The sequence below is a fragment of the Budorcas taxicolor genome, chromosome 5 (genome assembly GCF_023091745.1).
Source record: "Budorcas taxicolor isolate Tak-1 chromosome 5, Takin1.1, whole genome shotgun sequence".
NCBI classification, from domain to species: domain Eukaryota; kingdom Metazoa; phylum Chordata; class Mammalia; order Artiodactyla; family Bovidae; genus Budorcas; species Budorcas taxicolor.
The window spans coordinates 38,806,193-38,950,371 of record NC_068914.1 but is presented as its reverse complement, the minus strand read 5'-3'; the positions used below and the strand labels follow the sequence as shown (position 1 = coordinate 38,950,371).

General features: G+C 42.8%; 1 protein-coding gene across 1 annotated transcript; it reads left to right on the top strand.

The window, feature by feature from the left end:
* The first annotated feature begins 36,351 nt into the window (after positions 1-36,351).
* On the top strand, positions 36,352-107,586 carry KCNK1 (potassium two pore domain channel subfamily K member 1). Its single transcript, XM_052641174.1, has 3 exons — positions 36,352-36,706; positions 102,716-103,111; positions 107,327-107,586. The coding sequence occupies exons 1-3, from the start codon at positions 36,352-36,354 to the stop codon at positions 107,584-107,586; spliced, it is 1,011 nt and encodes a 336-aa protein (XP_052497134.1).
* The last annotated feature ends 36,593 nt before the right edge of the window (positions 107,587-144,179 follow it).

Here is a 144,179-nt window from a genome sequence, read left to right as displayed (position 1 = left end):
AAAGGCTTATTTCAGAAATATTTGTGTGAGTGGAATGAATTCCCATGAAATCAGTACAAGACACAAAATTCTTAAGAAAAGTTTTTCAACAGAAATACTGCCAGTCTGAACAAAAAGGAGCAGAGAAAATATAAAATGAAAGAAGGGTGTAGGACCTTTAAAACTAGACTGACAGGAAACAGGCTGATAAAATGACTCAACTGTGAACACATTTCATGGATAAGGAAGGATGACTCAGTGGGTGGAGAAACATTTTTCTAGAGGACAGTGGGGAAATGAGAGGAAAGGTCCATGAATGAGCTCAGGAAGCAGAATTGAACCACCATATGACAGAGAAATGCAATTTTTTTGCTTAAGTCACTATGTAAATTGTATTATATGCAACCACAGGGACATCCTTGTCATACAGATTAGCTTTCACTTTTATGAAGGCAATGGCTGAGCACAAGTGGTTTACCTGAACTGTTGTCCCCAATAGCAAGTCTTATGGAGAGATGGAACAAAATAAGGAGTGAAAACTGAGCCTTCCAGTGTAGATGGATGATGTCGGTTCTCCAAGTGAATTTTCTCCTGGCTGATTCCCTGTCTTCTTGCCCGCAAAGGAAACCAGTTGTTCTTTATAGCCAGGTGTAGTTCCCAATCAATATTTTCCATCAAGGGAGAGAAAGACTGGTGAACCTTGCTTACACAGCTTACAGTAGCTATCCCAGGTTTGTTTCCTTTCTCTAAGTAGATAACCAATGGACATCAAACATAAAGGAAGAGAATGAAGCATGAAAGAGAAAGAACAAGTAGGGATTAAAACAGATAATGCAGGGGGACACAAAAGCTCTTGTTCTGATACTTCAGTTCAGTTCAGTTCAGTCGCTCAGTCGTGCCCCACTCTTTGTGACCCCATGAATCGCAGCACGCCAGGCCTCTCTGTCCATCACCATTCCCGGAGTTTACTCAAACTCACGGCCATCGCGTCAGTGATGCCATCCAGCCATCTCATCCTCTGTTGTCACCTTCTCCTCCTGCCTCCAATCCCTCCAAGCATCAGAGTCTTTCCCAATGAGTCAACTCTTTGCATGAGGTGGCCAAAGTACTGGAGTTTCAGCTTTAACATCATTCCTTCCAAAGAAATCCCAGGGCTGATCTCCTTCAGAATGGACGGGTTGGATCTCCTCGCAGTCCAAGGGACTCTCAAGAGTCTACTCCAACACCACAGTTCAAGAGCATCAATTCTTCAGTGCTCAGCCTTCTTCACAGTCCAACTCTCACATCCATACATGACCACAGGAAAAACCATAGCCTTGACTAGATGGACCTTAGTTAGCAAAGTAATGTCTCTGCTTTTGAATATTCTGTCTCGGTTGGTCATAACTTTTCTTCCAAGGAGTAAGCGTCTTTTAATTTCATGGCTGCAGTCACCATCTGTAGTTATTTTGGAGCCCAGAAAAATAAAGTCTGACACTGTTTCCACTGTTTCCCCATCTATTTCCCATGAAGTGATGGGACCGGATACCATGATCTTCATTTTCTGAATGTTGAGCTTTAAGCCAACTTTTTCACTCTCCTCTTTCACTTTCATCAAGAGGCTTTTTAGTTCCTCTTCACTTTCTGCCATAAGGGTGGTGTCATCTGCATAGCTGAGGTTATTGATATTTCTCCTGGCAATCTTGATTCCAGCTTGTGTTTCTTCCAGTCCAGCGTTTCTCATGATGTACTCTGCATAGAAGTTAAATAAGCAGGGTGACAGTATACAGCCTTGACGAATCAGTCTGTTGTTCCATGTCCAGTTCTAACTGTGGTTTCCTGACCTGCATACAGATTTCTCAAGAGGCAGGTTAGGTGGTCTGGTATTCCCATCTCTCTCAGAATTTTCCACAGTTTATTGTCATCCACACAGTCAAAGGCTTTGGCATAGTCAATAAAGCAGAAATAGATGTTTTTCTGGAACTCTCTTGCTTTTTCCATGATCCAGAGGATATTGGCAATTTGATCTCTGGTTCCTCTGCCTTTTATAAAACCAGCTTGAACATCTGGAAGTTCATGGTTCACATATTGTTGAAGCCTGGCTTGGAGAATTTTGAGCATTACTTTACTAGCATGTGAGATGAGTGCAATTGTGCGGTAGTTTGAGCATTCTTTCGCATTGCCTTTCTTTGCGATTGGAATGAAAACTGACCTATTCCAGTCCTGTGGCCACTGCCGAGTTTTCCAAATTTGCTGGCATATTGAGTGCAGCACTTTCACAGCATCATCTTTCAGGATTTGAAATAGCTCCATTAGAATTCCATCACCTCCACTAGCTTTGTTTGTAGTGATGCTTTCTAAGGCCCACTTGACTTAACAGTCCAGGATGTCTGGCTCTAGATGAGTGATCACACCATCATGATTATCTGGGTCGTGAAGATCTTTTTTGTACAGTTCTTCCGTGTATTCTTGCCCCCTCTTCTTAATATCTTCTGCTTCTGTTAGGTCAATACCATTTCTGTCCTTTATCGAGCCCATCTTTGCATGAAATGTTTCCTTGGTATCTCTAATTTTCTTGAAGACATCTCTAGTCTTTCCCATTCTGTTGTTTTCCTCTGTTTCTTTGCATTGATCGCTGAAGAAGGCTTATCTCTTCTTGCTATTCTTTGGAACTCTGAATTCAAATGCTTATATCTTTCCTTTTTTCCTTTGCTTTTTGCCTCTCTTCTTTTCACAGCTATTTGTAAGGCCTCCCCAGACAGCCATTTTGCTTTTTTGCATTTCTTTTCGATGAGGATGGTTTGATCCCTGTCTCCTGTACAATGTCACGAACCTCATTCCATAGTTCATCAGGCACTCTATCTATCAGATCTAGGCCCTTAAATCTATTTCTCACTTCCACTGTATAATCATAAGGGATTTGATTTACGTCATACCTGAATGGTCTAGCAGTTTTCCCTACTTTCTTCAATTTGAGTCTGAATTTGGTAATAAGGAGTTCATGATCTGAGCCACAGTCAGCTCCTGGTCTTGTTTTGGCTGACTGTATAGAGCTTCTCCATCTTTGGCCGCAAAGAATATAATCAGTCTGATTTCAGTGTTGACCATCTGGTGATGTCCATGTGTAGAGTCTTCTCTTATGTTGTTGGAAGAGGGTGTTTGCTATGACCAGTGCATTTTCTTTGCAAAACTCTATTAGTCTTTGCCCTGCTTCATTCTTCATTCCAAGGCCAAATTTGCCTGTTACTCCAGGTGTTTCTTGACTTCCTACTTTTGCATTCCAGTCCTTCTCAATCCTTGCATCTCCTCATATCTAGAGAAGCCCTAAATCCCTTCGTGGTGATGTCAGATCCTCATGACTAACAAAAACCCTTTTTAAAAATGAGTGCTTCATGGTATTGACTCCCCCTTCACCAAAACCTTATATATTGACCTTCCCCTACTGCCTCTTTGGAGCAGTCTTTCAGAGCTATCTGAGATGCTGCCTCCTGGGCTGCAGTCCTCATTTTGCCCCAAATAAAACTTAACTCATAACTCTCAAGCTGTACATCTTTCTTAGTCAACACAATAAATAAGTAAAAGAGAGCCAGAAGGAAAGCAATGTAAAATACTGAGTAAAAAGTAAAGAGCCCTAGATGACCAGTCCAGGAAACCCTGTATTTGATTATTAGGATTTCCAGGGATAATTTAGATAATGAAGAAGGAAATGATGATAGAAATCAAATACCTTTTATCAAAACTGAGGGAAAAAAAACCCGACTTCAAACAGATCCTATTAAGTGCCTAACAAGATGATTTATTTAAAAGGTATAAATACTGAGGACAAGAAGAAAATCTTGAAACTTCTCCAAAAGGAAAATAAGCCACTCAGAAGGACCAAGAATGAGCCCTAACATCACATTTCTGATCAATTTCACTGAGTACTGGAGAAGTGGAACAAGGCCTTCAAGTTGTGGGAGAAAATGGTTTTATCCAGTGGTGTATTTTTTAGCCAAACTATGAACTATGGTATGGACCTAACAGAAGCATAAGATATTAAGAAGAAGTGGCAAGAATACACAGAAGAACTGTACAAAAAAAGCTTCACGACCCAGATAATCATGATGGTGTGATCACTCACCAAAAGCCAGAAATCCTGGAATGTGAAGTCAAGTGGGCCTTAGGAAGCACCAAACTAACAAAGCTAGTGGAAGTGATGGAATTCCAGTTGAGCTATTTCAAATCCTCAAAGATGATGCTGTGAAAGTGCTGCACTCAATATGTCAGCAAATTTGGAAAACTCGGCAGTGGCCGCAGGACTGGAAAAGGTCAGTTTCCAATCCAATTTCAAAGAAAGGCAATGCCAAAGAATGCTCAAACTACCTCTCAATTGCAGTCATCTCACACGCTAGTAAAGTCATGCTCGAAATTCTCCAAGCCAGGCTTCAGCAACGCGTGAACCATAAACTTCCAGACATTCAAGGTGGTTTTAGAAAAGGCAGAAGGACCAGAGATCAAATTGCCAACATCCTCTGGATCATGGAAAAAGCAAGAGAATTCCAGAAAAACATCTATTTCTGCTTTATTGACTATGCCAAAGCCTTTGAGTGTGTGGATCACAATAAACTGTGGAAAATTCTGAGAGAGATGGGGATACCAGACCACCTGACCTGCCTCTTAAGAAACCTGTATGCAGGTCAGGAAGCCACAGTTAGAACTAGACATGGAACAACAGACTGGTTCCAAATAGAAAAGGAGTACGTCAAGGCTGTATATTGTCACCTTGCTTTAACTTCTATGCACAGTACATCGTGAGAAATGCTGGGCTGGATGAAGCACAAGCTGGAATCAAGATTGCTGGGAGAAACATCAATAACCTCAGATATGCAGATAACACCACCCTATGGCAGAAAGTAAAGAAGAACTAAAGAGCCTCTTGATGAAAGTGAAAGAGAGGGGTGAAAAAGTTGGCTTAAAGCTCAACATTCAGAAAACTAAGACTATGGATCTGGTCCCATGACTTCATGGCAAATAGATGGGGAAAGAGTGGAAACAGTTTCAGACTTTAATTTTTGGGCACCAAAATCACTGCAGATGGTGATTGCAGCCAGAAAATTAAAAGATGCTTACTCCTTAGAAGGAAAGTTACAACCAACCTAGATAGCATATTAAGAAGCAGAGACATTACTTTGTCAGTGAAGGTCCGTCTAGTCAAGGCTATGGTTTTTCCAGTGGTCATATATGGATGTGAGAGTTGGACTGTGAAGAAAGCTGAGTGCAGAAGAATTGATCCTTTTGAACTGTGGTGTTGGAGTAGACTCTTGAGAGTCCTTTGGACTGCAAGGAGGTCCAATCAGTCCATCCTAAAGGAGATTAGTCCTGGGTGTTCATTGGAAGGACTGATGTTGAAGCTGAAACTCCAATACTTTGGCCACCTCATGTGAAGAGCTGACTCATTGGGAAAGACTCTCAAGCTAGGAGGGATTGGGGGCAGGAGAAGAGGATGACAGAAGGCTGGATGGCATCACCGACTTGATGGACATGAGTCTGAATAGATTCTGGGAGTTCGTGATGGACAGGGAAGCCTGGCGTGCTGCAATTCATGGGGTTGCAAAGAGTCAGACATGACTGAGCGACTGAACTGAACTGAACTGATGAACTATGAGGCTAAACTAAGGATCTTTTTACTCAGATGAATTCACTTCCCACCCTTTTCTCTGCAAGCTACTTGAAGGTATATTCCAGAGCCCAGGGAAATAAACCCCAAAAGTAGAAGATCTGGAGAACCAAAAGCAGTGGTTTCTGCCCAGGACAGCAGTGGAGTGAGTGCTATGGTGCAGAGCTAAAGATTAACCAGCCCAGTATGGAGTAAGAGAACCAGAGCTGAAGAAATACATTATTGCCAAAACAACATATAATTCAAAGAATGAGGAAACTCTTATAAAAAAAATAATCTGATGCAAGAGACAAGGGCAATTTAAAGCTCCAAAATAAACTATAACCATAGGAGAAAAAAAAAATCTTGGTCCATACAGAAAGCCAACCAAAGTGTGGCATGATTTTAAGCAGTCAATGGAGCATAAGAAAAGAAAACCCACTGTAAGAGTTGACATCCTTAACCCTCATATTGTTCAGGGGCCAACTGTACAGACCAATCCTGTAAAAAAGTCTTCTTTGAAATATGAATAAATTGAATCCGGTATCATCAACAAATATCTTTCCCCATGAAGACAAAGATGTTTCAGCATTAGAAAATCTATTAATGTAACTCACACTTTTAACAGATTAAAACTCTAGCTTTCATCTTAAAAGTTAGGAAGAAAAGATGACATTCTAACTTGATAAACACTATCTAGCAAAATTTAAAAGTCATACTTGACACGTGAGAAAAATACTCTCATTTATGCCTAGAGCAAGTCAAAGTTTCCTGCTCTGCACCACTGTGTTAAAAGTTAACAACTGCAACCACAAAAGTATCAGAAATAAGAAGGATTCTGGTGAAAAAAGAATTCACAATCGCTGATTATAGATGGAATAATTATCACCTAAGATAAAGAAGATCTTCACGACCCAGATAATCACGATGGTGTGATCACTCGCCTAAAGCCAGACATCCTGGAATGCAAAGTCAAGTGGGCCTTAGGAAGCATCACTATGAACATAGCTTGTGGAGGTGATGGAATTCTAGTTGAGCTATTTCAAATCCTCGAAACCCTTGCTGTTAAAGTGCTGCACTCAAAATGCCAGCAAATTTGGAAAACTCAGCAGTGGCCACAGGACTGGAAAAGGTCAGTTTTCATTCCAATCCCAAAGAAAGGCAATGCCAAAGAATGTTCAAACTACCACACAATTGCCCTCATCTCACACGCTAGGACAGTAATGCTCAAAATTCTCCAAGCCAGGCCTCAGCAACACATGAACCGTGAACTTCCAGATGTTCACGCTGGTTTTATAAAAGGCAGAGGAACCAGAGATCAAATTGCCAACATCCACTGGATCATCAAAAAAGCAAGAGAGTTCCAGAAAAACATCTATTTCTGCTGTATTGACTATGCCAAAACCTTTGACTGTGGGGAGCACAATAAACTATAGAATATTCTGAAAGAGATGGGGATACCATACCACCTGACCTGCCTCTTGAGAAACCTGTATGTAGGTCAGGAAGCCACAGTTAGAACTGTGCATGGATCAACAGACTGGTTCCAAATAGGAAAAGGAGTATGTCAAGGCTGTATATTGTCACCCTGCTTATTTAACTTCTATGCAGAGGACATCATGAGAAACGCTGGACTGGAAGAAGCACAAGCTGGAATCAAGATTGCCAGGAGAAATATCAATCACCTCAGCTATGCAGATGACACCACCCTTATGGCAGAAAGTGAAGAGGAACTAAAAAGCCTCTTGGTGAAATTAAAAGAGGAGAGTGAAAAAGTTGGCTTAAAGCTCAACATTCAGAAAATGAAGATCATGGCATCCTGTCCCATCACTTCATGGGAAATAGATGGAAAAACAGTGGAAACAGTGGCTGACTTTATTTTTCTGGGCTCCAAAATCACTGCAGATGGTGACTACAGCCATGAAATTAAAAGACGCTTACTCCTTGGAAGGAAAGTTATGACCAACTGAGACAGAATATTAAAAAGCAGAGACATTACTTTGTCAACAAAGGTCCATCTAGTCAAGGCTATGGTTTTTCCAGGGGTCATGTATGGATGTGAGAGTTGGACTATAAAGAAAGCTGAGCAGTGAAGAATTGATGCTTTTGAACTGTAGTGTTGGAGTAGACTCTTGAGAGTCCCTTGGACTGCTAGGAGATCCAACCAGACCATTCTAAAGGAGATCAGTCCTGGGTGTTCATTAGAAGGACTGATGCTAAAGCTGAAACTCCAGTACTTTGGCCATCTGATGCGAAGAGCTGACTCATTGGAAAAGATCCTGATTCTGGGAAAGATTGAGGGCAGGAGGAGAAGGGGACGACAGTGGATGAGATGGCCAGATGGCATCACTGACTCAATGGATATGGGTTTGGATGGACTCTGGGAGTTGGTGTTAGACAGGGAGGCCTAGTGTGCTGCAGTCCATGGGGTCACAAAGAGTCAGACACGACTGAGCAGCTGAACTAAACTGAAAATAAAATCCATTAAAACAAAAAATGAGAAAATGTGAGAACAAAGAATAGTAAGGAGACTGTATACAAAATCAACACTCAAAATTTTAGAACTGAGTAGGACCCTGTGGGGTTCCTGGGCAAGGCAACCATTCCATGTCTCCCATTTCTTGTTTGTAAGGAACAGACTCCTGCTTCTATGACCTTCCTGAGGGCGGATTGAGACAGTTGTTAATCAGAGAAAGGAGGGGATGCAGTGATAAGTGGAAAGCAGCCAAGAAACAATAGTGCAGCCTTGGGGCAGGATCCTGGTTCTGCCTCAATATGCATAGCAATATGTCTGAGCTCTTCTGCAGAACTAAAATCCCCCCAAAATGGAAAATGTTAGCATTCTTCATTCCAGTTTAAAGAAACTGGAGAAGCTCATTAGGAGACCACCTGGTGCCAAATTAAAGAAACCACAGAACTTCATTAGATCACCTGAGGCCAGATTAAAGGAGTGCAGGCCCTAACACACCCTAAACCTTGAACCTTGCTATGAAACTTCTCACCAAATTCCTCTAGATTGGGAACATATGGTTTTGAGAGGAATGAGCTTGTGCTCCCCTTTGCCTAGCAAAGCAATAAAGCGGTTCTTTTCCATTTCATCCAATATCCTGTCTCCAAGATTCGATTTGGCAGATGCAAAGAGGCTGAGTTTCCAGCCTCACTGCTGCTGCTGCTAAGCCGCTTCAGTCGTGTCCAACTCTGTGTGACCCCATAGACGGCAGCCCACCAGGCTCCCCTGTCCCTGGGATTCTCCAGGCAAGAACACTGGAGTGGGTTGCCATTTCCTTCTCCAATGCATGAAAGTGAAAAGTGAAAGTGAATTCACTCAGTCATGTCTGACTCTTCGTGACCCCATGGACTGCAGCTTACCAGGCTCCCACGCCCATGCGATTTTCCAGGCACGAGTACTGGAGTGGGGTGCCATTGCCTTCTCCACCAGCCTCACTGTGTATCAACAAAAACCTAACTGAAAGTACTATTGAAACAAGCTTCAATTCTTCTTATCAATAAAAAGTGTTACAAACCTAAAGATGAATGGAATATCCATATGAAGAAAATCATAAAGTTTTAGAGAAGAATATTTTTTTAAATAGCCAGATAAATGGGAATGTATTTCATATCTCCAATGAGAAGAATGAATAGTACAAAGATATCACTTGTGAATATTACTGCTGCATTGACAGCCATGACTGATGTGGACGCAACTTAAAGAGTCCTCAATAGAAGGATGGTTTGAATAAAAAGATTAACGTTAGGGTTGGTGTTTGGAATTGAGAGATAGCAAAATTACAAATGAAATGCAGGGAATGATAAACACTAATTTCAAAATAGTGGTCAATTCTGAGGGAAGGCAAAGAAGGGACTATAGCTAACAGGGTACCTTGCCAGAGGAGTCAGTGCTCTTATGAATGTTTTAGTTTTTAAGGTGGGTGGTCAGAACTGTTCTTCTGTGTCTAAAATAGAATAAGGAGGGAGAAATCAAGAGCCAGATGTAAGACCCATCTCCTACCACAGACACAATAAAACTACAGCTATATATGGAATAATTCCCTTGGACAGGGACCTGAAAACCAGATGAATAGAGCCTCTACAACAAAGTGTAAAAGGACAGAACTGATATGGCAGGAGAGGCAGAGATATAGTCTCACCAAGGAAAAACCCACCCCAGCCATGGTGACCCAAGATTGAGAGGGGTTACAAAGGTATGGATCTTTTCCCTGAGAAATAGGGTATTGCAATTCTACATTAGATACCTCAGCCCCTAGACCTACACAGGAGAAACAAATCCCCCAAACACCTAACTCTGTAAACCAGTGAGGAATATAACCTGAAAATCTATAGATAAAAAGGGAATGGAAAGCCCACTGATAAAAGGTCCCTGCACAGACTCTCCCAACCTCAAAACCAATGCAAAAGCACCATTATTACAGAATGAATTAAAATCATAGTTAGCCTGCATGGACTTTAATGCGATAGGTTGTGGTTGGGTGGAAAAAGTAATTCAGATAAAGTAATCTGGGGGACTTCCTTGGTGGTCCAGTGGCTAAGGCTCTGAGCTGCCAATGCAGGAAGCCTGGGTTCAATCTCCAGTCACAAAACTAGATCCCACATGCTGCAACTAAGAGTTTGCATGCCACAACTAAAGATCCCGTATAGTGTGACTAAGACCTGGTGTAGCCAAATTAAAAAAAAATATATATATATACATATATATGTGTGTGTGTGTGTGTGTGTGTGTGTTTTGTCAATGTAATATAAAGGGACTTATCCCTTTATACACATATATTTTAAATTTATTTGTTATATATATAGTCTGTAGATATAAAATTATCTTATGGAAAAAACTATAAATTATGTTAATAATATTTCTGTTATTGTTAATAATGCTAAAACATGTGGGGAAAATATTCTTATGATGTATCCTATTTAAGCTTCTTATAACAGAAGTAAAGTCTCTGTCAATAGGTTGGTTTGAAAGCCTGGCATGTGAATGTCTGTAATAGTCAGCAGTGCTGATTAGAACATGGGGTGGTAAGATTTCTGCTTCAGATCTCTTCTCCTCGTTTCTTCACATCTCCAGTTAACTTTTGTTAGAGAAAATCCCTAATCCATTATTAAAAGCTGAATGCCAAAACCTGACAGAAATCTTGAATATGCATTTTTTGGAGATGAAAGATGACTAAATACAACTACTGAAAGCATTATAAACACACTGAAGTCATGGTAATTTGCCAAATATTCATGTTTCTGTATAAATTCTCTCTGTTAACTCTGTAGGGAAATATACACATTGGGATGATTGCTATTGTCTCTTTATCGGCAATTAAAAATAGTATGTCAACTCTAACTTATTATATTGATTTACTGAAAAAATTTTCCAGGGTTCACTACTTTTTCCCTTAGAAAATCTCTTGTAAGTGAAGCCAATGCATGTAGCAATGTGAATTTTAAGTATTTTCAATGATGCCTTGTTGGAATATGCCTAGGTTTGTTACGCTGGCATAAAAAAAAAAAAAAGGAGACTCACTGACAGTTGAAACTAATGCTCAACACAGTTGATTCCTAAAAAGGGAAGATAATTCCTTGCTTTTGATGAAACTGTCTAACTTCATGTACAAAATGTTTTGCAACTATAATTTCACAAATGACAAATTTCCCTTTATAAACTCAACATCAAGTTTCCATGGCAATATTTCCTTGTATAATCACTAGTATAATCATTCTTCATTACATGGTCTAGCTGACCACAGGGTATATTCATAGCATTTCAAATTGTGCCAAAGGAATTCCCAAACTGGATATAATATAAAGAAAAGGTGGGGGAATACTATCTTTGTTCTCCTTTAATTCTAGAAAGAGCTGTCACCCAGCTTATTTAACTTGTATGCAGAGTACATCATGAGAAACGCTGGGCTGGAAGAAGCACAAGCTGCCAGGAGAAATATCAATAACCTCAGATATGCAGATGACACCACCCTTATGGCAGAAAGTAAAGAAGAACTAAAGAGCCTCTTGATAAAAGTGAAAGAGGAGAGTGAAAAAGTTGGCTTAAATCTCAACATTCAGAAAATGAAGATCATGGCATCCGGTCCCATCACTTCATGGGAAATAGATGGGGAAACAGTGGAAACAGTTTCAGACTTTATTTATGGGGGCTCCAAAATCACTGCAGATGGTGACTGCAGCCATGAAATTAAAAGACGCTTACTCCTTGGAAGGAAAGTTACAACCAACCTAGATAGCATATTCAAAAGCAGAGACATTACTTTGTCAACAAAGGTCCGTCTAGTCAAGGCTATGGTTTTTCCAGTAGCCAAGTATGGATGTGAGAGTTGGACTATGAAGAAAGCTGAGTGCAGAAGAATTGATGCTTTTTGAATTGTGGTGTTGGAGAAGACTCTTGAGAGTCTTTGGACTGCAAGGTGGTTCAATCAGTCCATCCTAAAGGAGATTAGTCCTGGGTGTTCATTGGAAGGACTGATGTTGAAGCTGAAACTCCAATAGTTTGGCCACCTCATGTGAAGAGCTGACTCATTGGGAAAGACTTTGATGCTGTGAGGGATTGGGGGCAGGAGAAGAAGGGGATGACAGATGGCTGGATGGCATCACCGACTCAATATCCAACTCGATGGACATGAGTTTGAGTAAACTCTGGGAGTTGGTGATAGACAGGGAGGCCTGGCATGCTGCGATTCATGGGGTCACAAAGAGTCAGACATGACTGAGCGACTGAACTGAACTGAACTGAACTGATGAACTATGAGGCTAAACTAAGGATCTTTTTACTCAGATGAGTTTACCTCCCACCCTTTTCTCTGCAAGCTACTTGAAGGTATATTCCAGAGCCCAGGGAAATAAACCCCAAATGTAGAAGATCCTGAGAACAAAAAGCAGTGGTTTCTGTCCAGGAGAGCAGTGAAGTCTCAGAGTGAGTGCTATGCTGCAGAGCTAAAGATTAACCAGCCCAGTATGGAGTAAGAGAACCAGAGCTGAAGAAATACATTATTGCCAAAACAACATATAATTGAAAGAATGAGGAAGCTCTTATTAAAAAAATAATAATCTGATGTGCTGGGGTTGAGCCCTGGTGGATCCAGGGAATTCAAAGGGGAGATGGAGTTGGCATCTTAGAAAAGAATTATTTAATTAGAAATATAAGATTAGATTAGGAAAGAATAGTATAGTAGGAAAATTAGTGGAGAAAAGATGCTGAATAACTTGGTTTACACGGAAAGCTAATAAAACCTCGAGACAAGAGGTTTACACCATCTACATAGGCCACTGGCACCTGCTTGAATAGCGGAGGGTGCCCTGCCTTGGGCTCCCTCTCGCGTGGGTCTTAGAAGCCCGGGCAAGTAAGTAGACGTGGTGAGCCTCCACGGTCCAGATGGGAATTCAGCCTGAAAAGGAGAGGGAGGGAGAGGGAGAAAGAGAGAGAGAGAAAGTCGACATGAGGGAAAACAGTCTTCCCAGAAACTGGCCCATTCTTTATTGTTCAGGAAAGCTTTTTATACTTTTGGTTGTACATGGAGATCAATGGATAATACAAAATTATGCAGCGTCAGCAGCCCTGACTCTTATCGAGACCAGGCTTTCTCTCTGCATACCTAGCTGTCTACACAAGTCTTCGGTGATTTACATCATCTTATGGCCAGAAGGCCTATTAGCATTTTACGGCCCTTTTCTGATAAGGGTCTGTCAACCAGAAAACTTATTTGCCTTAATAGTGTTGTTCTTTTCCAAAATCTGGTGCCACTCTCAGAAAGCACTAAATAAAGTTACATTCTTACATAGCAAGGACACAACAATTTATAACAAACAAAGAGGAGTACAGTGATTTATAACAAAGAGAAAGTTCAAAAACTCAAAGTCTAGTGTTGCTAACATCAAAACTACTATATTCCTTTTTCTATATCCCAATTACATTGATTAATATCCTTCAGGTGCCTAAAAAATAAAGAATATGGAGGCCTGGCAGCAGTCATTGACTCAACAGTGAAACCCATCACCAATATAATTTTTTAGCTTTTTAGAAAAGGGCTCTATATCTTTAAGATGCTTTAAGCTTTGTGCCTCTCGTGGATGGGGGGCCATAAACAATCACAAGTGTAGTTAAACCTGTCAGGCAAGTTAGAGAGCCATCAAAGGGGATTGAGCTGAAACACTCCTTTTATATGCAGGAGACTGTCAATTGGAGCTCTAGGTTAACTTTTTCCAGAGAAAGGTGGTGGGGAATAACCCCCTGTTAATGTCAGAAGCATAAGCAAAAAGCATGATGCAGTATGGCAGGCAAACTCTGGTTTTGGGAATATATGCTCGAGAAAATTCAGCGAGGCTCCCTTAAGGCCCGACTTGCCTTTGCCTGTTGGACCCCTTAACCTCATGACCTTTGCAATGGATGAGACTCCTCGTGCTGGCTCCCAGCATCGATTCAAGAGACAAGGGCAATTTAAAATTAAACTATAACCATAGGAAAAAAAAAATCTTGGTCCATACAGAAAGCCAACCAAAGTGTGGTATGATTTTAGGCAGTCAATGGAGCATAAGAAAAGAAAATCTACTATAAGTGTTGACATCCTTAATCCTCATATTGTTCAGGGGCCAACTGTAAGGACTAATCCTGTAAAAAAAATCTTCTATAAAATATGAATAAATTGAATCTGTTATCATCAACAAATATCTTTCCCCACAAAGACAAAGACGTTTCAGCATTAGAAATATAGAAATATCTATTAGAAAATAGAAAATCTATTAATGTAACTCACACTTTTAACAGATTAAAACTCTTGCTTTCATCTTAAAAGTTAGGAAGAAAAGATGACATTCTAACTTGATAAACACTATCTGGCAAAATTTAAAAGTCATACTTGACACGTGAGAAAAATACTCTCATTTATGTCTAGAGCAAGTCAAGGTTTCCTGCTCTGCACCACTGTGTTAAAAGTTAACAACTGCAACCACAAAAGTATCAGAAATAAGAAGGATTCTGGTGAAAAAAGAATTCACAATCACTGTTTAATGATGGAATAATTATCACCTAAGATAAAGAAGATCTTCACGACCCAGATAATCACGACAGTGTGATCACTCACCTAAAGCCAGACATCCTGGAATGCAGAGTCAAGTGGGCCTTAGGACACATCACTACGAACAAAGCTAGTGGAGGTGATGGAATTCCAGTTGAGCTATTTCAAATCCTCGAAGCCCTTGCTGTTAAAGCGCTGCACTCAATATGCCAGCAAATTTGGAAAACTCAGCAGTGGCCACAGGACTGGAAAAGGTCAGTTTCCATTCCAATCCCAAAGAAAGGCAATGCCAAAGAATGCTCAAACTACCACACAATTGCCCTCATCTCACACACTAGGACAGTAATGCTCAAAATTCTCCAAGCCAGGCCTCAGCAACACATGAACCGTGAACTTCCAGATGTTCACGCTGGTTTTATAAAAGGCAGAGGAACCAGAGATCAAATTGCCAACATCCACTGGATCATCAAAAAAGCAAGAGAGTTCCAGAAAAACATCTATTTCTGCTTTATTGACTATGCCAAAACCTTTGAGTGTGTGGATCACAATAAACTGTGGAAAATTCTTCAAGAGATGGGAATACCGGACCACCTGACCTTGCTCTTGAGAAACCTGTATGCAGGTCAGGAAGCCACATGGAAAAACAGACTGGTTCCAAATAGGAAAAGGAGTATGTCAAGGCTGTATATTGTCACCCTACTTATTTAACTTCTATGAAGAGTGCATCATGAGAAACGCTGGGCTGGAGGAAGCACAAGCTGGAATCAAGATTGCCAGGAAAAATATCATTAACCTCAGATATGCAGATGACACCACCCTTATGGCAGAAAGTGAAGAACTAAAGAGCCTCTTGATAAAAGTGAAAGAGGAGAGTGAAAAAGTTGGCTTAAAGCTCAACATTCAGAAAATGAAGATCGTGGCATCCTGTCCCATCACTTCATGGGAAATAGATGGGGAAACAGTGGAAACAGTGTCAGACTTTATTTTTGGGGGGCTCCAAAATCACTGCAGATGCTGATTGCAGCCATGAAATTAAAAGATGCTTACTCCTTGGAAGGAAAGTTATGACCAACCAAGATAGCATATTCAAAAGCAGAGACATTACTTTGCCGACTAAGTTCCGTCTAGTCAAGGCTATGGTTTTTCCTGTGGTCATGTATGGATGTGAGAGTTGGACTGTGAAGAAAGCTGAGCACCGAAGAATTAATGCTTTTGAACTGTGGTGTTGGAGAAGACTCTTGAGGGTCCCTTGGACTGCAAGGAGATCCAACCAGTCCGTTCTAAAGGAGATCAGCCCCAGGATTTCTTTGGAAGGAATGATGCTAAAGCTGAAACTCCAATACTCTGGCCAACTCATGCGAAGAGTTGACTCATTGGAAAAGACTCTGATGCTGGGAGTGATTGAGGGCAGGAGCAGAAGGGGATGACAGAGGATGAGATGGCTGGATGGCATCACTGACTCGATGGATGTGAGTTTGAGTGAACTGCGGGAGTTGGTGATGGACAGGGAGGCCTGGCTTGCTGCAATTCATGGGGTCACAAAGAGTTGAACAGGACTGAGTGACTGAGCTGAACTGAACTCTAGAAAAGCAAAGAAAGGAAAGGAGTTAATTTTTTTAAGTGAAGTATAGTTGATTTACAATGTTGTGTTAATTTTTGCTACATTTTTAAATATATATTCTTTTCCATGGTTTATTATAAGATAATTGAATGTACTTTATGCTACACGAAAGGACCTTATTGTTTATCCACATTATATATAAAAGCTTACATCCCCAAACTCCTGCTCCATCCCTACCCTCCCCACCTGCCCCCCTGCATCCACAAGTCTGTTCTCTATGGAGAGGACAAAGTTTTTCATGTTTATTTACCTCTTAAATCACTATGGGTGATTAGTTGATACAGAACAATAAGGTATAAGTTAATCATAGTTGTGTCAAGAATTTCTTCAGGGAGGGACTTTGGGGTTTTAGGTCATCTTTTCAGTTCTGTCGCAGTCTCTTTCCTCTTGGAAACAGCTCAGACAGCATGAGCTGGGTGGGGATGAGTATCAGCCTGAAAAATTAAGAGCTGAAGTGCAGAGAAAGCTCTTGGGTTTTAGTGGTTACCTGCTTCAAAGAACGAAGAGACTGACCAAGAAGAAAAACCGAAGCTTTTATTTTTTTAAGGTTTCCACAGGAGAGTGTGAATCACAATGTAGGTTCCAACCATCTGATATTTTAGATAAATATTACTTTGAACCATATAAATTGCTTATATTTAACCATCATCTTATGCATAAAAACTGCAGTTTCCTATGATTCAACTGAATATCTTAAAGTGTAAAATGCTTACTAGAAAACCCAAGTAAATATTTGGGGTCATTACATGTTTATAAGGATCTATATACCAAATTCTTCATCTTAACCTGTTTTGCTTGAAGGCATGGACATTTGGGGCATTTTTACTTCTTATCATTCTGGCCAAGTTTGTTTGCATAAGACTGAAAATCAGTTCAAAAATCTCTCCTTCCCTGATCTTCAAACACTTAAGTGTGGCATCCGTTCTAAGAGTTGCTCATTCAGGAAGGTTTTGCCATTCTGAAATCTGGATTGAAAGGCGGTCTGTCAGAATGATAAAAATCTTAGAAGCACTGAAGTCTATCAATGCTTATTTTTTTCCCAGTGACTATTTTGTGCTAAGGAGACACCAAAACATGCTCATTGTTTCCAATGCAGCCACCGCCATTAATCATTCTCATTATTATCTGTCACTTTCATCTGCATTTATGTGTTTTTCAGCAAAGAATAAATATATTTCTCAGCGATTTAAAAAGTCCTTGAAAGATGACAAAGTATAGTGACAGGAAACTATTATTACCAAGTCCTTGGGTTTCATTTTTAAATATATCACAAAGCACATCACCATCATTTTATAGGCATGTTTTGAGCAACCTCGTAAAACATGCTCTATGACATTGCAATTCAAAGGACAGGGCTCCTCTAGGACACTGAAAGAGCATTGACCAAAGATGCTCTTGAAAAAGCATTTTCCCTTATTCTTTATTTACTCATCAGTAGAAATTGGATAATAATGCCTTCCGTACTTCTACAGATATTGTAATGAAATTCCTGTAATGAATGTATCTGATGAATGATCCATATGGAAATGATCTACAAACTTTATTTATTTATTTGCTCTTTGGCCATACCATGACATATGTGGGATCTCCCCTGACCAGGGATTGAACCCATGCCCCTCGCATTGGAAGTGTGGAGTCGACCACTGGACCACCAGGGAAAACTCTATCTACAAACTTTAAAGCAGAAAATTAAAGTGAAGTTATTTAGGGAAAAGTAAAAGTAAAAGTGAAAGGTGTTTAAAAGAAAAAGTGCTCTGAAATTAAGTTAATGGCCAAGCGAGAATGAAAACACATACTCTATTTTCAGAGAGTAGAACAAAGATGGGGCAAGGCTGGTGCTGGTTTCCTGTGACAACGTTTTCCAAGTTGACAGTGACAGACTTCCCTGGTGTTCCAGTGGTTAAGACTCCATGCTTCCACTCCAAGGGGGCATGGGTTTGATTCCTGATCAGGGAACTAAGATCCCACATGCCCCTCAGCACAGCCAAAAACATTTTTTTAATATTAATAGTAATAAAAGAGTTGGACACGACTGAGCGACTTCACTTTCACTTTTCACTTGCATGCATTGGAGAAGGAAATGGCAACCCACTCCAGTGTTCTTGCCTGGAGAATCCCAGGGATGAGGGAGCCTGGTGGGCTGCCATCTATGGGGTTGCACAGAGTCAGACATGACTGAAGCGACTTAGCAACAGCAGCAGTAGCAGCAGTAATAATAGAAAGTGACTGTGTTCTTGCATCGGCGAGCAGTGGGGGAGGGGCAGAGGGTAATGGGAAGGTGAGCAGAAGCAGAAAGCATTGCCTGGTGGCCAGGGTGACCACCAGCACAACCAGCCAACCTCTGAGATTCAGTTGCACCTTCCCCCGAGCTTCTTGGCACTAGTTTGGAAACCTTGAGATCAGTTAGTTCTCCTCTAACTGATTCTGTCAGGTGGAATAGATAGAATCCTCTAACTAGTTCTGTCAGATGCAGTTCTCTATCTTCTTCGTCACCTTGCCAGATGTAGGCTCCTCTGTGTGTCCTTCCTCTCCGCTGCTCTTACCTGCAGGAAGGCCTTCTTGCTGCGGGGAAGTCTGGGCTTCCTCTCCTGTAACTGTGGTGTGCATTGCTACTCTCCGGTGCAAAGTCCCCCACCTGTCTTTTGGGATTTTCACTAAAGCCACTTTCCCTACTTCCTTATTCCAATCAGAGAACACCCTTTGCCTTCTTCCCTTCCTGAAGCCCGGAACTCTTGGTATATTCTTGACAGTCCGTGGCAGATGCTGCACGTCCTACTACATCTCAGGGCTGGAGACGGGATCGGTGTCATTCTTAAGTTCCTCAATCAATTTGTCTCTTCAGAAAGAGGAATGGCAGTTGGGGAGTCAGTCTTTATGGTGGTGCTTCTTCCTTTAATCATCATCTCTGCTATCTACTAACCTCCCACTCACTCCTGAAACTGAAGATTTCTGCTACTGGCACCCACTCTTTTTCTTGACCCCTGTCCTGGCATCGTCTTGTTTGTCTTCAATGTCAGGATACACAATCCTAGACTCAAGGCTCATCAGTGACTTAAAAAATTCTTTTTGGTCACATTGAATGGCATGTAAGATATTAGATTCCTAAGTAAAGATTGAACTTTTGCCCCCTGTATTGGAAGCATGGAAGCTTAACCATTGGACCACCAGGGAAGTCCCTACTCCAGTGACTTTCTTCCCTCCACTTTATCAATGGCCCTTGGACAGCAAGGAGATCAACCAAGAAACCCTAAAGGAAATCAACCCTGTATATTCATTGAAAGTACTGAAGCTAAAGCTCCAATACTTTGGCCACCTGACGCCAAGAGCCCACTCACTGAAAAACACCCTGATGCTGGGAAAGATTGAGGGCAAGAGAAGAAGGGGGTGATAGGGAATGAGACGGTTGGTGGCATCATTGATTCTATGGGAATGAGTTTGAGCAAACTCCAGGAGTTAGTGAGGGACAGGGAGGCCTGGTATGCTGCAGTCCATGGGGTCACAGACATTTGGACATGACTTAGCAGCTAAAACAACAACAAGTTCTACAAATTGTCATCACTCAGAGTTTACTGCACCCTTCTGAAATAAATACCCTTCTCTGTAATTACAATGTCCCCCTCCTTTCATTCCTCACCACCATGTTTCAACTATTTTCAGCCTTTTATCTTATGGAGACCACTAGTTGCTCAATTTTTCCATTTACATCGGATTTTTAGCACTCTAATACCTTCATTTCCTTCCCTGTGAAAGTAAAAGTAGTTCAGTCATGTCCAACTCTTTGCAACCCCATAGACTATACAGTCCATGGACGTCTCCAGGCCAGAATATTGGAGTGGGTAGCCTTTCTCATCTCCAGGGATCTTCCCACCCCAGGGATTGAACCCAGGTCTCCCACATTGCAGGTGGATTTTTTACCAGCTGAGCCACAAGGGAAGCCCATTTCCTTCCCTCAGCAGCCTAGATTTCATGGTTCATCTTTTAAACTGCTCTACTTACGATTCTACTTTTGATCCTCTTGTTTCTTTACCCTTTCCTACAACTGGCAAAATCCTACTTCCACATCACTCAGGAAACTGACTGTAGAAAAACACTGCTGTAAACAATGGCAAAACTGAGTGGATCACTGCCATTACTAACGTAAAATCTCTAATCTCAGTGGTATTCAAAAAAGGTCTCAATAGTCTCCTTGGCTGCTTCTTTTTGTTTTTCCTTTTATGGATTTGAGACTTGCTTAATCATTATTTTGAAGGGCTTCTATAATTGATTCGCATGTCTTTCTTTCTTCACATTCATTTTGTATTGGGGTATAGTTGAGTAACAACGTTGTGTTAGTTCTGCTGTCATATACATTTATCTATTCTTTTTCTAATTCTTTCTTCCTTGGCTTCTGTAATCCGCTTTCCTTCCTGCTTATCTTTCCCCAAATTCACTGCTCATCATCTTCCAAATCACACATAACTAACTATCTCACCTTCTATATGGCAGATAAAACAGAAGTCTCCTTCTACTTCCACTAGCTCTTTATGGTGGACATCACTTATTTTTGCTGCCTAGTATCCGTTTTTTATTCTTTTCATGAAAATATCTTGCCAGAGATCCTCAGCCAGGGGGAAGGGACCAAGAGACAAAAAGGTTCTATACAAGGTAAGAATCACAGTGCTGAATGAATGACTGCCCAGAGCATTATATTATTCAGGGCAGAAACTTTAGACACCTAGAGACGCCCTCCTGCAGGAGCTTGTCCTTAGACGGGGGATGAGAGATGGGAAGGACAGTCGTTTCAGGTAGAGGGACGGATCTGAGCTAAAAGAGGAAGAGTGGAAATGTACGTGATGCTCCTGAAGGTACTGAAACCATAGACAGGAAGAACTTGGCCAGGGGAAGAAAGGTGCCACAGCCAGAGGGGAAGACAAAGCAAAGTCAGCGTTCCCGCTGAGCAACCCGGCTCTGCCTTCCCTACCCATGGCCTCCTCCTGGAACCTCCACTCGCTCATCCCACAAATGTTTCTTTCACACCTACTCCCTGACAGGCACTACGTAAGGTATGATTTTCAGGCCTTCAGCAGTGAAAGTGCAGAGTTCTAACAACTGGATCGCCAGGGAATTCCCTCTTACTCATTTCTAAATACCCAGAATATTGCCTTCTATCTGGAACAGGATAGATATTTAATACAGCTTTTTCTGTCACTTTTGAAAATCATTACTGTGGCATAATTTACATTTCACCATTCATATTTTTTAAGTGAACAGATTATAACTTTTGCAGAGTACACACCTGCATAATCACCAATCCAATCAGGACATCAAATATTTCCCTCTCCCCAGAAAATTTTTCTTGACACTTTTCAATCTGTCTCCCACCACAGGCCACTACCAAGCTGATTACTACTTTAGATTACTTTTGCCTGCTAGAATTTCATATTTATGAAATCATATGGTACATGGTATTTTGTGTCTGACTTCTCCACAGAACACATTGCTGTTAGATTCATCCCTATTGTGTGTATCAGGAATTGATTTATTTTCATTACTTTTATACATACATTGTATGAATTTATACAATTTAAACAAGCTGAATAATGGATAAAGCTACAATAAACATTTGAAAACAAACATTGTGGTAATTGTTTTCTTTTTCTTCTTTTTGAAGCTCTCTCTTGTTTTTTCAGTTTCATTAAGCTATAATCAACATATATATTATAAGATTTAAGGGGTATAATATATGCTTTGATAAACAAATATATTGTGAATGGCTTCCCCCATCCAGTTAATTAATACATTCATCAATCACCTCACATATTTACCCTTTTTTGGGGGAAAACATTTAAGTTCTGGTGTCTTAGAAAATTTCAACAATACAGTACAGTGTTATCAACTATAGCTGATGATCATTTTCATCTCTCTTAGATACACTTAGAAAATGAATTGCTAGGTCACATGATAATTTACATGATTAACTTAATGAGAAAATACCATACTTTTGTCCAGCTATAAAGTTGTTTATGTTAGGAAGGCTAGTCTGGTAGTTATGACATCAGGGCTGGAAGTAGAATAGACTTACTACATCTTTGTGAATAAATTAATGAGTAAGTAAAAGAAAAGGAGGGTCTAATAAAAGATAAGTCTCTTTTTTACAAGTTACCATATAGACACACAAGTAAGGTGAGTGTTGATGAGTTTTGGAGGAAGGCTATAGATATTCTGAGCATATAGTTACCAAAACTTTAATTTCTTCATTTTATATGTGAGAAAAATCAAGACCCAGAAGTTGAGTAATTTTTTCAGGTATTCAACGACCTGAGTCAATTAGGTCCAATTAGGCAGAGTAAGGACTGACCCCTAGGATGATGGCGTTTTAGACCAGGTCTACTTCTGTTCTAAGCTGTACTCAACTGTGAATGAGTCCTTTACCAGGTGGGACCTTCTGGAACACTGGGAGTCACTTTTATTTCAGTCCTAGCCCACTGGTTTGAAGTTCTGGAATATTACCAATCACGATACGACTGAAAAGATTTTATAGCTCTCAGTGACACAAGCACCCTCAACGCCCACACTGTGAGCTGTTCAGAACATTTCCTGGGCAGTCTCTTCTTCCTGCCTAGATGTTTCAAATTGGAACTGTCTCAGCCAAACTGAGATATCCAGTCATTTAGCTGATTCAAACTTGGTAGCTGTGCCTTGAATATAATATATAGAACAGGAATATATTCTATCAGGAAGCTGACGAGTTCCTTAATATTGTATTTTGTTAGAAGTTCTGAGTTAGGTCTTGTGAAAGATACAAAGATTGGAAAGTTACCTTCTCTGCCAGCCAGGAACTTGACAATCAAAAAGAAGACAAATCGTAAAATCAGACTGAAGCCTACAAAACCACAAAATGTCAAAGTAATGTAATGAACTGTCCTTTAAAAACCAATACAAAATTAAGAACAGAAAGCAAAGAGTCCTTTGGATGAACACAATCAATACAAATATACCTTAGCTTTATGTTATAGCCTGTAAAGAGAAAGATCAGAGAGGAAAGAGGAGAGGAAAAATAGGTTGGAGAAGAATTAAATAGAAAATGTGAAAGAAAGAGGCACTAAGGGGAAAAAAATCTGTGTGTCTGGCTACACATAGTTGTGTGGGATTTTGTTTGTTTGTTTGTTTGGTTTTTGGCTGTGCTGGGTCTTCATGGGGGCACAGGGGTTCTCTAATTGCTGCGATGCATGTGGCATCTTGGGGCTTCCCAGGTGGTGCCAGTGGTAAAGAATCCCCCGGCTAGTGCAGGAGACGCAAGAGACACAGGGGTGTGGAAGATCCCCTGGAGTAGGAAATGGCAACCCACTCCAGTATTCTTGCCTGGAGAATCCCATGGACAGAGGAGCCTAGCTGAGCACGCACGCACACAAAAGGCATCTTAGTTCCCCAGCCAGGGATCAGATCAACCTTCCCTGCATTGACAGGCAGATTGTTAACAACTGGACCACCAGAGGAGTCCATCCATTTGTTAAATAAAGCAATAGATCTCTTTTCCTGTGTCCAGCTTCTATGCTATTGATCATAGTCATGCATGCTTCCTCTGGAACCATTCTTTATCAGTTGTCTCCCCTCTTCCCTCGTTTCTAATCCAGCTTCTCCACCAGTTCCTTCCCTGCAGTAAACAATCCTGTTCAAGTCTCAAACACACATGTCCACACCCATAACCACACACCCACCCACACCCCTTCTACTCTATATGCCCATCAGTGGCATATAGAGTCACAGAGTCACTTGAATGAATGTTCTGGGCTTATGGATTTCACATCTCTGTCTCTTTCTCCTTAACTGGGCTAACTCTTGCACCCTTTAACACTGCACTAGGTAAGGTTCTCAGCAGCTTCTTGGTTAAAACTTTTTAAATTTTACTGAAGAATAGTTGATTATAATGTTTCAGGTATACAATAAAGTGATTGTTTTATATGTATATATACATATGTGTGTGTGTGTGTATGTCTGTGTATACTTTTTTCAGATTCTTTTCCTTAGCACAGTCTTGCTTTTTCTAGAATATGTAAAAGGGTATTTTGCTTTGTTTTTAAGGTTATGGGAGCAGAGAACTTTACTCAATATTTTGTAATAATCTATATAGAAAAAGAATTTGAAAAAGAATTGATATATGTATACATATGACTGAATCACTTTGCTGTATGCCTGAAACTAACACAATATTGCTTTGTTGATTTGCAAACAAAATATACCCCAATATAAAATTAAAAACTGAAGCTTAAAAAAATGATTAACTTGATGGGTAGGACAGATATTCAAAATTAAAAGTCTAGTAGATTATCTTTGCCTTCCATGGTAAAATAGCACCTGAAAAGTCTTCTTTATATAAGGAAAAATCCTAGAATCCAATAGAACAAATTTACTCTCAAATAAATCACTGTCTAGGGCCCCTGGGGCAGGTCCTTGTGCTGAGAACCAGTTTCCTCACACTGAAAGCAATAACAGATATTTATCGTATAAACAAAGTGTGGTTGACCATCATTCTAAAAATATTTCACTCTAAATAATTTGCTGCCACCTGGGGAAAGTATAATCACTGCATTTATTCATTAATCAAACAATCAAAGATGTTTACTGTACATATATCATGTGAGAGAATGATCCTGAGTGCTAGCGAGGGTACAAAGAACTAAGAGACACAGGGATCCCTCCAAGAAGGTACAGTCCTGCAGGGAGACAGAGTGTACTCATAAAATGAATGACACTAGGGGGCAAACGTTAGGAACCAGTGACTCATACAGCTAATGTCTGCAGCATGAATTCAGAGAGAGAGGGAGAGATAGGCTTTTGTGTGTTTTGTTAAGGAAAGAGACCTGAACGGAGGTTTGCATGAGGTGTTGAAATAGAGGAAGGTTTATGAGGAAGTGGCCTGTGATATGCAGGAAACTAAAGATTCTAGGATCTAGGGGAGGTCTGGACACAGCAAACTCAGCAGTGTACCAGGTGAACATTTGTAGACTTCACCTGGAGTCCTAGCCCTAGCGTTCGGTGGGAGTAGGCAGGGAATCTCAGTGTGCCCAGACCTGAAATTTTTCTGAGTAGATGAGTTCTTGAAAAGGTAAAGCATGAAGCTTCAGCATGAAGCCACTCTGTGTGGGAAGCTTCCTGGATGCCAGTTGGCATCTGGGTCTCTGCTGCTGACTTGCTGGCTTGTATCACATGCAAACACAATGGTTTATGAGGGTATTGTCCTGGGCTATCAAGGAGCTTGCAGTTCGAGTGTCTCACCTTGGTAGAAATGGGACACAGCAGCCCCAGTGATGGCCAGCAACCTGGCCTGGACACTCCAGGAGGCAAAAAAGTTATTGTCCTGCTCTTTTTTCTCTCTCTTTCTTACACTAGGGCCATAACCCCCACATGGTGTAAAGGTCTGAAATCATGGACTAACTCAGCTTAAGGGAGTCCATTTCAAGCTGCTGAGACAAATGACCTGATTTTGGAAGGAGTGAATGAGGTGGCTACAGGCTATTTCCAGCTCACCTGCATGTGTGCACTCTGGGACCCTGGGTGGAAAGTAAAGGGAGTCACTGCCTTCCATGCAGGTGGGACCCGCTTCCAACCTCATTTGGCAGCCAGATTCTTGGACGTCATTAGAATTTTTGTGTTGCTCTGTTCATTTTTAAAATTTTTTCAAACTTCACCTTCGCCTTGTTTTACTTTCTTACTTTTAAGAAAGTTCTTTCTTCTGGTCCTTTCCCTACTTATCTTTTGTACTTCTGGAAATGAAGTGAAAGTGCTAGTTGCAACCGGCCTTTGGTGACCCCATGGACTGTAGCCAGTCAAGCTCTTATGTCCATGGAATTCTCCAGTCGAGTATACCAGAGTGGGTTGCCAGTCGCTTCTCCAGGGGATCATCCAGACCCAGGGATCAAACCTGGGTCTCTTGCATTGCAGGTGTATTCTTTACTGTCTAAGCCACTAGGAAAGCCCTGTACTCCTGTAGGGAATGTTGAATAAGAGGTGAGCAGAGAACCCACTCCAGGGTTCTTGCCTGGAGAATCCCAGGGACTGGGGAGCCTGGTGAGCTGCCGTCTATGGGGTCACACAGAGTCGGACATGACTGAAGTGACTTAGCAGCAGCAGCAGAGATTTGGAGGCACTGTTAGAAGACTGAGGGGAGGGCAGGAAAATTAGGAGCATCCCCTCATCACGGGTGGACAGACTCTCACAGGCTTGTGTGACCAGAAGGACCCTAACGGGAGTCATCTGTCACTTGCTACCCTTCCAGCAGATGCTGAGCATGTCTAGAGGCTGAGCCCTATCTGCTCTCTTCTCAGGATGGATGTCTCCACCACAATGGGGGAGGGTGCAGGGAATGGCAATACCCTTTGCCAAAGATGACAGAGAAGCTCCCTGACACCTGGGCATGGCCCCACCTGGAGTTAGGTGCTCCAGGGTTGGAGTACTGTGGGCATCCCTGGTTAGGAATCCAGCAATTTTCAAGCTGCTCCTCAGGGCATCTTTGTGCTTCATTTGCTTCACCACTTTCTCCCCATACCCTTGACCTTATAAAAGCTGCAACCATAAATCTCAGACTTGGAAAGTGCCTTAAATGACACAAGGCTCCCCATTTTTCCTTTCAAATCTGTAACTGTTTGCTTTCTGCATGAACAGTCATGGCAGGGACATTTCTAGAAGTGTCTCATACCATTGATAGTCTCGTTATATGATTAGAATGTTCTGTCTTGCAGATGACATTACCGTTATGTCAGAAAGTGAAGAGGAACTAAAAAGCCTCTTGATGAAAGTGAAAGAGGAGAGTGAAAAAGTTGGCTTAAAGCTCAACTGCCAGGGTCCAGCCCCGGTGGATCCAGGGAATTTGAAGGGTGGATGGAGACAGCAAGGAAAAAGTTACTTACTTAGAAATATAAAGAGAGATTAGGAAAGAATAATATAGTAGGAAAATTAGTGGAGAAAAGATGCTGAATAACTTGGTTTATGTGGAAAGCTAATAAAACCTTAAGACAAGAGGTTTGCACCGTCTACGTTAGGCCACAGGTGCCCGCTTGAATAGCGGAGGGTGCCCTGCCTTGGGCTCCCTCTCACATGAGTCTTAGAAGCCCGGGCAAGTAAGTAGACTCGGACAGCCTCCGCACTCCAAGGGATCAGCCTGAAAAGGAGAGGGAGGGAGAGTGAGAAAGAGAGAGAGACAGTCGACACGGGGGAAACCAGTCTTCCCAGTGACTGGCCCATTCTTTATGTTCAGGAAAGCTTTTTATACTTTTGGTTGTACATGGAGACCAGTGGATAATACAAAATTATGCAGTGTCAGCAGCCTTGACTCTTATCGAGACCAGGCTTTCTCTCTGCATACCTAGCTATATACACAAGTCTTAGGTGATTTACATCATCTTATGGCCAGAAGGCCTATTAGCATTTTACGGCCCTTTTCTGATAAGGGTCTGTCAACCAGAAAACTTATTTGCCTTAATAGTGTTGTTCTTCTCCAAAATCTGGTGCCACTCTCAGAAAGCACTAAATAAAGTTACATTCTTACATAGCAAGGACACAACAATCTATAACAAACAAAGAGGAGTACAGTGATTTTTAACAAAGAGAAAGTTCACTAACTCAAAGTCTAGTGTTGCTAACATCAAAACTATTATATTCCTTTTTCTATATCCCAATTACATTGATTAATATCCTTCAGGTGCCTAAAAGATAAAGAATATGGAGGCTTGGCAGCAAACATTAACTCAACAATGAAACCCTTCACCAAACTAATTCTTAGCTCTAAAAGGCTCTATATCTTTAAGATGTTTTAAGCTTCATGCCTCTCTTGGTTGGGGGGCTGTAAACAATCACAAGTTGTAAAAGTCTCCAACTGTCAGGTAAGTTAGAGAGCCATCAGAGGGATTTGAGCTGAAACACTCCTTTCATATGCAGGAGATCAGTTGGAGCTCTGTTAACTTTTTCCAGAGAAAGGTGGTCGGGGATAGCCCCCTGTGATGTCAGAAGAGTATAGTATAGCAGACAGTAAACAGACAGATTTTGGTTTCAGGGTAGATGCTCAGGCAGAAGATCCCTTGAGACCCAACTCGCCTTGCCCCGTCAGGTATCTCCGCATGACCTTGTCATGGGTGGGATCTCCCGTGCTGGCTCCCGGCGCTCAACATTCAGAAAACTAAGATCATGGCATCTGGTCCCATCACTTCATTGGAAATAGGTGGGGAAACAGTGGAAACAGTGTCAGACTTTATTTTGCGGGACTCCAAAATCACTGCAGATGCTGATTGCAGCCATGAAATTAAAAGACGCTTACTCCTTGGAAGGAAAGTTACAACCAACCTGGATAGCATATTCAAAAGCAGAGACATTACTTTGCCAACAAAGGTCTGTCTAGTCAAGGCTATGGTTTTTCCAATGGTCATGTATGGATATGAGTTGGACTGTGAAGAAAGCTGAGTGCCAAAGAATTGATGTGTTTGAACTGTGGTGTTGGAGAAGACTCTTGAGAGTCCCTTGGACTGCAAGGAGATCCAACCAGTCCATCCTAAAGGAGATCAGCCCTGGGATTTCTTTGGAAGGACTGATGCTAAAGCTGAAACTCCAATATTTTGGCCACCTCATGGGAAGAGTTGACTCATTGGAAAAGACTCTGATGCTGGGAGGGATTGGGGGCAGGAGGAGAAGGGGACGACAGAGGATGAGATGACTGGATAGCATCACCGACTTGATGGACATGGGTTTGGTTGAACGTCGGGAGTTGGTGATGGACAGGGAGGCCTGGTGTCCTGTGGTTCATGGGGTTGCAAAGAGTCGGACACAAATGAGTGACTGAACTGAACTGAACTCCTGCAATGATTTTTTAATCTTATGCCCTAAATCTTCCACCTGTTAGTCCTAGCTCTGCCCTGTGAAGATTTACAAAATAAATTCACATACTGTTTTTTCTCTGCAGGCAGCTATCAGATCATCTTCAATTGTCTTTCCTCTGGGCAAATGCCTGGAATATTCCTGCCATTTCTCCAAGCTGAGTTTCCAAACCTGTCACTAGTCAGGCAGTCTCACCTGTCTATGTGCCAGGTCACTGAGGTCCTTGTCCTGTGTCCCACCTGGACTGTCCAACACCCTCCAGAAGTGAAGGATGTCTACTTCTTCAAGGGCCCACATAGCAATACAGCCTGGAGCTGGTTGGAGGATGGGGAAGCTTCAACTCATTCTTAAGGCCTGTACCTGGCTGTCAACTCAAATGGGGATTTTTTTTTTTAAATTGTGATAAAATACACATAACACAAAATTGACCATCTTAGCCAATTTTTTTTTTTGGCTGCACCAGAAGGCATGCAAGATCCTAGTTCCCCATCAGGGATCACACCTGCACTCCCTGCATTTGGAAGTGCGGAGTCTTAACCACTGGACTGCCAGGATAGTTCCCGTCTTAGCCATTTTTGAGTGCAGAGTTCAGTGGCATTAAGTACATTCATATTGCTGTGCAACCGTCACCACCAGCCATCTCCAGAACTTTTTCATCTTGCAAAACTGAGACTCTGAACACATCAAACAATAACTCTCCATTTTCCTCCCCCACCCCACCTCCCTCCAGGCCCTGACAACTATGAGATTCATCCTGCTTTCTGTCTCTATGAATTTAACTAGCCTAGGTACCTCATGTAAGTGGGATCATATGTTATTTGCCCTTGTGTGATTGATTTATTCTTTTGTATTATACTGTGTGTATAATATAAAGAATTTCATCCCTTTTTAAGGCTGAAAAATATTCTGTTGCCTGTACTTACTATATTTTGCTTATCTGTTCATTCATTGATGAATTCTGGAGTTGCTTTCATCCCTCGGCTATTGTTGACAATGCTAGGAACATGGGTGTACCTCTTTGAGTTCCTGCTTTTAACTCTTTTGGGTATAAACCCAAAGGTGGAATTGCAAATATTAACATTTTGTGTTTTTTGCTGCTGATTTATTGGTTTTTCCCAACCCTGTGTTTGTGAATTTCACTTTTTGATCCCCTGGTGAAAGACTTTCCTATAGAACTCCTGTCTCTACAAATGGTTCACATCATCTCAACCTGCTGAGATAATTAAATCCATTTACATGAACTATTTGCCACTTATACCTAATTATCATACAGTACAATGATCTTTTGCATCATTTGCTCCTTGTAAGATTGACTTGCAAGCTCTGTGCCAAGTGCCAAGTCAAGTTGGTCTCTCACAAAGCTTGGTCACCTGTTTCAAAATTATGTCAATTAATGAGAACACTGACGTAGAAAGCAACCTCGATATTGTGACATACTGCCTCTCTCATTTCCCACCCACTTCACCCTGCCCCCCTGCCCACTTCCCTTCCTACTTTTGCTTCCTTCTTGGGAATCTGCACTCTTCTCTGATGTTTCTTCCACATTCCCCCCACCTCCCTCTTTTTTCCTGAGAAATACTTGGGAGGGCCTCTGGCAGGCTGGGTGGGGGTAGCTCCAGCTTGTATGGTCCCAGGAGGCCAGAAGGGAAAAGGCTTCTCAGCAGTGTGGTACCTAGAAATCATATGGAGTAGAGGTTTATCAGAAGAAAAAATCCTAACATCACTAAGATCATTAACTAGCTCATCCCCTCCCCCACCCCCAGCTCCAGGCTCCACCCAACAGATTTCATCCTTCAGGGAAGGTGTCAGACCACATGTATGGCAATTTCATTTCTATATGTAGTGTGAAGGCAACAGGTGATTTTATTTTTTTGGTTTTTTAATTTAACACTTATGTTATTTTAGAATATAGTGGATTTATAGTGGGGAGAAGGCAATGGCAACCCACTCCAGTACTCTTGCCTGCAAAATCCTATGGACGGAGGAGGCTGGTAGGCTGCAGTCCATGGGGTCACTAAGAGTCAGACACGACTGAGCAACTTCACTTTCACTTTTCACTTGCATGCATTGGAGAAGGAAATGGCAACCCACTCCCGTGTTCTGGCCTGGAGAATCCCAGGGACGGGGGAGCCTGGTGGGCTGCTGTCTATGGGGTCGCACAGAGTCCGACATGACTGAAGTGACTTAGCAGTAGAGAAGACTCTTGAGAGTCTCTTGGGCTGCAAGGAGATCAAACCAGTCAATCCTAAAGGAAATCAACCCTGAATGTTCATTGGAAGGACTGATGCTGAAACTGAAGCTCCAATACTTTGGCCACCTGATGCAAAGAGCCAACTCATTGGAAAAGACCTTGATACTGGGAAAGATTGAGGGTAGAAGGGGGCAACAGAGAATGAGATGGTTGGATAGCATCACTGATTTAATGAACATAAGTTTGAGCAAACTTCAGGAGATAGTGAAGGACAGGAAAGCCTGGTGTGCTGCAGTCCATGAGGTTGCAAAGAGTCTGACATTACTTAGCAATTGAGCAATTCTTTTTCAGATTCTTTTCCCACATATGTTATTACATAATGTTAAGTAGAGTTCTCTGTACAGTAAGTCCTTGCTCTTTATCTATTTTATATATGTAATAGTGTGTATCTGTTAACCCCTAAACTCCAGAAAAAAACATAATCTGAAAAGATGCATGCACCCCAGTGTTCACTGCAGTGAAGACATGGAAGCAATCTAAATGTTCATCGATGGAGAAAAGGATAAAGAAGATGTACATATATACAATGGAATATTAATCATAAAACAGGTGGCTTTAAAAATTTTTTGTTGCTGAAGATTTCTTTTTGATATAGATCATTTTTAAAGTCTTTATTGCATTTGTTACAACATCGCTTCTGTTTCATGCTTTGCTTTTTGGCCACAGGGATGTCGGATCTTAGCTCCTCGACCAGGGATTGAACCCACACCCCATGCACTGGAAGGAGAAGTCCCCACCACTGGACGGCCAGGGAAGTCCCCAAAGAGATGATTTTAAAGTATCAATATTTGGTATCCCTGGTCTGGTTGTTATATGAAACTGGGCAAGAGTCTCAGCCAGATTAGTGAAATATGTGAAAAGAACAGCCAACACACTGGAAGAAAACATCTCATGACAAGTTTTAAAGTTTGGTATAGTCCAGATGCATGCTGTCCAGGGTTTTCTATCATTACCTGAAAAGCTCCCCCAAAACTTCATGGCTGAAAACAACACCCATTTCATTACAGCTCAAGTTCAGCTGGGGGATTTTTCTGTTGCGGGGGGCACTGACTCCCTGGGTGGTGTTCAGGCAGATGACCAGATCTGGAGGGCTGAGCCTGGCTGCACTCATGTCCCACGCCTCAGTGAGGATGGTGGAAAAGCTCGTTTAGCGCAAACTGTCTCCTGGAACACCTCCATGTGGCTTCTCCAGCTTGGCAGTTTACCTTGACTAACCTCAAGGAAACAAGAGACCTTAAGTGGTGGCTTCAGGCTCTGAGAGAGGAGTGTTCCAGTGAATGATGCCCGAAGCTGGGGGCTTTTATGTGCCAACCTTGAAATCACCGAGCGTCATCTTTGTTGACTGAGTCACAAGCCCACGCAATTTCAAGAGTAGGAAACACAAAACCCTACCCTTTGATGAGAAAAGGGTCCAAGAATTTGCAACCATGTGTCAAAGCAGGCATACATGCGTATGTATATTGGAGTGTGCGGTGATCAAACCACACTTGTGTTATGCAGTTGTTAACCCCATGTATGCCAGAAAATGTGGTGTTCAAAGGGTCCTAGGGACTTCCCTGGTGGTCCAGCTGCCCAGAAACTCCCAATGCAGGGGGTCTGGGTTCAATCCTTGGTCAGGGAACTAGATCCCACATGCCGCAACTAGGAGTTTGCAAGCTGCAACTAAAGATCCCGCATGTTGAAAGTAGGACTGAAGATCCCATGCACAGCAACTAAGACCTGGTGTGGCCAAATATTTAACAACAAAAAAAGGATTCTGTGGATTGGGTTGTTGTTCACTCAGTTGTGTCCAACTCTTTGTGACCCCATGGATTGAGGCACACCAGGCTTTGCTGTCCATCACCATCTCCTAGAACTTGCTCAAACTCACATCCATTGAGTCAGTGATGCCATGCAACCATCTCATCCTCTGTTGTCCCCTTCTCCACCTGCCTTCCGTCTTTCCCAGCGTCAGGGGCTTTTCTAATGAGTCAGCTCTTCACATAAGGTGGCCAAAGTATTGGAGCTTCAGCTTTAGCATCAGGCCTTCCAATGAATATTCAGAATTGATTTCCTTTAGGATTGACTGGTTTGATTTTCTTGCCGTCCAAGGGACTCTCAAAAGTCTTCTCCAACACCACAATTCAAAAGCATGAATTCTCTGGTGCTCAGCCTTCTTTATGAGGAGGAAGAAATCACATCCCCTCAGGGCACTGGCAGTGTTGAGGATGAGGTATGGCATTTAAGCTGGGCACTGAAGGACGGTACATGCAGTACGTTACAGGTTGGGGCAGGGACTGTCTGAAATACATGATCAGAGACATTGAGGCCAAACAAGACAAAGAAACAAAAACCAAGAAAATAATGACACTGGGAGAAAAGCCATCATGATATACAGAAGGACAACGAGTGTGCTGCGGGAGAAAGTGACCTCAGGAGCAAGGAGGTCCCCTGATATGTCACACTGGCAGTGATCAAGAAGAATGGGGCAGGAAGAGCAAGCATTGCAAAGCAAGTTGGAGAGCATGTTGCAAGATAGTGTAGGCTTGAGGTGATATTTTGCAGAGAAAGGAGTTAGTGGACCAGGAGGGAATCAGGTTCTAAAAGGGCAGGGGACTCACCGGGGAGATCACGGTTCCTGGAGACTGAAGCGCTCAGAGTGGTGGGTTAAAGACGTCACCTTGAAAATAAGCAGGAGCTGTTTTCCTCAGGGGTAAGAGGACAGAGGAGCCTGGAGGGCTACACTCCATGGGGCCACAAAGAGTCAGACATGACTTAGTTTTTAAACAACAAGAGGAAGGAAAAGAAGTGGATTACTGATTAAGACATTCTGAAGTACAAAGAAGTAAAGGGGAGAGATCGTTTCAATCCTCTGAGTAAAGTAGGAGGTAAAGCTCATTTATTGAAAGCAAAAAAACAACAATAATAACAATTTTAAAAAACTGATGAGGATGTTAAAGATTTCCATGAAAATTTCTAAGTAAGTGAACACAAAATGTTTTTCATTTTTTAATTTTTTAAAATTTCTTAAAACAGGCAGATAGGAATGCTAAATAATTTTATTTTTAATGTTTCTTTGAATTATAAAAATAGGTCCACTGTCAGGAATTCCCTGGTGGTCCAGTGGTTAGGACTCTGTGCTTTCATTGTTAAGGGTGCAAGTTCAATCCGTGGTCAAGGAACTAAGATCCCAAAAGTCACGTAGCACATAGCTTAAAAAAAAAAATAGATTCATTTTAGAAAATTTGAAAAATAAAAAAATGTCAAAGAAATAAATGTCACCTATATACTCCACTGTCATACAAAGACAACTATTAGGGGATGGTTTGATTTATCTATTATACAGATAGTTCTGTTTCATAATATAAAATATAACTATTTTACATATTTGATATTCTATACGTAAGACTATATACACTCTCTATATGAGATTGTTTACATTTCAATAATCTTCATGCTGTAGAGATACCATAATTTATTTACTTTATTTTATTGAAGTATAGCTGACTTACAATGTTGTGTTAGTTCCTGGTATACAATAAAGTGATTCAGTTATACGTATATATACTCTTTTTCATATTCTTTTCCACTATGGTTTAAGCACAGGATATTGAATGGAGTTCCCTGTGCCACACAGTAGGACCTTATTTGTCCGTCCTATATACAACAGTTTGCATCTGCTAATCCCAAACTCAGAGTCTAACCCTCCCTCACACCCTCTCCTCCTTGGCAACCACAAGTCTGTTCTCTGTGAGTCTGTTTCTGTTTCTAGATAAGCTCATTGGTGCCATATTTTAGATTCCACATGTACGTGATATCACATGGTATTTGTCTTTCTCTGACACGTCATTTAGTATGATAATCTCTAGTTGCATCCATGTCGCTGCAAAGAGCATTACTTCATTCTTTTTTAGAGACACCATAATGTATTTAACCATTCCTCTATTTTGGAATAGTTCAATTGTTCCCGACTCTTCATTATTTCATATATAATATAGATACACATTGTTTATATATCTATATATAGCCTTGTCTATAAATCTTTGCCTGCCAGGTTATTTTTTTCTTAGGACACATCATGGAGTCAGAGCACAGAAACTCTTTCAAAGCTCCTGAAACCTATCTTCAAAGGGCGTTTGTCAAAACGATACGCGGACTTTGACTCTCACCCACAGTAAGGGCGTTCCGGTGAAAAGAAATGCCACTTGGGAAAGCTCGGTTCCCTGGTAGTTGGCATACTGGGACCTTTCTTCGCTCTTCATGTTTTAAAGAATTAGGATTCAGAAGTGTGACGTCCAAAAGTCTGACTTACTCCTCAGGTTCAAGGTGCCTGCCAACCTTGAGATTCCAGGATTCCGGTATTTTCACCGTCATCAGATTGCTCAATCCTTAGGCCAGTAAAAGAAGATGGAAAGTATCCCAGCACTTGCTTTGTTATAACTGTGGCTTTGGTTAAGAATAGGTGGGAAACTGTGTAGCTGGGGACAAGGGGCTTGGGTCCACAGCGCACAGCCCAGAGGTGTACACGCACCCACACACACACCCACACTGGCCTTCAGCGCATAGCCTATGAATGTACCCCACGCACACTCCCTCCCTTCGTTGCTCCCACCCCGCCGGGTGCACTCTGGTGCCCCGGGTGGGTGAACCCCGGCCGGTAGCTGGAGGAGCCCGGGGGCGGGGCGAGAAAGGGCGGGGCTCCTAGAGGCCCGGGGGGCGGAGCCCAGGGCGGACGCTGCCAGGCAGCGCGCGCAGCCCCCAGCTCAGCCTCCAAGTTTGCCCGGCGGTTTGGGGCGACTCTCTGGTTACCTGAGCCAGTCACCACGTCAGCGCCACATCATCTGGGCCCTTTCTGTTAGAAAGGAAACAGGAAAAGAAGGGAGCAAAAGCTCTCCGGAGCGGCAAGCCAATCGCAGGCAGCAGGCGCTGCGGGCGGAGCGCGCGCGCGGGCAGCGAGGCGGGCCCGAGGGGGCGGCGGGCATCCGGCGAGCGGCGGGCCGGTGTGCGGCGCGGGCCTTGCGGCCGGGCGGCGGGGAAGATGCTGCAGTCCCTGGCCGGCAGCTCGTGCGTGCGCCTGGTGGAGCGGCACCGCTCGGCCTGGTGCTTCGGCTTCCTGGTGCTCGGCTACCTGCTGTACCTGGTCTTCGGCGCCGTGGTCTTCTCGTCGGTAGAGCTGCCCTATGAGGACCTGCTGCGCCAGGAGCTACGCAAGCTGAAGCGGCGCTTCTTGGAGGAGCACGAGTGCCTGTCGGAGCCGCAGCTCGAGCAGTTCCTGGGCCGGGTGCTGGAGGCCAGCAACTACGGCGTGTCGGTGCTCAGCAACGCCTCGGGGAACTGGAACTGGGACTTCACCTCCGCGCTCTTCTTCGCCAGCACCGTGCTCTCCACCACAGGTAGGAGGCCCGCCCCGCGCCCCCGACCCCCTATCGGCCTTTCGATCCGCCCGCCCCCTTCCGCCCTCTGTCCCTGTGCCCCTCCGGCGCTGCTCGCGGGGGACCGGCTCCGCGGCGCAGGAAGCCGGCGAGGTGGCTTTAGAGCTTGGGGGTGGCCTCCCGGAGCTCTTGGATCGTGGTCCCTAAACCTTCGGCCTGGGTAGCAGCAGGGGTCCCCCTCCCTGGGCTGCCTTCTTTGGTTCGCGACACTCTACCTCGAACTGCCCTCTTGGAGTCGTGCAGTCCTGGCGGCCGCGCGGTGAGGCCCGGGCTGATGGAAACTCTCGGGTGCTCCGAGGGCGCTCACCTTCCTCCCGCTCGCGTCTCGGCGGGGGAGGGCTGCCGAACCTTTAACGCGCTGAAGGGTCACTTTCCGGAGGGAGCCTGTCTTTTCATGATACGGTGGTGTTTCGGCTCTTTTCTATGTGGGGGCCCTTTCGGGGTAAGCCGAGTGACATCATTATGCTCTTCGCAGGTGACCTTTGAGCGCAAAGGCGGATCCGATTGCTTTTCGGAGCGGGAGGAGGGGTGAGGGAAAGGAGCATCCGATCGCCCGTGAGCAGGCAAAATGGGGGCACCCTGATTCAGCAGTTTTTGGTTTTCGCAACTTTTCGTGTCCGAGGCCACCCTTCAGCTTCCAAGCACCACTTGGCTCGTACGGCTCACCTGGCAGCACATTCGCTAAAGGCGGGTGTCCTGGGGGCGGGCGAAGGCCGTCCCTGCGCCTCAGGGCGTCGTAACTGTGCTACGTTGCGTGGCGAAGGCTGAGTTGTCCCAGCCATGGGTAACTGGTGCACAGACACCTGAGGGGAGTTGTTATCCATTGGAATTTGGACCCCGGAAAGTGGCCTCGAGCATCCAGCGCAGATCAGTTCTCTGAGCAGTCCGTCTCGGCTTCCACAAGGTCACCGGCTTCCTAGTTGCCAGCGACGTCCTGGAACCTAAGCCTTGTGATTTCCCTGCCAGGGGCGTGTGGCACCCCACCCCCACCTTTACAGGTGAATCAGCTTTCTGTTTCTCGGACTCTTCCTTCTCCCCACCCCCTCTCTGCCTCTCGCGGTTTATTTCTTTATAATCCCCTTGGGCTAAACCCAGTTGATTGTTCTGGTAATTATTTGGTAATGAGTAATGGTAAGCCATCCAGGTATCCTGTGAAACAGTGATTCGCAAGTGTGGGGTGAATTACTAAACTGACTTGAATTTGCCCTGCAATAAAAAGAAGTAGAATTCTAGTTTGCATTGAGACACTGTTTAAAAGTAGCCTTAAGGCAGACCTGTTATTTTACTTTTTAACTTTTCCAACACTCCTCTTGAGCTTTTTTTTCTCCCTCCCCTCCTCGACCAGTTCTGCTTTCTTTGTCTTTCCTGGCTCTGTTCCCCAGAACTCAGGGTGCCTTTCCTTGGAGTATGTGCTAAATTGGGAATCGTTTTTTTCCCTGCAAAAGCAAGTGGTTTCACAGAGCTGCAGAAGATCCACAACTGGGTCACAATGTTGGGTAAATATTATGGAGAATGATGGTAACTTTTAGTACTTTCTAAGTAACAGAGTAAGGACAGTGTTATGAGGAAAAGGACAGGTTTGCTGCTCCTGGGCAGCACACTTCCATCACTGACAGCCCATATACAATCTCAACATCACGGGCACGTAGTTAAATGTCAAATATATTAGTTTACATCTTGAACAGACTATTATTCCCCAGATTCCCTGCTGTCCCTTTTTGCAATTACAAAAATCCACAGTTCTTGTTAAAAAAAAAAAAAGATGGGGAAAGATGTCTTATATTGGTATTCAAATTGCATTGTAGTTCCTAAGAAAGTGTGTATTCAGGCAAAACAAGAGTTCATTTAGGAAATCAGTGCAAGGAGCACTTAAGGATAAACTAGATGAAAAAGGATTGCCTCTTGGTTTGTAAAATTAGCAAAGCAATGAATTCTTGTTACTGATAAAATAGAAATTATTGATTCAAATAGAATTCTATTAAAATGTAGAACTGTATTCTGAATCAAGGATACTCTTCTCTTGGTTTTGTATTGACCCATCCCCTGGTTTTGTATTGACTCATCCTCTGCCATGTTTGATGTTCCATGTGTTTATTGGTTTTGTAGCAGAGGATCAGGTGATTTTTGGTCAATACATTATACTTCCTTACCAGCAAAGTGTTTTCCAGAAAAGTACCAGGCAACTCAAATCAACTGGAATTGTGGTTTATGCTTTTCTTCAGGTAGATTTTTTTTTAATTTTAATTTTAAAAATTTATTTTTTATTTTTGCTGTGCTAGGTCTTTTTTAAGGCACTGGGGCTTAGTTGCCTCATGCCCTGTGGGATCTTAGTTCCCTAACCAGGGATTGAACCTGCATCCCCTGCACTGGAAGGCAGATTCTTAATGACTTGTCCATCCCCTAGACATGCTGTAATTTTTTTTTTTTTAACTCTTCCACCATAGTGGATGGCAACTCACAGAGATTATCATTGCCCAGTCAATCAGTGTGGTCAGCTCTTGGCCTGGCCAGAATGATAACAATTCCTGTTACAAAAATGTGGTTCTTGGTAGTCATCGTCATAATATGGAACATGAACATTTTATGGCAGAACCTTCTCATCCCAGAAAGCACAAGCTTCCATTTATGGAAATAAGTGGGTAAAGTCTTCATGGTCTGTTTATAAGAAGCCTTGAATTGATAATTCAGTCATATTCTTTTCATTCTCTCCTCTGCCAAAGACTCTGAATAATTTCCAGAAAATCATGTCACATCTCTTTACTTTTTGATTAAAAAAAAAAAAAAAGATATAGCAACGTCCACATAGAAATCATGAGGATGGAAGAAAGTACAGTTTCACTTTTTCAAAGGGAAAGAGATGTGGGCTTAAGAAATATTCACAATCTAAAAGTTGAGACTTATGTTTCACTTGGTGGGAATTTTTAAGACTTCAAGCCCAGGAGAAGGCATCTCAAGCAACCGTGAGAGAACTGCTCTGAGGAGGCGAGAGGGGGAGCCAGGTTATGTAGAAGTTTTGCAACCAAGGGCCTTGAACATCAAAAGATTAACGCTGAGAATTAAAGGAAACCCAGATGATGTCTCAGGTTAAAGAATTTAGTGCTTGTCTAGGTATGGGAAGATGGAAGAGTCTGGGCTCACGGAAATCATTGCTTTGATATGTGCCTCATCTGTCTCGGGCCAGTACCCTGTACCCCCGTCCTGAGTTTCCTCATCAGCTCACGCTCCACGGCGGCTGCAGTGGCTGATGATGTCCTTGTTTACTGTTACGGCAGGAAAAATTCCATTTCTCACAGGTTATTTTAGACTCAGCTACTTCCCACTTAGAACTTCCCAGGTGGTACAGCGGTAAAGAATCTGCCTGCCAGTGCAGGGGATGCAACAGACAGAGGTTCCATTCTTGGGTCAGGAAGATCCCCAGGAATAGGAAATGGCAACCCACTCCAGTATTCTTGCCTGGGAAATTCCATGGACAGAGGAGCCTGGCAGGCTACAGTCCATGGGATCGCAAAGAGTTTAACATGACTGAGTGTGTGCATGCATGTGTTGAGGTGCACACACCTTGAGGTGATGCTTGGAGAGTGACAAGTCACTTTATTAAAGTTGTCTTTAGTAGCCAGATAAGATGATGATTGATCTCATTCATTCTTAAGAAGAGTTTATCGTGTCAGTTACTATGATTTGCTTCTTTTTCTAAAAACTTTATTTGTCTGTTTATTTATTTGGATAATAGGGTCTTAGCAGCACGTGGGATCTTCTTTTCATCATGCAGGATCTTTCCCTGCTTCCCATGGACTTTGTAGTTGTGGCACATGGGCTCAGTAGTGCGGTATTTGGGTTTAGTTGCTCTTCATGTGGAATCTTAGTTCTTTGACCAGGGATCGAACCCCAGTCTCCTGCATTGCAAGGCAACTTCTTACCCACTGGACCATCAGGGAAGTCCCACATTTGTTTCTTTATTCATTCCCCTAAACAGGGGTCTATCATGATGGTGGATGATGCAAATGCAGTTTACGACCTTTGCTGCTTTGTGAGCATGAGGCTCACACGATTGCTGAGTCCCCCTTTCTGCCATTGGGAGCATGCTGCCTTATCAGTGTTTATGAAGAGATGTTTTGAAACTTGTATTTAAAGAACTCAGAAAAGGAACTTAATTTACCTTGTTTTACAGTGGCCTTTGTTTTAGCCAGGTTGGTAGCATTGGTATTTTTCAAAAAGAGAAAGAGGGAAAAGGTAATAGGAGATACCTGACAGATCCTTAGTCTTCAGATTATTTTCAGAAGGAGAAATGTATTATCACTAACAGCAAATACTTAATTGAGCTTTTAGAATAGAATCAGTTCAGTTCAGTTCAGTCACTCAGTCGTGTTCGACTCTTTGCGACCCCATGATGCTGCGGTCTTTGATACTGGGAGGGATTGGGGGCAGGCGGAGAAGGGGACGACAGAGGATGAGATGGCTGAATGGCATCACCGACTCAATGGAGGTGAGCCTGAGTGAGCTCCGGGAGTTGGTGATGGACAGGGAGGCCTGGCGTGCTGCGATTCATGGGGTTGCAAAGTCAGACAAGACTGAGCGACTGAACTGAAGAATGGTTTTTACATTTTCAAATAGCTTTCTAAAAAGTCAAAAGGAAAAAAGTACTTCCTGATCTGTTAAAGTTCTATGAAAAACACATCTCAGCATCCATAAACAAATTTTATTGATGCACAGACACACACCTGTTTTCTTCTGAATTACAGTTGTTTTCTACCATGAGTAGTTGTGACAGAAACCAGAGGGCTGTGGGACCTGAAATATTTACTGTCCAACCTTTTGTAGAAAGTTTGCTGCTGCTGCTAAGTCGCTTCAGTCATGTCTGACTCTGTGCGACCCCATAGATGGCAGCCCACCAGGCTCCTCTGTCCCTGGGATTCTCCAGGCAAGAACACTGGAGTGGGCTGCCATTTCCTTCTCCAATGCATGAAAGTGAAAAGTGGAAGTGGAGTCGCTCAGTCGTGTCTGACTCTTAGCGACCCCGTGGACTGCAGCCCACTAGGCTCCTCCGTCCATGGGATTTCCCAGGCAAGAGTGCTGGAGTGAGGTGCCATTGCCGAAAGTTTGCTAATATCTGCTTAAGATAATGCTTGGAAGAAATCGTTCAGTCAGAGGAGTTCTAAGTGCCTGACTAATTTTTAGAAAACTTTCTAGAAGACAGTTTAGCTCTTCAGGTTTCTTTGTGGTTTTTTAAAGTGGTTTGCAACATTTAAATTAGGTACTGCCACCCACAGCTGCTTCTAGAACACATGATTATTATAGGATGTCACTAGTTTTGGTCAAATTTGTGACACTTTTTTTTAATGGTAACAAAGTTACACTTCACATTGGGATTACTTTATTTAAAATGTGTTCAGTTCAGTTCAGTTCAGTTGCTCAGTAGTGTCTGACTCTTTGCAACCCCATGAATCGCAGCACACCAGGCCTCCTTGTCCATCATCAAATCCCGGAGTTCACTCAGACTCACCTCCATCGAGTCGGTGATGCCATCCAGCCATCTCATCCTCTGTCGTCCCCTTCTCCTCCTGCCCCCAATCCTTCCCAGCATCAGAGTCTTTGCCAATGAGTCAACTCTTCGCATGAGGTGGCCAAAGTACTGGAGTTTCAGCTTCAGCATCATTCCCTCCAAAGAATACCCAGGGCTGATCTCCTTCAGAATGGACTGGTTGGATCTCCTTGCAGTGGTGAATCCATATATTGTGTCTAGAGAAAAAATGACAACAATGAAGGGAATTCCACCAGAAACAAGCAAGTAAACTCATCAGAAGAGAGATCCGACATCCCACACGCAGAAGTTTCCATTCTTTCTTTGCAGGAAACGCTTTGGCCTTGCTTCTGAGCCTTTATACTAATTCTAACAAATTAAATGATCTGGTTTTCAAGCCTATAACAGCTAAAGAAAGGAAAGGCACAGCTCTAGGCAAACCTAAGTGAAAGGTCATGAAAAGGCATATACCTTAAAAACGAGGAAAATAAAAGGATCCTATGTGCCAGGCAGTGTTTCCACGTATTACCTTCTGTGTGTTGTCAGGAAGTGATGAGGTGTAGTCATTATCCTCACTTTACAGAGGCTGAGGCAGAAGTTTTGCTTGAGTGACTTCTCTAACTAGATCACAGAGCTAGAAGTCATTGGCCTTGATTTGAATCTAGTGTCCCACTCTTTGGACCCCATGGACTGTAGCCCACCAAGCTCCTCTGTCCATGGAATTCTCTAGGCAAGAATAATGCTCACATTGCAGGCAGATTCTTAATCATCTGAGCCACCAGGGAGGCCCGTTGAATCCAGACATGTCTGAATTAAGAACTTGAGTTGCACCTAGTATCTGAGCATAGGAGGTTGTTTCTAGATGCATCTGATTTCCCCAGATTTGGAAGTCGAAGTCATCACCGCCATAGTTCAACATGTATGTTTAGCGGTAGGGCCTTTAAAGAGGTAATGAAGTTAAAATGAGGAGCCAGTGAGAAGATGGCTGTCTATAAGCCGAGGGAAGAGGCCTCAGAAGAAACCAAGTTTGTAGACCCTTTGATCTTGCACTTCCAGCCCCCAGAAAAAGTGAAAGTGAAGTCACTCAGTCGTGTCCTACTCTTAGCGACGACCCGATGGACGGTGGCCTACCAGGCTCCGCGGTCCATGGGATTTTCCAGGCAAGAATACTGGAGTGGGCTGCCATTTCCTTCTCCAGGGGATCTTCCCAACCCAGGGATTGAACCCAGGTCTCCTGCATTGCAGATAGACGATTTACCATCTGAGACACTAGGGACAGAACCGGGAGCAAATACATTTCTTGGTTGAAATCACCCAGTCTGTGGTACTTTGTTGTGGAGGCCTGAGCAAACTAATATAGAATTACTCAGGTAATTATTGTTTAGTTGCATAAACAGAAATAACACCCCTCCCATGAGGAAATCAACCTTGAATATTCGCTGGGAGGACTAAAGGTGAAGCTCCAATACTTTGGCCACCTGTTGTGAAGAGCTGACTCATTGGAAAAGACCCTGATTCTGGGAAAGGTCAAGGGCAGGAGGAGAAGGGGATGACAGAGGATGAGATGGTTGGATCACATCGCCAACTCAATGGACATGAATTTGAGCAAACTCTGGGAGATAGTGAAGGACAGGGAAGCCTGCAGTGCTACAGTCTATGGGATTGCAATGTGTTGGGCATGACTTAGTGACTGAACAGTACAGATACATGAGTACAAAGATAATTTTTTTTTATTGAAGGATAATTGCTCTACAGAATTTTGTTGTTTTCTGTCAAACCTCAACATGAATCAGCCATAGGTATATATACACCCACTCCCTTTTGAACTTCCCTCCCAGTCCTATTCCTCTAGCTTGATACAAAGCCCCTGTCTGAGTTTCCTGAGCCATACAACAAATTCCCATTGGCTATCTATTTTCCATATGGTAATGTAAATTTCCAGGTTACTTTTTCCATACATCTCACACTCTCCTCCCCTCTCCCCAAGTCCACAAGTCTATTCTCTTTGTCTGTTTCTCCACTGCTGCCCTGTAAGTAAATTCTTCAGAACCATTTTTCTAGATTCTGTATATATGCATTAGAATATGATATTTATCTTTCTCTTTCTGACTCACTTCACTCTGTATAATAGGTTCTATGTTCATCCTCCTCACTAGAACTGACTCAAATGTGTTTCTTATATGTACCACAACTTTTTTACCCATTCATCTGTTGATGGACATCTAGGTTGCTTCCATGTTCTAGCTGTTGCAAATAGTGCTGCAATGAATAGTGGGATACATGTGTCTTTTTCAATTTTGGTTTCCTCAGGGTATATGCCTAGGAGTGGGATTGCTGGGTCATACGGTGGTTTTATCCCTAGTTTTTTAAGGAATCTTCATACCGTCTTTCATAGTGGCTGTATAGATTTACATTCCCACCAACAGTGCAAGAGCTTTCCCTTTTCTCCACACCCTCTCCAGCATTTGTTGTTTGTAGACTTTTTGATGATGGCCATGCTGACCAGGGTGAGGTGATATCTCACTGTAGTTTTGATTTGCATTTTTCTAATAATGAGCAATGTTGAGCATCTTTTCATGTGTTTGTTAGCCATCTGTATGTCTTCTTTGGAGAAGTGTCTGTTTAGGTCTTTTCCCACTTTGTGATTGGGTTGTTTGTTTTTCTGTCATTGAGTTGTATAAACTGCTTGTATATTTTGGAAATTAATCATTTGTCAGCTGTTTCATTTGCTATTATTTTCTCCCATTCTGAGGGTTGTTGTTTCGCCTTGCGTATAGTTCCCTTTGTTATGCAAAAGCTTTTAAGTTTAATCAGGTCCCACTTGTTTACTTTTGTTTTTATTTACATTAGTCTAGGAGGTGGATCATAGAGGATCTTGCTTTGATTTGCGTCAGCAAGTGTTCTGCCTGTGTATTCCTCTGAGAGTTTTATAGTTTCTGGTCTTACATTTAGGTCTTTAATCCATTTTGAGTTTATCTTTGTGTATGGTATTAGGAAGTGTTCTAATTTCATTCTTTCACATGTAGCTGTTCAGTTTTTCCAGCACCATTTATTGAAGAGGCTGTCTTTGCCCAAGAGGCTGCTCTTGCCTCCTTTGTCAAAAATAAGGTACCCATAGGTATATGGGTTTATTTCTGGGCTTTCTCTCGTGTTCCATTGGCCTATGTTTCTGTTTTTGTGCCAGTACCATACTATCTTGATGACTGTAGCTTTGTAGTATAATCTGAAGTCAGGAAGGATGATTCCTCCAGCTCCATTCTTCTTTCTCAAGACTCCTTTGGCTATTCTGGGTCTTCCGTGTTTCCATATGAATTGTGAAATTTTTTGTTCTAGTTCTGTGAAAAATGTCATTGGTAATTTGATAGGGGTCACATTGAATCTGTAGATTGTATTTGGTAGTATAGTCATGTTCACAATATTGATTCTTTCTACCCAGGAACGTGGAATATGTCTCCATCTGTTTATGTCATCTTTGATTTCTTTCATTAGTGTCTTATAATTTTCTGTGTACAGTTCTTTTGTCTCCGTATGCAAGTTTATTCCTATATATTTAATTCTTTTTGTTGCAGTGGTGAATGGGATTGAGTCTTGAATTTTCTTAAAATCTTTCTGATATTTCTTTCTTAGTATATAAAAATGCAAGTGATTTCTGTGTATTGATTTTGCATCCTGCAACTTTTTAAAATTCACTGATTAGCTCTAGTAATTTTCTGATACTATCTTTAGGGTTTTCTATGTACAGTATCATGTCATCTGCAGATAGTAAGAGCTTTACTTCTTCTTGTCCAATCTGGATTTCTTTTATTTCTTTTTCTTTTCTGACTGCTGTAGCTAGGACTTCCAGAACTATGTTGAATAATAGTAATAAAATAATAATAAAAGTGGAAACTTTTGTCGTCTTCCTGATCTTAGGGGGAATGTGTTCAGTTTTTCACCATTGAGAATAATTGCTGTAGGCTTATCTATGGCTTTTATTATGTTGAGGTAGATTCCTTCTATGCCCATGTTTTTGAAGAGTTTTAATCATAAATGGGTGCTGAATTTTGTCAAAGACTTTTTCTGCATCTATTGAGATGATCATATGGTTTTTATCTTTCAATTTGTTAATATGGTGTATCACATTGATTGATTTGCATATGTTGAATAATCCTTGCATCCCTGGAATAAACCCAACTTGATCATGATGAATGAGCTTTTTGAAGTGTTGGTGAATTCTGTTTGCTAAAACTTTGTTCAGGATTTTTGCATCTATGTTCAACATTGATATTGGCCTGCAGTTTTCTTTGCTTGTGTTGTCTTTGGTTTTGGTATCAGGGTGATGGTGGCCTTGTAGAATGAGTTTGTAATGTTCCTTTCTCTGTAATTTTTTGAAAGAGTTTTAGAAGGATAGGCATTCGCTCTTCTCTGAATGTTTGATATAATTCTCCTGTGAAGCCATCTGATCCTGGGCTTTTGCTCTTTGGGAGATTTTTTAAAATCACAGCTTCAATTTCAGTGCTTGTAATTAGGTTTTTCATAATTTCTATTTCTTCCTGGTTCATTCTTGGAAGATTGAATTTTTCTAAGAATCTGTCCATTTCTTCCAGGTTATCCATTTTATTGCCATATAGTTGTTCATAACAGTCTCTTATCATCCTTTGTATTTCTGCATTGTCTGTTGTAACCTCGCCTTTTTTATTTCTAATTTTGTTGATTTGATTCTTCTCTCTTTTGTTCCTGATGAGTCTGGTTAAAGGTTTGCCAATTTTGTTTATCCTCTTAAAGAACCAGCTCTCAGTTTTATTAATCTTTACTATTGTTTCTTTCATTTCTTTTCCTTTTATTTCTGCTTGGATCATCATGATTTCTTTCCTTCTACTAATTTTGGGGCTTTCTGTTCTTCTTCCAGTCATTTTAGGTGTAAAGTTAGGTTGTCTGTTCAATGTTTTTCTTGTTTCTTGAGGTAGGATTGTATTGCTATAAAATTCCTAGAACTGCTTTTGCTGCATCCCATAGGTTTTGAGTTATCGTGTTTTCTTTGTCATTTGTTTCTAGAAATTTTTTGATTCCCCTTTTGATTTCTTCAGTAACCTGTTGGTTATTTAGAAACGTATTGTTTAATCTCCATGAGTTTGTGTTTCTTACAGTCTTTTCTTGTAATTGATATCTAGTCTCAAAGCATTGTGGTTGGAGAAGATGCTTGATATGATTTCAACTTTCTTAAATTTACTGAGGTTTGATTTGTGACCTAGGATGTGGTCTTTGAGAAAGTTCCATGTGCATTTGAGAAGGTGTATTCTGCATTTGGGGGGAATGTCCTGAAGATATCAATGAGATCCATCTCATCTAATGTATCATTTAAGACTTGTGTTTCCTTATTCATTTTCTGTTTTGATGATCTGTCTATTAGTGTGAGTGGGGTGTTAATGTCACCTACTATTTTTGTGTTACTTTCAATTTCTCCCTTTATATCTCTTCGTGTTTGTCTTATGTATTGAGGTGCTCCTGTGTTGGGTGCATAGATATTTACAATTGTTATGCCTTCCTCTTGGATTGATCCCTTGATCATTATGTAATGTCCTTCCTTATCTCTGGTAATCTTTTTTAAGGTCTATTTTGTCTGATACGAGGATTGCTACTCCAACTTTCTTTTGCTTCCCGTTTGCATGGAATATATTTTTCCATCCTCTCACTTTCAGTCTATATGTATCTTTAGGTCTGAAGTGGGTTTCTTGTAGACAGCATATATATGGATCTTTTTTGTTTGTATCCATTCAGCCAGTCTGTGTCTTTTGGTTGGAGCATTTAATCCATTTACATTTAAAGTAATTATTGAGATATGTGTTCCTGTTGCCGTTTTCTAATTGTTTGGGGTTGATTTTGTAGATCTTTTTCCTTCTCTTGTATTTCTTGGCTATATAAGTCCCTTTAACATTTGTTGTAAAGCTGGTTTGGTGGTACTGAGTTCTCTTAACGTTTGCTTGTCTGGCAAGCTTTTGATTTCTCCATCAATTTCAAATGAGATCCTTGCCGGGTACAGTAATCTTAGTTGTAGATTTTTCCCTTTCAGTGCTTTAAATATATCCTGCCATTCCCTTCTGGCCTGCAGTGTTTCTGCTGAAAGATCAGCTGTTACACGTATGGAGTTTCCCTTATATGTTACTTGTTGCTTTTCCCTTCTGCCTTTAGTATTCTTTCTTTGTATTTAATCTTCGTTAGTTTGATTAGTATGTACCTTGGCATGTTTCTCCTTGTTCTTACCCTGTATGGGAGCTTTTGCACCTCTTGGACTTGATTGGGGAAATTTTCAACTGTAATCTAATACCCTTTTTTTTTTCTCGTACCCTTTTCTCATACCCCAGAATTTTCTCATATGTAATTCGAAGGTTGGTGCATTTGATATTGTCCCAGAGGTCTCTGAGACTATCCTCAGTTCTTTTCATTCTTTTTACTTTATTCTGCTCTTCAGAAGTTATTTCCACCATTTTATTTCCAGCTCACTGATTTGTTTTTCTGCTTCAGATTGTGTTGTTTGTCTCTGTATATTATTCTTTAATTCTTCTTGGTCTTTGTTAATTGATTCTTGTATATTCTCCATTTTGTTTTCGATGTTTTTGATCATCTTTAGTACCATGATTCTGAATTGTTTTTCAGGTAGTTTGCCTATTTCCTTTTCATTTATTTGGACTTCTGTGTTTCTAGTTTGTTCCTTCATTTGTGTAATATTTCTCTGCCTTTTCATTATATATATATATATATATATATTTTTTTTTTTTTTTAACTTATTGTGTTTGAGGTCTCCTTTTCCCAGGCTTCTAGGTTGAATTCTTACTTTCTTTTGATTTTTGCCCTCCTAAAGTTGGTCCAGTGGTTTATGTAAGCTTCCTATAGGGTGAGATTTGTGCTGAGTTTGTTTGTTTGCTTTTCCTCTGATGGGCAAGGCTGAGTGAGGTGGTAATCCTGTCTGCTGATGATTGGGTCTGTATTTTTGTTTTGTTTGTTGTTTAGACAAGGCATCCTGCATAGGGTGCTACTGGTGGTTGGGTGATGCCGGGTCTTGTATTCATGTGGTTTCCTTTGTCTGAGTTCTCACTATTTGATACTCCCTAGGGTTAGTTCTCTGGCAATCTAGGGTCTTGGAGTCAGTGCTCCCAGTCCAAAGGCTCAGGACTTGATCTCTGGTCAGGATCGAAGATTCCACAAGTGGTTTATTATGGCATTAAGTGAGATTAAAACAAATACCCCAAAATGAGAAACTAAAGATGAACCTCAGACAGATGGCAGTTACAAAATCAGGCAAATAGTAATTAAAATAATGGAATATACGCATATACACCCATAAGCAAAGTCAAAACAGTCCAACAAAAATAAAGTACAGTAGATTGATGCATCGAACAGAGAAATCAAAAATTACATCTACCAGTTAAGAACAAAACTAACTAAAGCACAAATCAGAAAACAAAAATAAACCAAAGTGCCAAGTGGGGAATAAAGCTATGAAAACAAAACTAACAAATATGTTGAGAGGAAAGGAAAGAATGAAAAGAGAGAAAGAATACATATGCAAAGTTAAATAGAGGTAGAAGAAGATTTATGTACATTAAAGATTAACTGCAAGGGGAAAAGTACAGTAGGAAAGGTGAACAAAGGAATAAAATGTAGAAAAAATATAATAGACTTTTAAAATTAAAATTAAGAAAAGGAAAACTCCACAGAACTGCAAAAGCCCAACATAGGGGCAGATGTTTATAACAACAATAAAAATTGTATCTGAATATACACATATACATGTACACCCATAAGCAAAATCAAAACAGTCCAACAAAAATAAAGTATAATAGATTGACCCAGCAAACAAGGGAAACCAAAAATTATATCTACCAGTTAAGAACAAAACTAACTAAAGCACAAAGTGGAAAACAAAACTAAAGCAAGGTGCCAAGTGGGGAATAAAACCATGAAAATAAAACTGACAAATATGTTAAGAGGAAAGCAAAGAAAGAAAAGAAAGAAAGAATATATGTGCAAAGTTAAACAGAAGTAGATAAAGAAAGTTTATATATATTAAATGTTAGCTGCAAGTGGAAAAGAATAGTAGGAAAAGCAAACAAAGGAATATAGAAAAAATAATAAGAGGTTTAAAACTTAAAAAAAGAGAAAGAAAAGAAAAAAAAATAGGAAAACTCCACAGAGCTGCAAAAGCCCAACACAGAGGCAGAGTTTTATAACTACAATAAAAAAATGTGGGGGGGGGGGGAAAAAGCGCAAAAGTTCAATTAGATTTCATAGTGCCAAGAAAATCGACAACTACAACAGAGGGGGAAAAAAAGGGAAAAAAAAAAGAAAAAAATCCAAAAGAATCTACAGAACAAGTACAAACATAAGAATAATAAATATTTTTCTTGAGTCACTGCTATCAGGGTCCTTCCCCTCGCTGGGAGTCACAGTCCACCTCACCTCCCTAGGATGCCCTCCAAAACTGTGATCTCTGGACTTGCTGTGGAGGCAGCTCAGATTCTAGTCTGGTCTTACTCCTGTGTGTTCTTGCCTCCAATGTCCACAGCTATCAGAACTAGTGCATTTTCTTTTGTGGGAGCTCTCAATGGCCTTTTATATATTCCATAGACACAGAGTCTGCCTAGTTGATTGTATGGATTTAATCTGCAGCTTGTACAGCTGGTGGGAGGGTTTTGGGTCCTCTTCCTTAGCCACACTGCGCCTGGGTTTCAATTGTGGGTTCATTTCCACCTCTACATGTGGGTCATCCGTTGGAGTTTGTGCCTGAGGCTGCCTTGGAGGGCTTGGATTTGCCCCTGTGAGGGCCAGGTGTGGAGGTGGTGCAGCTGCTTGGGTTGCAGGGGTTCTGGCAGCACCAGGTACTCAGGGGTGTTGGCAGCTATGGCAGCAGGAAATAATAGTGTTCTAGAAGGGTATGGCAACCAGTATTGGCCAATGCACTCCAGTATTCTTGCCTGGAGAAAACCCCTGACAGAGAAGCCTGGCAGGCCACAGTCTACAGGGTTGGAAAGAGTTGGACACGACTGTAGCAACCCTGGGAGCATAGACACAAGGTTTTTCTTTGTTGCCTGTGGCAGCTCTGCATGAAGGTGGTGCAGCTGCTTGGCCTGCAGGGACCCTGGCGGTGCGAAGTGTGCAGGGACATGGACTGCCTCCGCCGCAGGAGTTATGGCCCTTTTTTTGACCCTCTTGTAGCTGGCGATCAGAAGGCCTCTTTGGCTAGTCTTTCTCTGTAGCTCCCCCCTATTCAGACACTTAGAGGGTTCCCTTGCCTGAGGTCCTTCTCTGTTGTTCGGCGCATCAGGCACTTAAAGGGGCAGCCTGGCTGGGGTCCTACTCTGCAGTTCAGTGCTGGCATGTGGGGAGAGAGAGGCTATGGTGGTAGCTCGTGACTCAGCAGTATCGCCTGGCTTCCATGGCTGCCTGGCTTTCCTCCACAGGCATTTCCCACCACAGTCTCCTCCCTCACATCCCCTCCATCCGTCTCTCTGCAGTCAACAGCAGCGCTCGCCCTGGGATTGCTCCACAATCCCTAAACTCCAGCTCCCAGCCCTTGTGCCTTCCAGGGGACCTGCATCCCTGACCGGTGTATGTATGGCTGCGGAGGACTGTCTGATTCTCATTTCATTTAGGCTGCCACAGATCAGCTGTTTCACTCTGAGCCTTAAATGTTCCTCCTCTGACTCAGACAGTTGCCCCGATGTGGAGGTCAGACCCCTGCTTCCATTCCCCCCCACCCCGCCGAGGGCAGGTCCGGTCCTCCTAACACTCCTGTTTCTCCCCCAGTTCCTTCCTCCTCCTGAGTTTTTCGTGGGTCTATATATTCTTCCCACTGGTCAGGTCCTCCTGTCCGCTCTCAGCTGGTGTTCTGCATGCACTTCTGTGTCTGAAGGTGTATTCCTGATGTATCCGTGGAGGTAGATGTATTCCACATCCACCTACTCCTCCACCATCTTGTTCTCCCTCAGAAATAACTTTTAATGTCCTTAGTATTGTGGCCAACATTTTCATATGCTTGGTTTGGACATCCTTGTTGTACTATAGAACACAGTCTCGTAATTGATAGAACTGAAATATATTGAATTGATTATTGAAATCTCAAGAGCAATACTACAACGTGCTTAAGAAAGCAGAGATGCGTGTGATAAATTTTAGAAATATTTCCCAGTGATGATCAAAGAGTAGATACTAGTGTTTAAGGTGTAAACTCAGACCTGTCTATAGAACATCAGTCCTTTAGTATTTTTTTTCAAGACTACAAATATGCTGTTATCTGTACCTATTTTATGACACCTGTGACATACTGTTATGGTTATAAATGACAGTATCTTCAAAGAAATGATGTGTTGCTTTTATGACATAACTGTATGTCTTGTGAAGAATACAGTCTTCAGTGTTCCCAGGAGCCTCGGCGGAAGTCTGATGCATGTTAGGGCAAGTAGTTTTATGGAGCCACTTTTCAGATGACAGCTGGGGCAGTGCGCCTGTTGTGTGTGGAGGAGGAGTGTGCTGGAAGGTTGAAGCAAGTGGAGTTGCTGATGCTGAACTGTTTGGACCCATAACAACGTCCACTTCACATAGGTCGACTCACTACAATGTGGTTTCAAGCATAGAAACGAATCATCCACGCTGTACTCTCCCCTTGGCTGAGTGTCTCTCCCCGAGTGTCCCAGGCTAGACTTTGTCCTCAAGAGACATCATCTGATCCCAGCTGTGGCCAAATCCATGAAACACTGAGCCGCTTTGATTCTCCGTTGACTGCTGTGTCATCACACTGCCTGTTACTGGCGGGAGACAAAGGCTCTCTCTCTTTTGAAAAGCAGGCAACTGTGAAGGTGTCTTCTTCACCCTATGATGTTTCTTTTCCTCTCTGGGACTCAGTTGGTGCTCTGACTTTCTTTGTTTCTTCGGGATGGACTCCTTGTCCTTAGAGTTGGTGGCCCCTCTGTGTCAGGGCAGGGCTATGCTCCTAGCCTGAGGCTAAAATGGAGAAGGGGGGGAGGTTGTCAGATTACCTGTTCCACATTTTCAACAAATGAAAACTGTAGTTTTCCAAAAAGATACCATATTTTTGCTTTACTCTCCTGGGTTTCTACTTGCTCTTTTCCGATAAATTTCTTTAATCATTTAAGTCAGGATCAGTTCAGTTCAGTTCAGTTCAGTCGCTCAGCCGTGTCCGACTCATTGCGACCCCATGAATCTCAGCATGCCAGGCCTCCCTGTCCATCACCAACTCCCGGAGTTCACTCAGACTCACGTCCATCGAGTCAGTGATGCCATCCAGCCATCTCATCCTCTGTCGTCCCCTTCTCCTTCTGCCCCCAATCCCTCCCAGCATCAGAGTCTTTTCCAATGAGTCAACTCTTCTCATGAGGTGGCCAAAGTACTGGAGCTTCAGCTTTAGCATCATTCCTTCCAAAGAAATCCCAGGGCTGATCTTCAGAATGGATTGGTTGGATCTCCTTGCAGTCCAAGGGACTGTCAAGAGTTTTCTCCAACACCACAGTTCAAAAGCATCAATACTTCGGCGCTCAGCCCTCTTCACAGTCCGACTCTCGCATCCATACATGACCACAGGAAAAACCATAGCCTTGACTAGATGGACCTTCGTCGGCAAAGTAACGTCTCTGCTTTTGAATATGCTGTCTAGGTTAGTGGAGGTATAATTTACATATGGGAAAATATATCCTTTTTTAAAAACTGGAGTATAACTGCCTTACAATGTTGTGTTAATTTCTGCTGTACAGGCAAGTGAATCAGCTCTATGTATACATATATCCCCTCCCCCTTGGACCTCCATGCCGTCCCCTTAGGTCATCGCAGAGCACCCAGCTGAGCTTCCTGCGCTGCATATATATAGCAGCTTCCCACTAGCTATCTGAACCTTCCATTCTTCTGTTACAGCGCTTACCACCTGGTACTGACATCATTTGTTTTCCTATCTGACCTCCCCCAAGAGCCGTCTTGAGGATAAGCACATTATCAGTCTCCTTTGCATCCCAGCCTCAGTAGGTCCTGAGCAGCCCGCTCCAGTATTTTTGCCTGGGGACTCCCATGGACAGAGGAGCCTGGCAGGCTACAGTGACTTAGCAGAAGCATGTGCAATTTAAGGCACACTTCCTCACGCATCAGAGCCTGTTTCCTCTTCTGGAAAATGAGGAAGGCTCTGAAGATGTTTCAAGAGACCTTAGATATAATCTTGTTGCCTTAATGGGGAAACAGAGTCCCAAAGTGCTTTAATAACTTTTAAAGTTATTCATATTGTTGACTGAAAAGTTTTACACCATCTAAAAATTGAGAGTTGTGTTTTATTCTACGGTCATATTGAGGACTTCAATCCTGGGGCAAACATCTCAGATAACTTTGAGAGACCACCATGAAGGAGGAACCAGGATATAAGAGAGTTTTTGGAACAAAGACCAGGTGGTCAGAACATCAAGAAGTTGCCATTAATTAAGGAAAACCAGACATCTCAGGTTAAGGAATTTAGCGCTTTTCTATGTATGGGAAGATGCGCAAGTCTGGGCTCATTGAAATCATTCCTTTGATTATGATCTCAATTCTCTGGGGCCAGCATCCTGTGCTTCTTTCAAATCCTGAATCACCTCCAGGGTGCCCGGTTGGGCGGCTGTAATTGATGGCTTGATGGCTGCAACAACCTTTGTTTATTGATATAGAGCAGGCAACATTTTTTACCCACAATATAAAAGCAGTTGTAGTATAATACTGTACCTATTATAATACTGTATCTTATGTCTACTCAGTGCCCTGTGGAGGGCCTTAGCTTATCTATAGGAAAGACAAGGGGATTCTTCACCCAGAGTCTTGTTTCTTGGGTTTTTTTTTTTTTTTTTTTTTTGGCTGTGCTAGGTCTTTGTTGCAGCTCTCAAGCTTACTCTAGTTGGAACACGGGCTTAGTTGCCCCGCTGCGTGTGGGATCTTAGTTCCCCGACCAGGGATCAAATCCACATCTCCTGCATTGGGGATCTTGCCTTCCTAGATGTGTCCGTCTAGCAGGGGGAGAAATGCAGGAAACAAGATAACTAAAATACATAGCACTTCCTGTGGGGAAATCCGAGGAGAGCCACCCTGCAGCAGAGGAGACCAGGGTGCAGGGAGAGTGCATTAGTGCGTGCTCGAGGCGGACTGGGGTCTAGGAAAGGGGGTCTTGTTTGTGAGGAAGCCAAACAAAGCCTTACCGAGGAGATAGCATTTGAGTAAAGAGCTGAAGGAGGTGGGAGGGCATTATACAGCTATTTGGCGAACTGTGTTCCAGGACCAGGTCCCCGTGTTGGAGACCACTGTGACTGGAGCCCAGCACGCAGGGAGTGATGGGCACATGGTGAAGGATGTCATGTTAATGTTTAATTGCCAAGTTGTGTCCAACTCTTTTGTGTCCCCAGGGACTGTAGTCTGCCAGGCTCCTCTGTCCGTGGGATTTCCCAGGCAAGAATACTGGAGTGAGTTGCCATTTCCTTCTCCAGGGGATCTTCCCGACCCAGGGATCGGACCCATGCCTTCTGCATTGGCAGGTGGATTCTTGACCCCTGAGCCACCATGGCAGCCCTGCAGGATGTCACAGGCCACTGCCCAGCCTTGGGCTGTTCTCTCAGCGAGGTGGAGAGCCCTGGGAGGTTTTGAGCAAAGGGCAGTGGAAGTTGGTGGTGAGACTGGTTGGATTTCGTGTACCTATTGATAATAGAACCAAGAGGATTTGCTGATGGATTGGACATGATTTGTGAGATAGAGTAGTCAAGAGGGACCCCTGGGTTTTTGGTCTTAGCCACTGACCATATGGAGATGGAAGGAAAGCTGGGGAAGGATCAGGTGTTGGGTAGAGCTCAGATGTTGGCCTGCTGAACTTGAAATCTCTCCTGGGTGTCCAGGGGTCCCCAGGAAGCATGCTCCCACCCTAGCGTGGTGGTCCTGGGGAGACTGTAACTGTGTTTGCTCAGTGGACCGAGATTTTAAGTTACGTCGATTTATCTGATGGCAAGAGGTTGTAGACTTGCATGGGGCGATATCTGAACTTGTCCTCGAAGGAGAGAGAGTATCCTTAAACAGGAAAGAGGGAAAAGAACTCAGATTGAAAATGTGAATTCTTTGGGCTGAGTTGTCCTTTGATGATTGCATTTAACCTTAGTTTAAACTCTGTACTTCAACCTCCAGGCTAGGAAAGAGCATCTAAATTATCATTGTTTTCTTTTTTTTTTAATTTATTTATTTTCTACTTTAGTATTGCATGTGGAAAACTGAGGGGGAAAGAGCAGAAGGATTTGCTTCATATTTTCTTAAGTTTAACAATAGTATATTTAGTACTTAATAATAGTTCAATGTAAAATTTATGTTATATATTTTCAAAGAAACAACACATATAATGTACAATCTTTAGTACATTTTTTTTTCTTTTACGAGCAGCTAACATCAAAGTTAGATGATGTTAACTAACAGTGAGCTCCCAGTCTTGTTTTTGTTAGTCAAGGCTATGGTTTTTCCAGTAGTCATGTCTGGATGTGAGAGTTGGACTATAAAAAAAGCTGAGCATCAAAGAATTGATGCTTTTGAACTGTGGTGTTGGAGAAGACTCTTGAGAGTCCCTTGGACTGCAAGAAGACCCAACCAGTCCATCCTAAAGGAAATCAGTCCTGAATATTCATTGGAAGAACTGATGTTGAAGCTGAAACTCCAATACTTTGGCCACCTGATGCGAAGAGCTGCTCATTTGAAAAGACCCTGATGCTGGGAAAGATTGAAGGCAGGAGGAGAAGGGGACAACAGAGGATGAAATGGTTGGATAGCATCACTGACTCAATGGACATGAATTTGAGTAAACTCCAGGAGTTGGTTATGGGCAGGGAGGCCTGGCGTGCTGCAGTCCATGGGGTCACAGAGAGTCCGACACGACTGAGCTGAACTGAACTGAACATCAAAGTTACTGTTCTGCCAGAGTTACTAGGTCATTTCTGTTTTTAGGAAGTAAATTAAAAAACATGAGTGTTTTTTTTCCCCCACAAGGGATCTAGACATTTTAGGAGTCTATCAGCTTCAAATAAACACATTTACAGTTTGTAACAGATGGGAAAATTATCATGTGACTCTGAAAACCACTTAAGTAATTTTCACTTCTTGAGAGTATTTTGTTTTTTATGTTTACTGAATTATCACTCAAAATGATCAAGTATCCTTTTCTTTTTCTTAAAAAAAAAAAAAATTTTTTTTTTGGATGTCTCCTTCACTTGTGCATAGCAGGAAGGGAAGTGGAAAGTTTGAAACTAGAATTAAAAGGTGAAAACAGTCTTGTAACTAAAATTCTTCAAATATTTGAATACCAGTTGCCAAGGCATTCAGTTATTTAAAGACTGGTTAGGTGGATTACGTTAATTAAAGCAGCAGGAGAGGGCTACCTGGGTGTCTGACGCCCCACTGAGAAGCTCTGGAGCCACCAGGTCACAACCTACCTGCCCCTAGTGATGTGACATGAGTCACGGCCGGTGACTCATGCAGCGCCCAGTAGGGTGTGCAGAGCCCGACCTCACCCCCACCAAGGGGACTGGCAGTCTGCCACCTCCTGTGCTCCACCTCCATGATGCATCTTGTGTTTAAAGATGGAGAAAAAGGACAAAACTGAAATTAACAACAGCGACAAAAATGCAAACTCCTATTAGTAGTTTATGGAACACGATCTAAATCTGCATTTGTTCTCGCGGCTCTGGCTAAACACCTGTGATTTGAAAAAATCATCTGAAAGAGGCTAAAAAGACATATTTGCCACCTGAATTTCCTCTCTTACTTCAGTCACAACTGTGTTTTGTGTGTTGATCGTTGCTGGCCATCCCCTGCCCTCTCAGGGATGTTTCATGCCACGTAGGGCTGGTGGGGGGGAGTATGTGTCCAGGAGTTTTTCTTGCTGACCCTGTGTGGCCCTCTGCAGTGTCCACATGGCCAGCTGAGGGCAGGGGCACCTCTGGGCAGGGTCCCTCCTCGTCGCGAGCAGGGCTGGCTTTCCCTCACTAGCCCGGGGAGTGGAGCTGTGGAATAGGATTCTCCTCAGTGGTATCGGACTGGATGAATACGACAGAGTATAGAGCAATGAGTAAAAAAGTGAGAATCGCGAATTATTTAATACTTTTAGGGGTTTTCCGATGTACCGAGTGACTCAATATAGACTTCAGTCAGTGTTACTAAAAGTGTTCCTTGAAGAACTTTAAAAAGTGAGCCCAGGGGCTTGAGTGAAAGGTGATGGGATAGATGGTGCAGAAACCTTGATCAGGAGAACAGAAGCAGTCATCGTTAGCAGGACCCATTGATGATTTCTCCAGAGGTCAGTTGTTTCTCTGTGCAATGAAGGGGCTGAGCTTCTCCTCCAGCTCTGAAGTCCTATATGGTCCTAGGTCTTGGGAGTGTCTACTGAATGCTTATATACTGCGCCCCACATATGGAGCCACATACAAATCCTAAAAGTCGGGACTTCTCTGGTGGTCCAGTGGTTAAGACTTTGCCTTCTAGTGCATAGGGTGCAGGTTCAGTCCCTGGTTGGGCAGCTGAGATCCCACATGCCTTAGGGCCAAAATCCAGAACATAAACAATAGAAGTAACGTGGTAACAAATTCATTAAAGACTTAAAAAAGATCTTAAATGGTCCACATCACACAAAAAATTCTGAAGAAATAAAAAAGACCTAAAAGGGATAACCACTGATCTCACAAAGCCTGCAGCCCAGCTACAGAGGCAAAACTCAAACATAAAACCCTCAGAGAGCCATACTGGTGTAGACACCTAACTACTGAATTGGGTGGGCCCCTGGGGGCATCTGGGCTTTTCCAGTGGCTCAGCTGTAAAGAATCTCCCTGCAATGCAGGAGCCACAGGAGATGCTGGTTTGATCCCTGGGTTAGGAAGATCCCCTGGAGGAGGGCATGGCAACCTACTCCAGTATGCTGGCCTGAGAAATCCATGGACAGAGGCCTGGTGGGCTACAGTCCCTAGGGTCACAAAGAGTCGGAGACGACTGAGCAACTGCAAGATTTTGCGGAGGAGAACAGGTTGGGCTTAGGTGTTCAGAGAAGCCGCATGTAGGTGACTGAGATGAACAAGCACGTTGTGTGGCACAGAGGAAAGGGGATCAGAAGGAAAGGCGTGTGTGCTCAGTGCAGGTGCCCAAAGAGGAACTGAGCCTGGCCTTCAAGAGAGCATGGGTGACCAGTCTCTCCCAGTCCAGAGCCATCTGTGGGCGAGGGGCTGAGAAGGACCTGCAGGTGGAGGCAAGAGCCTCAGATGCGAGAAGCCGAGTTTGCTCTGGACTCTGGGGGTTAATAGGGAGCCACTGCAGGTTCCTGAGCCTGCACTATGATGAACAGCCTAGTCTGCAGACTGGCTTACAATGCGGGAAGCTAGATGTGGGGACCATGGCTCTGAGGCTTCTGCAGACATTCAGACACAGGTAGGTTGCACTAAAGCAGAGACAGAAGTGTCCAAAGGACCACCAGAGCATGGAGAGTTGCAGGCATGTGGTATCTTCCTGGACCACGGATCGAACTGATGTCCCCTGCATTGGCAGGTGAATTGTGAACCCCTGGACCGCTGTGGAAGTCCGCTCATAAATGCTTGGAGGCAAATGCACCCCTTAGTATACGACTTTAAATTCATGATCTTACTCTGTTTTCTTCCTCATCAGATGTGATATATATACATATGTGATACATATAGTTTTTAACCACACATGTGATCACATTTGCTGAATCTGCTTTTCCTTACTGCTGCCTTATTGGAAAGCTGTGAACTCAAGAAATGAGTTCCATGTTGAACTCACAGTTGTTCTTGTAGCCAGGATACTTCCACAGTTCCTAGGTGAGTCTGAGAGAGATTTCCATACATGGAAATGTTAGAAAGTAAAGCAAAGTTTATCACATTTTTTTATTCTCTTAAAAGTCTGCCAAGACAAAGTTATGGTTACTAAGGGGGAAAGGGATGGACGGGGGAAGGATAAACTGAGAGTCTGGGATTAACCTATGCATGCTACTACATATAAAATAGATAAACAGCAAGGACCTACTGTCTAGCACAGGGACTTCTATTCAGCACTCTGTAATGACCTATATGGGAACAGAATCTAAAAAAGAGAGGACATATGTATATGTATAAACAATTCACTTTGTCATACAGCAGAAGCTAATATAACATTGTAAACCAACTATACTCCAATAAAAATTAATTTTAAAAAACAATCTGCCATTTAACCCCTGAGGATCCACCCGGGTGCATTTCAGGGTTAGACACCACTTCAGCTGCACCTCCCCACCCCACCCCCAGCCCCACCAGCTCTCCTTTCTCAGATGTGCTCTCAGGGCAGTAAGAGCCCAATAGGAAGTCAATAGAGAGCTCTCCTGGGACTTCTTTGGTGGTCCAGTGGCTGCAACTCCATGCTGCCAACACAGAGGGTTCGGGTTGGATCCCTGGTTGAGGAACTAAGATCCCACATGCCGCACAGCATGGCCAAAGCACACACAAAGAAATAAAAGTCCAGAGCTCTCGTGCAGCAAGTGAGAGGCAGGGCTTGCTCGTTTCCAGGAGACTAAATTAGCATAGGTTAAATATTATTCTTACAATGATGTCACCCTTACTTCCATTCTAATATGCTTTCTTGAATAGGGGGAAAAAAAAAGTGTTACCTTTGGCCTGGAGAATTTTGCACCACCCGCAGTCTGTTTTGTTTATACCAGTGTTGAGAATTCAAAATTCTAAAAGACACAATGGTTACTGTTTCCTTCCCCGTGTCACCAGTTGGATATCATGTCAGGATGTATGCCCATGAGAGTGTGCTGCTCATTGGGTAGCTGATGTCTGTTTAGCTGTAGGGGGAAAGGAGAAGAATCATTGCTGGAAGACATGAAGTATAATTAGCCCCACCTCATTATGTTTCTTCTTAATGCATAGGCTTTTCAACCCAAAAGTTATCAGCTCAAAAGCAGAAAATATTAACTCTAGCTTGTGCCCTGTTACCTTAAAGAGGGTATGCAATGTGTTAACTCAGTGTGAATGTAATTGAATTCCCCCTTGCTTGTACACATGATGGTTTTCAGAGCTACTTTCTCTTTTACCAAAAAGTGCAATAAAGCCACCCATCTCCATCTACCCACTTGGCATGTTTTAGAAGGTGAGCACATTCAGGAACCCAGTGAGACGATTCCTTTGTTTTTGAGTATTTCCAGCCTCCTGTCTTTCCCGCTCACCTGTGCAATGAGTCTGGGCTGGGATCTAGCGATGTGTTCCTATAGAAGCATCCTCACCCTTCTCACACAGCCTGCTCATTCCTATGTGTGGTCTTATCACAGGCTGATGTTGTTGTTCAGTTGCTAAGTTGTGTCCAACTCTTTGTGACCCCATGGACTGCAGCACACCAGGCTCCTCATCCTCCACTGTCTCCTAGAGTTTGTTCAAATTCATGTCCATTGAGTCGGTGATACCATCCAACCACCTCATCCTCTGCCACCCCGTTCTCCTGCCCTCAAACTTTCCCAGCATCAGGGTCTTTTCCAACGAGCTGGCTCTTTGCATCAAGTGGCCAAAGTGTTGGACCTTCAGCTTTAGCATCAGTCCTACCAGTGAATATTCAGGGTTGATTTCTTTTAGGATGACTGATTTGATCTCCCTACAGTCCAAGGGACTCTCGAGTCTTTTCCAGCACCACAGTTTGAAAGCATCACTTCTTTGGCATGCAGCCTTTATGATCCAACTCTTATATCCATACATGACTCCAGGAAAAACCATGGCTTGGACTACACAGGTTTCATAAAAGGCTGATAGGTTCAGCCTTTTCCCTAGCAGGTAATCTGCATTTCCCCTTCAATGCAGAGGTAGTGAGAGTGTGTCTTCCAGAAGCTTCAGTGACTAATACTGTCTTCTGGTTTGATGATCCCCTCAGATTCAGGCAGAGCCCTGTCCTGGACCCTGGAGAGGGATTGTAGCTCAGCTTGGCTCTGCGCCTGAAGCCCACTCTGACTTCCAGTCCCATAGACCAGTGTCTGCCCAAGACGCCAGGACCCTCGAATCCTGGCTCTGTTTGTGTGCTGCTGAGCTCATTGCAGGAGGAAAGTATAGCTTTGTGGACTAAGTAGGAACCAGACATTTTGCTGACAAACTTGAAACAGTTAATATGTGTTTTGTCTTCTTAGTTCAGGCAAGGTTCTTTTCATTCCCCTCAGGCCTCCTGCCAAAGTTAATGATTCCTCTCATGATATGTTCTGCATGAATTCACTTTTACATGGACATACTTGACCTGTTTCCTACTTTTTTCCCCTAAAAATACTAACTCTAACTTGAAGCTAATGAGTTTTGACATGCATACAACCCAATCAGGATGATATTAGGAGAATGTTTTATTAGTGCTATTGACCATGTAGGATGAGAAGGTCAATTCATAGACGAGAAGCCTCAAGGGTCCATTTTTTCATAATCCTACAGTACTGGCACTCATCTTTTTTTTTCTTTTAATTGCCTGTAGTCCCTGTTGAGATCCATCGGCGACATTGCTGTGGGCCCTCCTGGCAATGATTTGTCCTCTGTTTGCTGCTTGGACTTCACCAGTGGATCTGGTTTGATGGTCCCAGTAACTACTACTGCTTGTTGCCCACATTCTGCAGACCGTACACAGAATGTGGCTTGTCTTACCCTTAATTGGGTCCTTCTGCTGTTCTACTTGGTGGTCTTGGTCACCTTTCCTGATTATCCTGGGTTTGTACCTCATCCCAGAAGCAACTCACTGTTTCACTGTCCTGACCTGCCTGCCAGCTGCTCTCGCTGTCCTCCAGGTTTTCTTCCACATCAGGTTCTTTTGCAGTTCAGCTCTCAGAACTTAGCTTTTTGAAGCTTCTCATCTCTTAAAGGCAATGGCACCCCACTCCAGTACTCTTGCCTGGGAAATCCCATGGATGGAGGAGCCTGGTAGGCTGCAGTCCATGGGGTCGCTAAGACTCAGACACGACTGAGCAACTTCACTTTCACTTTTCACTTGCATGCATTGGAGAAGGAAATGGCAACCCACTCCAGTGTTCTTGCCTGGAGAATCCCAGGGACGGGGGAGCCTGATGGGCTGCCGTCTATGGAGTCGCACAGAGTTGGACGTTACTGAAGCGACTTAGCAGCAGCAGCAGCAGCATCTCTTAAAACAGTCTTTGCATTTGAAGATAAGAGCTGGGAGACCATACTGTCTATTCTTAGAGATATTTTGAAACCTATCTTTCCAGGGTCCAGTGTCTGCCTGTAGCTCAGTGTCAGAGCTTCCTCCCTGGCCTTTACAGAGTTAGCTCTTTCTAACTTTGGTTTAATTCCATGTGTCATTTCAGTGGAAACTCTATTCCTTGCCAGTGAGTGAATTGTATGAAAATAGTTGTGGGATCCTTGAGACACGGGGGTGCAGGGTTAGGGGGTGGGAGGTAGAGAGAAGGTTGCAAGCAATTCAGGTTCATTTTGTGACTCTTAGAAATCTGCCCTGTGGTAGAGGGACTTGTCATTTGCAGCCTCTGTCAAGTATGAAACAGTAAAAGTACTGTAATGAAAATTAACATTTTAAGAAGAAAACTCCATTTAGAGTATGTATTTTAGGGCTCTTCCCCAGGGCATTCTCATGTAGGTCAGTACATTTTAAAAAACCAGATTAACATAATGTACTTGGGAGATGTTGATGGCTCATTAAACCTACTGTTTGGTTTTCTGAGGAATTCAGAAATATTCTTGAATCTAAGAATATTTACTGCTTTCCTTAAGCTGCCAATTTTATAAGACAATTTGGATGCCCATTTGATCCTTCTCTATAGAAGAACTAAAGTATGCTGCCAATTTGTCTAAAATCTTGAATAATACCCAGTAAAATATTAAATTTACTTAGTGTTTAGGGACAGTCTGAGAAGGAGACACATTTTGGTAGTTTCTAGTGTCTAAAATTCTGTGTTTTGTTTTTTGGGGCATACATTTTTTGTTTGTTTTTGTTTGAGAGTGGGAAAGACGATTTGAAATGAGATGATATCAGATGCACACAATTTACAAAGAAATCACCCAGCCTCATTAATGGTAGGTGCCAAGGGAGAACCATTATAGCTTTTTGTACCCAGAAGGAGTTTTAGAATAGTCCAGTACACAGCAAAACAATAGTTCCCTTTATTCATTCATTTACTGAGTGTTTGCTGGTACAAGAAATTGTAAAGACCAGTGTTCAGCAGTGACAATGAATTAAATCTGGAGACAGCAAGAAACACAAACACTCAATAAGGATATTTACATTTTTTCCTTTGCAATTTGTATATCGTTTTGCAGTTTTTAGAATTGTTCTCACTGTGTTGCCTTCTTAAGCCCGGGTCCTGTAGGCTTAAAGATGTGAATGTAAATATCCTGTTTAACTGGAAGCAGTTGGGAATGGAGTATGGGACTCAAACCCCAGTGCCCAGACAGCCCTGGGGGCTCTTTGAGAGAGTGAGGTGTGAGCGCCTGAGTGTCCAGAAGCAGGACTCATGGGATTTTTACGGCCATGCAGTACCTTGCGTATAGTGACTTTAAGTTCCTCCAGTTCTTCTTTGGAAACTTCTGCTAAAGATCCCGTGTTTACCCTTCCTTCAAATCACAGTCTTCCCTAGTGGCTCAGCTGGTGAAGAATCCACCTGCAGTGCAGGGGACCCCGGTTCAGTTCTTGGGTTGGGAAAATCTTCTGGAGAAGGAAGGGCTACCCACGCTAGTATTCTTGGGCTTCCTTGGTGGCTCAGCTGATAAAGAATTCGTCCGTAATTCGGGAGACCTGGGTTCGATGCCTGGGTTGGGAAGATCCCCTGGAGAAGGGAAAGGCTACCCACTCCATTATTCTGGCCTGGAGAATTCCATGGGCTGTATAGTCCCTGGAGTCACAAAGAGTTGGACACAACTGAGCAACTTTCACTTTCATGCTTTCACTTTGGAATCACTTAGTGCAAAGCTGAAAGAAAATCCAGACCATCTCTTGAGCATCTGAGTCTGAAGTGGTCACTTTGTCCAGATGGGACACTTTAAATATTGATAGAGAGAAAGAATTGTTTCTTCCCAAAGTTAAATTGATGTTTCATAACCCTTATTAGTACTTAAAGCTTCTACCCTTTGTTCTAATGCCGAAGGAAGAATGTTTAAATGGAAATGGTTCTCCGGTCCAACCTATCCATTGTTTAGGCCAAGTCTTTAGAATGGAACTGTCTTTTGGTAGGGGGAGGGGTGAATGCAGCAAAGCACAGAGGCTTTTTAGGACAAGTAAACTACTCTGTGTGGCCCTCTAATGATGGACGCGTGCCCAAACCATAGAACGTACAGCGCCAAGAGTGAGGCCTAGCGTAAACTGTGGGCCCGGGGTGGTGGTTTTATGTGAGGGATGATGATGCTTGGGGAGGCTGTGCATGTGTCAGGGCAGGGGGCATGTGAGAATCCTTGTACCTTATGCTCAATGTTTGCTGTGAATCATAAGCGAACAGCTTTTTCTAAAAATTTTTTTTAATGGAATTCTCAACATCTGAAGTAAGTAAACACCCATATTTTATTCTTTTTCAGGGACCACTTTAATATTCTGTTAATAGCAGTTACCAATTTGTGAATGGAAAAATAATCACCTTTTCCATATAAATGGTTTGCATATATACCTACTGGGGTGAGAGTACCCCTGAGGTTGTATTCACCCTGACATAGCTCAATAAATAATGACACTGTATTGTAAAATAAAAGCCTTATTTATTGTTCATTCAGGCCACAGATACCTTTTGAGTTCCTGCTGTGAGCCATCCTCTGCTAGGCTTGAAATATGGGGGAGAAACAGAGTAAATACAATCCTTGCCCAAAGGGAACCCGGAGTCTGTCTCCAGGACCGTTACATTTTGTTGCTTTTCATATTTTTGAGTGGTTGAATAAAAATGGAAAATCTAAGCCAGTAGAACATCACAGCTATGTATTTTTTACTTGACATTTTGAAAAGTCACATATGATCTAGTTAATAACGAACTAAGGAGCCAACAAAACCAGTACTTTGGGTTTTTGTTAAAGATTAATCTATAAATTTGCTTCTGCCAAGTGAAGTATTATTTCATTCACTCATTTATTCATATTGAATAAATTATTCATATTGAGCGAAATACCTTTTGGTACCTGCCATGTCCCAGGAACATTTTTAGGTGCTGAAGGAACGTCAGGGAACAATGTAGACTGAAATTCCTACTGTAGGGTATACAGTCCAGAAAGGAATGATAATAATTACTATAAGTGACTTACAAAATTATAAGATATTTTACATAAAATAAGTAAGAAGCAAAAATAAAGTAGAGCAGAGAAGGATGATACAAGGTTTTCATTGAGGAGAAGATTGATATTTTATTTTTTAAATATTCATTTAATTTATTTATTATGGCTGCACTGGGTGTTGGTTGCGGCCTGCAGGATCTGGTTCCTTAACCAGGGATTGAACTCAGGCCCCTACATTGGAAACATGGAGTCTTAGCTACTGGACCACCAGAGAATTCCAAGCATTATTTTATATAAGGTGCTTTGCTGAGGCTCCTCGAATAGGCCACTTTTGAATAAAGACCTGAAGTTGGTGACTACGCCAGCCAAATGGATACTAGAGGAAAGACCATCCAGGCAGCCGGGACAGCATATGCAAAAGCCCTGAGCCCCGACTGAGCCTGTCCTGGAGCTAGGCGGCTGGTCTGGCTGGAGCTAAGTAAAAGTTGCAGATGAAACTGGAGCGATATGGGAGTCATATCAGGCAGGACCATATGGGCCACAATAAAGACTTGGGTTTTATTGTGAGAGAATGAAGCAAAGCACTGCTGGAGGATTGGAAGCAGGAAAAAATACCATGTGACTCATTTCCCAGGGTCACTGTACTGCTGTTTGAAGAGCAGAGTGTATGAGGCTGGACAGAGCAGGGAGTCCAGTTGGTGGACCATTACTGTGATCATCAGGAAGATTTTGGTGACTTGGACCGTAGTAGTAGAGTGGAGAATGGTGAGACGTGGTCCAGTATGGACATGCTTTAATGAAGAGACATATGTAAGATTTGCTATTGGATTGGATGCATGTGAAAGGGAACAAGAAGAGATGAGCATCACTGTAGGGCTTTTGGCCTGGATACAGGGAAGTAGAGTTGCAGCTGCCACCAACAGAGGGGGTAAACCCATGTAGAAGCAAGATGGAGCTCAGCTATGGAAGTGTTAAGTTTGGATGCCTGTGTAATGGCCAAGTGGAGATAATGAGTAGGTGGCTGGATGTATGAGTCTGGACTGTTCCACATGAGAGGTCAGAAAGAGGAGGAATCGAATGAAAGACTCAGAGGTGGTCAGTGATGTCATAGGAAAACCAGGTGATTGCCGTGGCCTGGAGGTCAAGTGATCAGTGATAGAGTTGTTGCGAGGAGGTGAAGGCTGAGACTGGCTGTCGTATTTAGCAATGGCAAGGTCAGTGAGTCAGTGTGGAGCCCAACCTGAGTAAGATTGGAAAGAAGATGAGAGCGTGTCCTTCAGTGGGTGAATGGATAAATCGTGGAACCTCCAGACAATGGAACATGGCTCAGTACTAAGAAGAAATGAGCTATCGAGGCATGGAGAGACATAGAAGAACCTTAACTACATATTGCTGAGTGAAAGAAGCTAATCTGAAAAGGCTACATACTGTATGATTCCAGCTATAGGACATTCTGGAAAAGATGAAACTATGGAGACAGCAAAAAGTAGTGTCCAGGGGATGGGAAAGAGGTGAATAGGTGAAACACAGGATTTTTAGGGCAAGGAGCAGCTATTCTGTATGGTCCTATAATGATGCATACATTTGTCAAACCCATAGAATGCACAACACCAAGAGTGAACCCCAAGGTAAACTGTGGACATCTGGTCATAATGATATGTTGGCGTAGGTCCATCATTTGTAATAAATACATCACTCTGATAAGGGATGCTGATCACGGGGGAGCTGTGTGGAGTCAAAATACATCACTCTGATAAGGGATGCTAATCACGGGGGAGCTGTGTGGAGTCAGGGCGTCTATGGGGACTCTCTGTACCTTCTGCTCAAATTTGCTGTGAATTGTCCTGATCTACAAAGTAAAGTCTATTAAACAGAGAGAGAGGATAGGAATTGGAGGTAGGCAGTGGATAACGGTTTATGGTTTTGCTACAGAGAGGAGCAGGAAACTGAGCAGTAGCTGGCAGGGAAGTGGAGGATCAGGGGAATGGTTACCTGCTTCTTTAAGATGAGAGAGCAGCACTGTCTGTGGAAAGAAGGTAAACCTGCTGCGGTGGGTACTGGCAGGTGCATGGGGCTGCGACCTCCTACCTGGGTGCAAAGCTAGCCTTAAAAACAGAAACGTTGGCAGTCATTTTCCAGGTAGGGAAATATGCTTCTGGGTTTTTGTGGGAAGTCTTTTCTGTTGGCTTATGTTTGCTCAGTGGGATGAAAATGAAAGGAAAATTTGAAACAAAAGAACTTAAAAACCCATACTTAAACTGGTGTTTCTGCCTATCTCTCAGTTTTCACCAAGCTAGCCCCCTCAGGTCATTCAAATTAAAATTTCCATTTGGCATTGTTTGTTTATCTTTTCATAAGCACAGAATTACCAAGCTTGCAATGGGACCTCTGTGACTGTGGTGTATTTCCCAGGGCTGACCAGCGATGAGATTTCACCTTTACAAAACCTGCACAGTAGGAATTCTGCTGTATTAGTTAGTTAGGAATAGTTAGAATGTAATATTGCTTTGGGAAAATCTGGATTAAAAGTAAATAAATTCAGGACTTCCCTGGTGGTCCAGTGGTCAAGACTCCTCCTGCCAATGCAGAGGACATGGGTTCAATCCCTGCTTCAGGAATATTCCACATGCTATAGGACAACCAAGCCCATGTGCCACAACTGCAGAGCCCGCGCTGTACAGCCCGTGAGCCACAACTACTGAAGCTCATGAGCCCTTGAGCTGGTACTCTGCAAGAAGAGAAGTAACCGCAGTGAAAAGCCTGTGCACCGCAACTAGAGAATAGCCTCCAGTCACCACAACTAGAAAAAGCCACACGCAGCAAAGACCCAGTGCAGGCAAAAAGAAAAAATATATATACACAAATACATAAATTCAGTTCAGTCATTTGGGGAGCAAGAAATTCATTTTGCATTTTAAATGGTTCTATTTATTGGAAACAACATTTAAGGACTTTAAGAGCAGAGATTCTCAGTGGCTACATCGGGAGAGGGAGATACAGTTTGAATACTATTATATTTTATAATTATTATTTATCATGCTGTTCACCAACTCAATTCTGCTCACCACACAACAAGGCATTAAATTGAGAGAGAAGTTGTTGGGACAAGGAACATTGACTTTATTTGGAAAGTCAGTGGACTGAGAAGATGGTCGACTAGTGTCCCAAAGAGATGTTGATTCAGTTGATTAAGTTAGAATTCAGGCTTCTTTTATACCAAAAGGGAGTGGGGTGGCTGGTTGGTGCAAACTTCTTGGTGTGGGAATCCTTTGTTCTTGCAGCAATCCACATAGGTCAGGTCAGAATGTTCCTGTAAACCTCCAACAAGGCAAATGTTGTGTTTTTCAACTTTTCATCTCTTTAGAAATGGGAAAGTATTAGCTTTTAAGGGTCAGAGCCTTGGGTTGTCCTCTGTATTTCAGGGTATGAGACAACGTTCTTTAACTTGTAGCAAAAGCAATAGGAGACAAAGATGAAAGTAAAAAACAAAAACAAAACGCCCAGGTCCAGATGGAGTCAGATTTGCTCTTCCCTGTTACAATACAGATTACAGAAATTAATGTTTGAGGGAATATTCTGGGCTGTGGAAAAACACAGTTATCCCTTCCCTCCCCACTCCATGATGGAAATTACTCTAGTTTTGTTTATCCAAAGAGGGCATTGATTTTTAAAATTAATAAAACCCTGATTTGGATATTCACTCTTACTGTCTTAAACAGTAAAACAAAGCCAAGTTAGCGTCAGATTTGAGGTGCTTAGAAGGCGGGGGAGGGGACTGCACATGCCTTCACTTTCCCGCAGACTACAGTGAATGTGCCCACCCTAAACAGGAGGCTCTCTGCTTCTCTTTAATGAGGTCATACCAAGATGTGGGTTAGGAAAACAAAGTAACTCTTTCTCTCTTTGTGTTTTATTTAATGGTGTTTCCAAAAAAGAAATCTGTTGAGGAAATGATGGCTTAGTAGAAGTGAGAATGTTTGCTAAGACAGATGGGCGGAAGCACCGCAGAAGGAACTCTGTTGCGCAGTGCTGTGAAGCGCTGACAGATTCTGGAGGCCGCTGTGCAGCGGGGCACCGAGACCCCAGCCTCCACCCCCTCCTGGCCTCCCAGCCTCCTCTCCACGAGGCGCTCTGTGCTCTTTCTGGCTGAGCCGCCCTACTGCGCAGGTGCAGGCTGTGGGGACCCAGCTGGTGGGAAGCAGGACATGACCACTATCCCAGCTCTGCTCCGTCGGCTCCATGACTAAGCTGAACCACACTCGGGAAAGTGTTTTATGCCAGAAACTAATATTTTTAGAAAGGGAAGAATTCATGTGATTCTATCGAGCAGCTTGTCCTTCCTACGTCTGGCTCTGTGCGGTAGCATGTGTCCACAGAAATGGCAGATACATCTTCCTGCTCCCTCAGGGTAATTGCCCATAAAACAAATGATGCCAGTCTCTTTTTGGTAAAATAAAATAGAAACCCAGTGATGATTAGTTTCCTCTGACCAAAGTCTTCCAAAGTCTTTATATATTTCACCCTGGTATATATTTACTCAAGACCGTTGACTCTGGGATTGGGCTTCAGTCCTGAGGCACCAAAAGAAGAGGCAAATGTATAGGATTTGAGCTTTTCAGCCACATAACCCTAAATCGAGTTTCCCAGGTGGCACAGTGGGAAAGAATCCACCTGCCAGTTCACGAGACGCAGGAGTTGAGGGTTCAGTTCCTGGGTCAAGCAGATCCTCTGGAGGAGGAAATGGCAACCCACTCCAGTATTCTTGCCTGGAAAGTCCCATGGACAGAGCATCCTGGTGGGCTACAGTCCATTGGGTTGCAGAGTCGGACACAACTGAGTGATTGAGCATGTCATTGGCTTCACATGCCTACCTCTTGTTTTTCTTATATAGAGCATTTCTAACCACTCACTTTTCCCCTAATAATAATTTTTTGTTTTAAATGTTCTCTTTTGTTTCAATAACTATATCTTTCATAAGACAAGAAGAGCGTAGAGTCGGTCCTGTGTCTCTTTGAACAACCTGCAGCATCTCTGTGTGTTTGGCATATAATAGGTGTGTCATATTTTGAGCCATTTATAAGAAGGGTTGATTTTCCACCTTTTATGTTGCTTGGTTGAATTGCTCTCTCCCATTGCATAGATATACCTTGTATTTTAACACTAAATTGCCTTCTCATTTATCTCCCAATAATATTTAAAGTAGGAGAATCTGACAGATTATAAACATTCCCTGTGTGTTTGTGTTGAACACTTGATCCTTTTCCCGATAATATCTAGGGGGAGAATCAGTGCTTTTTAGACTGTCCAGTGTTTAAAAGAACAGAGGCAGTCAACTCATGGACTTGGTATTGTGCTCATGACACAACTGACAGGGGTCTTGGCCTCCTTAATCAATAGAAATTGATCAGAGACCAGACAAATTCAGGCAAGGCTTTATTGGGGCCCCTGCTGAAGCCGGTGGAGTGGGGAGCAAGAAGAAACAACATGTTCTCTTGTTTGCTCACTCCCCAAAGGACGATGAGGGTAGGGGTCTCCAGGAGTGTCCAGTGTCCAGTGTCCAGGGGTCGAGCTAGAGGGCTGACTTAGATTGTTTGCCCACCTTTAGGTGGTGGTGTGTGCAGGGGGCGTGAGAGGTACCCTGCTTTTGCTCCCAACCCCCTGCTTTTGCTCCTGGCTCCTCAGAAGTGGCAGTTGGGGTTTTGGTCTTTTTGTATCTTGTTGTCCCTAATTTGCCCTTACTCTGCAGGGTGCAGGCAGCTATTTTTATTCACTTACAGTTTCTTTGTATTCTGTCTCTCGGGGAGCCCAGGAGACATCTGTCCAAATGCAAGCACTGCAGCAAAGCATCCCAGGTCCCAGCCAGTCTCAGTTTGTTCGTGTTCACTACTAGGTCGTGGTTTGGGTTTAGTTTTAGTACTCCTAACTTTTATCCTGAAAAATCCTTCCTGAAAAGTACTGAATGCTGGTTCCTCCCTCTAGTTTGCACTCCTCTGCCCAGATCCTCTGTGCCACTCTCCCTCTGCCTCCTTCTTGCCCTCTGCAGCTGCTGACCTGGGGCTTCAGGGTGAATGGGAAAAAACGGATTAGAAATTGAGCTCTGGCTGGGGAGGAGTAGGTGATGAGTCCTGCTATTTTTTCACCAGTCTCATTTTTTCAAGGAGGATTTGCAAACGGGACTGTAAGCTCTCTTTCCAAAGAGAGATCTGAGATAAGAATTCTCTTGTCCAAACAGAAAAACAAGTCTCCCAGGTTTGTGGAAAGCAATAGAGAGAGAAAACCATATGATACTGGTCGGAAGAGTTTTTGGTAACATTGGAAATATGCTCCTCTGATAACATAGAACTTTTTTGGCACCATGAATAGTTTTGAAAAGGTGAGAAAACACGTATAAGAACTAGCTGTTGTGCAGTATTGTCAGTGTGGGCTGAACTCTGAGCCTGATTTATTGTAGGTGAGCAGATAAAGGTGAGGAACAAAGGAGCAGTTGAAATTCTCAGTGCTGAACTCTCAGGAATGGTGTGGAAGTCCAGCTTGGCTTCTGACCTAGTAGACTCATTCTAGTTCTAATTTCTTCTCCATGGAAAGACAGAACAGACTTGGAAGTCATTAATTAGAGCTAATGAATTGGCTCCAAAAATTGTTTTCTTATCCAGTGAACTAATATCCCTATGATGGAAATTTGGTAATAGTTTACATACATATTTTTAAAATTTATTTTATTGAAGTATAATTGATTTACAATGTTGTGTTAATTTCTATTGCAGCAAAGTGGTTCAGTTATACATATACATTCTTATTCTTTTCCATTACGCTTTATCACAGGATATTGAGTATAACCTGTGCTGTATAGTAGGACCTGGTTGTTTATCCATCTTATATATAATAGTTCGCATCTGCTCACCCTAAAGTCCCAATTCATCCATCCCCTACTTCCCTCCTCCCTTTTGGCAACCACAAGTCTGTTGTCTGCATATGAATTTTTAATCTTTGAAAGTACTCTTGGAAATTGCTCTGAAAGAGGTGATTTTCTGGGAAAATGTTGAGAATAAGTGTCAGTTCTGTCTCATGTCTGCCTGGAACAGCCTCTTCTAACTGCTTTCCCCATAAGCAACACCTCTGAGGTTAAAGCCTTCATTAGCTTGCCTTATGCAAGGCCCTGTGCTAAGATTTCAGAATTAGAAGAAATCAAGCATATCTTAGAGAAACATGTAGATGGATTATTATAATACAAGTGACTATCAATTAAGATTGCTTTCAGCTTCAGTAAATAAAAATCCCAGTTTATAGTGGCTTAAATTGGTGTGTTGGTTGGGGGGGGGGGGGTGATTTTTCTCCTAGCATCTGGCAGTGAGCAGTTGGTCTAGCTGGCACTGGTCTGAGCTGTCCAGCGTGGCAGATCCTTCCTGCCAGTCTCCCATCACCCTCGGGCCAGGCCCTCAGCATCACAGGATGGCTACCAACTATTGGTGGTAAAGCAGGAACAAAGGTCACCCAGATCAACTTCCCTCCAGCACATTTCCATGTAGATCTGATTATCCAGAACTATGCTATGAGGTCACTCCTGGCCTGCAGGGTGATGAGGACAAGAACTGTGTGCCTCTGCCAGCCTCTGGTAGGGACGGTAGCTGGGGAAGGGCTGTGTGCCTTGGGGGTTGTCACAGCAATGCTGCGGGCACAGAGCAGAGACAGGGAGTATGGGGACAGTTCAGAAAGACGAAAGGGAGCAGCCATGTGAAACTGGACAAGCATGAAGGGCAGGAGATGTTCTGGGAGCATCTCCAGATTCCCTTTGATCAGCCCTGAGCAGGCAGTGAGGCTGACTGACGGGCCCCAAGCATTCACCCTGGGGTCTGAGCCTTCACCTTTTGCAGTGAGAAATGGCAGCAAGAGGGGTGCAGAGCGGGAGGAAAGCCACTGAGGGCCCTGAGCACAGAGCAGGGATGATGAACCCTCAACCTGATGATGACAGAAAAAGCAAGGAGCCGGAGCAGTTCTCCCAAAGCCAGGGGCTCTGGGTGCCCCCTGCATGGCGGTGGCAGGCTATGAGTTGGGGATTATTCTCAGGCAGCTGGTGGGTGGACAGTGGAGCCGTCCCCAAGCTGGTTTGAGGGGTGAGCTTTCTGGTTCATTCGTACATTTGCTGGGTCAGAGGTAGTCCCAATCTATTCGCCCCTGGGTGGTTGGGAACCGGCGACTGGGTCTGATGGGGGCTATGTTGGGGTGGGATATATACAGAAATGAGGGACTTTGTGGGGCATGGGTGGGTGGGGAGTAGGTACTCATTGAAATAAAATATCTTGTTGGAGTCCAGGGTGACAGGGTGCTGCACTCACTTTACCCCATTGTTGTTCAGTTGCTCAGTCGTGTGTGACCCTTTGCAAGCACGTGGACTGCAGCACACACGCAGGCTTCCCTGTCCTTCACCATCTCCCGGGGCTTGCTTAAACTCATGTCCATGCAGTTGGTGATGCCATCCAACCATCTCAACCTCTGTCATCCCCTTCTCCTCCTGCCTTCAATCTTTCCCAGCATCAGCGTTTTATTTTAATCAGTCGGCTCTTCCCATTAGGTGGCCAGAGTTTGGAACTTCAGCTTCATCATCAGTCCTTCCAATGAATATTCATCATCAGTCCTCCCAATGAATATTCAAAATTTATTTCCTTTGGGCTGGACTGGTTTGATCTCCTTGCAGTCCAAGGGACTCTCAAGAGTCTTCTCCAACACCACAGTTCAAAAGCATCAATTCTTCAGTGCTCAGCTTTCTTCACAGTCCAACTCTCACACCCATACATGATTACTGGAAAAACCATAGCCTTGACTAGACGGACCTTTGTTGGCAAAGTAATGTCTCTGCTTTTTAATATGCTGTCTAGGTTGGTCATAGCTTTTCTTCCAAGGAGGAGGCGTCTTTTAATTTCATGGCTGCAGTCACCATCTGCAGTGATTTTGGAGCCCAAGAAATATAAGGTCTGTCACTGTTTCCATTGTTTCCCCATCTATTTGCCATGAAGTGATGGGACTGGATGCCCTGATCTTCAGTTTTTGAATGTTGAGTTTTAAGCCAGCCTCTTCACTCTCCTGTTTCACCTTCATCAAGATTTATACATTGATGGAATTCATGTCAACCTTAGTTCATAGTTTGACATTGCACTCCAGAGTATAAGGTCTTCTGATGCACCCCTGTTAGCAAACACTTTCCCCAGAGTGGGTTCCCTTTAAGCACTGCACCTCCGCCCTAGCCGTGCTTCTCTTTCCTTACTGAGTACTCGGGCTGTGATACCTGTCACTCCTTGTTTGCAGAATTCCTCTTTTACAGAGGAGGAGGCATGGAGACCTGGACTTCATAGCTGGGTTCCGGCTGCTGATGGGGTGTTGGACCAGCGTGGCAGGAACCGTCATGACTCCTCCACACCCCTCCCCATTGCATGATGTGATGTCGAATTCATATACATCACAGCTCAGTGTCAACCCACTCCAGTATTCTTGCCTGGAGAATTCCATGGACAGAGGATCCTGGTGGGCTACAGTCCATAGGATCACGAAGAGTTGGACACAACTGAGCAACTAACACACACACATAGCTCACATCATCATCTGAGTTCACCTGCTCTCCCCAGCCACTCTCAGTGTAGACTGTTTAGACTGCGGAGGGAAAGAATAAGACAACAGAATCATCTGTGCTGTCCCAATCCCAAAGGAGCTTTCGCAGTTCACATGTCTTGACAATAAAACTGCCGGCCGTATCAGGGACATTCATGGTGCTTTTTAAACAGATACGCTGTGAACTCTTATATATAGTCCACAAACAGTTATTCAGTGCTCCCTACTGATCAAGTGGCTCTTCTAGGCACTTAGGCTTGAAACAGTCGATAAGACATCTTGGTTAGGATGTAATTAAGTAAGGTGATATTTGGTGCAACGGGAAACTGAGATGGGGTAGTGGCATCAGAGCATTGAGAGGGGATGGGACCGTGTTAGCGAGGGTGCCCTGAAGCCCTTTCTTGAGGCAGTGGTATTGGTCTGAGACCTGAGTGAAGAAAAGGAGTCGCTCCTGTGGTAGACCTTGGACTTTTTGAAGAGGAAACAAAGGCTGGTGTGTCTGGAGGGTAGTATGTTAGGGAAGTATAGGAGGAAGTTTGCTCAGAGAAGTACTCGAGGTTCACGTCCCATACAGTCCTATGAAAGTGAAAGTGTTAGTCGTTCAGTCGTGTCTCTTTGTGACCCCATGGACCATACAGCCTGCCAGGCTCCTCTGTCTGTGGATTTCTCCAGGCAAGAATACTGGAGTGGGTTGCCGTTTCCTCTCCAGGGGATCTTCACGACCCAAAGATCTAACCCAGGTCTCCTGCATTGCAGGTGGACTCTACCATCTGAACCACCAGGGAAGTCCGTGCAGTCCTATATATCATAGCCATGAATTTAAGATTGTGCTGTATTTCCAATATTTGCACTGAAAAGTCGTTGGAGGATTTTAATCTGAGGAAAGATAGGATTTGGTTTTCATTATAGAAAAGTAACCTTGGGACTTCCCTCATGATCCAGGGGCCAAGGCGCTGCACTCCCAATGCAGGGAGCCCCGGTGTGGTCCCTGGTCAGGGAACTAGGTCGCACGTGTAGAAACGAAAAGATCCTGTGTGCCACAACTAAGACCCAGCACAGCCAAGTAAATAGTCAATACTTGAAAAAGACAGCCTTAGAGTACTGAAGTGGGATGAATGGTGGTCCCCAAGTCGATGTCAGTGTCTTAAGCCTGGATCCTATCACCTTATTTGGAAAGAGTCCTTGCAGGTGTCACTGGGTTACACATCTCCCGGTGAGATCACCCGGATGGGCCCTAACTGCCATGAGAGGTGTCCTGATAACGAGACAGAAGAGGGGATGCGGAGATGATGCAGAGGGAAGGCCCCGATGGAGCTGTAGGCAGACACTGGGGTGACATGGCCACAAACCTCCAGGAAGTTGCCTTCCTGGAGGCCTAGGGCCACCAGAGTCTGGGAGAGCAAGGAGGGAGCCTTCCCTGGAGCCTTCGGAGGCTGTACAACCCTGGCAGCATCTTGGTTTCAGACTTCTGGCTCCCAGAAAAAAAGTGCTTTTCTGCCGTTTTAAGCCACCAGGTTGGTGGGAACGTGTGAAGGCAGCTACAGGAAAGTAACCCAAGTATCTCACAGCCTGGGCATACATCCGGGGCTGGAGCAGTGGAAGTGTGGGGAGGGCTGGGAGGTGGGTAAAAAGGGCTCCAAGAGAGTAACCACGTGGCGTGGATCGGCAGCAGGGAGGATGACGAAGAGCGCTCTGATGTAGAACCTATTTGGGAAGTAGAACCAATCAGATTTGCTGATAGATTAGAGGTTGGGGACACAGGAAAAAAAAATTTTTTTTTAAGATCTCCATGGTGTTTGGGCTGAAGAACCAGATGTCAGTACTGTTACCTGCAACCAGGAAGACTAGACTAGGGGAGGGCCTCCCAGGTGGCACTAGTGGTAAAGAACCCACCTGCAAATGCAAGAGACGTAAGAGACACAGGTTTCGTCCCTGGGTCGGGAAGATCCCCTGGAGGGGGGCGTGGCAACCCACTCCGGTATTCTTCCCTGGGGAATCCAACCCCGTGGACAGAGGAGCCCGGCGGGCTACAGTTCATAGGGTCACAAAGAGTTGGACACGACTGGAGCAACTTGGCATGCGTGCAGACTAGGGGAGGGGCCAATGTGGGCTGAGTTTTTCAGAGAGAGAGGTGATGGTTGGGGCAGAGATGGTTCTGAGTATGACATAATGGAGGTATCTTTTTGGATATAGTAACTGAGACACCTGTGTCACTTCTCTAAAGATGGGACTTCGAATAGGATGTTAGGCCTGAATTTAAAAGCTCAGAATAGATGGGCTAAGTCTCTTCAGTTGTGTCCGACTCTTTGCGACCCCATGGACTGTAGCCCGCCAGGCTGCTCTGCCCATGGGATTCTCCAGGCAAGAATAACTGGAGTGGCTTGACATGCCCTTCTCCAGGGGATCTTCCCAATCCAGGGATTGAACCCACGTCTCTTACGTCTCCTGCATTAGCAGGGAGTTCTTTACCACTAGCGCCACCTGGGAAGTGACCAGAATAGAGGGGAGGACAAGTAAACTTGGGAGTCATTACAATAGTGAAAAAACATATACCAGCGTCTGCACTCCATCCCAGACCAGCTGAAATGAAATCTCTAAGGCATTTAAGAGTTCCCCAGGTGAAGCTAATGTGCAGCCAGGTCAAAGAGCCGTAGGTAAAAGATGGAACTTACAGCCTGTGTCTGGATGAGCTCATCCAAGACAGAACTGCCTCAAAGATGAGATGCTGCTGATGAGTCATACGCAGACTTGGCTTATGGCTCTTGGGTGGCCATAGTCTGGGGTTGGTAGTGAGTATAGTTGAGGGGTAAGTCCTGGAGGTCTCAAGTCAGGCAGGCTCACCACAGAGAAGGACCCTGAGGAGGGTCTGTGAGCTGGGAGACACTGAATGGAAGGGAGAAGCCGGGAGAAGAGAGTGTTTCAGGAGGGGTTAGTCAGGGGGTGGGGGAGGGGGCTGTCAGCTTGATCCAGTGGTGGTTAGAGGTTGAGAAGCATGAGAATGAAGCTACTTGGGGATTTTCACAAAATGAAAGCCACTGGCGACCTAAAGGAGACAGACTCATTTGAACACAATGGTTTGGTTAGAGCTCATGTTGAACCACAGTTCAAAAGCATCAATTCTTTGGCATTCTGCCTTCTTTATGGTCCAAATCTCACATCCATACGTGACTACTGGAAAGAATTGATGCTTTCTAACTGTGGTGCTGGAGAAGACTCTTGAGAGTCCCTTGAACAGCAAGGAGATCAAACCAGTCCATCCTAAAGGAAATCAGTCCTGAATATTCATTGGAAGGACTAACGCTGATGCTGAAGTTCCAATACTTCGGTGTCCTGATGGGAAGAGCTAACTCATTGGAAAACACCGTGATGCTGGGACAGATTGAAGACAGAGGAGAAGAGGCTGACAGAGGATGAGACGGTTGGATGGTATCACCGGTTCGATGGACATGAACTTGTGCAAACTCCAGGAGATGATGAGAGACAGGGAGGCCTAGAGTGCTACAGTCCATGGCATCACAAAGAGTCAGATACAACTTGGCAACTGAACAACAACATATTGAACCAGTAGAAAGAAGTGCATTTTTTTGTTTGTTTGTTTCTTTGTTTGCTTTCATGTTTATTTGGCTGCACCGGGTCTCAGTTGCAGCATGTGAGATATAGTTCCCTGACCAGGGATCGAACCCTGGCCCCTGCATTGGGAGCGTGGAGTCTTAGCAACTGGACCACCAGGGAAGTCCCGGAGATCTTAGATTGGGCCCATAGATCTTCCCACTAAACCTGGAGGGAGTGAGGGAGCCTCTGAAAGGCTTGTTCCTTCTACTTTCCACTCCTAAAATCCAGCATATTATCTGTGAGCTAGAAAATTCTATTCAAGATGAGTCTATTGAGCCAAATATTTCATCTTTGAGAATGTGGCACCTGAATCCCCTTATGAAGACGTCATCTTTATAAACGGTATGTCATCTGTTTCCGTTCATTTATGTCTTTTTCTTTTCCATCTGCCTGAGCTACAGAGGGAGCCTCTTTTGGGGCTGGGGGATTGGTGAGCTTTGAGTGATTTATTTTGAGTGAGATGGTTCGAGCTGAATGAATTCATACCTGAATGTAAATGGAGTTGTCAAACCTCACTGCCTGGAACACAGTCAGAGCTCAGCAAACATTAGTTGAAACTTACAGCTAAAATCACCTTAAAGGCCATCACAGCTGCCCCAGGGACAGCCAGTGCACACCTGTGGGTGCCCTGGGGGGAGGGCCTCCAAGCTGCCGTGGTGGGTGGGGGAGGCTGACCCTTCATATGCCTCTACTCCCAACGCCCTCACCCCTCCTCTCCTCTGCTCTGCCCTCAGGGGTCCCACTCCCCTTGATGATGAGTTGGGAGGGCTGCCATGCCTTTGGTTTCCAGCTTCAACACCTCTTGTTTCCTTCTGGCACTCAGCGCCCCAAGACTCTGTTCCGCCTCCTCCCCGCACCCTGGTAGTCTCACAGGATGATGAAGTCAGGCCCAGCATGTGTGTTGGAGCGGATTGCGCTTCCTCCAGCCTCAAGGAAATAGCATTTTCCAGAACACTGCTCATTAGTGACAGGTTGGCAGGACCAGGAGGTGCTCCCTGGGCTGTGATCCACCCCCACCCTCAGCCTGGCAGATGGACCTGGGAATTGTGTCCCCACATGTAGGAGCAGACAGCAGATGTACATGGACTCCTGGAAGCTCACCTAAGGAAGCGCTGGAATTGAACCCTCCTGCTCATTTCAGCCCCTGCACATCTGAGTTGCCTACAGCCTGGGATTCTGTGCTCTAGAAGAACAATTGGAGGTGTTAACCCCTTTATCTGAGGATATTAAGGAATTGTTGTTTAGTTGCTAAGTGGTGTCTGACTCTTTGCAAAGCTATGGAGTGTAACCCACCAGGCTCCTTTGTCCATGAGATTCTTCAGGCAAGAATACTGGATTGGGTTGCCATTTTCTTCTCCAGGAGACCTTCCCGACCCAGGGATCAAACCTTCATCTCCTGCATTGTGGGCAGATTCTTTACCACTGCACCACCTGGGAAGCCCAAAAAATTGTACAGATCTGTTAGCAATTTAAAAAGTACATGTGACTGTGTCTTAATGTTTGTGAGTGCCACACCTTGGTGTCGTAATTGATCTTCTGGTTCATGTGCTAACTTCCTGCACTGTCCTATACCAAAGCAGGATTTCAAGGAGTAAAGAAAGATCTAGAATGTCCTTCTTCATGTTGTGTAGCTGGAAAACAGTTCTCACACCCACAAGTCAAAGCCCTAACTTTTAAGTGTGTTCGTTCCAGGTTATTTTCAACTATAGACAGAATTAGAGTTGCATAATGCATCCTCCATGTGCCCACAAGCCAGCTGTCAGCACACTGACTCTTCCCATTCTTGTCTCCTCCATCCCACATGCCTCCCTCGCCTGCTTTTGAGTTTTCCCAGGCATATTGTGTTAGTAAATTTTGGCCAAGCAATGTTGTGGTGATGTGACTCCAATCTCTGTGGCTTCCAGTAACCAAGGCATGTGTTCCTAGTGATCACACATGGCTTTACTCTGCAGGCAAAGCAGCAAGATGAGCCTCACCCTGTGGAAGAGTTCCTGAGGCAGATCCCACACCCACTGGGCCATGACCCAGAGCTGAGAGAAGCGAAATTTCCTAGAAGGAAAAGTCAGTCACGTTGTCAGACCCTAAGAGGAGTAAAAAGATGTTTTTGTATTCTCACATCATGGTGTGGTAGTGTTCCTATAAATTAATCTGTAGTCCAATGGCAGAGAGTTACCATATAAAGTTCCCTGGTTAGGAATGAAAGAAAACTTTAACAAACCTAGACAGCATATTAAAAAGTGAAGACATCACTTTGCCGACAAAGGTTCGTGTAATCAAAGCTATGGTTTTTCCAGTAGTCACGTGCAGATATGAGAGTCAGACCATAAAGAATTCTTTGGCTGAGCACCAAAGAATTGATGCTTTCAAATTGTGGTGTTGGAGAAGACTCTTGAAGAGTCTCTTGGACTGCAAGGAGATCAAATCAGTCTATCCTGGAGAAAATCAACCCTGAGTATTCATTGGAAGGACTGATTTTGAAGCTGAAGCGCCAGTATTTTGGCCACCTGATGCTAAGAGCCGACTCATTGGAAAAGACCCTGATGCTGGGAAAGATTGAAGGAGAAGGGGACAACAGAGAATGAGATGGTTGAATGGCATCACTAACTCAGTGGACATGAATGAATTTGGGGAGACTCTAGGAGATAGTGAAGGACAAAGGAACCTGTCATGCTTCAATCCATGGGGTCACAAAGAGTCAGACACCACTTTAGCAACCGAACAACAGCAAGAACAACTCCAGGGGAAGTTAGCATTTGAAAGACTCTAGCCTGGTGGGAGGCCGGAAATGGAGTCGCACAGAGTCGGACACAACTGAAGCGACTTAGCAGCAGCAGCAGTTTGGAATTCATCCTCCTGAAGAGGTAGCAGCAAGGGCCTAAATATAGACTAGAGTCCATCAGTCAGCATAAGGGAGACTAGATGTATTTTCAGGGATAGGATGGATGGTTCTTCATTCTAGTTATGAAGATTGACAAGATGTTTTTCTGCTCTTGCATGAAGAGGTATAAACATTTTTGTGAATCCAGCAAATGGATATCCTTCACTAAGGCATTCCAGCTCAAGGATTCTGTCACCTCATTGGACCAGAAAGTGCTTGATATCTGGCTTCTAAAAAACTGTGGCATCTACCTCCATGCAACCTTTCAACCTTACTGCTTGTTGCAGTACCTATAGGAAAGAGAACTTAAACTTCCCTAAGCTTGTAACAGATTGTGTGACTATTTTGTGCCTCGTTTCATTGTAATATACCACCTAGCAGAGAAATTTTATGGTACCTACAGTTCTCTCCAACCTTCTTTTAAATTAATTTTTATTGGGATGTATTAGATGCTTTACAATGTTGTGTTAGTTTCTACTGAACAGCAAAATGAATCAGCTATACATATAACCCCTCTTTTAGGATTTCCTTCCCATTTTGGTCACTACAGATAAGTAAGAGTTCATTGTGCTATACAGTAGGTTCTCAATAGTGATCTGTTTCATGAGTAGTATCTTTAGTGTGTGTGTATATATCAATCCCAATCTCCCAATTCATCCCACCCCCTTTCTCCCTTAGTATCCATATGTTTGTCTTCCATGTCTGTGTCTGTATTTTTGCTTTGCAAATAAGATCATCCGCTGGATCATGGAAAAAGCAAGAGAGTTCCAGAAAAACATCTATTTCTGCTTTATTGACTATACCAAAGCCTTTGACTGTGTGGATCACAATAAACTATGGAAAATTCTGAGAGAGATGGGAATACCAGACCACCTGACCTGCCTCTTGAGAAATCTGTATGCAGGTCATGAAGCCACAGTTAGAACTGGACATGGAACAACAGACTGGTTCAAAATAGGAAATGGAGTACATCAAGGCTGTATATTGTCCCCCTGCTTATTTAACTTATATGCAGAGTACATCATGAGAAACGCAGGACTGGAAGAAACAGAAGCTGGAATCAAGATTGCCAGGAGAAATATCAATCACCTCAGATGTGCAGATGACACCACCCTTATGGCAGAAAGTGAAGAGGAACTAAAAAGCCTCTTGATGAAAGTAAAAGAGGAGAGTGAAAATGTTGGCTTAAAGCTCAACATTCAGAAAACAAAGATCATGGCATCCGGTCCCATCACTTCGTGGGGAATAGATGAGGAAACAGTGCAAACAGTGTCAGACTTTATTTTTCTGGGCTCCAAAATCACTGCAGATGGTGACTGCAGCCATGAAATTAAAAGACGCTCACTCCTTGGAAGAAAAGTTACGATCAACCTAGATAGCATATTCAAAAGCAGAGACATTACTTTGCCAACAAAGGTCCATCTAGTCAAGGCTATGGTTTTTCCTGTGGTCATGTATGGATGTGAGAGCTGGACTGTGAAGAAGGCTGAGCGCCGAAGAATTGATGCTTTTGAACTGTGGTGTTGGAGAAGACTCTTGAGAGTCCCTTGGACTTCAAGGAGATCCAACCAGTCCATTCTGAAGGAGATCAACCCTGGGATTTCTTTGGAAGGAATGATGCTGAAGCTGAAACTCCAGTACTTTGGCCACCTCATGAGAAGAGTTGACTCATTGGAAAAGACTCTGATGCTGGGAGGGATTGGGGGCAGGAGGAGAAGGGGACGATGGAGGATGAGATGGCTGGATGGCATCACTAACTCAGTGGACATGAGTCTGAGTGAACTGCGGGAGTTGGTGATGGACAGGGAGGCCTGGCGTGCTGCAATTCATGGGGTCACAAAGAGTCGGACACGACTGAGCGACTGAACTGAACTGAACTGATACTATATTTTGGGTTTCCCTGGTGATTCAGACAGTAAAGAATCTGCCCGTGGTGCTGGAGATGTAGGTCGGGAAGATCCCCTGGAGAAAGCAATGGCAATCCACTCCAGTATTCTCACCTGGAAAATTCCATAGACAGAGGAGCCTGGTGAGCTACAGTCCATGGGGTCACAAAAGAGTTGGACACAACTTGGTGACTTAAGCAACAATACTGTTCGCTAGATTCCATACATATACATTAATATATAATATTTGTTTTTTTGACTTACTTTACTCTGTAGGACAGTTTCTAGGTACATCCACGATTCTACAAATGACCCAATTTCATTCCTTTTAATGGCTGAATAGGATTCCATTATATATATGTACCATCCCTCTTTATCCATCTCTCTGCTGATAGACATTTAGGTTGCTTCCATGTCCTGGCTGTTGTGAATCACATAATTTTAATCATGGAAATCCGGTAAGATCTACCCATAGGAATGTGACTATTGTGAGTGGCCACCTTATTGGATCTCTGCAGTGAAGGGACTGAGAAATTGCAAGAGGCCCTTTGGATTTTTCTGTGGTGTTGGGGTAATCAGTGTTCTCCCCAACCACAGAGAGGCCACAAAGTTCCTGTGTATCAGTTTGTTCCCTGAGTGCTCTTGTTAGGTCTTTGGATGTTACCCAGAACTGCTTTAACCACCAGTTTGGAAGCTACCTTGAAGGATAGAGGGAAGATTAAAATGTGTGCAGAAGACAGAGGAGAGAATACTCATCTTCTAACTAGGATGCCTGGTGGCCGGTCTGGAAGAGTGTACACGTTGACAAGATAATTCAGCTAGTTCCTTCAACATGCATAGGAGAGTTTACTCTCTCTGCTTCTTATATACCGGCAACTTTACTTTGATGTAACCCTCACAACACCTCCTGGAGGTAGGAAGTGTTATTCATATTTGACAAATGAGGAAATGAAGGCATACAGTTTTGCAGGGCCAAACAACTAGTAAGAAGCAAAGCCAGCAAGAATTTCACAGTGTAAAAAAGATATTTTTATTGTGACTCAAAGAAAATCTCAGGAAATTTAACTATATTAAAATAATTTACCCAGCTTACTTAGCTTAGCTTAAGTATGACATGGTTCGACTCCTTGCGACTCTGTAGACTAACCTGCTAGGCTCCTCTGTCCACGGGATTTCCCAGGCAAGAATAATTGAAGTGGGTTGCCATTTCCTTCTCCAGGGGATCTTCTGACCCAGGGAGTAACCTGCGTCTCCTGCATTGCAGGTGGATTCTTCACAATCTGAGCCACCTGGGAAGCCCAACTATTAAATGGTGTATTTGTCCAGTTTCTTTTATGATTGGATTCTGCATAAGGTGCAAAACATAGGGTATAAATAAAATTAATACTAAACTCCAATATTCTTTTTTTTTTTTTTTTTTTAAGTAGAACCAGGATTCAACTTTAGGACATCATATTCCCTGGCCCATTCCCCTAAGCCTCACCTTTAGTTTCAGTTCAGTTCCGTCGCTCAGTCAGTCCTACTCTTTGCGACCCCATGGTCTGCAGCACACCAGACTTCCCTATCCATCACCAACTCCCAGAACTTACTCAAACTCATATCCATTGAGTCGGTCATGCCGTCCAGCCATCTCATCCTCTGTCATCCCCTTCTCCTCCTGCCTTCAATCTTTCCCAGCATCAGGGTCTTTTCCAATGAGTCAGTTCTTTGCATCAGGTGGTCAAAGTATTGGAGTTCAAGCTTCGGCATCAGTCCTTCCAATGAATATTCAGGACTGATTTCCTTTAGGATGGACTGGTTTGATCTCCTTGCTGTCCAAGGGACTCTCAAGAGTCTTCTTCACGAACACCACAGTTCCAAAGCATCAATTCTTCGGCGCTCAGCTTTCATTATGATCCAGCTCTCACATCTATACATGACTACTGAAAAAACCATGGCCTTTAGTTTACATGTGTGATACTGTAAAGGACTTTTTTGTTTGCACCTTCCTCCCTGTGTTCTCAATGTTCGAGAGCCTCTAAGTCTTTAAAGTCTGATGGAAGAGAAAAAGAAGTTTGTTCCAGGAACCTCTGCCTTTCAAAAGTACAGAGATTTTCCTATTAAGGGGAAGTGGACACCTGTGTTTTCCTTACATAAAACCTTAGGACATCACTGCTTAGTTGGATATGACTGAGTGATTAACACCTTCTAGTTCTTCACTGGTAGCTCAGATGATAAAGAATCTGCCTGCAATGCAGGAGACCCTGGCTTGATCCCTGGGGATCCCTTGAAGAAGAGAATGGTTACCCTGTCCAGTATTTTTGCCTGGCGAATTCCATGGACAGAGGAGTCTAGTGAGCTACAGTCCATGGGGTCGCAAGCAGTTGGACATGACTTAGGAATTAACATTTTCACACTTTTTTCAAAGGGAGGAGTGGTTTAGTCCAGCAGGTGCCCACAGCTCCCACGCCTTTATATCATACAACAGTTTAGAACCACTGATAGTCTGGAGTCAAAGTGAAAGTGAAAGTGACTCAGTTGTGTCCAACTCTTTGCAACCCCATGGACTGGGGCCTGCCAGGCTCCTCTGTCCATGGAATTCTCCAGGCAAGAATATTGAAGTAGGTAGCCATTTCCTTCTCCACGGGATCTTCCCAACTCAGGCTTCAAACCCAGGTCTCCCGATTGCAGGCAGATTCTTTACTGTCTGAGCCACAGTCTGGAGTCAAGCTTGGGATCAAGTAAGACCAGTGCTGATTACCTGCAGGGCTAGGGGTTAGAAATTCAGAGCCAGGTAAATGGTGTGTTGTCTCCTTGTCATCCAGCACTTTTTCCGTTACCTTTTGAGCCTGCCTTCCACTTGCCCTGTGGGTAAAAAACTGAAATCTGGATGTCTGCACAGCATCCATGCCCGGGGGAAATGCCTACAGCACAGATTTTCAAACCCTGTTGTAAAGGCGCATGACTGGGAGGCCTTTACAGTCTAAGAATTTTAAACCTCAGGGAAGTGATGGCCGCAAGATAATTATGTCAAACCTGAAGGCACACTTGAAGGAAGTGGCAGGTGGAAAAATCAATGCTTTGGTGAACAGATCAGAAAGCCTTCTTTAACATATTGGAACTTTTGGAAGAACCAGACTCTTGTTCTGATGCTTTCTTTGGTTTTTCTTCATCTTATTGTCTCATTGTCACAAATTTCTAAGACATGGTCAAAATGAGGGAGAGAGGAAACTAACAATAATAAAAAATACTAACTAGGGACTTCCCTTGTGGTCTGATGGTTAAGAAACCACCTTCCGGTGAAGGGGACACACGTTGATTCCCTGGTGTAGGAAGATTCCACATGCCAAGTGGCAACTAAGCTCATGTGCCACAACTATGGAAACCCAGTCCCCCAGAGCCTGTGCGCTTCAAAAAAAAAGCCTCCACAATGAGAAGCCTGAGCACATGGCTAGAGAGGAGCCCCTGCTTTCTGCAACTAGAGAAGGCCCTGATGCAGCAACAAAGATTCAGTGCAGCCGAAAATAAACAAGTAAATAATTGAAATAAATAAATAAAAGATCAGTAAACACATAGTTCAAATCCTGCCTCCCTTTTGCACTTACTGTTAGGACTTTGGTAAACAATTTAATCTCAGAGTTTCTTTTTCTGTTAAAAAAGTATTAGTCACTCAGTCGTGTCTGACTCTTTGCGACCCCATGGAGTATAACCCTCTAGGTTCCCCTGTCCGTGGAATTCTCCAGGCAAACATGCTGGAGTGGGTAGCCATTCCCTTCTCCAGGAGATCTTCCTGACCTAGGGATCTTCCTGACCTGGGTCTCCTGCATTGTAGGCGGATTCTGTACCATATAATCTGCGAGGGAAGCCCTAGGTAAAATAGAAACTTACGTGCTTATCTCAAAATCTGATATAAAGATGAAAGAAGATGATGCTTGTAAAGCAAATGCCTGGGTCAGAACATCCCAAATGTTTTACATTCATTTTCTCTTTGGAACACTCTTCCCAGGACTGCAGGGGAGATGAGAGTTAACAAGGAACAAAAATGAGGGCATTTTAAAGATTCTGTAATTGTGTGTATTCCCTGACTCTTTCTACAGATTCCCAAGCTCATCTAGATTCTTCCTGGTTTGGTTGCTAGAATAAGTTCAAACTTACTACTGCTTGTAAGTTAGCCCAATGGGCATGCTTTCCTAGAGCTAAGCTCTGGTTTTGTTCTCCTCCTGCAGGAAGTGTCCTTTTATTGTGCTGCTCTGGTATCTTGGGGCCATGCTGACCCTGCAGAAACTGCCCCTCTCAGGCTTAGCCAATTCCTAGACGGTAAAAGGCCCACCTGTTAGCGTGCTTTCAGATTCCAACTAGCCAATCCAGAACCTCTTTTATCAGGCTGTTGCTCTGAGATCCTGACCCTCTGTCCTAGTGCCAGGAGATTACTTAAGAGCTGGACGCCAGACAGCTGGGCCCCCTGAAAGTATGTCAACTACCCAGTCCTAAGCCTGTTTCCCCTGCCTTGTCTGCTCCCTCCTATCAGAACTCACAGTACAGGGAGCTGCTTGGAATTCTGGGAAAGCCGTACTAAAAACCCAGACTAGTCTGGTGATGATCTCATATCGGATAATGGCCCATGTGCTCCCTTCTTCTGCCTCTGGTAACCTAACGAGGGCATGGAGTGACAGTGTTCAGTGGATGGCCACTTGAGCAAGCTGGTGTTGGGAAACATGTAGAGAGATTATGACCTGATGCTTTTTCACAGGAAACAGGTAGAACTATGATGGTTAGTGAAAAAATTGCCCTTGGCCACTGTTTCCTGGGCAGCACTACTATAGCATGTATTTAACGTGTTCCTGCAAGTTTACTGAACAATGGCTGACCAGTGGAGCAGACCTGCTAGCATCTTGACCAAGTAAGGCTCAAGCTGAGCACCAGGTGGGGCAGAAGCTAGGCTACAGCCGGGTATCCACCAACTCAGCGAGAATAGTGGAAAGGAGGAGGAACAGTCTGCAAAAGTGTCCGCAGCGTATTTATTCCTCTGAGAAATTCATTTTCATGAAGCAGGGCTTCATAAGGTGATCTTGGCTGGTGAGGATGTGCAGAGGCATGTGGGAGAAGACGTTATAAGGATCTGTGTCTTAAAAATAGATTGAGGAACAAATCTGAAAATATGAAAAAGGGAATACGGAAAAGATGATTGTAATGTGAACTTTAGAGCTAAAAAGACCATTCAAGAAATTTAAAAATTAAAATAAGCAGTACAAGGGAAAAGACATGAAACGGTTGGCATCTTAGATAGAATCCATATTCTATCTAAGCAGCTCCCATATTACTAGTGTGAGGGTAAAATGAATAAGCACATGCTTATTTTTTATATGTTTTAAAATTTCATCAGCATGTAGTTGATTTGCTGTGTTGCTGTGTTAGTTTCAGGCGTGTCTGACTCTTTGCAACCCCGCGGACTATAGCACACCAGTCTTCCCTGTCCTTCACTATCTCCCAGAGTTTGCTCAAACTCATGTTCATTGAGTCAGTGATGCCATCCAACCATCTCCTCCTCTGTCACCCCTTTCTCCTCCTACCCTCAATTTTTCCCAGAATCAGGGACTTTTCCAGTGAGTCAGCTCCTCACATCAGGTGGCCAAAGTATAAGCTTCAAGCCTCAGTCCTTCCAGTGAATGTTCAGAGTTGATTTCCTTTAGGATTGACTGAAAGTTGTTACTGCTTAGAAAAGAAAGCATTCATAATAGGAATCCCTAAATTGGCCAGGCAGCTCAATAAAAATTTTAAATTGGAAAATTAAACATTTTTGATTGGACAGTTCAGAACAAATGGTCAATAAGTGGGTAGTAAACAGTGAAAAATTGCTTGTTGAAGCAGAGTCATCAGAAAGAAGACAATAGAACAACCATACATGCAATATACTGTTTATGACAGAAACCAGCTCAGACTGTTTTTCTGGAAGTCTGTATCTATGAAGCTAAAGGCTTAGAAAAATTTCAGGAACTGTTGGCTGCAAACTCATAATAATAATCCTCTGGAGACCTAGAGCTGAAGAGACAGTAGGTGGTTGAAAAGACCTTGGCTTCATTGGTATTCTTTAAAGTTTCCCAGTGTACTTTTTACAATGTACAGTTTTGATTGAAATGTTCGGCTGACATTTATATTAGCCTCTTAGGAACCGAACTCATCCTCTGGGCCAGTGGACAGCCTGTCTCATTTGACCAGTGCCTCTGCCATTGTGTGTTTATTTGCAGACAGAATGCCAGATGGAGTTAACCACATCTAACAGTTTAGGCACTTCCTGGTGGCCCAGGGGTTAAAAATCCACCTTCTGATACAGAGGTTGTGGGTCTGATCCTGGTTGGGGAGCTAAGATGCCACAGGCTGGGAAGTGGAAAAAAAAAAAAAAAGTTTTAGCAATTAAGCAGGAATATAGGAGTTCTATTGGACCTTATTCTGTGTTTGTATCACTGTTAGTGCCACAAAAACAGTACTTTACAAGGTTACCACTTGTTTGTTATGATTTCATGTTTTCATGTCCTATTCTTCATTGATGACCATTTATCATAATGGTTCACCCATATGGCTTCTAAGTTGAATTCAAGAATGTGGGGCTCATGTGGCTTGATGGTTTATGTGCTGACCTGCCTCTTGACTCTGGCGTCACCGATGGCTCTTCACTCCCCTGCCATCTTTGTGTGTGGGTCACACAGTCCTTTGTCTGTCCCCTTCCTTCCAGAGTCTCATCTCATGTTCAGGTCCACAGAATCACTGGGAAAAACCCAGTGAGCTCAGGCGGCTCACAGTCTAGTGGGAAAGAGATGTGAATAAGCTAAAGTCCAGGATTGCAAATGAAAGTCTTTTTAGGAAACATTGAGACCTACTTCAGTCTCTCTACCGGGGTTGACTTCAGAGGTGGATATTCTTCTTGTGTAGTTTTCTTTTTTTTAAAGCATGTGTCAAGCTAACTTAATGGGAAATGAATATGTTGTATCATAGTAAATAATGTGACTAAATGACAGTATTTTTTTTTTGTTTTGGCCACGCCACATGGCTTGTGGGAGTTGAAGCCTGGTCCTGGGCAGTGAGAACTTGGGAGTCCTAACTACTGGATCGAGAGGAAAGTCCTAAGGCTACTTTTTGTTTGGGCAGGTTAATGGTGAGCATTACTTCTCTCAAAAGTATCAGATACACATGACGAAATTGCACATTTGTGACTTGCTGTAGTGAACAAAATAGGAGCCCAGAGAGAGCCCTGATTCAGGAGGATGTAAATACAAGAACAGCCAGCAGGCCCTCTGTCCAGCACAGTGGGGCCCCAGACTGGATGGTAGCTAGCCTCCTGTCAGGGCTCTTCTAGTAAAAGTGACCGAAGCCAATAGAAAGCCCAGAGATAAGTCCACGCACCTATGGACACCTTATCTTTGACAAAGGAGGCAAGAATATACAATGGAGAAAAGACAATCTCTTTAACAAGTGGTGCTGGGAAAACTGGTCAACCACTTGTAAAAGAATGAAACTAGAACACTTTATAACACCATACACAAAAACAAACTCAAAATGGATTAAAGATCTAAACATAAGACCAGACACTATAAAACTCCTAGAGGAAAACATAGGCAAAATGCCGGGGTCCAGCCCCGGTGGATCCAGGGAATTCGAAGGTGGGGACGGAGTCGGCGTCTTTGGAAAAATACATATTTAATCACAGATATAGAGAGATTAGAAATGGATAGTGTAGTAGGAAGATTAGTGGAGAAAAAGAGGCTGAATAACTTGGATTACGTGGAATAGCATCCATGCTCCAAATGGGAATTCAGCCAGAAAAACGGGAGCAAGAAAGAAGCGACATGGGGGAATCGGTCTTTCCGGAAACTGATCCGATTTCTTTATTTTTAGGTTTGCTTATATACCTTTTGTTACACATAGGGATGAATATAGAGTCACATGAGAGTCAGAAGTCCTGACCTTTATCAAAATCAGGTGCTTCACATAAATGTATAAAAAAGGTACATCATCTTCTGGCCATGAGTTAGATCTGCTGATATTTTATGATCCTTTCTTTCTGATAACCAAAAAACTTCTTTCTTCCAAGGATGTTTTTTCTTAAACCAGGCACCACCCTCCAAATAAAGTTACATTCCTATAGGGTGAGGGTGTAGTGAGTTACAATCAAAAAAGGAATTTATTTAACCCAAGGTTAACATGATTAGTCTTAAAGGTTAGTACTTATTTCTCCTATATGTTAGTTATATTCATTATAAGGGTAGGGAACATGGAGATTTAGCAGCAAACATCAGCCCAACAAATGAAAGTCCTTTCACCAATGTTCCCCTTAAGATCTATTTGGTCTTAAGATATGATAAGTTACGTTTTTACATAGCAAGGCCACAGTGATTTATAACAAAGCACAGTGATCTATTACAAAAGAGAAAATTCATTAACTCAAAAAGTCTAGTATTGCTAACATCAAAAACTACTGTATTTCCTTTTCTATATTCCAAATACATTGATTAATATATTCCCAGGTGCCCAAGGATATGGAAGCCTGGTGGCAATCATTGACTCAACAAGAAGAAAAAGCCCTGTGCTAATTAAGACTCTCAAAATACTCCAAAACTCTCTGTGCTGTTTATGGTTGAGAGGTAGCAATCATGTGGCCAGAGTATGGATAATCCTGTCACACAAGCTAGTCTGTCAGCAGAGAGGTTTGACCTGAGACATCCTTGTCCCACCCAGAGCAGGGAATTAGCAGCAATTATTGACACAACAAATGAAGAACCCTTCACCAATATAATTCCTAACCAACCCATTATACTAATAATTTCTAACTCCCCAAAAGAATTTGCCTTTAGTGAGTCTAAAACATCTCATGCCTCTCAGATTGGGAGGCTGTAAACAATCACATGTGGCCGGATGAACCTATACAGGTGGGCTAGATAACCTTCAGAGGAGTCCATAAGCTGAAACACTCTTGTCACGCCCAGGAATTTTTATTGCCTTGGAGCTGCACGTTTACTCCTTCTCCGAGAGAAATGGTTATGGGGGAGAGCATAAAACAGACTCTGGTTTTGGGGTAGATGCTCAGGAACAGGGGGTTTCCTGAGGCTTGATCACGCCTTTGTGTATGCCAAGCCTCCTTCCTCATGACCTTTGCCATGGGCGGAGTTCCTCACGCTGGCTCCGGGCAGCAAAACACTCTCTGATGTAAATCACAGCAGGATCCTCTATAACCCACCTCCAGAGTAATGGAAGTAAAAGCAAAAATAAACAAGTGGGACCTAATTAAACTTAAAAGCTTTTGCACAACAAAGGAAATTATAAGCAAGGTGAAAAGACAGCCTTCAGAATGGGAGAAAATAATAGCAAATGAAGCAACTGACAAAGAATTAATCTCAAAAGTATATAAGCAACTCCTGCAGCTCAATTCCAGAAAAATAAATGACCAATCAAAAAATGGGCCAAAGAACTAAACAGAAATTTCTCCAAAGAAGACATAGAGATGGCTAACAAACACATGAAAAGATGCTCAACATCACTCATTATCAGAGAAATGCAAATCAAAACCAAAATGAGGTACGATCTCACGCCGGTCAGAATGGCTGCGATCCAAAAGTCTACAAGCAATAAATGCTGGAGAGGCTATGGAGAAAAGGGAACTCTCTTACACTGTTGGTGGAAATGCAAGCTGGTACTGCCACTATGGAGAACAGTGTGGAGATTGCTTAAAAAACTGGAAATAGAACTGCCATACGACCCAGCAATCCCACTTCTGGGCATACACACTGAGGAAACAAGGATTGAAAGAGACATGTGCACCCCAGTGTTCATTGCAGAACTGTTTATAATAGCCAGGACATGGAAGCAACCTAGATGTCCATCAGCAGATGAATGGATAAGAAAGCTGTGGTACATATACACAATGGAATATTACTCAGCTATAAAAAAAAAAACCAATGCATTTGAATCAGTTCTAATGAGGTGGGTGAAACTGGAGCCTATTATGCAGAGTGAAGTAAGTCAGAAAGAAAAACAGTACAGTATACTAACGCATATATATGAAATTTAGAAAGATGATAGCAATGACCCTATATGCGAGACAGCAAAAGAGACACAGATGTAAAGAATAGACTTTTGGACTATGTGGGAGAAGGAGAGGGTGGGATGCTTTGAGAGAATAGCACTGAAACATGTATATTATCACATGTGAAATAGATCACCAGTCCAGGTTCGATGCATGAGAAGGGTGCTCAGGGCTGGTGCACTGGGATGACCCAGAGGGATGGGATGGGGAGGGAGGTGGGAAGGGGGGTTCATGATGGGGAACACATATACACACATGGCTGATTCATGTCAATGTATAGCAAAAAACACACAATAAGTAATTAGCCTCCAATTAAAATAAATAAATAAAGTGACAGAAGCTAATCTGGGAAACTGTCACTTGGGAAACTGTCATCAATTTTACCCCTACATCCTACCCTCCGCTACAGGTACAGAATCGATGGAATTTCATTCCAGAACCCTGTTTTTCTTTTCTTATAATTAAAAAAATTTTTGGCATATAGTTGATTTATTATACTATGTTAGTTTCTGCTATATAGTGAAGCAAATCAATTATCAGTTCAGTTCAGTTCAGTTCAGTCGCTCAGTTGTGTCCGACTCTTTGCGACCTCATGAATTGCAGCACGCCAGGCCTCCCTGTCCATCACCAACTCCCAGAGTTCACTCAGACTCACGTCCATCAAGTCAGTGATGCCATCCAGCCATCTCATCCTGGGTCATCCCCTTCTCCTCCTGCCCCCAATCCCTCCCAGCATCAGTCTTTTCCAATGAGTCAACTCTTCGCATGAGGTAGCCAAAGTACTGGAGTTTCAGCTTTAGCATCATTCCTTCCAAAGAAATCCCAGGGCTGATCTCCTTCAGAATGGACTGGTTGGATCTCCTTGAAGTCCCAGGGACTCTCAAGAGTCTTCTCCAACACCACAGTTCAAAGGCATCAATTCTTCAGCCCTCAACCTTCTTCACAGTCCAACTCTCACATCCATACATGACCACAGGAAAAACCATAGCCTTGACTAGACGGACCTTCGTCGGCAAAGTAATGTCTCTGCTTTTGGATATGCTATATAGGTTGATCATAACTTTTCTTCCAAGGAGTAAGTGTCTTTTAATTTCATGGCTGCAGTCACCATCTGCAGTGATTTTGGAGCCCCCAAAAACTGAAGTCTGACACTGTTTCCAATGTGTCCCCATCTATTTCCCATGAAGTGATGGGACTGGATGCCATGATCTTCATTTTCTGAATGTTGAGCTTTAAGCCAACTTTTTCACTCTCCTCTTTTACTTTCATCAAGAAGCTTTTTAGTTCCTCTTCACTTTCTGCCATAAGGGTGGTGTCATCTGTATATCTGAGGTGATTGATATTTCTCCCGGCAATCTTGATTCCAGCTTCTGTTTCTTCCAGCCCAGCGTTTCTCATGATGTACTCTGCATAGAAGTTAAATAAGCAGGGTGACAATATACAGCCTTGACGCACTCTTTTTCCTATTTTGAACCAGTCTGTTGTCCCATGTCCACTTCTAACTGTGGCTTTGTGCCTGCATACAGATTTCTCAAGAGGCAGGTCAGGTGGTCTGGTATTCCCATCTCTCTCAGAATTTTCCACAGTTTATTGTGATCCACACAGTCAAAGGCTTTGGCATAGTCAATAAAGCAGAAATAGATGTTTTTCTGGAACTTTCTTGCTTTTTCCATGATCCAGCGGATGTTGGCAATTTGATCTCTGGTTCCTCTGCCTTTTCTAAAACCAGCTTGAACATCAGGGGCTTCACGGTTCACATATTGTTGAAGCCTGGCTTGGAGAATTTTGAGCATTACTTTACTAGCGTGTGAGGTGAGTGCAGTTGTTCGGTAGTTTGAGCATTCTTTGCATTGCCTTTCTTTGAGATTGGAATGAAAACTGACCTTTTCCAGTCTTGTGGCCACTGCTGAGTTTTCCAAATTTGCTGGCATATTGAGTGCAGCACTTTCACAGCATCATCTTTCAGGATTTGAAATAGCTCCACTAGAATTCCATTGCCTCCATACATATATCCACTCTCTTTTAGATTCTTTTCCTATATAGGGGGGGCTCTGTTTTTTAACTTCTTTTTTAAGTAGACCTAGCCATGCTCAATCTTTTATGCCCCAAAATTATATGAAAAATTTAAGGAACACCAAACATGTAAGGTATTGACATTTTGCTAATTACTTCCTAGTTTGTAAAAAGTTTTAATATGGTTCCAAGATTTTAAAATATGAGCATTGCTTTATGATTTATCTGGGGAGTCAACTGACATAACTTGAGTAAATTATTCACCACTTCATTACAGTTCACTGGGACTGAAGGTTTCCATCTGGTGCATTCAACTGTCTATCCCCCCAAAATTGCTGTGTGCTCAGTAGAGCATTGCAAGTGTAGAGACTGAAGATGAGATGTAAATTTTACATTATACTGTCCATTAACAAAAATTATTTGTATATTATTTATTTTAAAATATATTGTCTATTCATTTGGACGTGCTGGGTCGTAGTTACAGCATGAGGGATCTTTAGTTGCTGCATGTGGGATCTAGTTCCCTGACCAGGGATTGAAACCAGGCCCTCCACACTCTCAAGTGTGGAGTCTTAGCCACTGGACCTCCAGGGAGGTCCCAACAAAAATTATTTATGCAAACAGAAGGAGAAACTGGCTTTCAAGAAGCATTACACTTCAAAAGTGTAGTGTAAAATACTTAGGAATATTTCTACCTAAAGAAACTAAAGACCTATATATAGGAAATTATAAAACACTGATGAAAGAAATCAAAGAGAACACTAATAGATGGAGAAATAGATCATGTTCATGGATCAGAAGAATCAATATAGTGAAAATGAGTATACTACCCAAAGCAATCTACAGATTCAATGCAATCCCTATCAAGCTACCAGCAGTATTTTTACAGAACTAGAACAAATAATTTCAAGATTTGTATGGAAATACAAAAAATCTCAAATAGCCAAAGCAATCTTGAGAAAGAAGAATGGAACTGGAGGAACCAACTTGCCTCACTTCAGGCTCTACTACAAAGCCACAGTCATTAAGACAGTATGGTACTGAGACAAAGACAAAAATATAGATCAGTGGAACAAAATAGAAAGCCCAGAGATAAATCTACACACATATGGACACCTTATCTTTGACAAAGGAGGCAAGAATATACAATGGAGTAAAGACAATCTCTTTAACAAGTGGTGCTGGGAAAACTGGTCAACCACTTGTAAAAGAATGAAACTAGATCACTTTCTAACACCACACACAAAAATAAACTCAAAATGGATTAAAGATCTAAATGTAAGACCAGAAACTATAAAACTCCTAGAGGAGAACATAGGCAAAACACTCTCTGACATAAATCACAGTAGGATCCTCTATGACCCACCTCCCAGGATATTGGAAATAAAAGCAAAAATAAACAAATGGGACCTAATTAAACATAAAAGCTTCTGGACAACAACAAAAAAAATTATAAGCAAGGTGAAAAGACAGCCTTCAGAATGGAAGAAAATAATAGCAAATGAAGCAACTGACAAACAACTAATCTCAAAAATATACAAGCAACTTATGCAGCTCAATTCCAGAGAAATAGATGACCCAATCAAAAAATGGGCCAAAGAACTAAATAGACATTTCTCCAAAGAAGACATACAGATGGCCAACAAACACATGAAAAGATGCTCAACGTCACTCATTATCAGAGAAATGCAAATCAAAACCACAATGAGGTACCACTTCACACCAGTCCGAATGGCTGCGATCCAAAAGTCTACAAGCAATAAATGCTGGAGAGGGTGTGGAGAAAAGGGAACCCTCTTACACTGTTGGTGGGAATGCAAACTAGTACAGCCACTATGGAGAACAGTGTGGAGATTCCTTAAAAAATTGCAAATAGAACTGCCTTATGACCCAGCAATCCCACTGCTGGACATACATACCGAGGAAACCAGAATTGAAAGAGACACATGTACCCCAATGTTCATCACAGCACTGTTTATAATAGCTAGGACATGGAAACAACCTAGATGTCCATCAGCAGATGAATGGATAAGAAAGCTGTGGTACATATACACAATGGAGTATTACTCAGCCATTAAAAAGAAAACATTTGAATCAGTTCTAATGAGGTGGATGAAACTGGAGCCGATTATACAGAGTGAAGTAAGCCAGAAAGAAAAACACTAATACAGTATACTAACACATATATATGGAATTTAGAAAGATAGTAATGATAACCCTGTATGCGAGACAGCAAAAGAGACACAGATGTGTAGAGCAGACTTTTGGACTCTGTGGGAGAATGGCATTGAAACATGTATACTATCATGTAAGAAACGAATTGCCAGTCTATGTTCAATGCAGGATACAGGATGCTTGGGGCTGGTGCACGGGGATGATCCAGAGAGATGATATAGGGTGGGAGGTGGGAGGGGGGTTCATGTTTGGGAACTCATGTACACCCATGGCGGATTCATGTCAATGTATGGCAAAACCAATACAGTATTGTAAAGTAAAATAAAGTAAAAATAAAAATTTAAAAAAAAAAGGAGAGGTGGCAAGAATACACGGAAGAACTGTGCAAAAAAGATCTTCATGACCCAGATAATCATGATGAAGAAAAAAAGAAACATTACACTTCAGTGATATTTAATCTCTTAGTGGGAACATACTACCGACCAAGAAAAGGCATTACCAAAGAGAGCCATCCTAAAGTCTTGGAATGATTATCTCAGTTGCTTGGAGATGACATTTTAGTAAATTTAGTAAGATTCTGATAAATAAGATTCTAATTCTGTTGTCATTTAGGAATAAAAATGATAGCCTAAAGTATTTTAAAGCTGGAAATTATTTTTTTTCCCCCTACTGTTACTGAAGTCATGTAGTTTATTGAAACAAATGGTATACAGAAGAGGTGGGCTGTGTGATATGGGAATGTTACACTTTTGGTGAAGATTCATAACAATGCCACCAACCAGTAATAAACTCATGGGCTTCAAGACTTTTTGCTAGTCTAACAGATTTAGCCAATCTTACGTTTTCTCTGCAAAAATGCTATCAAAGTAATCCATCCTTTACAGTCTGTGCTTGATTCCCATTGTCTCCTGGTACTTTCAGTCAAAGGTTCACTACCAAATTTGTGAATCACTTTCCAGTTGTCTTTGTTATGTTAACCACAATTTCATTATCCTATTCTATTTCCAGATCTCTGACCATTAAAATATCCTTCCTCATTAATGCCTGGCCTGGTTCCAGTCGGCCCCAATCTTCTGTGATGTGAACTGCTTTACTCACAAACTCTTAATTCCTCTAATTTTTTTCCTCACAAGTAAAGCTTTCACATTTCTCATGCTTCTTTCTTTTGCATGAATATTATTCAGCAAGCCTTCTCCATCCTCCATACTACTGTCTGGAAACCCTAACTGGCTTATCTCCCTCTTTAACCGTGCCTAGAATCAACCGAAGCATTCCAGGAGCAGCTGCGTGTTCGAGGACCAGATGGATTTGGGAACTAATGCTCAGAACAGTGGTTCTCAGTCCTTCTGAATGCCTGAGCTTTGGCATCTCTTTACAGAAAAAATGCACGTGTGTGGAGATGTTCAGTTCAGTCACTCAGTCATGTCTGACTCTTTGCGATCCCAGGGACTGCAGCATGCTAGGCTTCCCTGTCCATCACCAACTCCCAGAGCTTGCTCAAACTCATATCCATCAAGTCGGTGATGCCATCTAACCATCTCCTCCTCTGTTGTCCCCTTCTCCTGCCTTCAATCTTTGCATCAGGTGGCCAAAGTATTGGAGCTGCAGCTTCATCATTAATCCTTCCAATGAATATTCAGGATTGATTTCCTTTAGGATAGACTGGTTGGATCTCCTTGCAGTCCAAGGGACTCTCAGGAGTCTTCTCCAACACCACAGTTCCAAAGCATCAGTTCTTCAACGGTCAGCTTTCTTTATGGTCCAACTCTCACATCCATACATGACTGCTGGAAAAACCATAGTTTTGACTATATGGACCTTTGTCAGCAAAGTAACATCTCTGCTTTTTAAAATGCTGTCTAAGTTTGTCATAGCTTTTCTTGCAAAAGGAGAAAGCATCTTTTAATGTCATGGCTGCAGTCACCATCTGCAGTGATTTTGGAGCCTAAGAAAATAGTCTCTCACTGTTTCCATTGTTTCCCCATCTATTTGCCATAAAGTGATGGGACCAGATGCCATGATCGTAGTATTTTGAATGCTGAGTTTTAAGCCAGCATTTTCACTCTTCTCTTTCACTTTCATCAAGAGGCTGTTTAGTTCCTCTTCACTTTCTGCCACAAGGGTGGTAGAGATATTCAAACTGATGCAAATTCAGTAGTTCCTCAGACTCCCTATTCATCCATAACCTTCTAGGATTAACCACCCTGACTATTGTGCTGAGGTCATGCATGGGAATAACCAGAGCAATCTCTTAGGGGCCACATAGACCAGGGCCTCACCTGGAAATTGATAGAAAGCAGACAACCAGGAGATCTGAAGCTGAAGGTTTTTATGAGTTCTCTCTAAGCAGGATATATTTTAGAAATCAGATTTGAAAACCTCTTTTCAATTATAACCCCATGAGTGGCGTTTTGTTTCTGTTTTTTCCCCAGAAGCCTATTTCACAAAAAAGAAAATGCATTTAGTTGGTTTTTTCCTGAACTGACTTGTCAGACATGTTAGTCCTTTCAGGATGAAGGCCTTGTGAGATTTTAAAAACAGCTCACTGGCTTCTCTTTTGCTAGCATTTATCAGATGAAGCGTCTCTTGACTGGCTTGATTTGGGAATGTCTCAATTCTAGTAGAAAATAAAAGAGAACTATGTTGTGACCATTGGTCCTAATATGTGGGTTTTGGGGAATCTATGGCATCTTAGAACCTACAGAAATGACAAGGGGGAGACACAGTACAGTTTCTAAATGTGCCATTTAACCAGATAATTGAACGAAATATTTGGGAAGAAGTGCTCAGCCCTGTGACCCAGCATCCTTTGATGTTCATTTATCTTCCTCTTTCTCTTTCTTTTTTAAAAGTATTGTTTATTTATGGCTGCGCTGGGTCTTTGTTGCACACGGGCTTTCTCTAGCCTTGGTGGGTGGGGCTACTCTCGAGTTGCGGTGCAGGGCTTCTCACTGTGGTGCCCTCTCTTGCTGTGGAGCACGGGCCGTAGCATGCGTTGGCTTTAGTACTTGGAGCATGGGGGCTCAGGAGTTGTGGCTCTTGGGCTCTAGGGCACGAGCTCAGTAGTTGTGGCGCACGGGTTTAGCTGCTCCACAGCATACGGCATCTTTGACCAGGGATCAGAGTTGTGTCCTCTGCATTGGCAGGTGGATTCTTAACCACTGGACCACCAGGGAAGTCCTGTCTTTCTCTTTTTCCATGTCTGTATTCTCCTCGAGTCTTCCCTATCTTCCCACTGCCCCCTCGTCTGCCTGGTACTAGTGTTTTGGAAGCAAGTGTGTACTGGCTTTGGATCCTAATGAGGCTCCTCGGGTGGGGGAATGGAAGGGGAGCAGGCTGGGGAGGGGAACATCCTCCTGGCAAAGTAGGTACCCCTGTCATGAATTTTCCCTGATGGCCCAAGACAGGGAGGAGTTAGCTCCTTCACACACAGAGCTTCTGCTTCAGCCTGGCAGTGAACTCAAAACGGCTTGATGCATCAGGAAGAACTGGGAAGATTTGATCCAGGTCAAATGTATGGCACCCGTTGTTGAATTGTACTGCAGTGACAGGATAGAACCTTTATGTTTGCTTGTTGTTTTGGGCTGTGCTGGATGTTCATTGTGTACACAGACTTCTCTAGTTGAGGCACACAGGTTTAGTTGCCTCACGGCATGTGGAATCTTAGTTACTGGTGCAGGGATTGGTCCCCTGCATTGGAACGTGCATTCTTTACCACTGGACTTTCAGGGAAGTCCCAACAGGATAGAGCCTTTGAAGCACCAATCTGAATTTTATCTGGCTTTTCTCTTGGGTGTGAGGGGCAGAGGAGTGAATGAGAGGCATGTGTTTTGTTTTTCTATTTTTGGCCATGCCATGGAGCATGCGAGGTCTTGGTTCCCCAACCAGGGATCGAACCCTTGCCCCCTGCAGTGGAAGCTTGATGTCTTAACCACTGGACTGCCAGGGAATCCCAGGTGTGTGTTATTTACGAAGGTGTTCTCTACCTCCTCGCCTTGCAGGTTACGGCCACACTGTGCCCCTGTCCGATGGGGGCAAGGCCTTCTGCATCATCTACTCTGTCATCGGCATACCTTTCACCCTTCTGTTCCTGACGGCAGTGGTCCAGCGTGTCACCATCCATGTCACCCGCAGGCCAGTCCTCTACTTCCACGTCCGCTGGGGTTTCTCCAAGCAGGCAGTGGCCATCGTCCACGCGGTCCTCCTCGGTGTGGTCACTGTGTCCTGCTTCTTCTTCATCCCGGCCGCGGTGTTCTCTGTCCTGGAGGAAGACTGGAACTTCCTGGAGTCCTTTTACTTTTGTTTCATCTCCCTGAGCACCATTGGCCTCGGAGATTATGTTCCTGGGGAGGGCTACAATCAAAAATTCAGAGAGCTCTACAAGATCGGGATCACATGTGAGTATCCAAGTTCACGGACTCTGTCCCAGGGCTCTGTACTTCCACGCTTTGCCTCACCCACTCAGTGATGAGAGTCACTCGTCAGAGCCCTGACTGCTTTCCATGGATGAATTTTCCATTTTGCCACCTTCCCATAACTTTCGTTTCATCATAATTTCCTTCAAAATTCTGTATGAAAATGTCCTGTTATTATTGAGAGTTACTTTTCCCAGGCACAGAAAAGTACTGATCAGTTTCTTACTAGTAATGTAATAGTCATTTTAAATGACAGTAGAGGACTGCACCTAAGCACACAAGTAAGAATGCACCACACAAAGTAAGTTGCTGCTGAACTTTTTAACAAAGTTGCTCTGCTTTATTAAATATTTTAAGCTCAAGGACACCAGAGCTAGGATAGCCTGTTAACAATCCATTACGTTCTTTCATTAACCAGGAAAATCGTAAAGCAGTTGCTTATCTCGTTCGTCCATCTGGTTCTTTTTTGAAGTTAGAATACGTTTGCTGCTTTCAGAATTTTTATATGTGTAGGAACAAAATGGTGAATTCATTGTTCAATGAAGTTCTTGGTGAAAATGAAAAAGAAAAAAGAATTTTATACATGGAAAATAGGCATTGAAATTCAGATGTCCAGTGACATTAAACTTTGAAGCAATTTTTTTAACTTCAATATAATACCATGGAAAACTTATAAATCCATTCATAGAAAAATTTATTTTTGTGTGTTCCTTTCCTGTCTTTTCACAATGCATAAAATTACATCATACTGTACATACAGTTTCCATTTCTGCCTTCCTAAGTATTTTTCAAGACTCCGCTCGTGGCCATGTCTTCTAGGAAATCAGAGTACATAACGCAGGCAGTCAGATGTTCTGTCCTGGCCCCATCCTGTGGTCTTAATGACAACAAAATGTGTAGTTGAACTACGTGTATTTTTAGCATTTCCATTAAACCATGCTCACTCAGGACACAGCCTTCACTCATAAGTGCCCAGTGCTTTCAGTAATGCCTGGCTACCATGCAAGTTCAATAAATATTTACCAAATGGTGACCAGGGTGATTTTGAATTTCTTCTAGTTACCATATTTATCTTTACTATCCACATATTATTTTACCAGGTGACTGTACCATCATCTGGGGCTTCCCAGGTGGTGCTAGTGGTAAAGAATCTTCATGCCAGTGTAGGAAACATAAGAGACATGGATTTGATCCCTGGGTCAGGAAGATAGCCTAGAGGAGGGCATCACTCCAGTATTCTGCCTGGAGAATTTCATGGACAGAGGACCCTGGCAGGCTGCAGTCCATGGGGTCACACAGAGTCGGATACGACTGAAGCAACTTAGCGTGCACGCATCCATACTATCATCTAGTCCTACTTCTGTTGTCAAATATTTAGATTGCTTCCAATCTAAATATTAGGAGGCATTGTAAATTACACTGCAGTAAATACTTTTGTGTGTTTAACTCGTTTTTCTAGTTTATTATCTTTCCAAGAAGTGGACTAGCTGACCCAAAGTGAACATGCCCTTTGATGACTCACAGATCGAGCTGACCTAGTGTTTTCCAAGTGGCATCATGAGTTTACGGTGTCATCAGAATTACCTAATGCAAGTCTTTCTTGTCTTGCATTAGGGTAAAATGTTACCTCCTTATGTGAATTTAGTTTTTTTATGACTTGAGGCTTTCTTGATGGCTCAAATGATACAGTCTGCCTAGTGCATGAGACCTGGGTTTGATTCCTGGGTTGAGAAGATCCCCTGGAAAAGTGAATGGCAACCCAGTCCAGTACCATTACCTGGAGATTTCCATGGACAGAGGAGCCTAGTGGACTGCAGTCCACGGGGTCTCAAAGAGTCAGACACGACTGAGCATGCGCCTACAGCACATAAACTTACCTAAAACACATTTTCTCCTTCTGCGTCACCACATATACCTTCACAGTGATCCGAAGACCAGGCTGGTCCTGAGGATGCTTGGTGTCCTGGGCTAGATGATGGGGCAGGAAAAACTGGCCCCATCCTGCACCTTTCTCTTCCCACCTTTCGTTCCACTCAGCCCTACAAGGTCCTTACATGGATGTGTGGACACACTGCCTCGGTAATACAGCCCTGTTCCATCAATGTCCTCTTACAAACATTTGCCCCTGGGCCTGGGTGCATGTAGGGGAGCACACCAGTGATGCAATGCCCTTTTGGGATGGTGGACCCAGGATAGAGACCCTTGCAGGTACCATCACCCCTATGAGGTGGGGACATTGTACAGAGAATTTCCAAGTTTTAAATACATGGAACATAATCTGGGGTGGGGGTTGGCATGGGGTCCCAGAGGGCAAGCCTCACTGGCCCTGCAGACTCCTCATTCCGTAGAAGAGGCATGATCAGAGTGAAAGGCCCAGTTTAAGTCCATCTGCATTGGAAGGCAGATTCTTAACCACTGGACCACCAGGGAAGTCTGGGAAAATAGTAATTTTAAGTTGGTTCCAACATGTTTAAAATCAGTTTTCAGAAAAAAAAATTCATCAGAGACAGGAACAAAAAAGTGAAAGTGAAAACTGTAAGAATAACAGAAGTCCCAATTTCATGTCCCAGTGGTAAAATGTTTGAAGAAGATTTTCAGAAAATAAATGAACTTGGGAAGCCAGAATTGGTAGCAAAATAGGAACAAGGAAGTCATTCATGGATGCAAAGTGGCAGGTTTCTTAGGCTTTAATAATAATATAGCATATTAGAAATAGCAGTGACATTGTTAGCTGAACTAATCCACAAATCTCCTTTTCCTTTATTCATTATTTAGTCAAACTCTTCAGTGCTGACAAAAATATCCATGGGATTTCAGACAAAAGCTGTGGAATTCTAGCCTATCCACAAACTAACATACCTTTGGAACATCTATTTGTTCCACCCAGTACATCCCCTATGTAGAAATCCTTAAAAAAAAAAGACACAGCAAAGTGATCTTTTACATACATGCACGTATGTGCTAAGTCACTTCAGTAGTGTCAGATTCTTTGTGACCCTATTGATTGTAGCCTGCTAGGCCCCTCTGTGCATGGGATTTCCCAGGTAAGAATACTGGCGTGAGTTGCCTTTCCCTCCTCCAGAGTATCTTCCCAACCCAGGGATCGAACTTACGTCTCCTGCATTGGTAGGCGGGTTCTTTACCACTAGCACCACCTACATATATGTACGTGTGTATACACACACATATACACATTCATTTCTATTGTAGTTTATCACAGGATATTGAATATAGTTCCCTGTGCTGTACAGTAGGACCTTGTTGTATATACTAGTTTGCATCTGCGAATCCCAAACTCCCAATCCATCCCTCCCCCAAACCCCCTCCCCCAACCCCCCCCCCCCCCCCCCCCCGCCCCCCGCCCCTTGGCAACAAGTCTGTTCTCTATATGGGTCTGTCTGTTTTGCAGATAAATTCATTTGTGCCCTATTTTAGATTCCATGTATAAGCGATATATGGCATTTGTCTTTCTTGTTCTGATTTACTTCAGTTTGCGTGACAATCTCTAGGTCCATCTGTGAAATGGATCTGTGGAACTGCAGATGAGAGTTTCATTCTCTTTGACGGCTGAGTGGTATCCCGTTGTGTGTATGTACCACATCTGCTTTATCCATTCATCTGCTGATGAGCATTTAGCTTGTTTCCATGTCTTGGCTATTGTGAACAGCGCTACTATGAACACTGGAGCACATGCAACTTTTCAAATTATAGTTTTCTCTAGACTATAAGCCCAAGAGTGGGATTGCAGGGTTATATGGTAGCTCTGTTTTTAGTTATTTGAGGAACCCCCATACCGTTTTCCAGTTGTACCAATTTACATATTCTCAAACAATGTAGGAGGGTTGCCTTTTCCTCTCACCCTCTCCAGCATTTGTTATCTATAGATGTTTTAATGATGATGATTCTGACTGGTGTGAGGTGGTACCTCATTGTAGTTTAAATTTGCATTTCTCTAATAATTACCAATGATACACATCTTTTCATGTGCCTGTTGGCTCTCTGTATGTCGTCTTTGGAGATATGTCTCTTTATGTCTAGAAGGTTAAGTCCATCTTCATTTTCCTCTGGATCATCCCTCTTTGAGCCATGGAATTCAAAACATGCCCAGAAACCAGAGGAGGCAATGGCTTGACTCATCAGCAGAAAGGTTGTGTCGTGACTGGATATCACTGAATCACTGTCATTTCTCTCACTCAGGTTACCTGCTCCTTGGTCTTATCGCCATGTTGGTAGTTCTGGAAACCTTCTGTGAGCTCCACGAACTGAAGAAGTTCAGAAAAATGTTCTACGTGAAGAAGGACAAGGAAGAGGATCAAATGCACATCATAGAACACGACCAGCTGTCCTTCTCCTCCATCATGGACCAAGCGGCTGGGGTGAAGGAGGACCAGAAGCAGAACGAGCCCTTTGTGTCCCCCCAGCCACCCGCCTTGGCCGATGGAGCCGCAGACCACTAGAATAGGGCTTTGCTGGACCGTGCCAGGGCACAGGCTCAGGGCGGTGCGAGGAAGCTTCGCTTGTTCATTTTGATGAGGATGTAAAAGCAGTATTTTTTGTAAAATGGAACAAAAGAAGCTTTTATTCCAGAAGACTGTCTAAAATATGAGAAAATGGCATCTGTACCTGTAATTCATCTGTGACAAAATTATCTCGACTTTACTAATAGTAGAAGAAGAATACTTGAAGCAGGTTGCCGTTGTGGATAGAAACAGATTTTATACTTTTCATTGGGAACTTTGGGATTTGCATTTGAATTGTTTAGCTGATAGTTAAATAGTGACATTTATATTTAAAGCAAAAAAAAGGCATAGAGATGTGTTTTATAAATAAGTTTATGTGTGCTGGTTTTGCATGTAGCCATCTGAAAATCATTATTTTTGTAGACTCTTAAGTTAAACCTACTATTTATAATGACTAGATAACCATTAAGTGTACATACAGATATAAATATGTTTATATTCTGTACATACGGTTTAGGTCACCAGTTCCTGGTATACTTCTTAACCCAAGATTGTAGAGATTTTCCCTTTTGATTTCTCTTTATACTGAAGAATCAGAAGTTGCTGCAATAAAATAAGTGGATTAACACATTGATGCGTGTTAGTATTCTGTTACAATAAGTATTTCTGCTCACTTGGAATAGTGTGATCTCAAATGTCTACAATGTTTGTAAATGTTTCTCTGGAGGTAAACAGGTAACAAAGCATATGATTTTGTTAAAAAGTTAGGATACTTTATTTTGAAAGTGCATGATGATTTGCAGTCAGCTAATACTAAAGCATAGGACCCAAACACAGAAGCCCCAAATGAACATATTCTGTCAGATTAGTCTGAGAGGTTTTTTTAGTTTACGAGCTGAAATAAATAAAACTGTAGCTGGTTGCAATCTTACGCTTTAATGTATCAAGAAAAGGTTCCCCCCACATAGATAATATGTATGCACTCCTTTGTAGAACCCATAAAGGCAGCATTCAAATGCTGTACACAATCCAAATGCAGGACGCTATTGGGATTTTTTTTTTCCTCATCTTTTGGCTGAGGCATGCAGGCATGTTAGTTCCCTTACCTGGGACGAAACTCATGCCCCCTGCAGTGAAAGCATGGTGTCTTAACCACTGGACCACTAGGGAAGACCCTGCTAGGAATTTTAGAAGAGAAAAGTAGGCCTTGTATGATAATGAATGCTCAGTGACCTGCTAACCAAGTCCCGTCTCCAGTCGGAGCTGCCCAGGAGGTGGTACTTGAAGTGTTGGTAAAATTCAGCATCGCTGGTGAACAGCTGAGCAGAGCATCCTTGCCTTGGGGCTACTTTGGCAACCTCTCTACTGCCTCCTTAGCCATCAAACGTCGTATCCCCTGACTTAGAACAAGGGCCTTCTTTATAGTATAAAATCCCGTCTGAGAGCAACAAAACCACGGGAAGGAATGACATCCCATCTGTAGCGCCTGGGACCCCAGCTCCTGTGATGGGGAGCTGTCCTCAGTGGATCCTTTCTAGTGTTTAATTCAAAACATGTCCTCCTGTCCCTCTGACCTGGGTTGTGCTGCCTGTTAGCGTATTTTGCCTATGTTCCTGGCTGACTGTCTCCACAGTGGGAGACTGCTCACACTGGGTAGGTAATTGGTAAAGGGAGGAACTAGAGACTCCTTAGAGGATACGTACTTCATGGGCAGGCCTGAATTTGAGAAGTTCATGGGATCAGAAGTTCATTTGGTACCGTGCAAAGATGCTGAAGAATAAAATTGGAAAAAAAAAGGTAGATTATACCCACGGAATGTCATTACATTTTAGTCCAAGCAGGAAACTGATGGGCCACCACTGCTTGACTCTAATCTGAGAGGGGAGTGCACAATACAAAAAACAGGGAAGAGCCTGAAGGGAAAATTCTGAGTCAGGGTGTCAATAAGCAGTGTAATACTTCACTTTGAAAGCTTCTGTGAATCTGCAAAAAAACATACTTACTAGGCCTTAATACCCTTCACATTGTTTTTGTTTTTTAGTATTTGTTTGCTTCCCTGGTGGCTCAGAATCTGCCTGCAATGTGGGAGACCTGGGTTCAATCCCTGGGTCAGGAAGGTCCCTGGAGAAGGGCATGGCAACACACTCCAGTATTCTTCCATGGACAGAGGAGCCCAGCAGTCTACAGTTCGTGGAGTCTCAGAGTCGAACACAGCTGAGCAACTAACAGGCAGTATTTATTTTTCTGGCTGTGTCACGTCTTAGTTGCAGCACACAGGATCTTGGCTACGTCAAGTGGGATCTTGCAGTGCAGACTCTAGTTGTGCCTCATGAGCTCAGGAGTTGTGCATGGGCTTAGTTGCTTCCTTGCATGGGGGAATCTTAGTTGCCTAACTAGGGATTGAATCCACGTCACCTGCATTGCACGGTGGGCTCTTAACCACTGGACCACCAGGGAAGCTTCCTGTTTTTGTTGTTTTTAATGTGAAACATAAGGTTTAAAAATGGAGCAGGTTTTGCCTCCCTGTCAGATATGAAATGTAAGGGGAAGTGCATTCCCCAGACTTTATTTCTGTCACTGGCCGGGGGACAGATGATGCACTGACTGGGCTTCTGAGGGAGGGGGAAGCTGTGTCCTGGAGAACAGAAGCAGGATCCCCTGGGCATGGGGTAAGGAAGTGGGAGGCTGGGCAGAGAGGCTCCGTCAGAACTGTCATTGGAACCTTCTGGTTGGAGATGAGCCACTGTGAAGTTGAAGGTCAAAGAAGGTGGATTCTGAAAAAAGAAAAAAATCAAAGCATGAAAGAGTATAAACTGAAGGACTGAAGTCCTGGGCAGTATTTGAGGCTGAGTTCTTAAGAATCCCACGGAACACTGTGAGGACAGAGATAAGGCAGGAATCATTGTCCTTTCTTGTGTGAATTTAACTTGCGTGTGCATTTAAAGTCACATGTGTCCAGTAGGTATGTTGATTTTGGAGCAGCAGATACAATGAACATGAGGAGAGAACTGTGTCTCAGAAAAATAGCTGCCCAGAAATCAAAGGGACTAGAGACCAAAGCTCCTGTGGCTCAGTGGTAAAGAATCAGCTTGCAACGCAGGAGACACAGGAGACTTGGGTTCGATCCCCAGGTGAGGAAGATCTGGAGAAGGGAATGGCAACCCACTCCAGTATTCTTGCCTGGAGAATCCATGCACAGAGGAGGCTGGTGGGCTACAGTCCATGGGATCAAAATGAAACAGACACAATTCAAGCGACTTTGCACTCACATAGACCAAGGCATTAGAGTCTCCAAAAGAATCTTTTTTATTCCCCCCCATGGATAAAAGTATTTTTTGCTGTTGTTGCTGTATTTCTCTTTATTTTATTTTTTTAATAAATAAATTGGAGGCTAATTACTTTACAATATTTTATTGGTTTTGCCATACATTGACATGAATCTGCCATGGGTGTACATGTGTTCCCCATCCTGAACCCCCCCCCCCCCCACCTCCCTCCCCATACCATCCCTCAGGGCCATCCCAGTGCACCAGCCCCGAGCATCCTGTATCATGCATTGAACCTGGACTGGCAATTCGTTTCACATATGATAATATACATGTTTCAATGCCATTCTCCCAAATCATCCCACCCTCTCCCTCTCCCACAGAGTCCAAAAGACTGTTCTATACATCTGTGCCTCTTTTGCTGTCTTGCATACAGGGTTATCGTTACCATCTTTCTAAATTCCATATATATGTGCTAGTATACTGTATTGGTGTTTTTCTTTCTGGTTTACTTCACTCTGTATAATAGGTTCCAGTTTCATCCACCTCATTAGAACTGATTCAAATGTATTCTTTTTCATGGCTGAGTAATACTCCATTGTGTATATGTACCACAGCTTTCTTATCCATTCGTCTGCTGATGGACATCTAGTTTGCTTCCATGTCCTGGCTATTGTAAACAGTGCTGCAATGAACATTGGTGTACACGTGTCTCTTTCAATTCTGGCTTCCTCTGTATGTATGCCCAGAAGTGGGATTGCTGGGTCATATGGAAGTTCTATTTCCAGTTTTTTAAGGAATCTCCACACTGTTCTCCATAGTGGTGGTACTAGTTTGCATTCCCACCAACAGTGTAAGAGGGTTCCCTTTTCTCCACACCCTCTCCAGCATTTATTGCTTGTAGACTTTTGGATAGCAGCCATTCGGACCGGTGTGCAATGGTACTTCATTGTGGTTTTGATTTGCATTTCTCTGATAATGAGTGATGTTGAGTATCTTTCTGTGTGTTTGTTAGCCATCTCTATGTCTTCTTTGGAGAAATATCTCTTTAGTTCTTTGGCCTATTTTTTGATTGGGTCATTTTATTTTTCTGGAGTTGAGCTGCAGGAGTTGCTTGTGTATTTTTGAGATTAATTCTTTGTCAGTTGCTTCATTTGCTATTATTTTCTCCCATTCTGAAGGCTGTCTTTTCACCTTGCTTATAGTTTCCTTTGTTATGCAGAAGCTTTTAATTTTAATTAGGTCCCATTTGTTTATTTTTGCTTTTATTTCCAATATTCTGGGAGGTGGGTCATAGAGGATCCTGATGTGATTTATGTCGGGGAGTGTTTTGCCTATGTTCTCTAAGAGTTTTACATTTTCTGGTCTTACATTTAGTCTTTAATCCATTTTGAGTTTATTTTTGTGTCTGGTGTTAGAAAGTGTTCTGGTTTCATTCTTTTACAAGTGGTTGACTAGTTTTCCCAGCACCACTTATTAAAGAGATTTTCTTTTCTCCTCTTGTATATTCTTGCCTCCTTTGTCAAAGATTAGGTGTCCATAGGTGCATGGATTTATCTCTGGGCTTTCTATTTTGTTCCATTGATCTATATTTCTGTCTTTGTGCCAGTCCCATACTGTCTTGATGACTATGGCTTTGTAGTAGAACCTGAAGTCTGGCAGGTTGTTTCCTCCAGTTCCATTCTTCTTTCTCAAGATTGCTTTGGCTATTCGAGGTTTTTTGTATTTCTATACAAATTGTGAAATTATTTGTTCTAGCTCTGTGAAAAATACCGTTGGTAGCTTGATAGGGATTGCATTGAATCTATAGATTGCTTTTGGTGGTATACTCATTTTCACTATATTGATTCTTCCAATCCGTGAACATGGTATATTTCTCCATCTATTAGTGTCCTCTTTGATTTCTTTCACCAGTGTTTTATAATTTCCTATATATAGGTCTTTAGTTTCTTTAGGTAGATATATTCCTAAGTATTTTATTATTTTCATTGCAATGGTGAATGGAATTGTTTCCTTAATTTCTCTATTTTCTCATGATTAGTGTATAGGAATGCAAGGGATTTCTGTGTGTTGATTTTATATCCTGCTACTTTATTATATTCATTGATTAGCTCTAGTAATTTTCTGGTGGAGTCTTTAGGGTTTTCTATGTAGAGGATCATGTCATCTGCAAACAGTGAGAGTTTTACTTCTTCTTTTCCAATTTGGATTCCTTTTATTTCTTTTTCTGCTCTGATTGCTATGGCCAAAACTTCCAGAACTATGTTGAATAGTAGTGGTGAGAGTGTGCATCCTTGTCTTGTTCCTGACTTTAGGGAAAATGCTTTCCATTTTTCACCATTGAGGATAATGTTTGCTGTGGGTTTGTCATATATAGCTTTTATTATGTTGAGGTATGTCCCTTCTATTCCTGCTTTCTGGAGGGTTTTTATTATACATGGATGGTGAATTTTGTCAAAGGCTTTCTGTGCATCTATTGAGATAATCATATGGCTTTTATTTTTCAATTTGTTAATGTGGTGTGTTACATTGATTGATTTGTGGATATTGAAGAATCCATGCACCCCTGGGATAAAGCCCACTTGGTCATGATGTATGATCTTTTAAATATGTTGTTGGATTCTGATTGCTAAAATTTTGTTAAGGATTTTTGCATCTATGTTCATCAGTGTTATTAGCCTATAGTTTTCTCTTATTTTGTGATATCTTTTTCAGGTTTTGGTATTAGGATGATGGTGGCCTCATAGAATGAGTTTGGAAGTTTACCTTCCTCTGCAATTTTCTGGAAGAGTTTGAGTAGGATAAGTATTAGCTCTTGTCTCAATTTTTCGCTGAATTCAGCTCTGAAGCCGTCTGGACCTGGGCTTTTGTTTGCTGGAAGATTTCTGATTACAGTTTCAATTTCCATGCTTGTGATGGGTCTGTTAAGATTTTCTCTTTCTTCCTGGTTCAGTTTTGGAAAGTTGTACTTTTCCAAGAATTTTAAAAAGAAACCCATGGAACAGATAAAGTTTGGCCCAGATGACTGCATTGATGAGTGGCTTCAGGGAAAAAATGCTTGCAAATGCCTGGAAAACAGTCAGTCATGCTCACACTTCCTACAGACCAGCCTTATGTGCCTTTTGGGAAATGAATGAGGAGATATTTACAAATCTGGTCAAGAAATGGTAACTGAAACAGTCCATACAGAACATTTTTAACCTTTTACAACTATCAATAGCACACTGGTTTCTTACTAAACGCAGCTATCATTTGCTCCAAAGAAGACTTCATTCTAAATTGGCACAAGTGTGCATTGGAGGGTGATCTCTTACTCTGAATTTGGTGAGTAGAGTTTCCCACTTGTGTGGCATGGTACATCCACTTGGAGATCTGCTGCTAAATCTTCCATGCTGAGGAGAGCTGTGATGTCCTGATATCCTCAATTCAGGAAGGCAATCTTTTAGGGGTGTACTTTCAGAAATATGTACATAGTCAAGCAGATTTAAAAACAACCCTTCCTTAGGGAGCTGAAACTGAAATAATACAATAGTTACTATTTACTGTATTCAACTGTACCCAGTACGATGGCAGATATGTCTCTTTAATACATTTAAATTTTTCCCTCTAAGTGATGTATTATTTTCCAAGAATTTTATGTATGAATATTTGGTACATCAAAGGCTTCTCAGTGAGGTAAAACATGAGATTGTTTGCTAAAGACTATATTCCAGTATCTCACTGGTACTGTCAGATGTATCCCAACTGTAATATGTCGGGAGCCGCATTAGGCATTACTGACAAAATGGAGGCACGGCCCCCAGCCCCCTCTCCTCATTCCGCAGGTACGGACCCAGGATTAAGGAGTTAGGCCTTGTAATTCTGACTTGTCTTTTCCTTTCCTTGGCTGAGTTGACTGAAAAGGAATATTAAGGTGCTTATTGTTCTTGAGAGGAGCATGAGAAGGCACAAAGCCTTCTGAAGCTGTGCTCAGAGAATAATTCATAAAGTTAATCACTGACATTTGTTTAAGGACTTTTACAAAAGAGTGTTCCAGGATGAGCACATAGGCCGCAGCTTGAGGCCATGGGAGGGATTGCTATCTGAAGCTTATTTGTGAGGAAAATGTTTATGGCAAAGGAGTTTACTGAATTCAAGGCTTAGAAATAATTAAAATAGTTAGAAGTTAAAGATTTAAGGAATGTTGTAAAGTTAGCATATTTTACTATAACTTATAGAAGTTGGGAATTTTTAGAGACACTATAGCTAGAAGCCTTTTTAGGAGATAGTGAGCTCAGGATGTTAGGGGCAAACAGGATTTAGGAAGATAAGTAGTAAACTGTGGCATGTAGCATGAGTTACAATGTAATCACAAGTTAACCATAGGACACTTAGAAGAGGTAGATAATCGATGATAAGGCTGATTCTGAGAGAATCACTGAAGCAGGAACTCTGTTTGAAGAGCAACAGTGATTTATGGAGATAATAAATCTGAGAGGAGGGAACTGAAAATGTCAAACCTCTAGCCTAATGTTTTTAATAAAAGTTTAAAAGAGAATCTTAAACTTGAAATAAACAGGCAGTCCAAAAGAAAATGGAGAGGTGTCTCATTCACTGACACCATTCACCACTTCAGGTTGAATCCCTGGCTGCTGGAGCTGGACTCTGGCAGTAATATGTACTGTCAGGCAATCTCAGCTTTCTAAAATGCAGTAATGAACCCGGAAGCAAAAATGATTTTAAGTGTTTTCCCAGCCTGGCAGTCAAGTACATTTACTAAGTTCCCTCTTCTCTTCCCTCCAAGTGTATACTTACTTTACACACAGGTCTGGTAAAATTACTTCACTCTTTTCCCAACCAACTGAAAATAAAGCAACATCTTGCTTCCCAATAGTTCACAGATTTTGTGTTAGCATACTTTCCATGTTATAATTTTTGCTGGTTCACTACACACACAAAAAATTAAAACTCTCAAGATGCAAGTTGGCAATAATGACCATGTAATGGCTTGGGCAGCCTTAAATTAGCAGTTTCTCTGGTCCTATAAAAGCATTCTCAGTTCTTGGTCTCCCGTGCGCTACACCTGGGAAGAAGCATTTACTTCCTGGTGGTTCAGTGGTAAAGAATCTGCCTACCACTGTAGGAGACTCACAGTTGACCCCTGGTCTGAAAGAATCCCCTGAAGAAGGGAATGGCTACCCACTCCAGTATTCTTGCCATGGACAGAGGGGGCTGGTGGGCACTGTCCATGGGGTCACAAAGAGATGGACACAACTGAGTGAACAACAACAGCTCTTAGGAGCACCACTTAGCAGGAAAAATGGTCAGACATTCCAGAAATTCGACAGTTTCTCTGCTGTTCGTAGCAAGTTGTATTAATAAAAATCTGCTTGGCGCTTGTGTGAGGTTTGTGGCTCTGAATGCATTACCACTACAGCTGAGAACCTCGTGTTAATTGCTGGTAAGACAGCCGAAGAGAGCAGGCCGCTGGGAGCTCGACACCAGGAACAGACCTGGATTAAGAAGAAAAGGCCTGCCTTCACAGGCTGAGGCAAATAGCTCCTGGGATGGTACAATATTTTTTTATTGATGTTATTTCAATCACACAATTCTCATAACAATGTTAACTGTGTTTAATATGCTCTGTTTAAGGAGATAAAGGAAAATGTATTCCCATACAAAATGATTAGAATGAGTTTTTAAGAGGCTTGTTTTTCAAGTGATTATTTCCACTATCTAGGAAATCCACTTAGACTAAGGATCCAACATGAAATATGAAAGTCAGCGTGGTAACAAATGTATAGCCTCACTGTCATTGACATGTGAAGATGAGATCACTGCTAACATCTTCTGTAAGTAAATTACATATCTGGGTTCAGTCCCTAGGTTGGGAAGATCCCCTGGAGGAGGGCATGGCAACCCACTCCAGTGTTCTTGCCTACAGAATCCCATGGACAGAGGAGCCTGGCAGGCTATAGTGCTTGGGGCGGGCGGGGGGGGGGGGGGGGGGGGGGGGTGGGGGGCGGGGGGGGGGGGCGGGGGGTGTGGCGCTGTGGGGCAGAGTCAGACATGACTGAGTGACGCATATACATAATACATCATTTATTCTAGTCATTTCCCTTTGTGAACTCTGTGTACCAACCACTACTGGGACACGAAGGCACACTGGGAGCCAGATGGGGTCCCAGTGAGAAGACACACCTCCCTGGTGAGGGCCTGCCTGCCCTCTGACATCCCACACTGGATCACTGCCAAGTTCACCCTGGCCTTGGATGGTTTTCCAGCTGCCTCCTTGCTGAGAGGTTCTCAAATGATCTTCCTCGCCAGGACAATGCTCAGGCATGTCCAGCCCAAGTGTACATCCCCAGGAGTTAATGGGAGCTGAAGGTATGTAGAGCAGATTCAAGTCTGTTAAATCACTTTCAGCCTGAAACTAACAGTGTGAGAGCCTCTACCTCAGATCTATCCCCTCTGCAGGCTCAGTTACTGGGGATGTTCCTCAAATACTCACAGTTTTCAAAAACACACTAAGGTCACTCCTCCAGGAAAACAGAAAGCCCTGCCGGAAGGGTGTAGGAATTAAGTGAAAAGAGAGGCATGGGTGAAGAAAAAATGTTGCTGCTCTTGCAGTGAATAGCAAATGATGCCCTCCATCAAGCCATCAACCACTGCAGCTGTCCCCAGCGGTGGCCCTGAGAGGATTCAGGATAGAGAGAAACAGGATACTGGCCCTAGATAGTTAAGATGCCACGCCATTATATTTAAAATAGATAGCCAACAGCACAGGGAACTCTGCTCATTATTCTGTAACAACCTGAATAGTAAAAGAATATAGGAAAGAACAGACACATGTATATATAACTGAATCACTCTGCTGTACACCTGTAACTAATACAACATTGTAAATCAACTCTTGATAACTTCCAATATAAAGTAAAAGTTTTTAAAAAATCGAAGGAGTAATTTCAATGAGCCCAGGCTTACATATTCCCATATGTAGAGAAGTACTAAAATCATTACCTTGAGATGTCTGTCTTTTGTGACTGACAGTAATCTTTTTTAAATTAATTTTTACTGGAGTATAGTGAGCCACTGAGCAAGCTTAGAGTTGCTTTACAGAGCTGTGTTAGTTTCTGCTGTATGGCAAAGTGGATCGGCCGTATGTTAAAGCAGCGATCTTTTGGTGTTTGACTTCATGCTTTGTTTATTTTCAGTAAAAACTATGTATCCTGACTCCTCTCATCTCTCTTTGGATATATAGTTTTTGCTGGTTCCTCAAAGCAATCTAAGAGACTGACTCCAGGCTATAGTCCTCAGTAAGGTCCCCAAATATAACAGAACCTGCAATTTTCAGCTTGGGTGTTTTTCTTTAGTCGACACAATTTAAGTCTGTAATTGAGCTGAGTAGTTTTCATAGAGATGAGTGGATTTGACTTTCTGTTTGTGAAGGGAAAGAGCTAGGAACATTTACCCTTCCAGGTCTGGAAAGATCTTAGCTTTCATAAGGTAAGGGAGGTATGTCTGATTGGGACACAGGTGTCAGGAAGGTGCAGCCATAGGAAGAAATGCAGGAGCAAGGGAAGATAAGGTTTCTAAAAAATGAAGCTTTGTTTGTTTTCTGGGCACAGTCAGTATTGAATTGTCCTCATTCTGATATTGCACTTTTTAAAAAATAATTATTTTCTGGGCACTACCACAAGATCTTGAAGCAATTCATAAATATTCAATTTTTAGGTATAAAATAATTATAATTTAGGAAGGAAAAAACAAAAGCAAAAAAGCAATGTGTAGTATAAGTACAATTAATGACATCAACAAAGAGAGACAAGTTTTCTGACTGACATCAAGATCTCCCTCCCTATGGAACTTGACTTGCCCTCAGCTGATGAAAAACACAGTAAGTGAAGAACTGTGTGTTTGTTGCCCAAATCACAATTGAAATTAGAATCTCGTCCGAGTGAGCACTTCACATACCTTTTATTATAATTAATGCCCACAATATTTCCATGACATAAGTCAGTGTACTTAGCTGTACAGGTAAAGATGTCCCCTGCCCCTCTCAAAAAACAAAAACAAAAACAAAAAAAAACCAACAAGATAATGTAATCAGTAGAGACAGAATATGTGTGGTCTTGGCTTGGGCTGGTGGTTTAGAAGCAGCAGCATTTTGCCTAAGAGCTGTTTCCATCTGTATCACTGATGAAGTGGCACTCTCAAAGCTGAAGAAGTAGAATGTGAACTTCTTAGATCTTCCAGCTCAACTATCTCCTGGAAATTGAATGAAAAAAAAAGCTGTCACCTTTTTTTTTTCTCCAAGTGAGGCATTATTCACTTTTTCCAAGCAGCTGTCTCAGTTCTGTACCATTCATTCCTCTCCTTACAGTAAAATTCTTTCCAGAAAATAAAATATCATGGAATATCCTTAGAGTAGGTATATTAGCCTATTTTAATGTAAGCCTTCCTTTGGTAAAAGCAAGAAACTCATGCTTTGGTGGGTTTTTTGTTGTTGTTGTTGTTGTTGTTGTTGTTTTGGTGTAACAAGAAGGTCAAAATATGAGTGGCTGTAATAAATAGAGAGTAAGATTGCTTCCAACCACAGAGGCTTCTGTAGGATCCATACCCCTAGCCTCTATCTGTCACCACCACCATGCTCTGCTTCTCTCCCCAGAGCACTGAGACACTATTCCATAAGGCACTCAAGGAAAGTTTATTGTCACTGTCTTGTATTTCAAAAAAGAACTCCAGATGTAGTAGAAAGTAAGGCTTAGGTTTCTATCTGTCAGCTCCTAAAACCACATCATATCCTTTCTAGAAAAAGAACTTGGAATGACTGGGGCATCTGCCAAAGGGTGTTTGATGCAGTCAGTTTGTAACCTCTGCTCCTTGTGCTCCTGGAAACCTGGGGACCTGGGTGCTGTGATCCCACTTTGTTGGCCAATAGAGGGGACTCCAAACACTGTCTGGTCACTGCAGGCTATCTGTACAGCTCAGAGAGTTAAAGACAGGGCTGTCAGACCACCTTCCCTTAACTCTGCTCCTGACTCAAGCCAAAGGGCTTAAAGTGGAAGAAGATCTCATTAGAATTATTAAAACCCAAAGAGGCCATAGGGCTTCACAGGTGGCACAGTGGTAAAGAATCCACCTGCCAGTGCAGGAGATGCAAGAGACATGGGTACTATCCCTGGGTCAGGAAGATCCCCTAGAGTAGGATGGCAACCCACTCCAGTATTCTTGCTTAGAAAATTCCATGGACTGAGGAGACTGGTGGGCTATAATCCATAGGGTTGCAAAGAGTTGGACATGACTGAGAATGCATGCACACAAAAAAGAGAGGCCTTTTAGGGAAAATGTGCAGAAAAAGACTGCTTGTGCCATGGACATAAATAAGTTGAAAGGTTAAAGGTAGGGGAGACACTAAAGGCAGTCTGAGCGCTTTGCTATGATGGCTGACATGGCTCAAGTCCTGTCCTGTGCTGGCTTCTGACTAAATAGAGCATTAACCATGAGCTCACTTTCTTAAACATGGATGAAATCCGTTTAGCAGCTTGGATCCTCAAAACCTTTGATATGACTTTCTTTCCTCAATTTTAGGCTGTCTAACCATCTACTAGGAAACTGAAATGTTAGGTCCATGAATCAAGGCAAATTGGAAGTGGTCAAACAGGAGATGACAAGAGTGAACATTGACGTTTTAGGAATCAATGAACTAAAATGGACTGGAATGGGTGAATTTAATTCAGATGACCATTATATCTACTACTGTGGGCAAGAGTCCCTTAGAAGAAATGGAGTAGCCCTCAGAGTCAACAAAAGAGTCCAAAATGCAATACTTGGATGCAATCTCAAAAATGACAGAATGATCTCTGTTCGTTTCCAAGGCAAACCATTCAATATCAGAGTAATCCAAGTCTATACCCCAACCACTAATGCCAAAGAAGCTGAAGTTGAATGGTCCTATGATGACATACAAGTCCTTCTAAAACTAACACCAAAAAAAAATGTCCTCTTCATCATAGGGGACTGGAATGCAAAAGTACAAAGTCAAGAGATACCTGGAGTAACAGGCAATATGACCTTGTACAAAATGAAGCAGAGCAAAGGCTAACAGAGTTTTACCAAGAGAACGCACTGGTCATAGCAAACACCCTCTTTCAATAATACAAGAGATGACTCTACACATGGACATCACCAGATGGTCAACATCGAAATCAGACTGATTATATTCTTTGCAGCCAAAGATAGAGAAGCTGTATATACAGTCAGCAAAAATAAGACTGGGAGCTGACTGTGGCTCAGATCATGAATTCATTACTGCAAAATTCAGACTTAAATTGAAGAAAGTAGGGAAAACCACTAGACCATTCAGGTATGACCTAAATCAAATCCCTTGTGATTATACGTGGAAGTCACAAATAGATTCAAGGGATTAGATCTGATAGACAGAGTGCCTGAAGAACTATGGACAAGTTTGTGACATCGTACAGGAATACAGGAGGTGGTGATCAAAACCATCCTCAAGACAAAGAAATGCAAAAAGGCAAAATGGTTCCTTACAAATAGCTGAAAAAAGAAGAGAAGCAAAAGGCACAGGAGAAAAGGAAAGATATATCCATCTGAATGCAGAGTTCTGAAGAATAGCAAGGAGAGATAAGAAAGCCTTCCTCAGTGATCAATGCAAAGAAATAGAGGAAAACAATAGAATGGGAAAGACTAGAGATCTCTTCAAGAAAATCAGAAATGTCAAAGGAATATTTCATGCAAAGTTGGGCACAATAAAGTACAGAAATGGTATGGATCTAAGAGAAGCAAAAGATATCGAGAAGAGGTGACAAGAATACACAGAAGAACTATACAGAAAAGATCTTCATGACCCAGATAATTACGACGGTGTGATCACTCACCTAGAGCCAGACATCCTGGAATTTGAAGTCAAGTGGGCCTTAGGAAGCATCACTACAAACAAAGCTAGTGGAGGTGATGGAATTCCAGTTGACCTATTTCAAATCCTAAAAGATGATGCTGTGAAAGTGCTGCACTCAATATGCCAGCAAATTTGGAAAACTCAGCAGTGGCCACAGGACTGGAAAAGGTCAGTTTTCATTCCAATCCCAAAGAAAGGCAATGCCAAAGAATGCTCAAACTACCACACAATTGCACTCATCTCACACGGTAGGAAAGTAACGCTCAAAATTCTCCAAGACAGTCTTCAGCAGTATGTGAACCATGAACTTCCAGATGTTCAAGCTGGATTTAGAAAAGGCAGAGGAACAAGAGATCAAATTACCAACATCCATTGGATCATCGAAAAAGCAAGAGAATTCCAGAAAAACATCTACTTCTGCTTTATTGACTAAGCCAAAGCCTTTGACTGTGTGGATCACAATAAACTGTGGAAAATTCTGAGAGAGATGGGAATACCAGACCACCTGACCTGCCTCCTGAGAAATCTGTATGTGGGTCAAAAGCACCAGTCAGAACCAGACATGGAAAATGGACTGGTTCCAAATTGGGAAAGGAGTACGTCAAGGCTGTATATTGTCACCCTGCTTATTTAACTTAGGCGTAGAGTAAATCATGAGAAATGCTGGGCTGGAGGAAGCACAAGCTGGAATCAAGATTGCTGGGAGAAATATCAATAACCTCAGATATGCAAATGACACCACCCTTATGGCAGAAAGTGAAGAGGAACTAAAGCGCCTCCTGATGAAAGTGAAAGAAGAGAGTGGAAAAGCTGACTTAAAACTCAATATTCCAAAAATTATGATCATGGCATCCAGTCCCATCACTTCATGGGAAATAGATGGAGATGGAAATAGTGAGAGACTTTATTTTGGGGGCTCCAAAATCACTGCAGATGGTGACTGCAGCCATGAAATTAAAAGATATTTGCCCCTGAGAAGAAAAGTCGTGACCAACCTAGACAGCATGTTAAAAAGCAGAGATGTTACTTTGCCAACAAAGTCCGTCTAGTCAAAGCTATGGTTTTTCCAGTAGTCATGTATGGATGTGAGAGTTGGACCATAAAGAAAACTGAGGGCCAAAGAATTGATGCTTTTGAACTGTGGTGTTGGAGAAAACTCTTGAGAGTCCCTTGGACTGCAAGGAGATAAACCTGTCAATCCTGAAGGAAATCAGTCTTGAATATTCATTGGAAGGACTGATGCTGAAGCTGAAGCTCCAATACTTTGGCTACCTGATGTGAAGAATTGACTCATTGGCAAAGACCCTGATGCTGGGAAAGATTGAAGGCAGGAAGGGAAGGTGATGACAGAGGTTGAGATGGTTGGATGGCATCACCGACTCGATGGGCATGTGTTTGAGCAAGCTCTGGGAGTTGGTGATGGACAGGGAATCCTGGTGTGCTGCAGTTCATGGAGTTGCAAAGAGTCGGGCAAGACTGAGTGACTGAACTGAGCCTCTTCATAGTGATAGTGAAGTTGCTCAGTCGTGTCCGACTCTTTGCGACCCCACAGACAGTAGTCAACCAAGCTCCTCCATCCATGGGATTTTCCAAGCAAGAATACTGGAGTGGGTTGCCATTTCCTTCATAACTCCAGACAAAATTAGAACTTTAAAAGATATATGCACCCCTATGTTCATAGCAGCACTATTTAAAACAACCAAGGTATGGAAACAACCTAAATGTCCATCAATAGATGAAGGCATGGTACGTATATGCAGTAGAATATTACTTGGTTATAAAAAGTAATGAAATAATGCCATGTGCATAAATATGGGTGGACCTGGAGATTATCATATTAAGTGAAATAAACCAGACAGAGAAAGACAAATACTACATAGTATCACTTACATATGGAATCTAAAATACAACACCAATGAACTTATCTGTGAAACAGAAACAGACTCATAGACACAGAGAACAGACCTGTGGTTGCCAAGGAGTAGGAGGGAGAGGGGAGGGGAGGATTGGGAGTTTGGGATTAGCAGATGCCAACTACTATATACGGGATGGATAAACAACAATATCCCATTGTATAACAGAGGAAGATATATTCAGTTCCACAACAGAAAACAATATGAAAAACAATGTATGTGTATAACTGAATCACTTTGCTTGTCATCAGAAATTAATGCAACATTGCAAGTCAACTATACTTTAATAAAATTTAATAATAATACTTTAATAAAATTTAAACAACTCCTTGGAAGAAAAGTTATGACCGATCTAGACAGCATATCCAAAAGCAGAGACATTACTTTGCCGACTAAGGTCCGTCTAGTCAAGGCTATGGTTTTTCCAGTAGTCATGTATGGATGTGAGAATTGGACTGTGAAGAAAGCAGAGCGCTGAAGAATTGATGCTTTTAAACTGTGGTGTTGGGTTAGACTCTTGAGAGTCCCTTGAACTGCAAGGAGATCCAACCAGTCCATTTTGAAGGAGATCAGCCCTGGGATTTCTTTGGAAGGAATGATGCTAAAGCTGAAACTCCAGTACTTTGGCCACCTCATGCGAAGAGTTGACTCATTGGAAAAGACTCTGATGCTGGGAGGGATTGAGGGCAGGAGGAAAAGGGGACGACAGAGGATGAGATGGCTGGATGGCATCACTGACTACATGGACGTGAGTCTGAGTGTACTCCGGGAGATGGTGATGGACAGGGAGGCCTGGTGTGCTGCGATTCATGGGGTTGCAAAGAGTCGGACACGACTGAGCAACTGAACTGAACTGATCTGAAACAATCTACTGTCTTGGCAAGTCAAAATAACTTAGAATTCTGTGTCCAGAAAAATGAAATAGAGGTACTTTTCCCCACTCCTCCCATTAATTCAACCCTGCACAGAACGTATAAAATAAACACAAGAAGATTCTGAGCATTGGAGCCTGCTATGGAACTTCACCAACCAAATACCATAGGAAAAAAAAATATATATATATATGTAAACTGTGGTCCCACCTCTTCCATGCCATACATGCCAGCAAAGGCAGAGTGGGGAGCCTAAACTTCTACCCTCGCCAGGCTATAACAAGGCACCCCATGCCCTCACTCAGGTATTGTCAGAAAAGGCCAAGAAGGGGCTACAGACTGCTCAGCAAACAGAAACGAGCCTCCATTTCGGCCCAGTCGCCCTGCCACACACACAGGATTGGCAGACTTAAGACACATCAGTTCTTCAGTGTCAGGTAGTAGCACTCCACAGACATTTTCAGATTTGGACACAGTATGAGCCTTCTGAGAAAAACCTACTGGCAACGTGAGTCATGTTGCTAGAACGGCAAACGTGCTTTGAAACTGAGAGCTCATGTATTGCTCTGTGCTTAGTCACTCTGTCGTGAGTACAGAAGTGGGTGGCCATGCGCTCCTCCAGGGGGTTTTCCCAACTCAGGGATCAAGCCCAGGACTCCCACACTGCAGGCAGATTCTTTTCCGTCTGAGGTACCAGGGAAGCCCAAGAATACTGGAGTAGGGAGCCTATCCCTTACTCCAAGGGAACTTTCCCACCCAGGAATCAAACTGGGTTTCTCCTGCACTGCAGCTGGATTCTTTACCAGCTGAGCTAGCAGGGAAGCCAAACAAAGAGCTGAACCCTTCATTGAAGTCCCCTCCACCAAAGTATCTGTGAGTAGAGCCTTAGGAAGGGACTGGACCCACAAATCACAAGACTGGGCTGTGAAGCAAGATGTTTCAGCCCAGAGATGCTACAAGGCGGAGGAATTTAAAGTCTTCTCTTATCAGGAGACATTTGAAAAGTGAAAGTGTTAGTTCATCAGTTGTGTCAGACTTTTTGCTACCCCATAGATTGCAGCCCACCAGGCTCCTCTGTCCATGGAGTTTTCCAGGCAAGAATACTAGAGTGGGTTGCCATTTCCTTCTCCAGGGGATCTTCCTGACCCAGGGATCGAACCCAGGTCTCCTGCATTATAGGTAGAATCTTTACTGTCTGTGCCACCAGGAAAGCCCTGGAATGCATAGCTATTCACTTCTCCAGGATATCTTCTTGATCCAGGGATGGAACCTGCATCTCCTGCATTGCAGGCAGACTGTTTACTGTGTCTGAACCACCAGGGAAGGCCCCTGGAGACATGTGCTTACATTCAAAAAGGTGAAAGAAAAAAAAAGCTGGGGGAATCTCTCCTCTCCCCAGAGAGTATTTGTTTGCAATGCAAAGCAAAGACTTTTCTAGTTCTTTCCCTCTCTTCCTCCTCTCCCAGCTTTCTTACCTTGCCCGGAGAAAAAAAGGACTGATGCTCCAGCCACCATGCCACCACACAGATGCTCTGAGTTTCATAGTTTGGAGGTTCCTCTCCTGTGGTTTAATCCTGTATGTGCAGGTGCATCATGGGAAGCTGGTCGGGCTACCATGCTCTGTGAGCAACAATCTGTCCTGTGACCCATAGACCTCGTGTTTCCTGTTCTGATAAATAAAGATATAAAAACTTAACAGACTGGTTCTTTTGCAAGGCAAGTCTCACCTTCTGACAGCAATGCTTTTTCTAATATCTTATTTTCTTTTTTCCAAAGTTGAGGGTTAGCAATCCAATTCTCTAGCAGGTGGCATTTCTCATTGATCACACCCTGTAGACCTCCTCCTTCCTCCCGTTTCTTTGAAGCTCTGACACACTTTGTGATTCATCCCCTAGAGATCTGCCCCTAGAGAGTCCTGTTATGGATACAGAGACATCCTATTAGGGGGTCCTGCTGTTCCTACAGAAACAACTTAGTATTTGACATCCCCCTCAAAACTGTCATTTCTTCTTTTGTTTACTTCTTTTAGATATTTAGGGGAAATATATGCCTGCTGTTGAGAGAGAAAGAACATGCCACATAAACCCTTCGACTCTATCTTTCTAAAAAATTATTTTATTTGTTCATTTTGGCTGTGCTGGGTCTTTGTTGCTGTGCATGCACTTCCCTTGTGTGGAGCACAGGCCCTCGGGCACTGGGGCTTCAGTAGGTGAGATTCCCAGGACCTACAGCTCTGGCTCAGTAGTTATGCCTAGTAGGCTTAGTTGCTCTGAGGCATGTGGAATCTTCTTGAACCAGAGATCAAACCCATCCATTGGCAGGTGGATTTTTAACCATTAGACCACCAGGGAAGTCCTCAACTCTATGGATTATCAATAAAGTTCCAGATCCCCTGCAGGACGTGCCGCCATATTACTACTGAATATGCACCTGTATGCACGAATGGGTCTTAGGCTTCACGTTCAGCCCTCTAACTTTACTTTTACTGCCACTTCAAGTTCTCCTTGTTTCCTATTTTATTTACTGACATTGTAGGCACCAGCTCGGTGCCCATTTGTCTTGACTGCAGTCAGCTGCTGTTCTAACAGCCCCGTTCTGCTAAAGCACCAGCCTTCACCCCAGTGCTTGTGCTGGTGCCAGGCATAACTCTGTCCCTGCTGTTTCTAATTTTCTCTTCGTTCCTCCGTTTTTCTGCCTGCCACCTGCTACATACCAATATGGCATTCACTTCTAGACTCTTCTGTTGTTTCAAAACTGCTCCCATGAGTCACGCTATTCCATCACAACCTTTTCTCTTGTCTTCTTTCCCTCCATGGCTTGGCAACATCTCACACTCAGTCTTCCGTTTTATCCCAGATGGATTTTTATATTTTGCTATTAAGTGATTTTGTCAGGCCGTTGAACAGGAGCCGTGGCTAATCCTCCCTTATTTCTAATGTCTGGCAGAAGTGAGCTGAATATAAGCCCAAGACACGTGAGCTACGTGGGGAGTAGAAACTTTTTATTTTATTTATTGATTGCTGAGTCTTTGTTGCCGCACATGGGCTTTCTCTAGTTTCAGTGAGAGGGGGCCGTGCCGTAGTTGCGGTGCACATGTTCTCATTGCGGTGGCGGAGCGCAGGCTCTAGGCATGCAGGCTTCAGTGGTTGCAGCACATGGGCTCAGAAACTGTGGTTCACAGGCTTAGTTGCTCCATGGGATCATCCCAAATCAGGGATCAAACACATGTCCTCTCATCGGAAGGTGGATTCTTAACCACTGGAACACCAGGGAACTCCCAGAAACTTCTTAATGCTTTGTTTATAGTGAGTAAAAACGTGGAAGTGAGGTTAGGGAACTAACATTTATTTTACAACACATTGTGTCTTGAGTTCTTACAATGCAGCAGGCACAAGTCTAGGCATTTGGGACAGATCAATGAACAGAAGACAAAAATCCCAATACTTGCCCCTCAGAGAGCTTACTTTAAGAGGATGCTTACTCTGCACTAGGTCCCATTTAGAGAATTACATACATTATCTCATTTTATCCTCTCAGCAATCCCATAAGTCAGGTACCAAGCCCAAAACAGCATTGGGGGTGTTCTTTGATTGTCTGAGTCTTTGTTCTCTCATCTGTGGTAAGTGGTTCATGCCTGTCTCATAAAGTAAATATTAGGTGAGGACACTAACAATTATTGAGCACCTACTGTGTGCTTGGCATTTTTTTCTAGCTACTTTGTAAGCTTTTCCTCACCAACTCTACATCAAGTTTTAGGTTTAAAAAAATCTCAATTTTCAGAATAATAGAATAAGCTGTCTAAAGTCACATAGCTACTAAGTGGCAGAGATGAACTCAATGCAACTCCTGTCAGATTCTGTACACTTACTCAGAAATAATTCAGGGGTAGAAGTGGAGGAGAAGGGATAAATTAGGAATTTGCTAGAGTAGTGAGATATAGTAGTGTGTACTATATCTTATACATACCATACTATATTGTGTGTACTACATAAAATATATAAACAAAAAGGTCCAACTGGGCAGCACAGGGAAATACATTCAACACACTGTAATAAATCATAATGGAAAGGAATATAAAAATTCCTTTCCCATGAAAATATACGTGTGTGGGTGCTCAGTCACTTCAGTCATGTCCAACTCTTTGCAACGCATGAACTGCAGCCCACCAGGTTCCTCTGTCCATGGTGCTTTCCAGGAAAGAATACAAGAGCGGGTTGCCATTCCCTTCTTCAGGGGATCTTCCCAACCCAGGGATCAAACCTGAGTCTCCTGCATTACAGGTGGATTTTTTACTGCTGAGTCATGGGGGAAACATATATATATATGTAACAAAATCATTTTGCTATACAGCAGAAATTAACATACCATTGTTAATCAAGTATACTTTAAAAAAGCACACCATTCAGGTGGGAAGTTATTGGTTTATCAAGTATCTTTTGTATAAAAAGTAACAATGCAGTGCAAGGTAGATTTGTTGCTGTTCAGTTGCTCACTGGTGTCCCATTCTTTGCAACCCCATGGACTGCAGCACACCAGGCTTCCCTGTCCATCACCAACTCCTGGAGTTCACTCAAACTCATGTCCATTGAGTCAGTGATGCCATCCAACCATCTCATGCTCTGTTGTTGCCTTCTCTTCCTGACTTCAATTTTTTTCCAGCACCAGGGTCTTTTCTGACGAGTTGCCTCTTCGCATCAAGTGGCCAAGGTATTGGAGCTTCCACTTCAGCATCAATCCTTCCAGTGAATATTCAGGACTGATTTCCTTTAGGATGGACTGGTTGGATCTCCTTGCAGTCCAAGGGACTCTCAAGAGTCTTCTCCAACACCACAGTTCAAAAGCATCAATTCTTTGGCGCTCAACTTTATTTATGGCCCAACTCTCACACCCATACATGACTATTGGAAAGACCATAGCTTTGACTAGATGGACCTTTGTCAGCAAAGTAATGTCTCTGCTTTTTAATATGCTGTCTAGATTGTTCATGGCTTTTCTTCCCAGGAGCAAGAGTCTTTTAATTTCATGGCTGCAATCACCATCTCCAGTGATTTTGATTTTGGAACCCAAGAAAATAAAGTCTCTCACTGTTTCCATTGTTTCTCCATCTATTTGCCATGAAGTGATGGAACCAGATGCCATGATTGTAGCTTTTTGAATGTTGAGTTTTAAGCCACCTTTTTCCACTTTCCTCTTTCTCTTTCATTAAGAGGCTCTTTAGTTGCTCTTTGCTTTCTGCCATAAGAGGGTGGTATCATCTGCATATCTGAGGTTATTCATATTTCTCCCAGCAATCTTGATTCCAGCTTGTGCTACATCCAGTCCGGCATTTCCCATGATGTACTCTGCATAGACGTTAAATAAGCAGGGTGACAATATACAGCCTTGATGTACTTATTTCCCGATTTGGAACCAGTCCGTTGTTCCATGTTTGGTTCTGACTGTGGCTTCTTGACCTGCATACAGATTTCTCAGGAGGCAGGTAAGGTGGTCTGGTATTCCCATCTCCTGAAGAATGTTCAACAGTTTGTTGTGATCCACACAGACAAAGGTTTTAGCACAGTCAATGAAGCAGAAATAGATGTTTTTCTGGAATTCTCTTGCTTTATCGATGATCAATGGATACTGCCAATTTGATCTCTGGTTCCTTTGCCTTTTCTAAATCCAGCTTGAACATCTAGAAGTTCTCAGTTCATGTAGTGTTGAAGCCTAACTAGCATTACTTTGCTAGCATGTGAAATGAGTTCAATTGTGCGGCAGCTTGCAGAAATAAAGTTCCTGCCATAAATAACTTCACAACCTATTGGGGAGATAAATTTCATCCAACTGTTACAATTAAAGCAAATTTTGAGACTATGGAAAGTAAGATAGAATCCAGATAAGTTGATTTGGGACACATGGAGATTTGTCTTCCATTCTGGGACGGATGCATCTCGGTTTTAGGGACCCTTGAGACATTTAATAGTTGACAGCCACAGGGCAATTAGACATGTGGTTGTAGATTTCAGACAGGAGAACCAGGCAGAGCTGTGGCTATGGGCATTGGAGCTGTGAGGTGGGTGGAATGGTCCCAGACAATTCTGTAAAGTAGTAAGAAAAGGTCCTGGCCAGGACAGGAGAATCCAAGGGACAGCAGCATTCAAGGCAGCAGTCTTCAAACTTGATTGTGCACAAAAATTACTTCAGGTATTGTTTCCCAAACTCTCTCACCTCTTGGCATCCAGAGAAATGATCCTATTGATAAGAAACCTGGGATCAATGAATGAAGCCATTCTTGTAGGAGGACAACCAGCCCAGAGCCTGTGACTTCCTTTGCCACTAGCCTTAAAAAGCTGGGGGGGAGGCGGAACTACATCTCATTTAATTCATCTGTGGTTCACTGGTTGGGAAGTTCTGATGGACAATGTATGCTAAAAACTCAGATTCTCAATCTGTTTCCCCTGCAATTCTGGTTTAGTAGATCCAGGGCTCTAGATTTTCCATTAGCACCTGCCAGGAGTCTGATTCAGGTAGGCTGATGATCTTCCTTCAAGAGATATAATTCTCAGGATCAGAAGGAAGAGGGATGGCCACTTCTCTGAGAAGCAGTGTCAAAAAAAAGGGGGGGAAAACAGATAGAGGGATGTGGTATTGTGAGCCAAGCAAGGAGTGTTCCAAAATAGAAGGAGAAGCCAAGAGTTATGATGCTGCCAAGAAGCCTGGGAAGGTATGAGCTGAAAGGATGCACTCAGTTAAGAGTAAAGGGTAGGTATTGTGAGCTTGGAGAGCCTGGAGGAGCAGAACACAGAATAAAGAAATAGAGACAGGGATTTCCCTGGTGGTCCAATGGTTAAGACTCCGTCTTCCAATGCAGATGGTGTAGGTTCCAACCCTGGTCAGGGAATTAAGGTCCCACATGCCTTAGGCTGTGGCCAAAGAAAACAGTAGACAGTGGAGAGAGGTATAAGTTTGAGGAAAGATTTTTTAACTGCTTTTAAAAGATGCAAGACACTTGAACACCTTCAATATTTGAGAAGGAACCAGTAAAAGGGAGGAGGTTATCACTCATGAGAATGATGGGATAATTTGATCTCTCAAAGTCTCTGAGGGAGATGAGAGGTGGGGAAGGTTGAAGGAGCATAATTTCAGAGAACAGCTGTAATCATTTCAAGAGAGCGGTTCAAACTTGTACTTTTCCCCAAATGTATAATCATCAGAATTACTAAGGAATCTAGAAAAAAATTAAAATTTTCTCATTCTCCCCACTCCTGGAGAGTCTAATTTAATAAATATGAAGATTTCAATATAATAAAAACATAATAACCATATTCTTTAGAAGCCCTGTAAGGAAGTCTGATAAATAGTCAGGCTCTAAAACTACTGACAATGTTCATTAACTCATGAAAAATCACTTTCCCTTAGTCCTTCCCAGAAAATAAAGACTGGAACACTTTATTGGGATGAAAACAAAATATTCTGGGTTTGAGTATTTGGAGGTTGAGAGTAGGTTCAGTTAGTCTTTGTCCAAACAGCTTGCAAAGTGACCAAGGCTCATGTCTTTTCAAAACTTGGTAACAGCTTTTCATTATCTGAGATGCTGCTGACCTTGAGTATGCTTGTATTTTGTCATTTATAGTGGTGGGAATATAAGAGGTTAGAAAAGTCTGTTTCAGAAAGTAGAGGATGCAGATGAACTTACCCTTAATTTCACTTTAGAAATACAAATAGGGCATAGGGGTTGGACAGTGACAATACAGAAATCAGAGTCAAGGGCGTGAACAACTGGAACAAAGAACCAGGACTGAGATTGCAGATATCTGGTTCAATTTACAGTTCTGGAGTATCTGCATGTGTCGTTAGGAGCCAGACATCAGTTTTCTGATCTATATAATTGTAGGTAATAGTTTCAGTCCCTAAATGCCTTTTGGAAAGATCCTAGCATTAAAATGACATAATAGATGCAATGGCATTTGGTATAAACATATCATATAGACACAATTATTGCACTGGCCAATGACCTCAATGAAAAATGTATCACCATAAATAGTTTGTCTGAAAAATTGGGCTATAAATCGTGAAGGAACTTGGCTTCCTGCATGACACTCCAATTCCATTTACTTCCTATTAGAATGAAAATAATGGAGCAGTATTTTCTGGCACTTTAGATGCCAATCAGTTTACTGATTATGGTGACATGATACATGGATGACATAAAAATATGTGTAAAACAGCAATGTTAACCTTACTCAATGTTTTAAGCTATCAATTTCAGAGATCCCTAGTTTCCCAATACACATGGAACAAAAGCCTTTTTTTTATAAGCCTTGAGTTTTAAATGGGTATTAAATCCCCTTTTACCCTCCTCCTCTTAGTTACCACTTAAAATTTATGAGAGGTCTAAAATGGACATCTTGTCAACCCCAAAGCCTCTCTTATCTCAGCAGAGGGCACCATTATCATCCCTTGCTGCTTAAACCCCAAACCCAAGATTTATCCTTTTACCTCCTGAAATCTTATACCTTTCTGTCCTTCAGTTTGCTAGCTACAAACATGTCAGATCCTTTTCAGGTGCTCAAACAAGACAAACCTTGTTTCACACCTAGGCTTTTGAATTGACACATTACATTGATGCCAAGGCATATATTTTAACACATTTTAATATCTCTGGAATCAAAATGTGTTTTACATCAATGAGGATTTACAATGAAAATTACACTGTCACTTTTCTTTCTTTTTTTTTTTCTTTTTTGAAAATTTATTTATTTATTTATTTATTTTTAATTTTAAAATCTTTAATTCTTACATGCGTTCCCAAACATGAACCCCCTCCCACCTCCCTCCCCATAACATCTCTGTGGGTCATCCCTATGCACCAGCCCCAAGCATGCTGTATCCTGCGTCAGACATAGACTGGCGATTCAATTCTTACATGATAGTATACATGTTAGAATGCCATTCTCCCAAATCATCCCACCCTCTCCCTCTCCCTCTGAGTCCAAAAGTCCGTTATACACACATGTACCCCAATGTTCATCGCAGCACTGTTTATAATAGCCAGGACATGGAAACAACCTAGATGTCCATCAGCAGATGAATGGATAAGAAAGCTGTGGTACATATACACAATGGAGTATTACTCAGCCGTTAAAAAGAATTCATTTGAATCAGTTCTGATGAGATGGATGAAACTGGAGCCGATTATACAGAGTGAAGTAAGCCAGAAAGAAAAACACCAATACAGTATACTAACACATATATATGGAATTTAGAAAGATGGCAATGATGACCCTGTATGCAAGACAGGAAAAAGACACCTTTCTTTCTTAGAGGTACAATGCATGCATGCGCGCTCCGTCGCTTCTGTTGTGTCTGACTCTTTGCAACCCTATGGACTGTACCCTGCCAGGCTCCTCTGTCCGTGGGATTCTCCAGGCAAGAACTCTGGAGTGGGTTGCCATGCCCTCCTCCAGGGGATCTCCCCAATCTAGGGATTGAACCCACGTCTCTTATGTCTCCTGCATTAGTAGGCACTTTCTTTACCCCTATTCCCCCCTGGGAAGCCAAAGGTACTATAGTGGTGTTTTAAAATCCAATAGAAAAACAAAAGCACCAGTGTCCTCCCCTTCCCCTAGATTCTGCGCTCTAGCTCAGTCCTAGCCTCTTGTTACAACTCCAGCTAACTCACCTCCTGCTCAGGCAGATGCTCTGGAGCCATTTTCCCTGAAATCCCCCTCTACCTCCCATCTCATCACAAGTTCAGTTCCATTGCAGAGGGCCCAGGTTTCATCCCTGGTCAGGGAAATAAATGCCATGTGCCGCAACTAAGACCTGGCACAGCCAAATAAGATTTATTTTTAATTTACTATTTGAAATACCTCTATCTTTAAACCCATCATTGGGATGAAGGGCAAGGGAGTCTCAATTCCAAGGCTTGGGTAGCAGCATGGGTGAGAATAAATTTCCTCCTCTAATTTTGTGGTATTGTGACAGAGAAGAACAAACCTGACTCCACATTGAATCCAGTCCTTTAGCTCTAACCCTTCTGCTCTGTTGCCTATACTTAGTCATGCTGGCTCTGCACGTTCATAAAAGAATGTTGCCTATAGCTTGAAATATACCTAATAGCTCTTTTTCAACTGCTCTGCCTCCCAAGTTTGACCTTTAAAGGTATTTTCCATTCAATAGAGATAAAATGTTCAATAGAGATCAGAAAATAACAGCCTTGAAGGTATACAGGAACTTCCTGACCAGAGGTACATGCACAGCTGCAAGAACAAAGGATTCGGCACCAAGAAGTCTGCAGTGAACAGTCATACCTCCTTCCCTTTAGTATAAAAGAAACCTGCATTCTAACTCAGGTCAGATGGTGCTTTGGGACAGCTCTCTGCCGTCTTCTCTGGCTCTCCGAGTATAGTCACTATTTCTGGCCTCAGCCACCTGTCTCTCAGTGCATTCACAGCTGTACTAGAAATACTAGCTTGAACTCAGTAACAGTGTGTCAGTGTAAAGAAAAAATGTTGCTCACCATTCCAGTTCTACAACGATCAAGCCATTACAGCTGCCCACTGACACTGTACCCTGGGGGGAATTCAAGATAGAAAAAACAGGAAACTCTCTGCTTTGGATAAATGGGCCCCTGGTACTTAAGATGCATATTTAAAGAAGAATTTCAATGGCCTTAGATCCTTGCATCTTTCTACGTGTAGAAAAGACTAAAATCATTAAGCTGATGTATCTGTTCTCTGTTTTAGCAGTAATCTTATATACATAAAACCTTTCATACATATAAAATCTTTTGTGTGTATATATATATATGTATGCTGCTAAGTCGCTTCAGTCGTGTCCGACTCTGTGCAACCCCATAGACAGCAGCCCACCAGGCTCGCCTGTCCCTGGGATTCTCCAGGCAAGAACACTGGAGTGGGTTGCCATTTCCTTCCCCAATGCATGAGAGTGAAAAGTGAAAGTGAAGTCACTCAGTCGTGTCCGATTCTTAGTGACCCCATGGACTGTAGCCCACCAGGCTCCTCCATCTATGGGATTTTCCAGGCAAGAGTACTGGAGTGGGGTACATATATATATATATATATATATATATACATACACATATATGTGTATATATATATATATATCTCACATATAAAAATATGACCATATATATATACTGGCTTCTCCCCTACCTCTGCAGAACAGTTCCTCAACCATATAAGAGAACTGTCTCCCAGGCTATAGTCTTCAGTGAGATCCCTGAATAAAACTGAATCTCACTGCTCTATTTTTTTTCTTACATTTTTTAAATTCAGTAACAATATTGATGACCCTGAAGGGATCCAGAACATCTTTTCCACCATCTGAACTCTAGGAAGACCTGGAGCCTTCGTGCCAGCAAGGGCCCTCATGCCTGTCTATCTTCTTGGCAAGCTCAGATGAATTTGGTTGAGTCTCTCCCTCTTTTGAATCTCCCATGATTGGTTGACAATCCTGAGTTTTTTTCAGTGGTGGATAAACTCCTCTCTGTGAGGATTAGATTTTCTTTGTGCGTATGTTCCAAAAGGGGTACCTGTATCCACCAGTTGGGAGACACCAGGAGACTTTGCTCAGCTGAGAGGCACTGAGGTGGTGGGATTGGGTGATATGGTAGGAGGCTGACCTGACATCTTTCATCAGTTCAGCTACCTTAATGGAGTTTGTTGGAATAAAAGTGAAGATGCCATAGGAGAGGGCTTCCCTGGTGGCTCAGGGTAGAGAATCTGCCTGCAATGCAGAAGACCTGGGTTCGATCCCTTCATCTGGAAGATTCCCTGGAGAAGGAAGTGGTTACCCACTCCAGTATTCTTGCCTGGGAAATCCCATGGACAGAGGAGCCTGGCAGACTACAGTCCATAGAGTTGCCGGAGCTCCGAGTGTGCCTGCTAGTATCAGACTGCCTGAGGGAGAAACAGAGATCAGAAAAAAAAAAAAAAAAAGAGCTGACATGACTCTATGGTGACACCTAGAGGAGCTAAGCTCAAAAGAGCACACTGGCTCACCACAAAATTTCGTTAGCAATTTTATTCTGATAAACCAACTCTAAAGGGGGAATAGAGATTCCTAAACAGAGAAACAAGGGATGCCAGATAACCTCTGACAATACCCCAGATGCGTGCACGTTTGTGCTCAGTGGCTCATTTGTATCCAACTCTTGCGACCCCATAGACTGTAGCCCATCAAGCTTCTCTGTCCATGACATTCTCCAGGCAAGAATACTGGAGTGGGTTGCCATTCCCTTCTCCAGGAGATCTTCCCTACACAGGGATCGAACACGGTTGTCCAGCATTGCAGATTCTTTACCAGCTGAGCCACCCGGAAAGCTCCACATCCCAGACCGGTTTATGGAATTTACACCAGCAAGTACTTACTGGATTTGAAACTAAAGAAATCTCGCCCTAAAAATGGCCAAGATGAGAGTCTTTTGACATCCCCAAACTGGTTTTTTGTACGGTTACAGAAAACCAGACTGATAAAACATCGGTTCAAAATTTTGACCCTAAGTGAACGAAAGTTCTTCTAGGAGCATGCCTTTGAGATGTAAATATCCTACCAAAGCTCTCAGAAACTCTTAACTTCCTCTTATCTAGACCACCTATGGGCTTCCCTGCTAGCTCAGTTGGTAAAGAATCCACCTGCAATGCAGGAGACCGGAGTTCCATCCCTGGGTTAGGAAGATCCCCTGGAGAAGGGCAAGGCTACTCACTCTCCAGTATTCTGGTCTGGAGAATTCCATGAGCTGTATAGTCCATGGAGTCACAAAGAATTGGACACAACTGAACGACTTTCACTCAGACCAGCTCCAATTTCTGAGACTGAGAAGGAAAAAAAAAGAGAGAGAAAAGATCTTTTTAAATTCAAGTGAGTAAGGTTAACTTAACTCAACTATTTATTTTTAAACTAGCAAGTTTTCTATTGTGATACCTAATTCATTCCTATATTTTTAAAATTTTATTTTACTTTTAATTGGAGATAACTACTTTACAATACTGTGTTGGTTTCAGCTGTATACCAACATGAATCAGCTATGGATATGCATATGTCCCTCCCTCTTGAAGCTCCCTCCTACCTCCCACCCCATCCCACCCTTCTAGGCTGTCACAGAGCACCTGATTTGTGTTCCTGGCACTGTATAGTAAATTCCCACTGGCTATCTACCTATTTTATGGGTTTCCCAGGTGGTAAGAACCCACCTGCCAATTCAGTAGACGTAAGAGACATGGGTTTGATCCCTGGGTGGGTAAGATCCCCTGGAGAAGGGCGTGGCAACCCATTCCAATATTCATGCCTGGAGAATGTCATGGACAGAGGAGCTTGGTGGGCTACAGTCCATAGGTGTCAGGAAGCATTTAACAGGAGGCTTCCTGTGTGCTGTTTTGGATCTGTCAGGAATTCTCTGTTCCTTATTAATTCCTGAATATTCAGGAATGAAGAGGGGAGGCAAGCCTCTCCCGGGGCTGAGGAATCTAGGCATTTCCTTCATTAGTTTTTCTACACCGTGATAAGTACCCTCTTCCTTTTTATGAACCATATGGTAAAAGTGATTATTTACAACTCTCTCTCTCTTTAATATGGATCGCCTATGTTTTGTAAGTCTGGAATTGTAATCTTTATCTTTGCTGAGAATAACTACAGTATATATGCCCACACCATGTTGATTAAAATACCTTTGCTCCATCAGAGCTTTGGTCCCCATGTCTTGCTTTCTCTCTCTTTCCCTCTCTCTCTTTTTCAGGCTGATCCCCTGGAGTGCAGAGGCTCTCTGAGTTCACTTTCCTGCCCAGGCTTCTAAGACCCTCTCGAGAAGGCGCTCTGCACCTTTACCCCATCGAGAGGGCGTCTGAGGCCTTTGTGAACAGAGCAAGGCCCGTGCAGGAGCTTTATTGGCTTTCTGTGTAAACAAAGGCATATCAGCCTCTTTCTCTCGCCTTTACTTTCTCATCGGTGGACTCTGGACCACCAGGTTCCGGTCCATTAAAGGACTTCAAGGCATAGGGTCACAAAAAATCAGACACAAACGAAGCACAGCACAGCACATTTGTTTTGCATATGGAAATGTATATGTTTCAGTGCTACTCTCTCAAATCACCCAACCCTCTCCTTTCCCCACTGTGTCCAAGTCTGTTCTTTATGTCTGCATCTCCCAGGCTGCCCTGAAAATAGATTCATCAGTACCATTTTTCTAGATTTAATATGTATGTGTTTAGTCAGTTCAGTTCAGTTGCTCAGTCATGTCCGACTCTTTGCGACCCCAAGGACTGCAGCACGCCAGGCTTCTCTGCCCATCACCAACTCCCGGAGCTTGCTCAAACTCATGTCCATCAATCAAGTTGGTGATGTCATCCAACCATCTCATCCTCTGTCGTCCCCTTTTCCTTCTGCCTTCAATCTTTCCCAGCATCAGGGTCTTTTTCAATGAGTCAGTTCTTTGCATCAGGGGGCCAAAGTATTGCAGTTTCAGCTTCAACAGCAGTCCTTCCAATGAATATTCAGGACTGATTTCCCTTAGGATTGACTGGTTTGATCTCCTTGCTGTCCAGGGGACTCTCAAGAGTCGTCTCCAACACCACAGTTCAAAAACATCAATTCTTTGGCTCTCAGCTTTCTTTATGGTCCAGTTCTCATATCCATACATGACTACTGGAAATACCATAGCCTTGACTAGACGGACCTTGTCAGCGAAGTAATGTCTCTGCTTTTGAATATACTGTCTAGGTTGGTCATAGCTTTTTTCCAAGGAGAAAATGTGTTTTACTTTCATGGCTACAGTCATCATCTGCAGTGATTTTGGAGCCTAAGAAAATAAAGTTTCTCACTGTTTCAGTTGTTTCCCCATCTATTTGGCGTGAAGTGATGGAACCAGATGCCATGATCTTCATTTTTTGAATGTTGAGTTTTAAACCAGCTTTTTCACTCTCCTCTTTCACTTTTATCAAGAGGCTATTCATTTCCTCTTCACTTTCTGCCATAAGGGTGGTGTCATCTGCATATCTGAGGTTATTGATATTTATCCCAGCAATCTTGATTCCAGCTTGTGCTTCATCCAACCTGGCATTCCCCATGATGTACTCTGCATATAAGTTAAATAAGCAGGGTAACAACATACAGCCTTGACGTACTCCTTTCCCAATTTGGAACCAGTCCATTGTTCCACGTTTGGCTCTGTTACTTCTTGACCTGCATACAGATTTCTCAGGAGGCAGGTAAGGTGGTCTTGTATTCCCACCTCCTTAAGAATTTTCCACAGTTTGTTGTGATCCACACAGTCAAAGGCTTTGGCGTACTCAATGAAGCAGAAGTAGATGTGTTACTATACAGCATTTGTCCTTCTCTTCCTGACTTACTTCTTTCTGTGTAATGGGTTCTAGGTTCATCCACCTCATTAGAAGTGACTCAAATGTGTTCCTTTTTTATGGCTGAGTAATATTCCATTGTATATTTGTATCACATCTTCTTTATCCATTCATCTGTCAATGGACATCTAAGTTGCTTCCATATCCGCCTATTGTAAACAGTACTGCAATGAACACTGGGGTACATGTGAATGACTACATTTTAAAATAAAGCTAAAAGATTTATGGTAGTGTCTATTTATATTCCTTGTGGATGTTTTAGATATGACATATTCCACCTTTGGAATGTATTTCCAAAATTAATTTATCAAAGAACTGTATTTGATTGGCTTAAAGAAAATTAGAACCTCTCTGATGTCTCAGTAGGTAAAGAATCTGCCTGCAGTGCAGGAGACACAGGATTGGATCCCTTGGCCAGGAAGATCCCCTGAAAAAGGAAATGGCAACCCACTCCAGTGTTCTTGCCTGGGAAATCCCATGGATAGAGGAGCCTGGCAGGCTACAGTCCAAAGGGTTTCAAAGAGTTGGATGTGACTGAACAATTAGGCTCACAAAGAAAATTAAGTGTTTATATAACTTCTCAAAAATAAAAATTTACAAAAAAAACTAACAAATGAATTTCAGTTTCAAGTGATCTGGGAAACATTCAGTATTAAATTAATATTTGGTATCAAAGTTAGTTTAAATTTATTGATTTAGTTAATACAGACATGTTAAAGTCATCAACATTAAGTATAATGCTTTTATTGTACCTAGGTTTATTAGAAATCAAATATTGATCATATTTATAATAAAAATAACAGAGATTCTGTAATCTCTGTTACAAAATTTATCATCAAGAAAATGAACTTGGTATGATGAAATTTTTATAAGTAAATTAAATATAAATAAATAAAATTTTTAGGTAAGCTCTTTAGGAATAATTATGTTTCATGGCATGTCTACTTCAAAATAGTTGCCCCAGATTTTTAGTAATTTGAAACTTTAAAGTTTTGCTAAATTAAGTTAGATGATTAAAATGTATTGCTTTTCTAGATCATTCCCAGCCAAACACACCCAGAATTCCTGAGAAACAGGGGCCTGGCTGCAAGGCGAAGTGTCCAGAACCTAGAAAGTGGGACCAGTCCCTGTGTAGACCAGAATTAAATGAGTGGACTAGAGCTGAAGGCAGAAAATCTAAGAAGGAAAGGACTATTCCTCACTGTCTCTAGACAGAGGGAAGGTCAGATGGGTGGCAATGAGGTCTCTTTATAAAGTTAGCAAAGGTGATGATGCTATGGTACGCGTCCTTACTCCAAGGTACATGAAGGTGTCTCATCCTCAAAAGAAAAATGAGGAACTTTCCTGGTGGCCCAGTGGCTAAGACTCTGTGCTCCAATGCCAGGGGCCCAGGTTCGATCCCTGGTCAGAGAACTAGGTTCTTCATCCTGCTACTGAGAGTTCGAATGCCACAACTAAAAATCTTACATGCTGCAGCAAAGACTGATGCACCCACATGTCACAATGAAGATCAAAAATCCCATCTGCTGCAACTAAGACCTGGTGGAGCCAAATAAATAAATAATAATAATTATCAGTTTCCAAATTCCTTAGAGTGAACACTCTTAGGAGACAAGGCTGCATGCCTCTCATCCTTGCTGCTTTATCCTGTGGTGTGGAGTCAGCCCTCCCCATTCTCCTGTGTGTAACAAGTCACAAGGGCAGCTAGGAGCATCCAAGGCTCCCAGGCTGCAGGAGCCGCTCCCAGCACAGAGCTGCATGCTCCTTGTCTGGCTGGCCTGTTTCCCTCTGAGTCATTCTGAGTCCTATGAAATGTGCACTTAAGTCACATTTGAAAGGAAAATGCCCTGGGAATTGTGCCACATGTGAAGTCAAGCAAATGGTGCCCAGCCTGTGTGAGGGACCTGGGAAGGCTGACCTTCGGCCGGTGACACCCCGGGTTGACTTTTCATCCATTCACACCCCAACCCTCAGAGGCCCACAGCTGAGAAGTGCTGATTCTCAACCCCTGGGGCCCTTGCGTCAAAGGTTTCCAGCTTTTGGATTTTCTTAACAAAACCACGTAGCAGCATTGCCTGCTGTAGGTAGAGGGAAGCAATTCAAGCCTGATTTATTTGTTTGTTTTTCAGCCGATGACATTTCTTCCCACCCCATGAAGTATTCCGACTCAGTCCTCCACTCTCCTTTACTCTCACACTTAAAGTAAGTGTTTTTTGCTTTTTACTTTAAAGTAAAACATTTGAAGTTTTACCCTGACATTTAAAGTAAAATGATGTCACACTCATAGACACAGAGGACAAACTTGTGTTTGCCAAGGGGGAGGAGTTTGAGGGAGGGATGGACTGGGAGTTTGGGATTAGCAGATGCAAACAATTATGTTACATACAGGAAGCATAAACAGCAAGGTCCTACTGTATAGCACAGAGAACTATATTCAATATCCTATGATAAACCATAATGAAAAAGAAAATTTTTAAAAGAATGTAGATATGTGTAAGAGTCACATTGCTGTACAGCAGAAATTAATACAACATTGTAAATCAACTACACTTCAATAAAAAATAAATAAAATATAATTTGTAAAAGAAAAAAAAATTTTAGAAATGAAGACCAAAAAAAATTGATTTTGTCAAAACAGAAGCCCAGGATGGAAAAGGAAAAGAGTCATCTTGACCAAAAGCTTCGCTCGAGGCTTGGCAGGAATGTGACAGTTAGTCTAGGCTCTGGCATAGAAACTAGAAGCTGTGCTTTTACCTAAAATTAAATGAAGAATCTTCTCCTTGTAGCTGAATCACCAGCTTCTGCTAGCAGAAGCAGATGGAGTCTGGCAGTGCTGGGAAGAGGGCTTCCCAGTGGCGCTAGTGGTTAAAGAACCTGTCTGCCAATGCAGGAGGCTTAAGAGACACAACAGGTTCGATCCCTGGGTTGGAAAGATCCCCTGGAGGAAGGCAGGGCAACTTACTCCAGTATTCTTGCCTGGAGAATTCCATGGAAAGAGGAGCCTGGCGCGCCACAGTCCATGGGGTCGCAAAGAATTGGATACAACTGAAGAGACTTTAGCACACACAGTGCTTGCTGGGAGGACTCCTGGTTCCTCTGAGACCCTTCACTTGGTCCTTAGCTCTGTGCTCCTTGAAGCCCAGACAAACTCTCCTGCTGATTACAGTGGACCCACATGCTTACAGAAGGAGTCAGTGGTGCTGCAGACCCAATAAAATCTTTCATTACATGGACCAAAAAAAACTTTAAATTCCTGACTCCCTTGTCACAGGGCTTCTACAACCCAGGAGCCACTGGATAGTCAGTTCAGTTCAATGTCTCAGTCATGTCCAACTCTTTGTGACCTCATCGACTGCAGCACACCAGGCCTCCCTGTCCATCAACAACTCCTGGAGTTTACTCAAACCCATGTCCATTGAGTTGGTGATGCCATCCAACTGTCTCATCCTCTATTGTCCCCTGTCTCCTCCTGATTTCAATCTTTCCCAGCATCAGGGTCTTTTCAAAAGAGTCATCTCTTCACATCAGGTAGCCAAAGTATTCGAGTTTCAGCTTCAGCAGCAGTCCTTCCAATGAATATTCAGGACTGATCTCCTTTAGGATGGACTAGTTGAATCTCCTTGCAGTCCAAGGAACTCTCAAGAGTCTACTCCAACACCACAGTTCAAAAGCATCAATTCTTCGGCACTTAGCTTTCTTTATGGTCCAATTCTCACATCCATACATGACTATTGAAAAAACCATAGCCTTGACTAGAAGGACCTTTGTTGACAAAGTAATGTCTCTGCTTTTTAATAAACAGTCTAGGTTGGTCATCGCTTTTCTTCCAAGGAGTAAGCATCTTTTAATTTCATGGCTGCAGTCACCATCTGCAGTGATTTTGACCCCCCAAAATAAAGTCTGACACTGTTTCCACTGTATTCCCATCTATTTGCCATGAAGTGATTGGGACCAGATGCCATGATCTTAGTTTTCTGAAAGTAGAGTTTTAAGCCAACTTTTTCACTCTCCTCTTTCACTTTCATCAAGAAGCTCTTTAGTTCTTTACTTTCTGCCATAAGGTGGTATCATCTGCATATCTGAGGTGATTGATATTTCTCCCGGCAATCTTGATTCCAGCTTGTGTTTCTTCCAGCCCAGCATTTCTTGTGATGTACTCTGCATAGAAGTTAAATAAGCAGGGTGACAATATACAGCCTTGACATACTCCTTTTCCTATTTGGAACGAGTCTGCTGTTCCATGCCCAGTTGTAACTGTGGCTTCCTGATCTGCATCCAGGTTT

Excerpts from the sequence above, each read along its gene's own strand:
- KCNK1 (XM_052641174.1), top strand. The coding sequence starts at position 36,352 with ATGCTGCAGTCCCTGGCCGGCAGCTCGTGCGTGCGCCTGGTGGAGCGG. Across the intron at positions 36,707-102,715 it reads CACCGTGCTCTCCACCACAG|GTTACGGCCACACTGTGCCC; the intron begins GTAGGAGGCCCG and ends CTCGCCTTGCAG. Across the intron at positions 103,112-107,326 it reads CTACAAGATCGGGATCACAT|GTTACCTGCTCCTTGGTCTT; the intron begins GTGAGTATCCAA and ends TCTCTCACTCAG.